General features: G+C 36.3%; 8 protein-coding genes, 2 non-coding genes and 3 pseudogenes across 10 annotated transcripts; 3 read left to right on the plus strand and 10 right to left on the minus strand.

The window, feature by feature from the left end:
- Positions 1–3,570: 3,570 nt before the first annotated feature.
- Positions 3,571–7,487, minus strand: LOC143625783 (uncharacterized). Its single transcript, XM_077096029.1, has 2 exons — positions 5,310–7,487; positions 3,571–3,644 (listed from the first exon to the last, which is right to left on the minus strand). The coding sequence occupies exon 1, from the start codon at positions 7,473–7,475 to the stop codon at positions 5,352–5,354; it is 2,124 nt and encodes a 707-aa protein (XP_076952144.1). The 5' UTR covers positions 7,476–7,487; the 3' UTR covers positions 3,571–3,644; positions 5,310–5,351.
- A 15,207-nt stretch (positions 7,488–22,694) lies between these two features.
- On the plus strand, positions 22,695–29,229 carry LOC143625843 (epi-neemfruitin B 7-O-acetyltransferse L7AT-like; annotated as a pseudogene).
- A 10,915-nt stretch (positions 29,230–40,144) lies between these two features.
- LOC143625844 (epi-neemfruitin B 7-O-acetyltransferse L7AT-like) lies at positions 40,145–57,747 on the plus strand (annotated as a pseudogene).
- Positions 57,748–58,820: 1,073 nt separating this feature from the next.
- Positions 58,821–61,460, minus strand: LOC143625845 (pentatricopeptide repeat-containing protein At4g16470-like). Its single transcript, XM_077096078.1, has 6 exons — positions 61,399–61,460; positions 60,235–61,197; positions 60,061–60,120; positions 59,614–59,758; positions 59,329–59,450; positions 58,821–59,223 (listed from the first exon to the last, which is right to left on the minus strand). The coding sequence occupies exons 1-6, from the start codon at positions 61,458–61,460 to the stop codon at positions 58,980–58,982; spliced, it is 1,596 nt and encodes a 531-aa protein (XP_076952193.1). The 3' UTR covers positions 58,821–58,979.
- Positions 61,461–67,067: 5,607 nt separating this feature from the next.
- On the minus strand, positions 67,068–68,892 carry LOC143625846 (epi-neemfruitin B 7-O-acetyltransferse L7AT-like; annotated as a pseudogene).
- A 2,150-nt stretch (positions 68,893–71,042) lies between these two features.
- On the minus strand, positions 71,043–72,774 carry LOC143625902 (two pore potassium channel a-like). Its single transcript, XM_077096119.1, has 2 exons — positions 71,991–72,774; positions 71,043–71,170 (listed from the first exon to the last, which is right to left on the minus strand). The coding sequence occupies exons 1-2, from the start codon at positions 72,758–72,760 to the stop codon at positions 71,086–71,088; spliced, it is 855 nt and encodes a 284-aa protein (XP_076952234.1). The 5' UTR covers positions 72,761–72,774; the 3' UTR covers positions 71,043–71,085.
- A 4,638-nt stretch (positions 72,775–77,412) lies between these two features.
- Positions 77,413–79,475, minus strand: LOC143625903 (uncharacterized). Its single transcript, XM_077096120.1, has 5 exons — positions 79,414–79,475; positions 78,939–79,161; positions 77,987–78,845; positions 77,871–77,880; positions 77,413–77,652 (listed from the first exon to the last, which is right to left on the minus strand). The coding sequence occupies exons 2-5, from the start codon at positions 79,158–79,160 to the stop codon at positions 77,421–77,423; spliced, it is 1,323 nt and encodes a 440-aa protein (XP_076952235.1). The 5' UTR covers position 79,161; positions 79,414–79,475; the 3' UTR covers positions 77,413–77,420.
- Positions 79,476–83,189: 3,714 nt separating this feature from the next.
- Positions 83,190–83,262, minus strand: TRNAF-GAA (transfer RNA phenylalanine (anticodon GAA)). Its single transcript has one exon. It is a non-coding gene; the product is annotated as a tRNA-Phe (tRNA).
- Positions 83,263–84,550: 1,288 nt separating this feature from the next.
- On the plus strand, positions 84,551–85,705 carry LOC143625847 (uncharacterized). The gene has a single exon (XM_077096079.1). The coding sequence runs from the start codon at positions 84,551–84,553 to the stop codon at positions 85,703–85,705; it is 1,155 nt and encodes a 384-aa protein (XP_076952194.1).
- A 3,256-nt stretch (positions 85,706–88,961) lies between these two features.
- On the minus strand, positions 88,962–89,900 carry LOC143625849 (F-box/FBD/LRR-repeat protein At1g13570-like). Its single transcript, XM_077096080.1, has 2 exons — positions 89,169–89,900; positions 88,962–89,078 (listed from the first exon to the last, which is right to left on the minus strand). Exons 1-2 carry the CDS (start codon positions 89,898–89,900, stop codon positions 88,962–88,964), a joined length of 849 nt encoding a protein of 282 aa, XP_076952195.1.
- Positions 89,901–90,996: 1,096 nt separating this feature from the next.
- TRNAF-GAA (transfer RNA phenylalanine (anticodon GAA)) lies at positions 90,997–91,069 on the minus strand. Its single transcript has one exon. It is a non-coding gene; the product is annotated as a tRNA-Phe (tRNA).
- A 1,003-nt stretch (positions 91,070–92,072) lies between these two features.
- LOC143625784 (uncharacterized) lies at positions 92,073–95,364 on the minus strand. The gene is made up of 8 exons (XM_077096030.1): positions 95,204–95,364; positions 95,034–95,127; positions 94,535–94,654; positions 94,387–94,435; positions 93,782–93,881; positions 93,639–93,700; positions 93,492–93,550; positions 92,073–92,283 (listed from the first exon to the last, which is right to left on the minus strand). Exons 1-8 carry the CDS (start codon positions 95,353–95,355, stop codon positions 92,176–92,178), a joined length of 744 nt encoding a protein of 247 aa, XP_076952145.1. The 5' UTR covers positions 95,356–95,364; the 3' UTR covers positions 92,073–92,175.
- Positions 95,365–110,997: 15,633 nt separating this feature from the next.
- On the minus strand, positions 110,998–112,949 carry LOC143625785 (alkaline ceramidase-like). The gene is made up of 2 exons (XM_077096031.1): positions 112,674–112,949; positions 110,998–111,668 (listed from the first exon to the last, which is right to left on the minus strand). The coding sequence occupies exons 1-2, from the start codon at positions 112,925–112,927 to the stop codon at positions 111,155–111,157; spliced, it is 768 nt and encodes a 255-aa protein (XP_076952146.1). The 5' UTR covers positions 112,928–112,949; the 3' UTR covers positions 110,998–111,154.
- Between the last annotated feature and the right edge of the window lie 2,975 nt (positions 112,950–115,924).

Here is a 115,924-nt window from a genome sequence, read left to right on the forward strand (position 1 = left end):
TAGTAGTAATTATTCGTGGCCGCAAACTTTTTACACTTACATTTCATAAGTTAAAAATTGCCAATTGGGTATAGAACTTAGTACGAGAATTCACATCTATGGAGGCGAGGGCTATCAGAACATTGGTGTCGGTATAATATGATCTGTAGATATTTTGTCGTTATACAGGGTATTCGAATTAGAGTTATTTATTTTAATTATGGGTGCAAGCGAGCATAACCGAGCCAAACCCAAATCACCCAATTAAGCTTGATTTCAGCTTACTAATTAACTTAAGAAATATGAGTTCAGCCAACGAGTAATTATATGATTAATAAGGCTAGATGAGATTGAGCTTAGGTGAAGTTGCATGGCTAGAAAGTTTGCACACATAAATTTTTATTATTAATTTGTTTGAAATATAATAGTATAAATGGAAAAATAAATGGTTCAATCAAACAAACAAAAGGTAATAATTTATGAAGAGAATGTTTTTTAAAATAATTAAGTTAATTAATTTATAAAATATTTAAAAATTTATAAAATAAGGGAGCTAATAAAAAGAAAGAAAATCATACATGGTAAAAGAAAATAGGAAAAAATAGAAAGGAAAAAACCATTGTAAAATTTACATATTGACGGTTGACCTTTGGTGTAATGGGAAAATAGTTATTATTTATAAATAAAGTTAAAGTTGATAGTTAAAAGGACGTAATATGTTACTTTTCAAATAATGGACGTGTTGTGTAGCAAGCTTAGTTTAAAGATTATAAAACCTACAATTGGATTATAATCTAAATGACAATCTAAAGTTTTAATTATATTACTAACTGAAGCATTTCCACTTGGTATTACATGTCTTTTAGTTAAGCCACTTATATTTTCTATAATATTATAGAGATGTTCAATTAGAAAACCACTCAAATTAGCATTATTCTATATTTTGTAAAATTTTTATTTCTTTAAAGATCGATGAATTTCTTTCAAAGAATTCTAAATCATTCTAAAAAACAAAAAGATAAAACTCTCATGTATTTCTAACTGTAGATTTATTTCTTTTTTCGTATGAGAATTTTTAAAATACTTTAATTGACAAGAAAATAAAAAGGTTAAAATGGAAAAAAGATCAAAGATGATACTAGATAATTTATCTTATATATGTATATTCATCGGTCTTCGATAGAAAATAGTTTTTTCACCGTCAACATTTGGTTAAGTTGCTAGATTTCTATCCATAGGCCGTCTCACTAGTTTGGTTGCAATAAACTTGTCTTGTTTCACTAATGAGATTGTAATCATCTCTTATCATTTCAGTAATTTAAACAATCATAACATTTTATACGTAAAAAAAAAACTGTAAAAATGAGCATGTTGTTCTTTTTTAAATTGAATATAGTATTGTTATAGTTTTTTTTTAATTAAAAAAAATCGACATGTTACGTGATTACCAATGTCTGTCTTCACCGTTCCATCGCTTGAGCAACCTTTTAGTGTATACAAATGAGTGTGATCATACCTCTTCTAATGTTCTCGTGGATCTTTGATATTGATTAAGGAATGAGAGAGAGAGAGAGTTATAAGGTAACTATATCAGATAGAGAAGATGAATGGATTTGGATAGAGTAGAACTTCGGAAAGTTCACAGTGACGTCGATGAAACGGATATTGTTTAACACCACAGGTCCAAATGCCCATTTTCGTTATGGTATGGAATAACTGGGTCCCGAAGAAAGTAAATGTGTTCATGTGGAAGGCGGAGAAGGATAGAATCTCGACCCGGCTTGGTTTGAGCTACCGGAACATTCAAATTGAATCATGTGAATGTGGTCAACAAGAAACTACTGACTATCTTTTTACCTCATGCCAACTCGCTAATCAGCAGGGCCGTCTCCAAGAATTTATATGTCTCGGCCAAGTCGAAATCAAAAGGCCCATAGACCCTCACGAATAACGAACTAATATAAGTAAAAAAAATTTAGGCCTTATGTAAATGGTTTTTTGTTGGTTTAAACAATTAAATTTTTAAATGAGTTTACTTGGTTATGATTTAGGTTGTGTAAAAAACTTTTTGTATAAAAATAAGCTTAAAAGTGTCTCAAGTAAAACATTAAATATGCATATTTGTTTTTCATAAAAATATATATATATAAAAATTTTGTGCCCCAGAAAATTAAGTGCCCCGGCCGATCGCCCACGTCACCCTATGCCCCAGCCGACTCTGCTAATAAGGTTTGGAGTTTCATAAGTTCGTGGTGCAATATTCCTCCTATTCCGCTTTTATGGTTCGGGGCCTCCTTGGAATTCATAAAACTGTTCTGTTATGTAACAAAAAGAAGAAGGCTTTACTAGGAATTATAATGACGGTGTGCTGGTGCATTTGGAAAGCGAGCTAGAAACGAGGCTATTTTTGAAGATAAAGCGGTTGTGATTTCTAAATTCATGGAAGACATTAAATCTTTGGGTTTTCTTTAGATTAAAAATAGGCTGTCGTTCAAAGTTTTGAATTGGAAAGATTTGTGTAATTTTTCTTTGTAACTTAGTTTCTAGTTTGTTTTTGGCTCTAGCATCTTGCTAGTTTGCCGGTTGAATGAAAGTCGCTGTTCGAAAATGGAAAAGAAAATATGTAGGTTTTTTCTTTGCTAGATGTTGATAAAACAGCAACCACGAGTTAGGGTATTTTTCGCCGTGCTAGCATAGATGAGTACAGAGTTCAATGGTCTTTGTAGGCCTTGCACGAGATATAAAAATGAGCCTCAAAATATATTAAAAGAAGTTAAGAACTCATATAATATATAAAATATATTCAAAGACATTAAAAACTTTGGGCCTTAAAACTCGATGGGCCTTGCACGATTATCTAACCCGCACATACTCTAAGCCGGCTCTGGATGAGTAGGACCATGGTTATGATTTGCCTATCAACATTCTTATTTCATGAACGTGTCTATGGATGTTTTCTAAAATAATACAACTACAAATTGACATCTAGAACAACAACAAAGTCTTGCCAGGGTTTGTGAATGAAAAGTCCAGGCAAATTCCTAAATATAGCTTTTGCAAGGCAGTGGTCAGTTTTCAAACACAATAATTTTGCACTACGTTAAAAGACTTCCTCGTATGGAATGGTTGCACAGTATAAATCATGCCCTTTTCATAAAATTTTGTTTGTTCTAAAAAGAAATTTAAAAGAATTTATTTTTTATATAAAATTGTTAATCTCTTCAAGATCTTGTATTGATTTTTGTGTTAATCCTCGGGTGGGCAAAAGTGAAATTGCACTAATTTTGATGCTATTTTACTACTCTCGTGAAAATAACGTTAAAAGTGGCGGAAGGTTAATCAGGCATCATGTGGTGACGTCGATAGCCGAAAGACAAGGGTACATGCACCAATCAGCCGGTGTGCCGATGGTTGATTGTTATGTGCCTTATGTCCAAGGCTTGATGCAAACTACTATCGAGTTGGGGGTCTCACCAAAAGCAGCCGCTCTATTCCTACGGGGTAGAGGTAAGGCTGTCTACATTTTACCCTCCTCAGACCCTACCATAGCTTTGCTATTGGTGGGATATACAAAGTACGATGATGATGACTTTTTGACACTTTGTTAATATTGACATGTTGTAATTGATCGATCTTGTATTGAGCTTTGTATGATGAGATGAATGCTCATAATGATTGATGCGTTAATTGATAGTACTGTGCCATTTTAACCTGAAATTTTTGCCAACGATTTATAAGAACAATCATATAATTGCACAAACAAAAATATCAAGAAAATAGTTAACAAACAAGAACACATATCCCCTAAAGTTTTTGACTACATACAACATTCAAGGCACTCAAGTCCCAGGTAAGTATATCCACTGCCTCTTTCTATTCATAGTATTAGTAAGTGGCGAAGCTTGGGCTTCATCATGGCGGTGACCGAAGTCACGGACCCAAAAATTTTAGGGTTAGCGATTCGGTTCGTGTCGGTGGTTCGGGCCGTGTCGGTGGTTCGGTTCGGTTCGGGTCGGATCAAACAATATGACATCCATATATATAATTTGTTTTTCATTCATTCAAAACGATTGTTCTTACAACTAAAAAAAACTATACCTAACTAAGAAGATTCAATAGGGTAAGTTAGAGTAAAATTTTATCATACAGTACCTATTACAAGCTTAATTGACTAATTTCCCTAAATCCCTAATTCATAATTACAAACCCTAATTTTATAATCATTGATTTAACAACACAATAACACAAAGGAAGAGCCGATAAAGTATTACCTTGTGGTGGTGGATGAGCGTGGATGAGCGGCGGCGGTGGATGAGCGCGGACAGCGGTGGGTCGGTGGGCGGTGGCGATTGGCGAACTCAGACAGAACAAAAGGCAGAAAGGAAGCAGCTGGTTAGGGCGATCCTTTTTTGTTTTTTTTATTTAAAGTTATGTTATCTAATAATTTACAACAAGCCCCTCCAAATTCGAGTGCTATTAAAAACTAAGTTTTTTATAATTTTTATAACATTTGTTTATAAAAACCATGAGGTTTTATAAAAAAAATCAAACGATAGGGTATTATATTTAAAAAATAAAAATTGGTGGTGCGCTTAATTTGACAGTGACTGCGCTTAATACCTATAAAAATTTTCGGAAAAAATTGCAAAATATATCTTATTAACAGAGAAAACGGGAGTGACCGGGGTCACCCCCGTTCCCTCTTAAGCTGCGCCCCCGGTATTAGTAAAGGAAATGAACTATAGCTAGTAACCTTGTTTTGAACAAGAACAAAGATTTATATACCAAATATAATATATTGTACATGACTATAAACTTTCCTTCAGAATCAGGTCATATTTGGCTGGAAAGTTTTTGAGGAAAAAATCCCTAATTTTTCTTTCCATTCTCTTTTTTTTCTTTTAATAAAAAAACTCAAGAATGAAAAAATAAAAATTTTCTTATCTTTTCTTTTTCAAACCTTTAAATAAAAAACTCAAGAATGCAATGTTAGTATCAGTACCTCATCTTTTGCACAATTGCAACTTTTGACCTCAAACTTTCTTTTATTCCAATCAACCTTGTAAAATCTGCATTCAAACATTTCAAGTTAAAGCCTAATATTCCAAGGTAACTTGCAACAAACCTATGTAGCATAAGAAATGCTAACTTTAATGAGAGAACCAACCTTGTTTTGAACCTTCTAGCACAATTTTGAGTGAATCACTTGCAACATAATTCTTTTGTTATTGTTCTCGTTACCACGCATTTTTTTAGACAACTGAAGTATTTACTTTGCAAAGTGATCTTCGGTCATCCAACAAATATACAGAGTAACCGAAAAACATAACAAATCACATAATTATACTCTTACAATTCCTTTACAATTCTCTTTATAAATCATTAACCTCTTTAACAAAACTAGAAACCAATATATACCATGTTACATCATTAGGCACAAACCCTTTAGCAGCACCTCTACTTAGAACCAAACATGCATCATCAAACATGTTTTCTTTACAATACGAAGATATCAAAGTATTATAAGTAATCACATTCGGTTCCACACCTTTAACCCACAAGTTTTCAAACAAATTCACAGCTTCTTGAACATTACCCATCTTGCACAACCCATTAATCAAACAATTATAACTCACAATATCCGGAACCATCCCCAAATGCACCATATACTTCAAGAAATTGAACGCCCGTTGCACTTTACCCGTTTTACACAACCCGTTAATCAAAAGATTGCATGAAACCGTACTCGGGTTCACACCCTTTTCAACCATTTCTTCAAACAACCCCATTGCTTTCTCAACGGCTCCATCTTTACATAACGCCTTTATTAACCCGTTATATGTGATTTCATCAAGCGAGCATCCTCTAAATAGCATGTCCTTAACGAGCTTAAACGCTTCATGAATCCCACCTCGGGTTAAAAAAGCATTAATTAGAGTATTGTAGGTCACGGTATCCGGAACGACACCCTCTAAAACCATATCTTGGAACAGTTTTAAAGCAGCTTCCACGTCATCAACGTCACATAACCCAAAGATTAACGAGTTAAACGTGTAAATATCGGGTTTGCACCCTTCAATACACATTTCATGAAAAACGTTTAACGCTCTATCGACGTCTCGGGCTCTACATAACGCGTGTATGACCGAATTGTATCCTACGGTATTTAAACAAAGCCCCTTTTTAAACATTTCAAGCGCGACCTCATGGGCTTCATCTAATCTTTGTTTCTTGCAAAACCCGTCTATCAAGATTGTGTAAGTATGAATATCGGGTTCGGTTCCGTTTAATGTCATTTCCCTTATCAACTCACTAGCTGAAACCAAAAGCCCGTCTTTGCAGAGTCCACGAATGAGTGTGTTGTAAGTATGAATATCGGGCTTGCAGTTGTTCCTATACATGATATCTGTAATAACTGCTTTACCTTCTTCAAACTGCCCTTTTGATACGAACCCATTAATTAGCATGTTAAACATGACGCTATTTGGTTCGGGAACTCTGCTAAGAAAGGCCTTAGCTTCCTCAACTTGACCCGTTTGACATAACCCATGAATTAATACACCATAAGTTAGAGAATTAGGGTTAAACCCGCGAAGAAGCATTCGATCAACCAACTTTGCAGCCTCGTGGATCCGTTTTGCCCTACAAAGACCATGAATAATGTCATTAAACGTCTCAACATCAGGCGTACACCCCATGAGTATCATCTGCTCAAAAAGCTTCAATGCTTCTTCGATTCTATCAAACTTGCACAAAGCGTGCATTAACGTCTGGTAAACAATCGCGTTCGGGACACACCCGTGCTTCGTCATGCCTCGTAGCAGCGCACACGCAGCATCAACCTCATTAACCGAACAAAGCCCTTTCATCACAATCGCGAAACTAAAAACATCAGGCGAAACCCCTCTCTGAAGCATTTCTTCGAACACGCTGTGTGCGACTTTCGAACAGTCTCCTTGAACCAAAATATCCAACACGGTGTTATACGATTTCGTACCCGGTTGACACAAGAACACAGACCTCATTTCCAACAGCAATCTGGTAGCTTGACCGGGTAATCCAGCTCGTTGGTAATGCCTCATGATCATAACAAATAAGGTTTCTTGAAAAATTATACCCTCATCTTTCATCTGCAATAATAACCCGTCAAGGGTTTTAAACTCAGCAGCCGCACCGATCTTATCGATTAAAGCGTAATACACATCGAATGTGTTGCAATATCCTTTCTGGGTGTTGGCCCAATTGAACAAATGGAGTGATGTTGGTGCATCTAATGGGAGTTTAAGTAATTTGTGAAGCTGAAGTGGGGTGATTCGATTGAGTGATTTCCTGAGCTGTTGGATGTCGAAGGGTTTTAGTAATTCAACCCAGTCTGTATCGGATTCTTGATTTATTGGATTATTGTCGTTTGAAGAGCAGAATGAATTTAGGGGAAATTTTAGGGTTTTGATTTTGAGGAAATGGGTTGATGATGAAAGAGGTGATCTTTTCAGCATAGTTTCAAGAATTGAGATGGAAATTGGTGATCATGGATCTCAGAAAGAAGTGAAACAATTTGATTTGAAGGAGAGTTTGGTGGGAACACAAGTACAAACTAATTGGGTGTTTGGATGAGATTTTAAATTTTGGTTATTACTTATTGATTTTTTTAAGAGGAAAACGAATATGACGCCGTTACACGTTTAAATTAAAGTGTCAAATTCTTTAAAACTACGTAGTTTTAATTAAAAGTTCTACAAATCAAAACTAGCACACCCTATTTTTACTCCTTTTATGTGTTTCTTCATTTCGTGCTTCTTATTTACATTCCATAAAGTGGACATATTTTCACCTGCTTTATTTTGCTTGCTGTTATCATCTGATTTGAAAGTTTTAATCCTACTTCTTGTTCGATATAACCAAGTCGACGAAACGATTTGTGAAAAGTAAAATTTGGAAGAAAGAAAGCTATTTAAGAATCAGCAAGCCATTTTTGTAGGAGCAGTACGGAAAAACCCGAAAAGAAAATTATGATTTGTAATCGAGTTGTTATAAAAGCTTGAATATGGAATATTTGTCGACTTAGGAGCGGTGCAAATAAGGAGAAGAAGCACGAAACACATAAAGGGAGTAAAAATAGGGTGTGCTAGTTTTGATTTTTAGTGCTTTTAATCAAAATTACGTAGTTTTGAGTGGTTTAGCACCTAAACTTAGTGTTTGACAGCACCGGATTCACTTTTTTCCTCTTGAAAAGCGTTTTTTACTTTTTAAAAATCAAATAAGTAAGTTTGAAAAGCTCACCCAAACACCCCCTAATTGAAATATCAGTACATGTTCAATTGGGGTGTTTGTATTTTTTTTTTGTGTGTTTGTGTATTTTTTTTTAATTGGTGTTTGGATATAGAAAATTGATAATGTTGTTTGATTAGTTGGGCATCATGAAAATTGGAACTAAGATATGATATAGTGACTAAGTGGCCTAGTTTAGTTGTATCAAGATTTGTCAATTGATGTGGTGATGGATCAAATCTTCTGAAACAAAAAAAACTGTGTAAGTTTTTTATCATTCAAAAAGAAAAACCCTCGTTTAAAAAAAAAGAAGAAGCTTTGATATGAAGTATTATTTTGTTCATAAAATTTAAATGGTACCAGGTTTTATAAAATTCTTTTGAAGATAGAACTTTATTAATTGATTGCAAACATTTCACAAAATAAAAAATGACTATGAGTATAATATGATCTAAGCATCATGATCTTGTCCCTCTAGTAGCTCCCTTATGTATCTCTTTCTCTCCAAGCATATAATATAGCATATTTGTCGTGGTATTTTTAACCTTTTAATTCAACTAGTATTTTACCCTTCCGGTGGACGGAAACATCAACATAAGAATGTGACAACTACATTAATTCATTAACACGAATGAGCAGAGGGATGATTAAAATCTTTTTTAATAGTTTTATACCCGTCCGGCGGACGGGAGTTTAATATCATGACACATCTATATATAATTCTTTTTTCATTCTAAACCAAAATAGTATATGACTAAAATAAAAGCACACCTTGTGTAATGAATGAAAAAGAAAATGGTCCACTTCATTAGAATCTCCAATCTGTTTGATCTCACTTACCAAGTGTTTTGTTAAAGTACCATCCATTTGATGCTATGATCATCACAGGGTCCTTGCAAGCTCCAATAATGACAAGATTATAATATTGCTTAAAAACACATCAACTTCTTCTATTATCTTTTACTCAAAGGTCTAGTAAAGTAGAAGATAAAAATAAAAGAAGTCAGCTGTTAAGCAGAGATGCCATTACCATTTACCAACCTCATTTTGTTTCCCTATATCATTCCATAAACATAACAGAGAACATCTATTTTACTACCATTGTGAAACTAAAATGAGATTAGTGTCATTGTAATATTCAAGACAGTAACATTACAGAAAGATTTATATAAATAATAAGTTATCATGAAAGTTAACAATAATAAGAACATCTATTTGACGCATACGGGCGATTGGTTATGTTATCTGTTTCATGCATACGGGCACCCGGTTACGCATTTCGAACGTCTTGCGCCTGGTTAGCCCGTTTCATGTGTACCGTGCTTGGTTACACGTTACGCGCGTACAAGCGCCTAGTTAGCGCGTTTCGCATGTATGGGTGCCTGGTTACCTACGAGCAGTTTTAGAGAAGACCCGTGAAAGAAATATGTGATCAAATCTATAAAAGCAAGTTGTAAAATAAGTTTTTTTTTAATTATTTAATGGCGGTTAACTATAATTTTTTTTTTTTTGACTCAATATGCATTCTCAATATATAAAGCTCAAGAATAACAAACCTGGTAACCCACCAGCAGTCCTGAAGCAGACCCGTAAAAGAAATATGTGATCAATCTATATGAGGAAGGGCAAGTCATTTTCTTCTAGTTGTTCAGAGTGTGCGAATTTTTGTGCTTGACCCACTCAAATCAACCCATTAACAACTCTGGTGGAAGTCAAATGACCAACCTTTTGTTACATCTGCCACTGTTATTAACCAAGCAAACATGATTAGAAATGATCTACAGGCCCTCAGTATATTTAGCATAATACGTGTACATTTTGCACGCACTCGTGTGTGTGATAAGGGGAAGAGAGTAATTTTGAAGAAAAGACTCTGATCCTTCTGACAAAAACTCATTATACATTAAGACTACTTCTGACAGTGATATAACTTACCATATTTCTTGACCAAAGATATTACTTATGGCTTTCACAACCTACCTGTCTGATGTATAGATCCTATATGTGTCTAGTCTTCACACAAAGCAAAACATATGCCTGTCTTGTTCTTCATAATTAAGAAACCTGCTAAGAAAGCCGAATTAGTTATATATATTTGATACAGTCACTATCTTTTAAAAAGTGAGTATAAAGTCACTATCTTTGATACAGCCATGACTAAAAAGCAGGGAAAACAAAGATGACCTGATGATGTCAATGGCCTGGTCATTGACATTCCTTCCTTAACAATGACTGCAATGTCGATTATGTTCAATGTGAACCCTGAACGCTCCTGTGGCACGACACCATACGGTGGTCTTTGTAGTTCTGACTACAAGTCCATTTCAGTGAACAAATAAGGAATTCAATGTGTACAATAAGTATAAAATTAAAATCTCCAACCTAAAATGCAGCGAGTGGAACAATTCTCTCACCAACGAAAAGGAGTTTAACAGTTGAAGATTTTCAAACTCCGCCTTTTCCAATTACAAGGATTGCCAAATTTGTTCTTTTTCTGCAATATTATACGAACAAAAAGTTTCAAATTCTTCAACTTTATTGAATTTTAGTGTTTTATTCTGCATATCACTTGTGTCTAGAATTCATATAGATCAATCAAATGATGATTATATGGCAAAGAGAATTGGGTGCTACCTTGCACATTTGCTGCAAATATGCCAAACCCGTAGATTCATCAATCCCGAAAATACCCCTGAACCATCTTGCTGCATAATTATGTCCTTCACAAATCAGTGACCAAAGGCAACCACAAACCTGCAGTATATCAAATCAGTTGCACAACAAAACTGCAACTTTCACTTCCAAACAGTCAAGATCCAATTCAAAAATAACTGTAATCTTTTAAACAGTTTTGCCCAATATGTTTACAATTAATCTTAAAAAAGTTTTACCCATGCGTTTAGGTACTTGTATTTCATCAACCAAATAATCCAATATCAATCAATTTCAGCATGAAAAACTATAAATTCACCGTAAACATGTAATTGTTCGTACCTTTGAGAGCGTCCATGCACGAGACTGGAATCGAACACTGTGAATCAAAGCGTGTGATTTAAGTTGAGACCGAACAGTCCAATGGTTAAATTTGACCAAATCAGCATAACAAAGCTTCAATTGATCCTCCAACCCTGAAACAATTGTCCAATCGTTCGATGCGTATTTCGGTATCTCCAATCGTTCAATCACCCTCTTCGTTCGTTGAATCGTTCTTCTTAGGGTTTGTAGGCATTCGTGTAAGATGAACACGTGATCAAAAGGAATAACCATTTTTTAATGGCATTAAAAAGCTGAGATCAAAAGTGGTGAATTCAGAGGGCCAGGATTAAATCCCACTCTTCTGTAACCTATATATATAATATAATCTAAGTCATAGTTCATGGCACGTACACCGAATCATTAGAACAAACGCACACTTCCGGATTCTCTCTTCCAATCTCTTAGAAGCCTGCAGCTTGGCATGCTTATCGACTGCACTGCATTTTAACTGGGCTTTTTTGTACTCATCCTCACAACCTCAAGTAGCTAGTCACACAAATTTAAGATATTACCAAAAGGAAAATTAAACAAACTTGTGTCAATACAATGAAAAATATTTAGCCTGTAGAGTTAACTCCACACAATTTCTACTGCTAACTGCATCTTATATAAGATAGTAACCAACTAAGCCTTAATTTCGTCCTGTGGATTAGATTAACATCAACTGAACACATTAAGTATACACATATGAGACTGATGTGAATATACTCCTAGAAGAACAATAATGGAAGCCAGGCAATTAGAAAACTTTATTAAATTCTTGATTCTTGTAAGAGAGAAACAAAACAAAATAATAACAAAAACCAAATAATGAAGATATCTAGAAATGGATAAATAAATTAAATTAGCCCTACAATAAGAACACTAAACTGATGAAGACCGGAAAACATGAGTTAATCATTTAATTGTTTTTCAAATTTTATTGAATTCTTACATTGATGATGGAACATGTATGAGATTTGTAATATGAACAATTGCTCAACTTTATTACCCGATAACATGGCCTCATTTATCCGATTATATACCCAAGTAATCCAACATAGATTTCTTTATAATTAACGAGTATCTCCGAAACCCTCGGGTTTGCTCAATACCCGATAGCACCCTTAAGTTTTGGGTTGAGTTTAAGAAAAGATTTTATAATCGGGTAAGGGTTTGGGATGGGGCTACCTAAACCCGATATTTATTTTATATTTTTATATATTATATTTAGGATTTTGGATATATCATATTTATATATTTTTAATGCTAGTGATTGGAAAAATGAAAGTTCAATGTAAAGTCTTTATTTCATTGTTGATCTGCTAAATGGTTAAAACTTTTTGTATTTTTTTACTTTTAATCCTTATACTTTTCATGTTTTTACAAATTTGTTATTTTGACGAAAATGATAAAGCTGGCCAAATTGCGAGGACGGAAATGAAAGTTCACTGTTAAGTCTTTATTTCGTTGTTGATATGCTAAATAGTAGGCATGTAAACGAACTGAACATTCGGTGAACTATTCGGCGGAAGGTTTGTTTATGCTAGTTTATTTAATAAACGAACGCACATGAACAAAAAATGTGTGTTCATTTAGTTAAACGAATGAACATGAACACATGTTATGTTCGTTCATTTATGTTATTGAACGTTCGTTTATGTTTGTTTATGTCTATATATTTATGCTTGTTTTGTGTATTAATAGAAAATAATTAAATATTATCTGGATGAGTCATCTACTTAAAGATTTTATACTTGTTAATTTGTGTTCATTTAAGTATTTTCATTTATGTTCGTTTATGTTTGTTGTGTTCATTTAAACTTGTTCATTTATGTTCGTTTATCTCTGTTCAGTTATGTTCGTTTATATTTTAAACAAACGAACACAAATGTTTATTTTTTAAATAAACGAACATGAATATAAATATATGTTTGATCAAGTGTTCGTGTTCTTTTAAAGTTAAATAAACGAACACCAACATGTCATTGTTCATGTTCGTTCGATTCATTTACGGGCTTTTATTATTCACATTAATGAATACATCGGTCCCAATCTCTAGAATCTGTCGATTTTAGTTGTGTTCATTTACGTTCGTGAACACATTCATTTTCTTAATAAACGAGTACGAACATAAAATCTCGTTTGGTAAGTGTTCGTGAACCGTTCGTTGACACAATATTTCCTTAACAACAACATGAACAAGACATTGTTCGTGTCCGTTCGGTTCGTTACAACCCTACTAAATAGTTATAAGTTTTTGCACTTTTTTGCTTTTAATCCTTACTAGCTAGGTGCCCGCGCGAGGCGGCGGTGACGTACGCAACTTGACATTGAACGCGTAGTCCGTGTCAGTATATACGTCACCTGATCACAGTGCGTACGTAGCCCGAAATTGGACACGTAACTCGTGCAAAGTCAGTTGCGTGTAATCGAAGATTGAACATGCGTAACCGGGCCAGAATGCATGTGACCAACATTAAAACATGTTTAACCAACACCACGCGTGCAATTCATGCCGATTACCTATGCAGGGCGCTAGGTTGAGCACTTGAGCGCTTACCAAGATTTGGTTATGTTTTTTACGTGGTGCTGGACACGCGTTTATCGGCCCCGGTACATGTAAACAAAGATATTTGTGTAACCGATGACGAAAATCAATAAGCAAACCTGAAATATACATTGTTTTAACTTGTTCCGACTCATTTTTTAAACCAACTCGTTTTGGCCCCAACATTGTTCCGACTCAACAGCGTTATGACCTGGCCCCTTTCTACTCAAACCCGAACCAAATTAACCATTTTTTGTATCGACCCGAGCTCACCCGATTCGATCTGTTACCGATTCTAAACGGTAATTGTGTAACATGTTAACTTTTTAAAACTAAAACTATAGCAATATTATACTCAAATTAAAGAGAATAAATATGCTCGTTTTTATGATGCGATTTTTTTGAAAAAATATTAACGTGTAAAAAAGTTATTGCCGTTAAAAAGCCATGGGGCAGTTTGTTTTGAATTAGGGGCATATGTGTAACTATTATTTAAATTTACAAAAAGGTAAGTGAAGTTAAGGGATCAAAGTTATAAGTATAATTTGGAAGAATGACAGTTTATGGTAATATTTGTGTGTAAATACTTAATTACCCATAATTTCTGTAATTTTTATGCATTATGTGTTGTACATAAAGCAATGAGTTTTGTACCTTTTAAAATTTAAAAGGTTCTTAACTCTTGCTTTATATATAGTTATATATAGTATAGATATAGATACTTATTTTTACAAATTTGTTATAAATCATTTTTAATTTTTAGCTCAAAACAATTTTCAATGTTCAACTTTGGTCCCCTATATTTTTTATCTCTTACAAATTTTTGTTTAATGTTTGAGTCTAAGTCTTACCAGTTAACACGTTGCAAACCTAATACCTATCTTTAAAACAATAAATGCCTATTTTCATATGTCAACCACCTAATACCTAACTATCTTAAATCAGCCCCAATCATTTTCTTTATCAAATCAAATGTGTCAGATAGGCCCGCAAATTTAATACTTTCTGTAATGAATTAGAGTATTCTTATAATCTTATCCATTTATCAATCCTTAAATCCAAAATTACACTCAAAAAAACTATATTTTCTCCCTTCTTATGAATTAAATAAAAGTTTTCATACTTTTATCATTGCAGTTTCTCTATCATTCACTCACAATCACTTTCAAGTTTCAATTTAAAACAATAATGAATCAGATCACCTAATATCTATCTTTAAAACAATAAATGCCTATTTTCATATGTCAACCACCTAATACCTAACTATCTTAAATCAGCCCCAATCATTTTCTTTATCAAATCAAATGTGTCAGATAGGCCCGCAAATTTAATACTTTCTGTAATGAATTAGAGTATTCTTATAATCTTATCCATTTATCAATCCTTAAATCCAAAATTACACTCAAAAAAACTATATTTTCTCCCTTCTTATGAATTAAATAAAAGTTTTCATACTTTTATCATTGCAGTTTCTCTATCATTCACTCACAATCACTTTCAAGTTTCAATTTAAAACAATAATGAATCAGATCACCTAATACCTATCTTTAAAACAATAAATGCCTATTTTCATATGTCAACCACCTAATACCTAACTATCTTAAATCAGCCCCAATCATTTTCTTTATCAAATCAAATGTGTCAGATAGGCCCGCAAATTTAATACTTTCTGTAATAAATTAGAGTATTCTTATAATCTTATCCATTTATCAATCCTTAAATCCAAAATTACACTCAAAAAAACTATATTTTCTCCCTTCTTATGAATTAAATAATATTTTTCATACTTTTATCATTGCAGTTTCTCTATCATTCACTCACAATCACTTTCAAGTTTCAACAAACAATAAAAAATTATAGGATGTGCACAGTAACTTTTCAAATTTACAGAAAAATCACCGCGTTTCTCTCTTCTCCACTCACAACATCATAAATTTCTCTCTATATATGCTACCCTACTTATCCCAACTCTAAAAGCAGCTACTGACTCGTCAAGTTGAGTCGATAGTGATTTTTCTTCCGCTATGAATGTATCATTATCGTATACAATAGTTTCCCCTGCTCACTAAAACCCTTCTTCTAGTCTTTATTATAAAAACACAACTCACAGAATATGGTAGACAGGATGTGAATGCTCTTAAAACAAAGAAGACTGAAACGCACAATTTGAAATGAGTTAATTGCAATTATGGTTCCTCTGGTGAAATCCAAAACGCAGCTTTCAACCCCGTGATGACATCTTCGTAGATATGGCACCTGAGGTGGTCCTTTTTTTTGCAGTTGGGTTTTCTGTTAGTTTGGCTGTCAAAAAAGGGCAGAAAAATCCTTTCAAAAGTCCTTTCACACATAAATCTAATGTAATAATAATAAGGTTTATTGGATTTTAATAATCCCTATTGACTGGTATTAGCCGATAATAATCCTTATTCATTTTATTGCCACTAGCGATCCCAATTTTAAAAAAGTCAGCTGCCAATGGTCCCCAGTTAAAAAAGAGTTAACAGCGTTATACTTTTTTCCGAATTTCAAATTAATGTTTTAGGGATTTTGATTGGAAGGAGGATACGGGTCGATTGATGTAAAACTTAGTACGAAAAGGTTCTCCAAACGCCGAAACAATGCTTCGATTAGGGTGTTTGAACTTCCAATTAACAAAAATCAAGCCGTTTAGATCACTGTTTCGAGCTAAGTTTTACATCAATCGACATGTATCCTCCTTCCGATCAAAGGCCCTAAAACATTAGTTTGAAATTCAGAAAAAATTATAACGTCGTTAAGTCTTTTTTAACGGAGGACCATTGACGGCCAGCTTTTTTAAATTTGTGACCGCCAGTGGTTATAAAATGAATATAGATTATTATCAGCCAACACCTGTCAATAGGGATTATTAAATTCCAATAAACCTAATAATAATTGGAGGACTTGATTCTAGATCTGCATCATCATTTTATTCATCCTTATCCCGTCTCCCCACTTCCTCCACCGGCCACACCATACTTTTACGGCAACACCTGTTAACAGGGCCATCTTCGAGAAACCCTTAAAATTTTGGGGCCTGGAACGAGTAAAAGAAATGGGCCACTAAAATCGACTTCTCAATTATGTAATAGATAATTTGATAATGTTACCAATAAGATTGTCTTTCAAAAACCTAAAATAAACAAATAAGAATAAACATGCTACTAAAAATGACTCATATGAAACAAATGAAAGTTTTTTTCTATTAAGAAAAGAATACTAATTGTGGGAATTGAACCCATGACTTTTGTTTTTATAGTTTAGGAAACTTTTCATTCAACCAAAAAGTCATTTTGTAGCCTTTTGTGCTAAAACAATACTATATATAAAATATAATTTTTATTCTTTTAACAATTACGGGTATCTCTCGAGAGTGGGCCTGGTTCCGTCGCCCTCCCCTTAGGTCGAGCCTGCCTGTCAAAAATAATAATAATAACCATTCTTCTTCTTCTCGTATCATTTCCCCCAAATAATAATAATCAAAAATTTGATTACTTCAACACCAACACTAACACCCAAATCCCTAATTCAATTTCATTCCCAAATCTTTATTTCTTCATCATCTATGCAAATCCATAACTCCTCTCTCTCTCTCTCTCTATATATATATACACATTCGGTGGCTAGTGTTGCCGGAGATGAAATTAGGGTTTGTATCAAACGATGATGAACTTGTTTTTTTGAACGGCCAATGAATCCTCCAAATAAGCTACTGGCTAAATTCACCACATCGAGATACACTCGTCTTTCGATCCGGAAAGAAGATCATCGAAATTGAATTATTATTATTATTATTAATGAGTCAATAAAGCCTCTTTTGTTTACATTTAAAGCCTCTTTTATTATTACTGTTTCTAACAATTAAAATAATTATTAATGATCAAGCCAAGGTCGGTTTGACTTATTTACAAACCAATCTAGCTCGGCTTGTTTACACATCAATGTGAGTACGAGTGGACCTTCCGTCAGCTTAGTTTTGGCATGTGAACAACCTAAATTGTGTGAGTGTATATAATGTTAACTAATACTGATAACAATATAATTATACTAGTACTACTATGTAATGATAATTGTGTCAGAAAAGTTAAAATGCAAAAGGATACAAAACTGATAAATATGAGAATAATTTGTAACCACACAAAAAACCACGAAAAAATTCAAAAAATGATAATAAAAAAATCATAACTTAAAATATAAATATAAATGGAAAAAATTTAAAGAGCTAAAATGTTTCTCCATCATTCTCGTTAAAAAAAACAACGCCGAAAATACACAATGCCGAAAAAAAAAGACAAAATGACCAAATTGAACAAAAGACACAATTATAACTAAAAAAAGACACAATAGATCGCAAATATAACACAATGTCGAACAATATATAACGCAATGTTGAGTAATGTTACACAATATATAAAAAAAGACACAATTTCAAGGGAAAAACACAATCAATGACGAAAATAAACACAAAACAAAATGATCTTTTTCCCTCAACATTGTTTTTTTAAGAACGAGGAAAACGGTGAAAACATTTTTGTTTTTTTACTAAATTTTGAGTTTTTTATTATTTTTATTATTATTTTTTTTTATTTTTTTGAAAGGTTTTTTGTGTGTCTATAAATCTTTCTCATGCTTCTCATTTTTGTCTCCCTTTATAGAATAACTTGACCCTAATTATGTGCTCCAACAAAAAGACAAATATAAAAACTTAATAATCTTTGTTAACGTATTGAAAAGAGAATATAAAATGAAAAAAATGTAAAACATGTCAAATTATTCCTTGTAATGAAACAATAATATAAAAAAGCAGAAGCTCAGCTGTCGTGAAGGGTTAATTGTATCCTTAAGACCAGGGCTGTCTCTAAAAGCACGATAGTATCTAAAAGCACGATGGTCGTCATGGGCCTTGCACAAGCTATAAAAATGAGCCTTGAAATATATTAAAAGAAATTAAAAACTTATATAATATATAAAATATATTCAAAGAAATTAAAAACTTATGGGCCTCAAACCTCGATAGGCCTTGCACGATTGCCTAGCCCGCACATAGAGGTGCACAAACCGTTTTTTTTAAAAAAACCGGTTCGGTTATTAACCGGACCGGTTTTTTTTGGCCCGGAAAAAAATCGGTTCGGTTAATAACCGGACCGGTTAATAACCGGTTTTTTTCTGTCAAAACCCTAACCGGTCTAACCGGTTAGGACCGGTTTAGAAACCGGTTAGAACCGGTTAATAAACCGGTTTTTTTATTAACCGGTTTTTTTTATTAACCGGTTTTTTTTTTTTTTTTTTTTTTTTAAATTTCGCGGTTTCAAATACGAATATTTGTTTTTTATATTTTGTACTTAATGAAGACCATTATTTTTTCACAGAATAACAAACCGGTAACTACAAGGCAAACCGGTAACTACAAGGCAAAACGGACTGACCGAAGCCATTCTTTGCTTTCGTTGTTAGGGTTCTTTGCTTGGAAGATGAGTATGAGTGTGTGTTGGTGAATGTGTTTTCAACAAACCAAAGATTAAAAACACATAACTTTCATTTATAGTTTTTACATTAAAAATACAAACATTAAATCGTTATCGCATATTCGTAACTCAAAAATACAAACATTAAATCATTAACACTGAAGAAATCTCTGCCAAGAACTGTTGTTCATGATTTAACTCAAAAATACAAACATTAAATCGTGAACTAGCAGATGCTCCTGTTGTTCCCAATCGCAGTTTGTTCATGATTTGCCTCCATGTTTGCTGTTTCTTTAACTAAATTAGAAAAATCCAAATCAACAAGTAAATAAGAGCACATATTAGGAAAAAGAATGCTTAGACACGATTACATGAACAACTTGCTGTTTCTTACTCATGATTTGCCTCCATGTTTATTTCTTAGGTAATCGTCGTACGCGGCTTCTTCATCGGTCATTGGTTGAGTGTGTCCTTCATTGACCTCGTCTTCATACAAGCCCGCTTCATACTCCATTTCCCCCTCGAGTGAGCGTTGATGTTGTGCCCTATCTAAAGAGTCCAAGTAATCCTTGTAGCAAATCGACACATCTATAGCTGGTGCAGTGAGTCGAGTCCTCCTAATCGATATAACCCTGCCAGAAACAGAAAAAGCAGACTCCGAAGCTACCGTGGAAGCTTGGACCGTTAGTAAATCTTTGGCCATGGCGGCGAGGATCGGAAACTCATCCTCCTTACCTCTCCACCAAGCCAGCAAATCAAGACTTCTAAATTCATCCGGAGTCATGTGTTTCACAAAGTTGGTACCACCATACCTTCCAAGTTCACTGCTTGGGGTGTTTACCCTTTGACGTTTACCGGCGTCTTCCCAAATCATGTAGTACATCCCCATTTCAAGGTCGGTTTGGGATTGGGATTGGGCAACAGCTCTTAACGAGTCATGAATTTGGGAAGACGACCCGTATTTTGTAAGGTAGACATCATACATGTTTGACAAGGTGGTGTTGAAAGCATTCTTTAAAGTTTGGCTATAATAGGGGTTTTGATCGTCGTTTAACCCAAGCTCATCACAAATTTTTTCTATTAAAGCTTCAACACCACCAACATTGATGCAAGGGTTTAACGCAGCAGCACATGTCAAAACAGCGGGTAGTTGTTGAAAATATTTTCTAAATTTTTCTTTCATTTTTACACCCATATCAAAATAAGGTGCACCCCTACAATCAAGTTCACTCAACTTTGTGCACATGACAGCAATTTTTGGTAAAGCAATGGGGCTTGTTGGATAGTAAACCCCGGATAAACTAGTTGTGCAAGATTTAAAAATTTGAAGGACCTCCGTAACGATCTCAATCAATAACCAGTTTCTAGGATCATATGGTGCACATTTACCCCTACTTGACAAAATTTGATGAAACGCAATTAATGATTCTTTTTGTTGGATGGCTTTCTCAAACATATTACAAGTCGAGTTCCATCTTGTTGGACAATCCCAATTTGGCCCCAACCATTGACAATTAGCTTCTACACAAAATTTTTTGTATCTTGAAAATGTTTTATTGTTGCTAAAAACATCTCGTAACATTCTTTTAAAACTGTTTCTTTGCATTTCGATCACGTTTAACCCATCTTGCACGGCCAAGTTGATAATATGTGCAATGCATCGGCTATGAAAAAACGCTCCATCACAAATAGGTTTATACTTTAATTTTAAATGGCCAACCGCGGCCGTATTGTTGGACGCGTTATCAAACGAAATTGAAAAGATTTTATCTTCAATTTTGTATTGTCGAATGACTTTATCCAAGATTTGAAAAATATTTCTACCCGTGTGCGGGTAATCAAACAATTGAAACGCAACGGTTCGTTTCATCATTTGCCACGACTCGGGGTCAACCCAATGAGCCATCACACAAATGTATGAGTCGGGCGAACCATGAGGTACCGACCAAACATCCGTTGTTAAGTTTACACCAGTTTGTAAGTTTGAAAAGTATGAAATTAGTTCGGATTTAGCGTTTTTCCATGCTTTAAGACAATCTCTTCTAAGGGTCGAACGACTTACGTGTTGGTAGCGTGGTTGAACATAGTTTTGCATCATCTCCGTGAATTGAGGGTTGTCGAAGTGGTTGAAAGGAAGTGTTTGTTGAATCACAAAGTTTGAAAACTGTTGACGTACCGCTTCAACGTCGTACGTAAACACCCCTCCTTGATTCGTCATCTCCGGCTGCGAACTACTTCCCGCTTCGTCCTTCAAGGCCTTGCAAAAGCGCTGTTGTATATGCGCTTTTAAAGTGGAGTTTGCATCTTTGGCATAGAACTTCAAACAGTGCTTGCATCGAGCTTTTTGGCGACCGTTAGACAGTTCGCATAGGTCGAAATGTTGCCACACATCTTGGTTTCGTTTCGTGGGGATGATCCGAACGACCGTTATGTCTGTGTTCGAGGCACCCATGTTGACGGATGAAGCAGCACTTTGGGAGGCCATGATAATAAGAGCGTATAATCGAGTATGAAATAAACGAGTACGAGTATGAAATAAACGACTACGAAATAAGAGCGTATGGAGTGGTAATGTGGTATAATTGAGTGTGAGATAACAAAATAATCGCGTATGAAATAAACGTTTAGAGCTAGTAGAGTTGTATAATCGAGTGTGAGCTAACCTACCCAACCTAAACTATATATAGTTGTTTGTAGGGGTAAAATGTTAAAAAAACGGCTAGAAATCAAGAAAAAACGAGCAAAAAAGGACCCAAACGGTCATATGGCCGTTTTATAACGGTCAAAAACCGGTTAACCTAAAAACCGGTTTAGGTTAACCGGTTTTTGACCGTCAACCGGTTAACCGGTTTTTAGGTTAACCGGTTTTTTAATAACCGGTTTTTAAATTTAACCGGTTTTTCTACTAACCGGTTCAATAACCGGTTTTTGTCCACGAATGAGTAACCGAAGTACTAACCGGCGGTTCAATAACCGGTCTAACCGGTTTTTTAATAACCGGTTTTTCTATTAACCGGTTTTCGGTTAAACCGACCAAACCGGTTCTATAACCGGTTTTTTTGAACACCTCTACCCGCACATGCTCTAGATGGCCTTGCTTAGGACATTAGTTCTATTTTAACTAAGAAAACTATTAAGAACGTGTAACAAAATTGCAATAATGTATACCAGAATAGTAAATTTCGTATTTTAAAATTTAAATAAGTAATAATAGAATGAATGCACTGAATTTTCTAAAATTTTAAGTTTGAAGTATATAGAGACAACTCATAGTTGATATATATTTATAGGCCATGCCTTAATTTGTGATACACTGATGAGTCATATATAAACAGCTTTGCGCCTTTTTATCCTATAAAATTGAAGAGTGTGGTGTGAAGCTGTTCATCACCCACACAATGAAGTGGTTATTATTCTCAGCCCATAATGCAACCCGGCGATTCCTTAATTCTCATCAATATTATCTTCATGGAGGTTCTTGTTCATCCTTATTTTCTGGTCGATCTTATGGTACCTCAACAAGGTAAATTATAGACCAACTTCCTAACCCATGGATGTGTTGTGATTTATTATGATTATTTCAGGATACAGGATGATAACAAGCTTGAAAACGGTGTTGAGGACGTTAATCTTGAAATAATTTCAAGAGAAACCATCAAACCAACTACGCCCACTCCACATCATCTAAGAACCTTAAGCCTCTCCGTTCTAGACCAGTATATGTATGATGTCTACACCCCTTTGATCTTATTTATTCCTAATACCGACAACACTAGTCTTACTGATGTAGTAACCAAAAGATCAAAACATCTCAAGGAGACTTTATCTAAGATTCTTACTCGATTCTACCCTTTTGCTGGAAAAGTTAAGGATAATTGTCACATCGATTGCAACGACGAAGGACTCTATTACGTTGAAGCTAGAGTCAACCAAAAGCTCCAAGATTTTCTCTGTCATCCGGATGATTAAAAGGTAAGAGAGTTATTGCCTCAAAGTCCATGCACCGGAGAATCTTCAATTGGAAATTATATCATGGGTATACAAGTAAGTTCTAATTGTACCACTCAAACATAGTGGCACACACACAAGTTCTAATTGTAGATGGTTCATGTGAGAAGTAAAACTATGACGAGATGTGCAAGAAAATCAATATGAAACACTAATTTAATTTGAAGTCTTAAATGTAAAAATATAAATGAAATGGTATAATTATTATGGTCTGATTAGTTATATTAATTGAAGGTGATTTGGGTGTGAATTCGGTGGTCATGGGTTCAATCTCCATGGTGTACAATATATTTAGCTGTTAAAAAACTAAAAAATTAGTGGTCCACATTAATGAATAGCACTGCTTACACTAAGAATCACTTATCGGATGAACTTTATATATATATATATAGACAAAGTGTAAAATGAAAACCCACTTGAGTTGTGAAAACCTAAAAAAACCCTATGTAACATCGTTTTTTTTTCTTTGTTACATGTAATATATGTTGTTAAATTTAATACAAAACATCGAAAACATAAAAAAAATGTTTTGCTAGTTTTCTTTACATTTTTTTAATAATTTTTATTTATGTTTTCATGAGAAAGAAAGTGTAAATTAACTTTAACATTTTTTATTAACTTTAATTGTAGACCACAAGATTTAATCTTTAATTAAAAACATGTTGTTGAGAATGAGTTTCTAGAGTTTTCACAACTCAGGTGGGTTTTTATTCTAACCTAACCATATATATATATATATATATATATAGGGTAAGGATCCTAAGAGAACCATTGGCAAATTGAGAACTTTGAGAACCATTTTGGACCACTAAAAAAACCTTTAAAAAAATATTAAAAAAATTATAAAACAAACAAAACCGAAAATTTTAAAAAAGTAAAAAAACCAAAATTCTTATATTTCATTCCGGTTTCATTAAAAAAAACTGAATTTTTTTTTTCTTTTTAATTCGTATTATACCTATACACATATGTATACTTTCATTTAATCTCTAGTTACCTAATATACACATATGTACATTATCATTTACCTTAAATTATACATATGTGTATAGGAAAAAACATGTGTGTACATATTATACATATATGTAAAATAAAAAAAACCGATTTTTTTGTTCTTTTTAATTCGTATTATACCTATACACACATGTATACTTTCATTTAATCTCTAGTTACGTAATATACACATATGTACATTATCATTTACCTTAAATTATACATATGTGTATAGGAAAAAACATGTGTGTACATATTATACATATATGTATAATAAAAAAAACCGATTTTTTTGTTCTTTTTAATTCGTATTATACCTATACACATATGTATAATTTCATTTAATCTCTAGTTATGTAATTTACACATATGTACACTATCATTTACCTTAAATTATACATATTTGTATAGGAAAAAAACATGTGTGTACATATATGTACATATTATAGATATATGTATATGTATAATTTAGCTAAACCGAGAATTTTTTTTTAGAAACCGGGATGATAAATAAGAACTTTAGTTTTTTTTATTTTTTTTTTTGTGTTTTTTTTTGTTTTTTTATTTTTTTTATTTTTGGGTTTTTTGTGGTCCAAAATGGTTCTCATAGTTCTCAATTTCCAAAAAATTCTCACATGATCCTTATCCTATATATATATATACATATATGTTGTAACATTTAATACAAAACATCGAAACATCAAAAAAAATGTTTTGCTATTTTTTAACATTTTTTTATTAATTTTTATATATGTTTTCAGGAGAGAGAAAAAATGATATTTATATTTACATTTTTTATTCACTTTAATTGTGGATCACAAGATTTAAACTTTAATTAAAAACATGTGGTTGATAATGAGTTTCTAGAGTTTTCACAACTCAAGTGCATTTTCATTTTAACCTTACCCTATATATATATATATATATATATATATATATATATGGAAGATTTCAAATGAGAACCCCTTTGAGTTTTAAAAACTCGAAAGAACTCAGTGTAACGATTTTTTTTTCGAATTTTTTTACACATGCGTAATATATGTAAGTTACATACACGTAAAAAAATTACATAATTTTTTATGCATCGAGTCAACTTTTTACACATGTGTAACAGACGTAAAAGTTAATGTAACCACTTACATATTTATTCTCTCTCATACTTTGACTTTTTTGCCAGATTTAATCTCAACCACATATTCCAATCCATTTAATTCAATGTATGGCCTAGAATGGAGTTCTTAAGTTCTTAAAACTCAACATGATTCTCAAAAGATCCCTCCCCTATATATATATATATGATATATATATATAGGTGGAATCTGATACAAATAAAATTAATCTACTAGATGGCTAGATGGTTGAGCAAAAAACGGTTCAGAACACTAGAACCGAGGAACCGGAGCCGAGCCGGTGCCTCAGAACCACTAACGTGTGTTACCTACTTACCTTACGGTTCTCGGTTCTCAGAATTTGAGTTAAACGATTCCCGGTTCAGTTACGGGTAAAACCGACGGTTCTAGACGTGGAACCGAAGAACAAGAATATTAAAAACGTTTTAACTAAATTTACTAATCCTCGTTTTTTATTGGGTAACTTATTAACCGGAATCCATTCAACCATTCTTTAATTCAAATCTTCTTTCTTTGCGTTCAATACCTAGCAGCTTAGATTAATTTTGATTTAAGCTTTCAAGGTAATTTAATATAAAATGATATGATCTTCCTTTAATCTATCACCGCTAATGATTTATTTAACTTCAACAATTAGGTTTAAATAAAAAATATATCGGATATTCATGCTGTAATATAAATTAGTTTTACTGTGAAAGAAGACATACAATTGTATAAACTTGTTTTGCAATTTGCAAAGTTTGCACAACCCAATTGATAAATAAACAACCGAACGGTTCTAGCCAAAACCAATAAGCAAGAACCGACTTTACCGGTTCTAGAATCGAACTGGTTTACTGTAATAGGTTTCGGCTCCAGTTCTATTTTTTAGTCATTTTCAGGTCCTGTTTGTTTCTCGCGGTTCTGAACCGTTGCACAGCCCTACTACTAACATACAAATAATTAACTAGTATAATTACAGTTTTGAAATAGAGTGATTAAGTTACAAAAAATAAAATAGTGTATTAATAATTACTCTAGTTCAAAAGTAATAATAATTATACTAATGTTAACGCAATTATCGTGATTATTTGTGCATTTCTCACGATAAAAGTCATTTGTATATTTTTATTTGTGTTTGTGTGTGTATATGGCATGTGAACTGTGTAGCAACGCAAAGAGAGACGCATTGGAAATTTGGTAATTACTTTGAGTAGAGTAATTACGTTACAACACAAGATACAACTAATGTAATAATGATTAACTTATAGTTTACAGCTAACACAATTACTATTACACTAGTTTAAATTTGATGCAGTGAAATAATTTTTGCATCACAACATAATGAACTAGCGTAATAATTTACAACTTGTAGTGAGAGAAAAGGTAGGGCAATTACCTAACCGCCATACGTGCCATCTTCAAACAACCAACGAATAATAGTGTTTTGTGTTTCTCATAGTTCATAATATATTTTTGATTTTGATAAGAACGATTCTCTCTGTGTGTATGCATACATACAAACATACTAATATACATATTCGCACACGCACACACATATATATAGGGTTAAGTTCATGCAAGAAGTTATTTTAGTGTGAGAAATGCGAGTAGTTATTTCAGTCAATCACGGATTTTCTTTTCTTTTTTGATTTTAAGTAAACCAAAGGGCATAATAGTAAAGGTGAAATTATTTTATTTTGATAACTATTAATTTGTTTAAAAGTTTCAATTTATTATTTATTAACATATTTAAATGTTACTTAAATCTAGAAAAATATTACTATCAATTATCAAATAAACAAATCGTAGCATGTTTACGTAATCTGATCATGCATCCCAAACATTTGAAACATGATTATTTATATGTATTCCTTTATTAATATAATTATAATGTTTTGTTATTTAAATTTAAAAACAATGTTATATATATTATATATATCAACTCCTATTATTTTGATTTTCAATCTGCATTTTTAATTTAATTAAAAATTATCAAGATCCTGTTAATAAATGTGTATTATTATTGAACTTTCAATAACTTTTCAAATGTCATAAAATTATGAAATGTCATAAAATTATGGAACCATATATTTACATCCTACACAACATATTTACGCACTATATATTTACACAACATTCAACCTCACACAACCTACATAATAAATTACATCATCACAGCGTATTTACAAACTATATTCACAGGCCATTCAATCCTATACAACTTTTTAAATGTTGTGTATAATTGAATGATGTATGGATATATAGTGCGTAAATATGTTGTGCATAATGTAAACATATTATGTAGGGTTAAATGTTCTGTAAATATATAGTGTGTAAATATGTTGTGTAGAAAGTAAACATTATGTGTAAGACGTGAAAATCGATTATATAAGCTATATATTAGGCTTGCCCTTTAAAATTTTTGCTAATTGCGATGTAATAAATCGAGAAAAAAGTTATGAAAAATATAAAATACATTTAAAATTTTGCTAATTGCCATGTAATAAATCGAGTAAAAAAGTTATCAAAAATATAAAACATGAAAAGCTATAAACTATGGATACCAAATGAATGATAATGCAAATAGAGTAAAGTCACAAATAAATAAAGACTGTATATTATGTGAACATTAACTTCCAATTGTCAATTCATATAACTGGAAACCAGGGGATGACGACGTGAAACGGGGATTAAGATCAGGACATTTAATTACAACATTGCCCTTTTTTTGTTAAATAACATTAAAATCTTGAATCCAATAATTACAATAATTCCATAATCAATTTAGTCCATAGATCAATTCTAATCAAGGGTTATAATTCATTTCTCGCACTTCTCGCGCTAAAATGACTTCTGCCCTGAACCATCCCCTATACTAACTTTATTTTCGAGACCTTTCTTACAGGTTAACATTTTCCTTTGTGGCGGGATTGGGATTTCTACAAGCATATCGCACAAGATCTTTGATGGACACACATTTTACATGTTTATGAAAGCATGGGCCGCAACTGCTAGTGGTTCATCAGAGATACTTTCACCAAGTTTTGTGGCCTCTGAGATGTTTCCTAACAATCCTTGTTCAAAATACTCGTTTCCTTCGCAGTTACTGGCTAAAAATATGTTTAAAACTAAAAGATTTGTATTTGATTCAGCGGCTTTAGCTTTGCTCAAGACGCAACCGGTTGCCAGCTCCGGCTCAAGACATCCACCAACCCGCATGGAGGCCACAACCGCTGTAGTTTGGAAAGCTGTTACAAATGCAGCATCCAAACTAAGACCATTTGGTCCGTTGTCACCTCATCTTTTGTTCTCAATTGTCAACTTTCGCAAGAGAGCATCACCTCCTTTGCCAGACAACTCAATTGGCAACCTTTTAGATGGTGCTGGTGCGATATGCTTTCCTAAATGGCAACCGGGCTTGCCAATCCTGATGGGTAAGTTGAGAGAATCAATAGCAAAAATAAACTCGGATCGAATTGAGTCCTTGAAAGGGGAAAAAGGGCATGTGAACATCCGTAAGTCATTGAGAAGATCAAGTCTATTAATAGATATGATAGGGGAAGGAGGCTACATTGTAGCTTCAAGCTTGTTGAATAGTGGAATTTATAACCTGGATTTTGGATGGGGGAAGCCGATATGGTTTTATGCTATGAACGCAGGACACAATAGGTTATTGACTTTGAATGAAACCATGAAAGGTGGTGGTGTTGAAGTTGTAGTCACATTGAGCCCAGAAGAGATGGAGATACTCGAGCAGGATGCAGAGCTTCTATCTTATGCTACTGTCAACCCTAGTCCTCTTCGTTTTCTTAACTGTTGAATTACATAGTTTTTAGCTTCTACATATAAGATTACATGAATATAATACAAATATTTCTCGCCATGTGGTTTAAATGACACACTGCAGTTAATAACAATTTGTTGCACAAGAATGGACAAATCGAATTAACTTTAACCTGTACGAATGACTCGTTTACTTTGACCTGTACTTGATCCGTAAGCTACAATTCCATTCAAAAGTTGAATTTTTCAAGTCATTCTTGGACCTGCAAATTTAATTCTTAATCCTCAAACTACCCTTACCTTCCACTCATCCAATGCAATATCAAGCAGTTATCAATTCTGCCCTTGTGACCTTGGTATATATTTGCCTTGATCAATCTAAAATAGCAATTTCCGATAAGACCCTTGTAACTTCAGTTAACTTTTGACACCTGTTGTACGTCAAAAGTGTAACATCCTGAAAATTTCAAGCCAAATTTGCCAGCTTTAATAGTTGAAGGGACAAAATTTAATTATGCCACAATCATAAGCCCAGGGCCTAATATGAAATTTTGGAAAATTCGGATTAGATGGACCGTCTAAAGTATTAGAAGGTCCGTCTAATAGTTGACTTCATTGTACAGATAATGGATTAGACAGACTGTCTCATCCGCCTACTTTTTGAAATGGCCACGTCTAAAGGCTTTCTTAGCCGCAAAGCTAGGATTAGATGAACCGTCTAATCCGCCCACTATTTTAAAATGGTGCGTCTAATACTCTAATGTGTCGAGTCAGCATAAGATTTTCACATACAAGCCTACATCGGCGGATTTACAGGGGGGTCAGGAGGGTCCCTTGACCCTCCGGCCGGCCAAACTAATGATGTACCGGACTGCCGGAATACTTGATCGGAAAAAAAATCAGAGGTTGGCCCTCTTAGTTTATGTTAAACTGAGTAATTAAAGTTAAAAGAGAGACATTAAGTTATTATATTTAAACAGTTTCTGGCTGATGGTTGTGATTCAATAGTCTGGCGAAGCTTTTTCTGTGATCGGTGAGAGACATAAAGAACAGGGGAGACGAAGGGTGAAGAGGTATGGATTATTTTAAACCTTAAATCAAATTAATTGAATTAATAACTACCGACATAAATTATTCTTTTATCCTTCTTTTTTTTTCTTTTAAAGTATAATACTACTTCTATTTATTAATGTCTTGGTGGCTGCTCCTGTTCATCTCTCAAATAATATGTTAAAACTTATTAATTTTATTTGTTTTTTATGATTTATTATTTGTTTAATAAAATAATAGCATATGAAGTTATTTCCGCTTTTGATTTTACATCGTTGGATTCTTTATTATTTAATTCTTATATTAGGTTATCATAATATTTTTAATATACATTTAAGAAAAAAATTAATAAACACTTTTTAATATAGTTCTTACATTTATGCATATTTCTTTAAAATGATAATTTGGTAGAACGAACCAAACTTTATCAACCATTAAATGCTAATAAAATAATTTTAATAAAAATCAAGTAGAAGTTGATTAATCACTAGAAGATGAAATTGTTGGTGAGCTGACTTGCGTAAACATCATGTTAATCATCCGATAAACATTGGAGAGAAAATAAGGAGACGATACGAAAAGCCCTTGTCAATTAAATTATCAAATTTTTCATAAAATTTAAACAAGTTGATGTTTTTGTAAATGTCAAGACTGAAGCATTATTTTACATTGGATTCAAGATATAAGACGTTGAAGGGTGTGGTACCAACTTCTAGTAACAAAAAAGTAACCGGTATATGGTAACGAATTACGAATCCAGAACAATAAAGTTACGACCCCCCAGCTAAATAATCCTGGTTCCGCCACTGCAAGCCTATAACGTGTCAAGCATCCATTCATGCATATCCAGACAATCTAGGCCCTATAAAAGGGGTCTCATGATCGTCTATTTCATGCGCAAATCAGTTCTTCAGCTTTCCTAGATCAAACCATAGTTATAATCAAGTTTTGGTGTTCAAAAGCAAGCTTCAACCAAAGTGTTCTGATGAAGTAGAGGTTCTGATTCAATATTCCAGAGGTATTAGAAGTTATACCATGTCATTACTAGGTTGTTACATTACATGGCTTAAAAGTAAGGTACGCTTAAGTCTCATTTAAAGTTTGTTTCATTACGATTAAGCCACGATCTAAGCTACACTGATCAAACCTTGGTTAAACAATGTTTAGGAAACCATGAAAGTGTTTTTAAGTAAGTTCAGAACAAACGTCAAGCTTCTGAACTTACTTAAAAACACTTTCATGGTTTCCTAAACTGTCACACCCTGACCAATGAAGGCGGAAACGTTGAGGCGCGACATGATTGCTCATTGCACAACGACACTATAAAGTTACAATATTTAAACAACTCATTTAAATCCATATCATCATAAATAACACTACAATTGTTCATACAAAATGCCAAATAGATAGATAAACAAATAACTTGTTCTTTCATTTTCTAATATCTTAAAGCCAAGATGATAAGTTTCTTCAAGTAATCCAATCAAGCTAACATCAAACCTGTAACATTGCATAAAATAGAGTTTGTCAACACAAAGGTTGGTGAGCAATTTTCATAGTTTTGGACAATAAGTATATAGTATGAAATCCACAACTAGTATATGAAAACAATAAATAATAGCAACAATTTAGATAATAAAACCGTCAATAAGAATACATTGACGAACCGTCAATGAGAATACATTGAGGACAATAATGAAATCGTCAATAAAAATACATTGACGACACATTTCTATATAGGGATACCATATATACTCGGAATTTACGTATAATCATACTTTGATGAGGCTACCCGCCTTAGCATTCAAGAATTTGCACATAATCATGTAAAGCATATAACACCAAATCGAGCATTTATTTAAGTAAACATATACAATAAGTGTTGTGGTTTAAGACTCAAGTATAAATCATTTGAATTTAAATAAGTACGCAATGCCACCCCCAAAACGAAAGATGGAAAACGGGGGATGAAAGAGTACTCACATTAACAAGTAACTTGAAAGATAGTGTCGTGAATAATCGGAGAGATCGGTTTAACGAGCAAGACCTATATTAAACGGGTCTTGTGTTAGTAGGTAGTTTTAGAATGGTTTAAAATAAAATACATGACAAATAAAGTAAATAAATAAAGTTTAGGATTTAAAATGTAAATATTTGAAAAATTAAAGAAACGAGTTTTGTAAAATAAGTTTCCTCGAAACCGGGTCTCGGTATTCTATTCGTTAGTTTTTTTCTTTTTTACTCAACCTATGTTAAGTAATAATGTGGGTTAAAATGCGATATTGCAAAACCCTTGGTTATAAGAATACCAAAACGAGGCTTAAACGAGTGTTCGGGTTTGTCGGTTCAAGACTTGATAATTGACCAAGCTCACAGTTAACTTCCCAAAATAATAAATGTTATGAGATAACTCAATAAAATCAAAATAGACTTAACCAAGTATGTAGTTCTATTGTGAAGAACCTTAACGTTCGTTAAGCGAGTATACGACTTTATCGGTTCGAACTTGTTATAAGATCAAGTTGGTTACCGACATGCCAAGTATGTTTAGAAATTAACTAAAATTGATTTAAAATATAATCTTGAAGAAAAATATGAGTTTTGGTGGCTAAAAACACACTTGTGTGTCTTAAGCGAGTGAACTCAGTTTAGTTCGGTTTTTGGTTCGGTCCTTGACTCGGAATAAGACCGAGGATGGTTACCACATACCCAATTACCATGGAACTTGTAAAATAACTTATAAATAATAATACTCAAGTTTTACATTCAAAAAGTTAACAATAAAGCTTTTAAACAAAAGTTCGGTTTTTGGTTCTGTTCTCAACTCGGGATGAAACCGAGGCTAGTCACCACATACCCAATACCATGGAACTTGACAAATATGAACAATAAACTAAAATATGCAGAAGTTAAGCAAGTATAACAAGTTATATGGTTAGATTTGTTAAATATATAAACAAGGACTACAAAGTCCTCCATGTAACCTTGCCTTACTAGCCCGAAATTTCAACTGGCCGAGACCGGTGAAATGAAAGACCGAAAGTAAACAAGAAGTGTATATTATATATATGTTGTAACATCAAGCTTTAAGTATTGAGAAGTTGGTTAAAATGATAGATTAGCTTATGAAGAACAACCTTAGAATTCAAGAATTTGAGAGAGAAATGAAGAAATGAGCAAGCACAAATGAAGAAGATGGGTGTGTATATATAGGGTAAGTTGAATGGGTCTTTTATAAATGGTGTTTCATGAAAATGGGTTGGTTATAGACCCAAGAAAGCACAAACTACAATTGGGTCCTTCAAGTCTCCATTTTTGTAGTTTTAGTCCCTGGAGTTCGTTTTGAGCGTTTTCGGGGAATTTTAAGAACCGAAAAGGGTGTTTTTTTAGATCCAACAACTATAAAACAAATATGTAACATAAAATTCATCATTTTGATAATATCGAAAGGTTCGGGATACAAAACGGGTCGGGTTTACATTAAGAATATAAGTATAAACTAACCCGAAATTGACAAATGTCACATAAACACTCTTTTTGTGTTTAGAATAGTCCTTAACAAAATCAATTCCGTGCAAACTGAGACAAGCTGTAACATTTTAGACTCCCGTCTAAAGACGGTCACAGACGGGGTATAAATACTCAATGAGTTGGACGGCCCATCCAACCATTAGACAGACCGATAGATGATGCTTCATGTCTGTCAAGAAACCAAAGAATCATCACCAAAACTTTGAACTAAAATCATACTTTAAATATAACCCTTACAAAACAATGTAAGGTATCCTACAAAGGGTTGGTCATACTCGGTTCTAATGTTCAGCCCAACCCATAATATTAATGCTTAAAAACAGGATGTAAAGACTCACTACACCTAGCCACACTGAACCGTGTGTGTTTGAAGAACAGTTCTTGCAGCCTCTTAGACCACTTGACCACTTGCATATGGTGATGTCTACAAATTAACCGGCATGCACACATGAAATTTGGAACTAAAATATGACATAATGACTGAACGACCTTTTAGTTTAGCGGTATCAAGATTTGTAAATTGGTGTGGTGATGGATCAAATCTTTTGAATAAAAAAAACTGTGTAAATTTTTTATCATTCAAAAAAAAACCCCCTCGTTTAAAAAAAAAGAAGAAGAAAAAGCTATGATATGAAGTATTATTTTGATCATAAAATTTAAATGGTACCAGATTTTATAAAATTCTTGAGAAGATGGAACTTTATAAATTGATTGCAAACATTTTACAAACTAAAAAATGACTATGAGAATTATGATCTAAGCATCATGATTTTTATCCCTCTAGTAGCTCCTTATGTATCTCTTTCTCTCCAAGAATATAGCATATTTGTCCTGGTATTTTTAACCTTTCAATTCATTATGTTTCTGATTTTAGGTGTATTGTTTTGTTATGTATTGATTTCTTCTTTCTGGTTGTTAGGTGTATTCGTATGTGTTGATTGTAGAATTTAGGGATTTTCGTGGTCTGCCTTTTTTTTTTCTAAGTTTAGATATTAGATACGTAGATTATAGCTTTTTTAATTGACATTTGTGTAACCCGAAATATTTGGGTAGGGTATTGGACGAGTTTGGGATTACTTAGAACATGTATGAGATTTGTAATATGAACAGTTACCCAACTTGATTACCAGATAACATAGCCTCATTTACCCGATTATATACCCAAGTAATCCAATATAGTTTTCTTTATAATTAACGAGTCTGTATCCCCGAAACTCTCGGGTTTGCTCAATACCCGATGCCACCCTTAAGTTTTGGGTTGGGTTTGAGAAAAGACTTTATAATCCGGTATGGGGTCTACCTAAACCCGTTCCAAGCCCGATATGTATTTTATAATTTATATATTATATATAGGATTTTGGATATATCATATTTTTAATTAATTGGCACTTAATTATAAATAAGGGTATTTTGGTATTTTACACTAACTTAACAAAAGACAACCAATGGTGCTAGCGATTGGATCGAAATGATAAAAAGATGAGCCCATAAGGAATCAAGTACTAAAAAAACAAACCTTCTTTTTTCTTTTTTTGAGTCAAGTGTTATTTTCGTCCCTGAAGTTTGGTTATTTATGTGAGTTTCGTCCAAAATATTTGTTATTTTTGCATCTGAAACCTTGAGCTTTGATAATTATTGTCAATTTCATCCATTTCGCTAACTTCGTTATTTTTTAACGTTAAATGAGGGGTAAAACAGCCCTTTTAAATTTCTGTATTATTTTTAATCGTTTTAACCTCTTTGAATATAAAACAATAAAAAAGGTAGCAGGCCTGCTCCATCTTCAACCTATCTTCTTCTCTTTGAAGAATTGTCAAACTCTGAACTCCGGCCGCCAAACCATCGAGAAAAAACCAGAGTTAGCAAGATCGGCGTCGGAATCTATGATTTCGAGAGATGTAGGTCACTCTAGGAGAATGTGAAGTCGGAATGTTCTAATCGAGACAACCACCGGGGAGATCTAGAACCGTTTCAGCTAATCCGAAGTAGAGCATTCAAATCAATTAATCAGATCTAGGGCGTTCTTTATCTTTATACATAAACCCTTGTTACGGTTTCTTGTGTTTCAGTGACGACGACGATGACAGTGGCAGCTGCAGACGTTGATGAAGAAGGCGGTGGCAACTACAGAGATGGTGGCGGTGGGTTAGAAATGACGGGGTTGTGGGGGCGGAGATGGTGCGGAGATAGTGTTAACGTTGGTAGCGGTGGTGGGGTTAGATATCGGTTGACGGTAATGGCGGTGTTGGATATCATCTTTTACAAATTTGTCATTTTGACGAAAATGATAAAACTGACCAAATCGCGAGGACGAAAATGAAAGTTTACTGTTAAGTCTTTATTTCGTTGTTGATCTACTAAGTGCATGTTTGGGATTGAGTTTGAAAAATGTTTATTGGCTTATTGGTTTTTTCAAAAAGCCATTTTGAAAAGCAATGATTTGGGACTTTTGGAAAAATGCTTTTTAACGATTTCAAAAATCTAAAATATGAAACTTTATTGTGATTGCCAAAAACATTTAATTTATTGGCTTTTCGAAAACACCAATAAGCTAATAAGCATTTTTCAAACTCAATTCCAAACATGCTCTATTTATTAGGCTTGTAAACGAACCGAACATTCGGTGAACTGTTCGTGAATTGTTCGACGGGAAGTAAGTTTATGTTAGTTTATTTAATAAATGAACGAACATGAACAAAAAATTTGTGTTTGTTTAGTTAAACAAATGAACATGAACACATATTGTGTTCGTTCATTTATGTTCGTTTATTCTGTATATTTATGTTCGTTTATGTATTAATAGAAAATAATTTAATATTATCTGGATGAATCATCTATCTAAAGATTTTATATATATTTGTTAATTTGTGTTCATTTAAGTGTTTCATTTATGTTTGTTTATGTTCATTTACATTTGTTCATATATGTTCGTTATCTTTGTTCAGTTATGTTTGCTTATATTTTAAACAAACGAACACAGATGTTCATTTTTTAAATAAACGAACATGAACATAAATATATGTTTGAGTAAGTGTTCGTATTCTTTTAAAATTAAATAAACGAATATGAACATGCCATTGGTCATGTCCATTTGATTCGTTTAAGAGCTTTCTTTATTCACATTAATGAATACGTCGGTCTCAATTTCTAGGTTCTGTCGATTTTCTTTGTGTTCGTTTATGTTCATGAACACATTCATTTTCTTAATGAACAAACACCAACATAAAATCTCGTTCGGTAAGTGTTCGTGAATCGTTTGTGGACACATTATTTCCTTAACAAACGAACATGAACAAGACATTGTTCGTGTTTGTTCAGTTCGTTCACAGCCCTTCTAAATAGTTAGAATTTCTTTTACTTCTATACTTTTCATGTTTTACAAATTTGTCATAAAGCATTTTTAATTTTTAGCTCAAACACTTCAACTTTGTACTATTATACTTTTTATCTCTTACAAATTTTTATTTAATGTTTCAGTCCAAGTTTTACGAGTTAACACATTACAACCTGTAACAGCCGTCAAAATTTCACAAAGTGTTAGAACAATAAATGCCCACTTTCATATGTCGGCCTCCTAATACCTAACTACCTTAAATCAGCCTATCATTTTTTTAATCAAATGTGTCAGAAGCCCACAAATTTATGACCTTTGTAGTGAATTAGAGCTTTCTCGTCTCCTTTCCTATCTTTAAATCCAAAATTACACTAAAAAAACACTATATTTTCTCACTTCTTTTTAATTAAATAATATTTTCATATTTTTATAATTATCTTTCTCTTTAATTCACTCACAATCAACCACTTTTAACAAATATTAAAAAATTATATGGGCTGAATAGTAACTTTTTAAATTTACAGAAAAATCGCTGCATTTCTCTGCTCCACTCGTAACACCCTAAACTACTCTCTATATTATAAAAACATAAGTCACTAAATATGGTGGACATGATGTGAATGCTCTTAAAACACAGAAGACTGAAACATACAATTTGAAATGAGTTAATTGCAAATATGCTTCCTGTAGTCAAATCCAAAACACAGATTTCAACCCCGTGATGACATTTTCATAGATATAGCTCATATGGTGGTCCTTTTTTTGCAATTGGTTTTCCGTTGTCAAAAAAGGGTAGAAAGGTCTCGTCTCCCCACTTCCTCCACCGGCTACACCAGACTTCTAATGTGGCACCTGCCAAAAATAATAATAACCATTCTTCTTTCCTCAAATAATAATAATAATAATAATAATAATAATAATAAAATTGATTCCTTCAATGTCAAATCCCTAAATTTCATTCCCAAATCTTTATATTCTTCATCATCTCTTCAAGTTCATAACTCCTCTCTTTACATTCGGTGGCTACTATTGTCGTTAACCTAAAGAACGAAAATCTCTAGCGTTTCCAGGATGAGCAGAGGCCGAAACATGGAATTGGAGTTTGATTTTGTGAATGAGATGAGAGGAGCAGACTAATCGGTGGAGTAGAGCCATCGCCGGTGATTTAAGATGGAAAGACAATAATACCCTCATATGGGGTTAATATGACCAAATTTGCATTAAGATTAAACTAGGTTAGTGCTTAAGGACAAACGGTGTAGCATTTCGAGACATAGAGTACAAAACAGATCAACTTTAATGATAAAGGGCAAGCTCTGACATTGAATACAAATATGAAGAGCAATATCTGTAATTCTGTCTTATTATTATTATTATTATTATTATTATTGTTATTTTAAAGCTTTTTTGGTTAATGAGTCAGTAAAGACTCTTTTATTATTATTGTTTCTTACAATAAAAATAATTATTTGATGAGTCAAGCCAAGTTCGGTTCTGCTTATTTACAAACCAATCTAGATTGGCTCGTTTACACATCAATGTGAGTATGAGTGGACCTTCCGTCAGCTTAGTTTGGCATGTGAACAACCCAAATTGTGTGAGCAGTGACGGAGCCACATTTAATTCACCGGGTTCGGCCGAACCCGGTTAATTTTTGGTTTCATATAGTCTATAGGTGCGATTTAACGAGCGAACCCATTCTTTTCTGGCGAGTGAACCTAGCATCATTTTAAAAAATATAGGAACTCATTGGTTATGAAATATTTAGGAAAAAAGTTTTTTTAATAACGAATAATATTTCTATAAAATATAAAAACCTTAAAAAAAACTACAAAAATTAGTAAAAAACGTTATAAATGGACCAAAATTATTAATAATATGAGTAAATAAGCCCAACCCAATTAACATTAAACATAATACCAAAATAAAAAATTAAATAGAAAAATAGCCAAAAAAAACACCGATCAATATCTTTTCTATCAACCAGGCTCAAACTATAGCCTCCTTCAACAGTTCGGGACAAAAATAAAGATGATGTCTATTTGTTATGATAGTGATATTGCTTTTTATTTATTTGGTCGAATGACAAACCTGATCCATTCGGGCCCGGAAACTTTGACGTCGGAAAAAGATCGAGCACCGAGATATTCCGAACCCATAAGAGAAAATTTTTGGCTCCGTCACTAGGTGTGAGTGTAACGGTAATTAATATTGATAACAATATTATTATACTAATACTAATATATAATGATAATTGTGTACTCAATCAAAAAGACAAATATAAAAATTTAGAGCATTCCCAACCTATTTCCTACCATATATTCATATATATCATATCATTATACTTAAAAATCACTGTATTTTCTCTCTACTGTTTAATTAAATAATACTTTTTATATCTTTATCATTATTTTTTCCTTCTCATTCACTCATAACCACTTTCAGAAAATATTAAAAAATTATACGGTGTGAACAGTGAAAACTCAAATATAACTTTCCTATTTAGCATTTTCTCTCTCATGTCTCACAATCACTAATAACCATACCATATAATTTACAAAACTTCCTCACAAAATACAGTGAATAGGCTGAGAATACTCTTAATAATCTTTGTTAACTATTTGAAAGGAGAATATAAAATGAAAAGAATGTAAAACATGACAAATTAGTCCTCGTAGTAAAACAATATATTATAAAGAAACAGAAGCTCAGCTGTACGTCGTGAAGGGTTAACCGGACCTTAGTTCTATTTTAACTAAGAAAACTATTAAGAACGTGTAACAAAATTGCAATATTGTATACCAGATTCCTGAATAGTAGATTTCTTATTTTAAATAAGTAATAATAGAATGAATGCGCTGAATTTTATAAAATTGTAAGTTTGAAGTATATCGAGAGTTCGAGACAACTCATAGTTGATATATTATTTAAAGGCCATGCCTTTGTGATACACTGATGAGTTATATATAAACAGCTTTGCGCCTTTACATCCTATAAAATTGAAGAGTGTGGTGTTAAGCTGATCATCACCCACACGATGAAGTGGTTATTATTCTCAGCCCATAATGCAACCCGGCGTTTCCTTAATTCTTATCACTATCAAATGCAATGTTCATACTTATTTTTTGGTCGATCTTATGGTACCTCGACAAGGTAAATTATAGATCAACTTCATAATTCGTGGATGTGTTGTGATTTATTATGATTATTTCAGGTTACCGGGTGATAACAAGCTTGAAAGCGGCGGTAAGGAGGTTAATCTTGAAATAATTTCAAGAGAAACCATCAAACCAACTACGCCAACTCCACATATATACATACATACAATGTCTACACCCCTTTGATCTTATTTATTCCTAATACTAATACCAACAACACCAGCTTTACTGATGTAGTAACCAAAAGATCAAAACATCTCAAGGAGACTTTATCTAAGGTTCTTACTTGATTATACCTTTTTGCTGAAAAAGTTAAGGATAATTGTCATATCGAATGCAACGATGAAGGACTCTATCACGTAGAAGCTAGAGTCAACCAGAAGCTCCAAGATTTTCTCTGTCATCCGGATGATGAAAATGTAAGAGAGTTATTGTCTCAAAGTCCATGCACCAGATAATCATCAATTGGAAATTATGTCATGGGTATACAATTTAGTTCTAATCGTACCACTCAAATATAGCGACACAAACATGCATGCATGCATACATTCATACATACATATGTATATAGATTATAGATAAAATATAGAATACAATAATCATAATCGTACAAAAAGGTACGCAAATAATATCATCGTTGATTTCAATTCCAATTAAAAAAACACTTGGGGTCAAGATGATAAATTAATTCAATTTCGTTTACATTCTAATTCACCTTATGCAATCACGCTAGTGGCATAATTTTCATTAACGCGATCGTGAACAAATTCGCTTAAATCGTTGGCCAAAATCAAACCTGTACTTCAAAATTGCCTACCAGATCAAAATTAAAATTAAAATCAAAATCAAATTGAAATTCAAAATTGGATGTGTTACTTTGTTTTGTGAATCAGTTTGTTTTGATTTTGGGCTGTGAATTCATTAATTTAGTTCCTTTGATTTTGGTTCGTCAAACAGAGCGTGACATATACAAAATTAATTTTGAGCATAATTAGAATAAATACTTCAATTAATTTGTCAATGAAGTAGTCGAGTGGAAGATCATAGCGAATAGGAAGTATACGTGAACTATTACAAAAGAGATAATTGATATAATAAATTAATTTAGTTTATAGTTTGGATCTGTGACCACTTGAGCGTTATATATTGATATTAGAAGTCAATGTGGTTTGTATTTGTGACCACTTGAGCGTAGGGAGTCGGAGCAGATGGCGTTATTGAACAAATCAATTAACAACTCAATTGAACAATCAATTAATAAAAATTCAATTAACAAAAATTTAAAAAAAACTAATCAATTAACAACTCAATTGAACAATAAATTAACATAATTAATTAACAATTGGTATACTTGGATAGGGAGTCGGAGCAGATGGCGGCGGAGCAGCGGCGGCAGGGTGAGCAGGCAGCGGGTTGGGTGGTCGACGGTGGCAGGGAGGGAGATTGAAGGTGACGGTAAGAAGAGGTGAGGAGAAGAGAGGAGAGGAAGCTAGTGCTTTTTTATATATGATGAAAATAATGAGTTTAGAAGATGTTGGAATACCATGGTCTATGTCTACATACAAACTTTTTTAATGAAATGTCTTTAGAAAAACAAGCACGCCGCAAACGTAAATGTCTGCGTAGAGCAGACAAAAGAGGTCAGGAAGATCTTTTGTGAAAAAAAAACACCTCCTAAGTCAATAAACAGTTTTCTAACTCAATCCAAAACATGTTCTTAGTTGTCTTGTTTTTTTCTCTCTTAAACATTCTTTTTTCTCTCTTAGCCGGCATGTTTTAGTCGACTAAATTAAATAATTTACCTACCTAATTAAATACTTAGGCGGCTTTCATTTTTTTTCTCATAGCCGACTTCTTTTTTCTCTTAGCCGACATGTTTTAGGCATGGTATTAAATGTGTGTACTTACCAAGTTTGATTATTTTTAACCAATATTTTTGTAAAAGTTATAAAATCTTCTTCACCGTTCCAAGGTATTTTAAAATATGAAAAGAAAAATGAATCTAGTGTAGTAAGAAAGTAAAACACCTTGTTAGGGTGAAGAAAAAAAATATAAGTCGGTTAAGTATTTAATTGGGTAGGTAAAATTTATTTATATGGTGGCTAAATATATGTGACTAAAGGAAGAAAAGAAGACGGCTAAGAGAGAAAAACATAAAAGCCAGCTAAATATTTAACTGAGTAGGTAAATATTTTTAATTTTGGCAGCTAAAAGTAAGAAAAGAAGTCGGCTAAGTGAAGTTTTAGCCTACGAGCCGAGTTGGAGCCAACTAAGAGAGAAAATAATGAGCAGGCTAAGTGAATATACATAGATCCCAAAGCCGGCTAAGAGTCAAGAACGTCGGCTTAAAAACTTGAGTTGTAAGCTAAGTTAAGCTGTGTGTGACACATACGTGTCGCATTTATATTGGTTGAAAGTGGGTCTCATTTACCTTTTACAAATTTCCGTATCCATAAAGTGCCGGTTAGGCTTAGTCGCCTTAGCAAGCTCCTGTGATGTGGCTTTTATTTATTGGATAAAAGATCAATGATCGGAGAGATGTAGGCTAAAAAAAGCCGTGTCTATTTTTAAAATTTATTAATAAAAGATGTTTAATTTAGTATTTTTTCCATAAAAAAAACTGACCCGATTAGCACGGTCAATCTTGGTGGAATGGTGGTTTTGCTGGGATTGTGATTGACTTCTTGAGATTATAGCGATCTAACTTGGATGTGTTTTGAAACCGTAGTCAAAGGTAACTTTTGGTGCTAGAATCTAGAAATAAATGGAACTTTAGAATTGAAAGTGCTCCACTCGTTTGGTTTTTCATTTTCATTTGCATTTGCATTGTGGACTAACACTATATCTAATGGGTCTTTAGGTTGAAAGCCATTGGAAGCTCTTAGATGCCCTTATTATTGAAGGTGTTCATTCATAAAAGTCCTTCGGTAAAATGTCCTTACATAAGGGTATGTGTTTGTCTCGGCTCCTATGAAAAGTTGGGACCAAAGTGAAAAAAAAAAGTTTTATTTAAATATTGTATGTAAATAGGTGATAAGGTGAAAATTAAAAAGGTTAAGGATATTTATAGGGTTAGAGATGAAATTAAGGTTTTTAAGGATTCGTAAAAATATTATGTGACAGATGATGTAACACTTAAGATAAGAGCGCCCATAGCATTGTGGATGGTCTAAGTGTGGTTTCAAACTTAAGACCACATAGATCCCATCTTATTGAACCAGAAGACCAATAAACCATCACTTTGTAAATTAAATATTAGTATATATGCTATGAAATTAGAAGCTACTATTAAATGTCATTTGTTTAAAGGGGACCAAATGAGGAAGGGTCACGACTCACAAGGAGAAAAAAAAAATTCTTAACACATGCAAGTCATATGTTAAATATCCTGTTAGTTTTAAACGTTTGTAACTTTTTTATACGTCATTTAACATTTCTTTAAAAAAGTTACACCATAAAATCAAATGTTTTTTTGTACTAATATGAGTATACTATTGTTATCCTTAAAAAAAAACGAAAACTCATATACGTAAAACACGATGCACAACACAACGCACTAAAACACACCATGGAAAAACACGATAAACAATATACTAAAAACACAATGGACCATAACGTGCAATATAGGCAACCTGAGGTGACGGTGGCGGTCAGGGCCGGCCCGTTAGTGTAATTAGGTGAAGCTAGGGCTTTAGGCCCACCAATTTTTAAAGCCTCAATTACAAAAGAAAATTTAATATGTTATATATAAAATTTTGTTTTGACTTTTAGACCGAACAATCTACTCTAGTATGTTGGTAAGATTTTAAAGTTGTTTTTCCATGATCAGGGATCGATTCCTATTTCCCATACTCTTATTTATTTTCTTACTTTTAAATCCTAACAAAATTGCAACGTCAAGTAGATTTTATTTTCTCAATTAGTTAAATCCATATTTTTTTAGTACTCTTTAAGTATATTTCATTATTAATTTTAAATAAAGAGTAATCTAATAACTTGAGCATATGCAATAGTTTTAATTACGACTAAAACTTGTTTCTAGTTTGGATGATTAAACTTAGAAATCATGTTATAAATTAATATCTAAGGAGAAATGTAACTATTTTTGGTTCCGGCGAATCCGAAGACTATGTTGATGTTATTGGATGAGGCTCGTATTAGTTTGAAACAAAAATTTTTAATATTACGTTTTGACGGTCCCCAGAATCATGAAAGTTAGGGTTTGTTTTTATATTACATTTTGACGAACCTAGACGGCATTCTTCACCTTCGAGGCGATTTTAAGAGCAGAAGAGAGAGTCCCCATCGCTTCCAATCACCTCTAAGCATCATACATGGCCTATCAGATCATAACCGAGGCCCGAGAGATGCCGATGCGCGGCTAGTCCTTCGAGTCATACCCGGGATGTATAGTTTGTAATCTCTCAGTTTATTTTTCATGTACTAGAACAACTAATTGTAATTGTTTTGATGTTAATCTATGAGTATTGATGTTTAGTATGTTCGTACAATCAGTCGGTTTAGGTTTATTTTGATCAGAACGATTAGTTTGTCGATTGCTATAATAATTGCTCATAGGATTGTTTGACTTGTTAATTGCAATAAAGCATACGTTTGCCCTTAGTTGAGTCACACTGGCAGGGATCATTTGATAACCAGTGCCATGTGTTAGCGAGCGTGGATGCCTAAGGTTTAACCGGTTAGTCAGTCTGTAGTTGACACAAGATAGTTAATCTGTTAAGTTGCATGAGATTGCTGTTTGATTGCTTACTTGGATTCCCGGGTGTGATTTGCTTTATTTGATTGACTGAATCTTGAGTACTTGTTCGTTTCTTATACAACTAAATTGTTTGCTAGTGTGATCAGCACTTTGATAGAATTTACTTCATAATGTTAGGAATTGTTTACACTCTACACTGCCACATACTCCTCATGGTTCGACACCCTACTTACTCTGACTAGTTTAAAGTGATTAGGACACTGATTTATATTGTTTTTGACTAGATAGCGACAGTCTAGCATCAAAATGGCGCCGTTGCCGGGGAGTTAGTGCGCTTAGTGTTTTTGTGATTAATTGATTTCTTTGTTTAGTTTAGTTTAATTTAGTTTTTGTTTTTAATTTTAGTTTAGTTTTATTTTCCCATTTTACGCGGGGTGTGTTATTTGTGCAGGTAATAGGTTTATGCACACCCGCCATTCAGGAAGAAAGTCTCTGCTAATTTACGAGCCAGAATTCGAACGGTTAGCTCGGTAGAACCAAGCTCAGATCAGACAGTCAGACATGGAAGGTCAGAACCAAAACCAAAACCCACCACCCGAGATCAATGTTTTCCAACCCGAGCCTAACCCACCAAATAACCAAAATCCACCAAATAATGACCTACAACCACCAATAAACACCAATCAACAACACTAAAATTCAGCCCGACAATCCAGAAATCGAAACCGAAACCTTGATAGACCCGGGCCATCAGTCCCGAACAACACCCCTCGTCACCGACAGCAGATTATACGGGATTTTGACAATGTCAGTATTCATACTGAAGACGAAGAAAAGGGAGATAAGGAAGAATGAGGACCAATGAATGACGGGTTTGAGATGAGAAATGCAGATGAGGGTATACAGATTGAAGAGGTTGATGAGGTTGAGGAACCGGTTAGGGTGAGAGGTAACAGGTGGAGGAACAGAAATCCGGATCGGGGTGGTATAGGAAGATATCGGGAGGAACAAAGACAGCCGATTCAGGTTAACCGGGGAGGTTTTGAGGAACCGAGGGCCAGACGAAGGAATTATAGGCCTCTGGTTCAGGGTGTTAACAGTCGGTTCAGACAGGCTATTTCTGATTGTGCCTCACCTATTGTCCCACAGGTTCACGAGCCGGGACAGCCGACATTTAAATCCCGCCCTTCCTACATTAACATAGTTCCACATTTTCACGGACTGGGATCGGAAGACCCGTATTCACACTTGTCAGATTTTTCAGCTATTTGCGGGTCTATTGGTGATGGTACTTATGATCAAGATGAGGTTCGGTTGCGGTTGTTCCAGTTTTCATTAAAAGACAAAGCAAAACACTGGTTCAACTCGCTACCGATGCACGGTATTGAGAGCTGGACCGAGATGCAACAAGTTTTCCTTAACGAGTATTATTCGCAGTCGAAGACTAACGAAGCCCGGATGGAGATTCGACATTTTGCATAGTCACCGGATGAGTTATTTCATGAGGCATTTATTCGTTATAAGGAGATGATCAGGAAATACCCGCACCACCATATTGAGTTGTGGGAGTTAGTGAAGTGTTTTGTTGACGGGTTGACTTACGAGGATAGAAAGTACCTGAAATCGTCATGTAATGGGATGTTGTTGAACCAACCAGAAGAGGATGATTGGGATTTCCTTGAGTTTATGTGTGAGGATTCCAAGTCAGAAGCAGCAGCTGAACGAAGACGAAAAGTCGGGGTTACCCGAACAGTTAAATCAGCGTCGAGCGAGTCAGTCAGAATTGCAGAATTGGAACGCGAACTCGCGAGTTATCGGAAAGATAAGAAGAAAGAGGTTGGTAAAGTCGGGGTTAAATTCCCGGTTTGTTCAGATTGTGGAGAGTTGGGGCATAAGGTTGACGATTGCCCCGGGGTTGATGATGACGAATATACCGATGAGGAGGAAGTCAATTATGCGTACGGGGAGTCCAAGGACCAAGAGTTTAATTCGAATACTTATCACTCGGGCCTAAGGAATCACCCGAATTTCAAATACGGGAACGCGTCGAATCAGTCGAACCCGAACTTTCAGGGGTCCAGTCAGAACCGACAGCAAAACAGCTACCGTTAGGTTGGTTCGAACAGTGAGTATAACAGTCGGGGGTATAACAGAGATGGTTACTGGGGTAACAGTTCGTCGGGTAATCAGAATCAGGACCAGTAGAAGGGTAGTTCAGGAAATTCAGACGGGTCCAATTCATTCAAAACTCGATGCGTTGTTGAAGCTCGTGACAGATAATCAGAAGGAAACGCAGAGACAGTTCGAGTTGAGAGACAAGTCAGCAGAAGCGATGTCAAAGCAGATTAGTTAGCTCGCAGCAGACGTGGCGAGATTTCAGAAGAACGCGGGTCAGCTACCAAGCGATACCACAGTAAACTCGCAACATGCCAGCTCAAGCTCGAAGAAGAGTAACAGTGTGCACATCAACGCGGTAAGTCTTGTACCTCATTTTGAAATTACTTGTGTTGAAGTTGAGTCACCACCGCAGTTTGTTGAGGCGGTGGTGAATGATGTTAATGATGATAATGAATGTGTTGCTCAAAAGGAAACAATTTCTCAAAATGAATTGAAATCGAACTCTAATAAATCAACTTTTTGTGAAAATTGCATTTGTGAAAAATGTTTAAATGCCAAATTGACCAACACGGATGATAAGGAGGTGGAGGATAATACCACCTTAAGTAAACTCCAAGACCCGGGAGTGCCACTTTTATCAATTCAAATTAGAGATTTCAAAACTGATCGGGCACTTCTAGATCTTGGAGCATGTGTTAGTGTCATGCCTGGCAGTTTATATGATCAGTATGAGTTTGGCCCGTTAGAGAGTGTAAACACCACCGTGGTGTTGGCGAATCAAACTCATACACACCCCCAGGGCATGTCACTAATGTAATGGTTCAAGTGGACGATTTTAGCTACCCAGTTGACTTCCTGGTACTTGACTATGCTAAGGGTAATATTAAACAATCTGAAGTCATACTGGGCAGACCGTTCCTTGCCACAACACATGCGGTAATTGATTGTGCTGAGGGATTTTTGGGCATTAAGTGTGGAAACCGTGTTGACAAGTGCGTACCATCGTGCACAAATCACACAAGAGAGGGATGTTTTGTAACTGACAGGAACGACCTGACGGGTAGCAGTGAGAAGAAAGGTTGGAATGAGAGAGGCGTTAAAACGAAAGATGGAGAGAAACCGACAGCAAGGAAAGGAAGGAGAGGAAAGAAATCAGTGAGTTCTATGGTGACCTCACCGGTTTATGAAGCTACTTGAAGCATTCGAGGCATTGTCGAGCTGTAGACACGCAATTCAGTGCTGACCGGGAGGCAACCCGGGGTTTGTAAGTGTGTTCCATTTTATTTTCTTTTCGTTGAGTCGTTGTTTGACTTTGGTCTCGAGTTCTGTGCAACATATCTCAAGTGTGGGGAGGCTTTTGATGCAGTGTGCGTCTTGGAGGTTTGGTAAGTAATTGGTTAATTTCACGGCTTTCCATGTAAGTGGTGCAAATTCCGACTTCGGAAACATGTTCAGGGTGTTGTCGGGATGTCGAAAAGTGACTGGGTCGGAAAATGCCCGACCCCAAATCGGCAAAAACTTTCTGTTCACTACGGACCATCGCGCTACGCGATGGCCCTGGACAGCTCACCATCGCCCTACGCGATGGTGGCTGGGACTTCCCTTACATCTGACGTCATCGCGTAACGCGATGATGCCATGACCAACCCCATCGCGCTACACGATGGGTTCCAAACCCTAATTTGAATTAATTGGGTCTGGTAGCGCGACGTTTGCTTACCTCGCGATGGGTCCTCGGATCTCTAAAAAAATATTTAAAATAAATAAGTAATTATAATATAATAATATTTATATAGAACAGCCCTCCCACTTTGTCTGTTGTATTTGATCTGTATATTTGTATATTTGTTTGTGTTGCTTTTGGAACTTTTGGGGTGTGTTCACTACAAACCCTCACGAGACCTCACTCGTCCACCTGGGCTACCGGGGGGTTTAAAGAGCTTGTTTCATACGCTTAATGCAACCGTGATTCCTACGAAAGTGAGTTAGGTCTATTATTATTTTTAATTGGTTAACAAAATTTTTTATGAAACTGACTAACTCGGCTCGGTAATGATTTTTATAATATAATAATATTAACTCTCGAAAGACCTAAGTCTTATACTTGTGAGTGGTTGCTTATATATGTCTCGAGAATTGTGCAGATTTGGTTAGACAGTATTGGTCAAGGTGGAGACGTGTGTCACGAGTGTGTTGAGAGTTGTGGGCCGAGTTTGCATTGCATTATCATTATTATCAGGTGATTTCGGTTTCATAAACTATTTTGTTATTTGTATATTAGTTTTTAGAATTGTAATTGTATAATTTGCTTTAGTCATCACATTTGTTCCCAGAGTTTTTAAGTAGTCAAACTGTCAGTTCATCCCCGTCCCCTAAATGGGGTTATTAATTATTTTATTATTTTAACATTAAGGACAATGTCAACCTCAAGTATGGGGATGGGGGAAAATTGAAAATTTTTAGCCCGATAGTACCTCGAACAGTCTTCAGAAACTTAAGTTGTTAACTGTCACTTATTGCTATTAATGCCAAGTTAGAGGTTTTTGGTCATGGTTAGTTTTTCAGCTTCTCGATAGTTTTCTCGACAAATGTTTTTAAAATGAGAAGTTGAAAATGGAATTGTTTAGGCTGGGATAATGAGTCAAGGGGACGGGTATACATGTTTCATATCGGCAACCCATATTTCCAGACATATTGTGAGATTAGCCCCTATACTTAATACACATATTATATAATAGATATAAAACATGTCTTGTCATTTATTGAGGGAAACCGGTATGTTTTACAGAATTAGAACTTGCTTGTCACATGCTTTTCGAGATCTTAATACCACCACCTGTATGGAGATTAGGACTTTAGAAAACCCATTCCGTACATATTTTCCTCACTAAATAAATTCCTTACCTGACATTATCCCCTAGGAGCCCATTTGGACCTTATCCTTTCTCGTTTGCTAAACTGAACATTACACACCATTGCAGCCTTAGCCTTTATTTTATTTTAACCCGTGTGATGAAATCCAGTTCGTTATCGAGTCGTGTATATACATATATCGAGTTGTATTTAGTCAGACGAGTTGTAAAGCTGTAAAGTTCTGAGCTGTAACTATCAGTTATTGGTACAAAAAAAAAGGAAAAAAAAGAAAAAAAATTGAAAAATCAGCAAAAAGACAAAAAGAAGTTATCTGTTTAGTTTGTTCAGTTGTAAATAGTAGTGATTGTGTAATTAGTTCGTTTGTATTTGTGAGTCTATTTATTGGTTTGTTTGCCTGGGTTTCATCCACCCGAGTCACTAAATAAGTCTGATCCGCACCCGAACCTAAGCCTCAGCAAAACCTTAGTCTGAGTCTTTATGCAACTGGTGGTTAATGGGTGGAGATAAGACTGACCTGCAAGTGTATTAAGTTATATCTCATATTAGGTATTTTGAGGGCAGAGACATATACTAGCACATCTTTTGCTAGTCCAGATATTAAACCGAGTAGAGTGTTGATAGTGTAAGGGGTATGAACATGTATGCCTTAACCGAAAACAAAGTACACTTGTCTGGGCGATTCTAGAGTTTTATTGTAGCATTAACTTTATTTGTGGATTGTCAATCTAGAAACTGGGTATGACCTTAAACCTTGCTAGTATTAATGATGATAATTGGTTGACCTATGATGGCGGTTGATGTTTACTTTAGAGTTTTGCTTGAGGGCAAGCAAAAGATAAGTGTGGGGATGTGATGTTCGGTTTATTTGTACATATTTATGTGTGTTAACTTACTTGTTTTACTCGTTTAGTTTAGGAACTATGGTACTTCATACATGTTTATTGTGTTTCAGGTCACAGGTACTTAACGCGCTTAATTTGGACCTGTACGAGCATGGAATGAAGACCCGGGATGTCCAACACACTTACTGAGGCAATCATGTGAACTTGCTGATTGAAGTGACCCATCGCGTAGCATAATAGGTGTTGAAGGTGGGGCATCGCACTACGCGATGCCCTGTAAATGACTGTGTTGACTTTGGTCCATCGCGTAGCGCGATGGACTAGGAAAGAGCACCATTGCGTTACGCGATGGTCCCCAGAATAGTGAAAGTTAGGGTTTGTTTTTATATTACGTTTTGACGAACCTAGACGGCATTCTTCACCTTCGAGGTGATTTTCAGAGCAGAAGAGAGAGTCCCCATCGCTTCCAATCACCTCTAAGCATCATACATGGCCTATCAGATCATAACCGAGGCCCGAGAGATGCCGATGCGCGGCTAGTCCTTCGAGTCATACCCGGGATGTATAGTTTGTAATCTTTCAGTTTATTTCTCATGTACTAGAACAACTAATTGTAATTGTTTTGATGTTAATCTATGAGTATTGATGTTTAGTATGTTCGTACAATCAGTCGGTTTAGGTTTATTTCGATCAAAACGATTAGTTTGTCGATTGCTATAATAATTGCTCATAGGATTGTTTGACCTGTTAATTGCAATAAAGCATACGTTTGCCCTTAGTTGAGTCACACTGGCAGGGATCATTTGATAACCAGTGCCGTGTGTTAGCGAGCGTGGATGCCTAAGGTTTAACCGGTTAGTCAGTTGTAGTTGACACAAGATAGTTAATCTGTTAAGTTGCATGAGATTGCTGTTTGATTGCTTACTTGGATTCCCGGGTGTGATTTGCTTTATTTGATTGACTGAATCTTGAGCACTTGTTCATTTCTTATACAACTAAATTGTTTGCTAGTGTGATCAGCACTTTGATAGAATTTACTTCATAATGTTAGGAATCGTTTACACTCTACACTGACCACATACCCCTCATGGTTCGACACCCTATTTACCCTGACTAGTTTAAGGTGATTAGGACACTGATTTATATTGTTTTTGACTAGATAGCGACAGTCTAGCATTAAATACCTAAACGAAACGCGATACTCTTCTTGTAATTTTTGAAGTAAAACTCTCAATCAATTCTTGATAATCTAAGCTTTAGTTCCGAGTTCAGTTAGTTACTTAGTTAAATGTGTTATTCGTCTTATCGTCTATTCGCTAAACAAACTGATTAATAACTAAATTTCAAGCATACTGATGTTGACATATACAACAAATCAACATAATTCAATAAACAAACAAAACATGAATTATGAACAATAAAATATAAGATTCTATTATTCTAAGTCAATAACTTTTATAAAACTAATAAAAAAAGTAACTAGCCTGGATCAGAAATTCAGAATTTTGGAGAATCGGAGGCTGAAGGTTGGTGGTGGTGGTGTTGCAGTGGTCGTGCAGGTCTGGACAGCAACCAGCGGTTCGGCGACGGACGGACGGAGTGACGGAAGGCGGAAGCAAGTCGTCGTCAGACTTGCGGTGGATTAAGGTTGTTTGGCTTTCTTCTTTCTGGCTTTCTGCTTTCTACAGTTCTATTTTTTGTGCGGTATAACAAAATAACAAATTAACAATAAAAATATTTTGTAATTGGGCTATAGGCATACAAATAATTTGGGCAATTGGACATGATTTTATATGGGCCTAAACAAAATTGAAGATCTAAGACTATAAGTTCAAATACAATTTTTTTAGGAAAATTGGTTTTAAATAATCTCAACTATCACCTATTGACAAATAACAGGCCCAACTTTGCACTTGACTGGTGGCGATCCTAACTAAAGGGGTATTTGTTTTTAACGGGCCGCGGCTAACGGATGTTAACCCCGTTAGTGATTTGCTAACGTTGACCTTCTTCTCCGGTCGGAAACCTGCCGGAAATCTGTAACTCGCCTCCATTCTCCCTAATATCGTTACACCGTCTCTCTCTTTATCTTTCCCCTCATACGAAACCTAACTGACATGTCGCCGTTGTTGTCTCCGGCGAAGTTCACCCTCGTCAATCGTGTGTCATTCGAGGCAATTGACACTTCATTTGACTCGTTTTGACCCCCGTAACAAAAGCCCTATGCTTATTTTGTAGATCGTGTAACATTGATTTCGAATTTTTGAAAACAAGATCGGGTTTGGTATCTAGGGATTGGCCATGGAAGAAGATGTCATGCACTTCATTTTCAAATTTCCGATGTCTTTTGAAGAGGGAGGGAGACGGTGTGATGATATTAGGGAGAATGGAGGCGAGTTGCAGGTTTCCGGCAGGTTTCCAGCCGGAGAAGAAGGTCAACGTCAGCAAATCACTAACGGGGTTAACATCCGTTAGTCGTGGCCCGTTAAAAACAAATACCCCTTTAGTTAGGACCGCCACCAGCCAAGTGCAAAGTTGGGCCTGTTGTTTGGCAACAGGTGATAGTTGGGATTATGTAAAACCAATTTTCCTTTTTTTTATAACAATATATATATAAATTTTAAAAATTTTCGGGCCTAGCGGATAGTCGGGCCTATACCCGTCGATCCCCCTGCCACATATAAATATAGCCGGCCGTGCATATTTACATAACGCCTTTATTACCCCATTATATGTGATTTCATCAAGCGGGCATCCTGTAAATAACATGTCGTAAACGAGCTTAGACGCTTCATGAATCGCACCTCAGGTTGGAAAGGCGTTAATTGGTATTGCAGGTCACGGTATCTGGAACGACACCCTCTAAAACCATATCTTGGAACATTTTTAAAGCGACTTCCAAGTCATCAATGTCAATATGTCACATAGACCGAGTATTAACGAGTTGAATGTGTAAATATCAGGTTTGCATCCTTTGGTTCACATTTCATGAAAAAGGTTTAATAGTTAAAAAGACGTAATATGTTACTTTTCAAATAATGGGTGTGTAATGTGATCTACTCAAATTTTAATTATATTACCAATTGAAGCATTTTCTCTTGTGTGGACATGTTCTTATAAGTAAACTGTAGGTCCCGAGACGGATCAAACAACAAATATTCTTGGATCAATCTCAACTAGTGCCAGCAGAAATCACACTAGAAGAACGGAGATCTCAGATCTTGTTTGGTGTTTGTTATTACCGGAAATGTAAGTAGAAGAGAGAAAGTGGAGAGTTGATAGATAGGATAAGGCAAAAGATTATGTATGCATGAGATACTTGCACTATTTATAGTGTAAGTCTCATACACCATGCTTTATTTACTTGTGCCTAAATTGGCTTTGTTTACATATGGCCTTAGGCCCAAACATACAAGATAACAAGAAAGACGATTACATGGAAACGTAAATAAACGAAATAATATAAAAGACTAAATATACAAAATAGGGCCTAACAATCTCCCTCTAGTCTTTAGTATTGTGCCTCGTCCTCGTCTTCAATTGGTCTCATACTCCAGGCAGCCGTCATCAGATAGTGGAATCTCAACAAGTTTGCGAACGAACTTGTTGAAGACTTCAACTATTTTATCGTTTTTCTGCTTCCTGTGGTCTTCAAGAGTAGGCAAAGGAGACTTGTGTAGCTTCAAAATGTCCTCCTTGCTGAGACCCATCAACTCATGTTCATCGAACACACGCAAAGGATGCATAGTTCGGCAATGAATTACGGCCTCGCCCGTATTATTGTCGAATTCCTAAGAAAGGAAGTCGTGGAGTAGATTGTTCTCGAACGGCTCTCCACGATATATCTCACGACCTTCCTTGGGCATCTTGTACCTCCATGTTGTTCTGCGCTTGCCCGTTGTTGGATCGATCTCGGACGGATGCTTGTACTTTCGACCCTTATTCAGCTGGAAGTTTACGTAATCGATCCTTGATTCACGATCCATATGACGCTTGAGCCAACCTTCCATCTTCTTTTCGCCAACACCATCACCTACAGCCCGCCTGAAATAAATCATGTCAAGTTCGGGCAAAGTATGCATTTCGGTGGAATGCATGAAGGTGAGGTCTTCGTTTACTCGCCGTATCACCCACGACTTACTATCCACATGATATTTAGCATACGCGATAAGTGAGTTGTCGTGGTACGGGTAGTTCCTGCATCGTACGCTACCACGGCTTGTCAAGAAGTGCCACTTTTCTTCATTAGCTTCAGCACTTGCGACGTGTTTGCTTCAAGATCAATGACAGATTCAGTTTTCGGGAGCTAGATCTCTGACGTCTTGAATCGGCGTGTAAGGACGTGGTGAGTAGTTGATTCCATCTTCCTCGTCAGAGATCCCTGTTTTGTCGGTAAGAGACTTGGTACCTACAAAATCATCAGAACCAAATAAGGCATTAAACTTATCCTCCAGTGCAGCGTCCCTATCTCTCACTCCGTTTGAAGCCTCGGTAGTAGAGGGGTCTTCATGTTGCGTGTCGTTGTGTGGAGCAGTTTGAGTATCCACTCCACCGCTACCCCTACCCCGGCACCACCGCTACCTCCATCACCGCCATCTCCTCCCTCGTCATCATCATCATCATCATCCCCATCAAAACTACAATACACATCCTCTTCCTCCTCCTCCTCAGTCTGTGCCATGGTCCTAGCAGCAGAACCTTCAACATCCGGAGGGCTAGAACCGGTACCTCCAGCACTAGTACCACCACCAACATGTTGTATGAGAATCCCCACAGTTGTTTCACCACCAGTTGCCATCGCCAACTCCACACCAGCACCAACACTTGGACCAGCAGACGGTTGCTGTCCTTGTGTCTGCTTTCCTCCCCCCCTAGCTTTTCCAGCTCCCAAACATAGTGTCAAGATGGCCTTCCATATTCTCGAAATCATCGTCTCTCATCCCAATCAGTTCGGAAGCTGCTTGATACTTGCTCGCCATATCTTCGTTCATCTTGAGCTGTAACTCGTTAAGACGGTCTTGGGCGGCTAGTTTAGTCTTCAACTCCTCAATATCAGTCCTGAATTCGGAATTCTTAGCAATGAGAATCCCGATGTTCCATGAATTCCCTTGTTTGCTCTCGATCATCCGGATCATCGAGTCAATCCCCTCCGTCTTCGTTAATAACCTATCCATCGCCTTCTCTAGATTGTCATTCAGTTTCTTCTCAAGACGAGAAGACGATGGTAGGTTCCTCTCCAACATAGATACTCGAGACTCGGCTCTCGACCCCTCCTCATGATGTTGAGCTAGTGATAAAGATTGATCAGTTAATAGCTTTAGCTGACCGTCAACTCTCTTTTGGAGGGTATCGATCCAGCTCTTCTGACTCTCGATCAACGCCTTATCGAGGTCTCGCTCCCCCTCCATCTTGGCAACCCATGCCAGCAACACCGCCTTCTCCTTGGCATCCTCCAACTCTTTCTTCTTTTGAGTCTTGACGTACTCAAGTAAGACTCGCTCACGTTCAGCCCGCTTGGCGTTAGATTCCTCTAGTACGATGATCCTATCGAGGATAGGATCAGCATACACCGGAGCCTTCTTGTACTTCCCACCAGACAAGGGATTAGGTGTAAAGAATGTGGTTTTGGTGGTTATAGGAGGTATGTCTAATTGGGTTGGCTGGGTTGTGGTTTGTAAGGGTAACGTTATTGATTGAGTAGGGAATGGTGAGGCTATGGTTAAAGGTAGGGTTTGGGGTTGTTCTGGGGTTGTGGTTTCAGGCTGGGTCAAGACGGGAGTGTAGGTTGTGTGGGTTGAAGTTGAGGTTATGAAGGTTTATGACCAGAAGGTGGTGGTTCGTAAAGGTGAGGTGAAGAATGTCGGTGATTTGAGATGTGAGGTGAAAGGTTGGTCGGGTGATATTGGTTGATCAATTGGTCGATCATACATAGATACATACATACATACACACACACACACACACATATATATACACACACACACTAACTTTATTTTCGAGACCTTTCTTTCAGGTTAACATTTTCCTTTGTGGCGAGATTGGGATTTCCACAAGTGTATCGCATAAGATCTTTGATGGACACACGTTTTACATGTTTATGAAAACTTGGGCCGCAACTGCTAGTGGTTCATCAAAGATAATTTCACCAAGTTTTGTGGCCTCTGAGATGTTTCCTAACAATCCTTGTTCAAAAGACTCGTTTCCTTAGCAGTTACTGGCTACCAAAATGGTTAAAACAAAAAGATTTGTATTTGATTCAGCGGCTTTAGCTTTGCTCAAGACCTTACCAGTTGCCAGCTCTGGCTCAAGACATCCACCAACCCGCATGAAGGCCACAACCGCTGTAGTTTGGAAAGCTGTTACAAATGCAGCATCCAAACTAAGACCATTTGGTCCGTTGTCACCTCATCTTTTGTTCTCAGTTGTCAACTTTCGCAAAAGAGCATCACCTCCTTTGCCAGGAAACTCAACTGGCAACCTTTTTGATGGTGCTGGTGCGATATGCTTTCCTAAATGGCAACCGGGCTTGCCAATCCTGATTGTTAAGTTGAGAGAATCAATAGCAAAAATAAACTCGGATCGAATTGAGTCCTTGAAAGGGGAAAAAGGGCATGTGAACATCCGTAAGTCATTGAGAAGATCAAGCCTATTAATAGATATGATAGGGGAAGGGCGCTACATTGTAGCTTCAAGCTTGTTGAATAGTGGAATTTATAACCTGGATTTTGGATGGGGGAAGCCGATATGGTTTTATGCTATGAACGCAGGACACAATAGGTTATTCACTTTGAATGAAACCATGAAAGGTGGTGGTGTTGAAGTTGTAGTCACATTGAGCCCAGAAGAGATGGAGATACTCGAGCAGGATGCAGAGCTTCTATCTTATGCTACTGTCAACCCTACTCCTCTTCGTTTTTTTAACTGTTGAATTACATTGTTTTAGTTTCTATAAGAAAATGGTTGCAGAGTTTGCGCGCTGTGATGACTAGAACTTATTTGACATATGTATGTGGCCGGCCTAATAGCATATCTATTATTACACCATAGCTACAAAGAATGGAATTTCTACATATATGTTTACATGAATATAATACAAATATTTCTCGCCGTGTGGTTTAAATGAAACCCTGCAGTTAATAACAATATGTTGCACAAGAGTGGACAATAGAATTAACTTTGACCTGTACGAATGGCTCGTTTACCTTGACCTTTACTCGATCCATAAGTTGCAATTCCTTTCAAATCGTGGAAATGTTCATCTTTCACCTTTACTCTCATCGACCTACCTTTTGAAATGGCCCCGTCTAAAGGTTTTCTTAGCCGCAAAGTTAGGATTAGACGAACAGTCTAATCCGCCCACTAGTTTAAAACGGTGCGTCTAATGAGTCGGCATAAGATTTTCACATACAAGCCTATAACGTGTCAAGCGTCCATTGATGCGTATCCAGACAATCTAGGCCCTATAAAAGGGGTCTCATGATCGTCTATTTCATGCACAAATCAGTTCTTGAGCTTTCCTAGATCAAACCATACATCATAATCAAGTTTTGATGTTCAAAAGCAAGCTTCAACCAAAGTGTTCTGATAAAGTAGAGGTTCTGATTCAATATTCCAGAGGTATTAGAAGTTATACCATAGGTCGCTACATTACATAGCTAAAAAGTAAGGTACACTTAAGTCTCATTTAAAGTTTGTTTCGTTACGTTTAAGCCACGATCTAAGCTACGCCGATCAAACCTTGGTTAAACAGTGTTTAGGAAACCATGAAAGTGTTTTTAAGTAAGTTCAGAAGCTTAGAACTGATAAACAAACATTGGTTTTGTGTTTAAAATAGTTTTTAATCAATTCCGTGCAAACAGAGGCAAACTGTAACATTTCAGACTCCCGTCTAAAGACGGTCACAGACGGGGTATAAGTGCTCAAAAGAGTTGGAAGGCCCATCGAACCATTTGACGGACCGATAGATAATGCTTCATGTCCGTCAAGAAACCAAAGAATCATACACCCAAAACTTTGAACTAAAATCATACTATAAATATAACCCACTTACTTACAAAACAAAGTAAGGCATCCTACAAAGGGTTGGTCATACTCGGTTCTGATGTTCAGCCCAACCCGTAATATTAATGCTTAAAAACAGAATGTAAAGACTCACTACAGCTAGCCACACTGAACCGTGTGTGTTTGAAGAACAGTTCTTGCAGCCTCTTTGACCACTTGACCACTTGCATAGTGATGTCTACAAACCGGCATGTACACATCAGCACCTGCAACCAGTTCCCTCTCGGTTTCATCTGTCTTCCTTAACGTAAAAGAAGCGGGCTTTCCACATAACTCACATCTCGCCCTTAACTTAGTTACAGACTCTGCAATAGGTATTATATCAAGCACTCCAAAGCTCCTTCTGCAAACAATATACATTATATATTTATATCAAATCATCACATCATAATATACTGTATGAGTCATATAAACTGAACAAGACATGCAGGAGACTTTTAGGTGTTACCTCATATAATCGCCATCCAAACCAGCAACAATTACAGTTTTGCCATCATGGTCAGCAGCTTTGATGCAGAAATCATAGAGGTCATCAAAAAACTGAGCCTCATCGATTCCAATCACCTCCAGCTATTAGCCATAAGAAAATTTTTAAATGGCTATCATGTTAAATATGAATATAAAACTGTACTATACGGTAATGTCTTATACGCTGCATACATTTATATAACTTTGGGCAGCTTTTGACCCATTTGTACATTCTCTTTTTATCTACATTTTATAAAAACAACACCTGATGATAAGCTTCAAGACCAATTCGTTCTTTGAATAACGATAAAGCTGCCAAAGGCCAACACGGTAATTTCTCACCATCATGTGTCACAATGGAATCCAGCCCGTATCTTGTATCCTTGCTGGGCTTTATAATAGCTACATTTCTGTATGAAAACAGACATCAAATCATAAATGTATCAACACCCACAACATAAAACATTCTTTTATAAAACAACATATATACCATCCAAATTGCTTTGAAACAAAGTAACAAAATCATTGTAACCATATGTGGCATAATACTTAGTTGCAAGCAACAGTAAAATCCCCAAAATACCCAGCATTTTTCATAACACAGTTCATATCCTTGATCATTTCATATATCTGTTCGGTTTCTTCATGCATATTATGTCCCATGTAGAAAAAATGAACCCTTTTTTGCACCTCGATCATGCTAAAACCGGGCTCCTTTTTCATCCCCAATTCCTTCAACCCGGTTCTAATTTCAGCAACATTACTCCACTGATCAAACGTCGCAAACGCGTTAGATAAAACTACATATTTACCAACATTGTCGGTTTCCAATTCAAAGTAATTTTGAGCAGCAATCCTCATAATATCCAAATTTCCATACATCTTACACGCCTGAAGAAGTGCGCCCCATATCACCGGGTGTCGTTTACACGGAGCGTGTTTTACGAACTCATACGCTTCGTTTAACTTTCCCGCGCGTCCCAAAATATCCACCATTGCCGCATAATGTTTTTCACTAGGTTTAAACCCGTATTCTTCTTTCATTAAACGGAAATAATCTCGACCCTCGTTAATCAAACCGCCATGACTACACGCAGAAAGAACCGCAAGAAACGTAACACTATTTGGTCTAAATCCCTCATCTATCATCATATCAAAACACTCCAACACCTCTTTGACTTTCCCGTGTTGACCGTATCCCGAAATCAAAGAAGTCCACGTAATCACGTTTTTATCATACGACTTGTTAAACACTATACGCCTGTCATACAAACAGCTACACTTGAAATACATATCAATTAAAGCACTATTTACAACCACATTACCGCTTATATGATTCTTTATCAAAACAGCATGTGCCTGCTTACCCTTTTCCAAAACCGCCAGGCTGGCACACGCTCGGAAAACCGAGGCAAAAGTGAACTGGTCCGGTGTTAAACCGCTTCGTCTCATCTCGTCATAACAATTTAATCCCATTTCCTCCATACCCTTTTGAACATACCCTGCGATCATCGTGTTCCATGAAATCATGTCTCGCACAACTAATTTGTTAAACATAGTATGAGCGGTAACTAGATCGCCTGATTTTGCATATAATATTAACAAATTAATGTTCAAATACGCGTTGGGGACAAAAACAGTAATGATCATTTGTGAATGGATTCTTTTGCCAAGATGATAACTTTTTTTGAATATGCAATCTTGTAAAAGAAGACAGTAAGTCTGTGAATCAAGCGGGTGTTGGGTATGACACAATAACCGAATCGCTTCTGTCAGTCTTCCTGAAAAACAAAGACTCTTCAACGTTTGGTCCGTGCTGACGATGTCGTTAGAATCCCTAGCCTGAAATCTGGGAGCATCTTATTACCAGTGATGATTGGATTCAGCTATTGAAACATGGCAAGATGTAAACTTTCATTATATGTAATTATTAAATAGACATAATTTCAATCATATGTTATCTCAAAATATCATTTTTATAATTCCTAAACCTTAATTACTAACAGCAATTTAACATTGAAGATAAAAGAAATGAACTAATTTTACAAACCTGCCATTGGAGGTTTCAGATATGATCCGTCGAAGCAGAGTGGTTGTTTTTCCAGCGAACATGGGGCCCACAATAACGTGAATTTCACCGTGAGTCTGGTTACAACGGCCGTTTGCATCTGTGGTTGAAGAAGAAGAAGAAGAAGAAGAAGAATAGGAAAAGGAAGATGTAGGGAGAAAATTAGGGCTTCTAACAGATAGGAAATTGGGAACGGAAGATAAGGACGACTTGTAGGGAGTGAAAACAGGATTAGGGAATAAGAAGATTGAAGGTGTTTGAAGAGGTAGGTACCAGCAGAGCCCAGTTGGACCCGCAAGACTCACCTTGAAAAGGGACGTCTGCGCAGTTGAACCTGCAAGACTCCTTAACGGACGTCTGCGCGGTTGAACCCGCAAGACTTAAGGGACGTCTGCGCAGAGACCAACTGGATTCGCAGGACCCACCATGCTCAGAGACGTGACGTCCTTACGCGCAGTACGCAAGCTGGTCCCGCAGGAAAAGCCTCCCAATGGTGAAGTACCCCGCCTGTTCCCGCAGCTGCGGATACAAGCCATCAGGGAAGGCTACCCGCGCAGCAAGGCTATACGCACAAGGCACTTAACTCTCATAATAATTCAGTAATGTCACCTGAAGAAGAAATGAGCAATGCCGGGAATACTCCCGCCCAAATGAGCCAGTCCGTACGATACGGGAGGATCTTTTGTACTGTAGCTGACGAGGTATGGACAAAAGATCTGACCAAAGATACGACAGCTCACTGACAACAGTATGACGAGCAGCACGCTCTTGTACTGTATGTCACTATTAGCCGCTGCCTACTCACCAACCTGTCGGAGGACGTGCATAGCCTGCAGTTGGTGGAACAGGAATAGTGCACAGCCGGCCTGGTCACTATCAGCCGCTGCCTACCCACCAACTACCAGCATGGCATGTGCGTAGCCCACAGTTGGCAGAACAGGAACACTATTCAGCCGGCTGTACCTTCTTGGAAACCTACCTTCGGCTATAAATACTCCAACACCTTGGAATGGTACATCACCTTATCTTGTATCTTATCTCATATCTTATATCTTGATATATTACCTGATATATGCTCTAGTCATTCTCTTAATATACACTTATATTCAAGAGCAATCTAGTCTGATTCTCACGCCGGAGGGTGGTCACAAGGAGGTACCCCCCCTTCTCAGTGACGAGCTCACGGTGTCTGTTTTGCAGGTTATCAGAAGAACCATCTTTGCCGGATCTAACCCCTCATGGGAAACATCTATTTAACCCCCATCTTATCCGTAATCTGCCCGGGGTCGATTAGTGTTTCTTCAGTGTTCCTGATGACTGATTTCATCATTTCGTTAAGTTAGGTTACAACTAGCGGTAGACCCAAAGTCTGGTGTATAGTACTACTGTAAATTGTAAAAGAGGGTTTAGGGTTTTGTCAAAGAGACGCAGACCTTTTTTTTTTAATTTTTATTAGCCACTTTGTTGTGTCATAACCTCTCGAGAAATTATATAGTAGGCTGCGACCCAACAGTTGTTGTGCCGTACGAGAACCGAACTCTTTGGTGTAATGATAATATAATAATGCAACCCCTTAGGCTGAGGGGTGTGGGGCTTCAACGGGGGCGCTAGAGCCCCTCCGCTCGCGCCCCCAGGCGCTAACACCACACCACCAGGGCGCTAGCGGGGGCGCTAACGGAAAAAAAAGAGAGGCGTGAGCTGGTTAGCGGCTGAAGAGAGAGAGAAACTTGCATTGGGTTTAGAAAAAGAGCCGTTGGGCTCTTAAATAATAAAAAAAAATATTTTCTTAAACTATAAATATATACCTTTATAAAATATACTTCATTTCACAATTATACACATTTCCTCCTAAAATCCTCTCAAAACTAACACAAAAAAAATGTCGTGGTACTCGTCTGATTCCAACTCCTCCGAAGAGGATGATTTGCTTCTTCATGTAGGGGGAGTTTTGACTGCAACCGTGGTGAATCTCTTGCAAAATCAAGCCCATCAACCTCGAGTCCCGAGAGTTAGAGCACCACCTCGTGATCGTGATCGATCGGGTGCTAACGATACTTTGATTAGGCATTATTTTAGCCCTCAACCGGTATACGAGGAGTCGGATTTTCGAACTCGTTTCCGAATGAGCAGACAATTGTTCATGCGTATAGCAAGTGATTTAGAGGCACGGTATCCCTTTTTTCAACAAAGGGAGGATGCTAGGGGTCTCCCCGGTTTTACCTCTCTTCAAAAATGCACGGCTGCTATCCGTCAATTAGCGTACGACATCTCGTCGGACGCTTTGGATGAGTATTTACAGATGTCGAAAAGGGTTGCACGTGAATCCCTTCATTTTTTCTGCCAAGGTAAAAAACAGTAATTTTAGTTTTTATTAAATATTTATTACATTTTTTAATATATATTATATGTTTATAGATTATTTTATATACGTAGGAGTCATATCGATTTACTCTCGGAGATATCTGCGTAAACCTACAATGTATGACATCCAACGCATATATGAGGTGCACGCAGAAAAACATGGTTTTCCTGGGATGCTAGGTAGCATGGATTGTACGCATGTTGGATGGGCTATGTGTCCAACGGCCTGGCGAGGTCAGTTCCACCGTGGTGATCATGAAGGGCCGACCCTTATACTTGAGGCGGCGGTGTCACAGGATCTTTGGTTTTGGCATGCTTTTTTTGGTGTTGCTGGATCAAATAACGACCTTAATGTTATCGATCAGTCACATTTGATCAACGACCTTATCGACGGGGTTGAACCACCTCAATCTTTTGTTGTAAATGGAGAACTCTTCAAGTACGGGTACTATCTGGTCGATGGTATTTACAACGAATGGGCTTTGTTAGTTCAAGCTTTTACAGATCCAATCGCCGATAAACGGAAGTATTTTACGAAGAAGCAAGAGTCTGCTAGAAAGGATATTGAAAGAGCTTTTGGAGTTCTGAAAAAACAATATTATGTGCTGGCGAACCCGATACGTTATTGGACTCAGGAGAGGATAATGGACGTCGTCTACACGTGTCTGATCCTACACAACATGACGTTAGAAGACGAGGGCAAAGCTATCTGCCAAAACTACCAAGGTGACATTCCGCCACAACTGTCCACAATCAGTGATCAACAAAGACTTCATAACATAGCAAATATCAAGAGCCGTGAGATACACGGGAATTTTCGACATGAGTTGGTTGAACATTTGTGGGCGAGGCGACCCGATGATCTTGTATTAGATTAGTGCTATTATTAAGTATTATTGTTTGTTTAATTTTTAGTATGTTTTTTTTTGTAATTTGAATTTTAGATATTAATGTGTTTTTTTATTAATGTGTGTTTTTTAATAATTTATGAGTTTTTTTAATAATACGTTGTTTGAATATATTTATAAAAAAATAAAAAAAAAATTTTCGCTGGAGCCCCTCCACACTAGGGGCCAGGGCTTCAACGGGGGCTCCAACAACCCCCTTATCCAGTTTCTCTCTCTGCCACACGTCATAATATTATTGGTTGGAGCCCCCACTAAAGCCCCCCACACCCCTTAGTCTTATTATTACTATCATAAAGTATAATTTGTGTCTCTCTGGTAAGTGAACGGAATCATATTGCAACATTATGTTTGAAATTTGAACTTCAAGGCCTTGTCATTACATTTTCGATACATTTGCATCTTACCCTCTATCACCGTCATTTACTAATTTATTTCGCTGATAGATTTCTAAAAATTCTATAATATCCATGTATATTTGCGTCCATGGTCTTACAATTTTTTCTTTCCCTCCACATTCAAATGGAGATTATCCATATCCAAACTCATTGGCGAATCTAGACATCAATTTCAAGGGTAACATTCAAAAAAATTTTTTTTATCGTATTTCACACAATGTAAACCAGGACCGTGTCTGAGAATCGTGAAAATTTTTTAGGCCAAAGGAGAAAAAAAATTGGCCCTTAAATTAGTGAATAATAGGGTTTAAAGATTAAAATACATATTTTTTCAATATATATATATATATATATAATTAAAAAAAATTCAGGTCTATCGGGTGTCGGGCCTGGATCAGTCGACCACCCTACCCTGCCTCATAGTCGCCCTTGATGTATAGAAACACGATAATAAATACATTTAAACACATAGGGTGCAAATTTCTCTTATTAGGTTTTTGAAAGCTTGAAATCGAGACCTTACATCCTCTTCTTTTACTTTATCAAACGTTTCTCTTTCAACCGCATAAATTAAAGCATTAGTCAAATACTCATCACCCATTCGGTTGCACAAATCTGTCTTGATAAGTTTCATTTTAGAAAAACATCTTTCAACAGTTGCAACCAACCGGTAAAACCAACGCTAGCTTTAATATTCGATAAACTAAAGAAAACGTGGTGTGCTTTCCCGTTTCAACCATTACACGAGCAAGGTCACACATTACACCCATTTTTGCAAATTTATAATCTTCCTTTAAAGTGTGATAAAAGGTTGTAAGATCATCACTCGAAATACACCATCTTTCTTCATTACTAAAATCATTCGGACGCATCTCATAAAATGACACTATCTTAGATATATCAAACTTAGAAAATGAATTGAAGGGATTTAAACCATACATATTTTTCTAACAAACTATTTTCATGTCCTTAAATTTGCATATCCAAAACCATATTAAAAACTTCAACCTCAAAATGGTGTCGAGTGCGGTGTCTGGTGCAACGCTGTTTAATGTCTGTCTAATTTCCAATTTCTAAACAACGAGTATTATTTTTGAAAATGGTTAATGAGTTTTAAATGGTTCGGGCTTTAAACTTTGGTTGGGCTTTTCTTTGATTGAATTTTTAAATTGGTTGAGCTTTAAACAAATAGGGGTAACGTCATAATTTTTCAGGGGTAACGAAATACGAAAACTTGCCCAAAAAAATAATTTTTTACACTATCGACGAAAAGTTGAGGGGTAGCGGAGGCTACCCTGCTAAAGGGCTAGGTCCGCCCCTGCCCAAACCCACAAACTTTATTAAATAGGATCATCTTTATAAATCAGCAACTAGCCAAAGTGCCAAACCATTACCAGCCACACCATCAAATGTTACTATCCCTAAACCTGTTTCCTTGCTCGGGCTCCTAAACCTTTTCAACCAACCACACCATTACCATCAACTAAATTAAAAGTTAGTAAATGAAAATTCAAGTCAAGCATTAAGCTAACTAACATAGCAAATCCTCAAGATGTGTGTTTGTGTTTCATCTCGAGCACTTTATCCTCATTTTCAACTATAAACTCATTTGTTTGATCATGTGCTTCTCTTGCTAGCTTCTAATCATCAAAATCACAAGCAATGGAGTAAAACTAATCATTAACCTTTAGCAACATAAATATTTTAAACTTGCACAAGCATAAATGGTGAAAACATCATTCAACTATATATCATGCCACTTAATTTATCAAACGAGTCGATCAATAACATCATATACACTGCCTAATTGTAAATAACCCATATACATTGCCTAAATGTAAATAATCTTTTTATATACTTAACGAGTTAATCATTCATTACAAAAGATGTACAAGTTGTTCATTCATTACAAACCATGATCAACAAGTAAACTGTTAAATTATTAGAAATTGGAGCAATTCTTATTAAAAACTTGAATCTATGTAATTCAACGGTTAAGAAAACGAAGAGGACTAGGATTGATAGTAGCGTAGGACAGAAGCTCCGCATCATGCTCTAGTATCTCCATCTTTTCGGGGCTCAATGAGACTACGGCTTCAACACCACCACCTTTCATTGAAAGTCAATAAGCTATTGACTCCCGAGTTCATAGCATAAAACCATATCGGCTTCCCCCATCCAAAATCCAAGTTATAAATTCCAGTATTCAACAAGCTTGAAGCTACAATGTAGCCTCCTTCCCCTGACATATCCATTAGCTGATTTGATCTATTCAACACCTCATTAATGTTCTCATGCCCCGTTTCCCCTTTAATGGACTCGATTCGATCCGAGTCTATTTTTGCTATTGATTCTCTCAAATCGCTCATAAAGGTAGGCAAGTCCAACGGCCTTTTAGGAACACATATCGCACTAGCAACATCACAAAGGTTTCCAACTGAGTCGTCTGGCAAAGGAGGCGATGCTCTTTTACGAAAGTTGACGGCTGAGAACAAAACATGAGGTGACTCTGGACCAAATGGTCTTAGTTTGGATGTTGCTTTCGCAACAGCTTTCCAAATTACTGCAGTTACGGCTTCCATGCGGGTTGGTGGATGACTTGAGCCGGAGTTGGCAACCGCTTGGGCCTTGAGCAAAGCTAAAGCCGTTGAATCAAATACAAATCTTTTTGTTTTAAGCATTTTGGTGGTCAGTAACTTGGAAGGAAACGAGTGTTTTAAACATGGATTGTTAGGAAAGATCTTAGAGGTCACAAAAGTTGGTGAAATTGTATCTGGTGAGCCTCTAGCAGATGCGGCCCATGCTTTCATAAACGTGTAATATGTGTGTCCATCAAAGATCTTGTGCGATACGCTTGTGGAAATCCCAATCCCACCACAAAGGAAAATGTTAACCTGACAGAGAGGTCTCGAATATTAAGTAAGTGTATATATGTGTATTCATATGTTTGTATGTATGCACACACTGAGAGAGTCATTCGTTTGAAAACCAAAAATATATTGAGAACTATGAGAACCGCAAAATACCATTGTTCGCGGTTCTTTGTATATGACACATAAAACGGTTAGGTAATTGTCTCACTTTTTCCCACTCACTGCCTTAATGTTAATAAGTTAATTGTGTGTGTGTGTCGCTATATTAATAAACTGATAGGATTAAAACTTACTTGTATACCAATGACGTAATTTCCCATTGAAGATTCTCCGGTGCATGGACTTTGAGGCAATAACTCTCTAACCTTTTCATCATCCGGATAACAGATAAAATCTTGGAGCTTCTGGTTGACTCTAGCTTCTACGTAATCTATTCCTTCATCGTTGCATTCAATGTGACAATTATACTTAACTTTTCCAGCAAAAGGGTAGAATCGAGTAAGAATCTTAGATAAAGTCTCTTTGAGATGTTTTGATCTTTTGGTTACTACATCGGTAACACTAGCGTTATCCGTATTAGGAATAAATAAGATAAAAGGGGTGTAGACATCATACATATACTGGTCTAAAATAGAGAGGCTGAAGGTTCTTAGATGACATGGAGTGGGCGTAGTTGGTTTGATAGTTTCTCTTGAAATTATTTCCAGATCAACCTCCTTAACACCGTTTTTAAGTTTGTTAACGTTCAGTAACCTGAAATAATCGTAATAAATCGCAACACATCCATGAGTTACAAAGTTGATATGTAATTATAAATTACCTGGATGAGGATCGACCAGAAAATAAGGATGAACAAGAACCTCCATGAAGATCATAATATTGATGAGAAATAAGGAAACGCCGGGTTGCCTTATGGGCTGAGAATAATAACCACTTCATTGTGTGGGTGATGATCGATTAGCTTCACACAGCACACACTTCAATTTATAGGATGCAAAGCTAGCTGCTTCTATCTGACTCGTATCACCAAAGGTGTGATGGCCTATATATTAATTATGACTGTTGTCTCTACACACTAATTAGAGGAAATTTAGTGCGTTCATTTTCTTAACTAAAATGGTAAAATACGAAGTTTTTCCTGTCATTCCCACATTGATATGGTGGTAAATTGATCAAGGTGTGAAATAGGACATGTAACTGTTTCTTTATCTTTATATAAGTAAAATAATTAAAGAGAACCTATTTTTTAACAAATACTTTTTTCACGCTCTTATTTAAAAAGAAAATGAATAAAACTTTGAATTTTTGATGTCATGAGATGAATGAGAGGGAAATGAAAATAGAGAATGAGTATGGTGAAAATAATAAATAAGAATGAGAATGTGACATGCGCACACAACTTCTAGAATAAATTTGAATTATCAACAAATTTTTTATTTAATTGGCATCGGAGCCATCATTCATGAGCGGACCTAAAAAAAGAAAGTGTATGCTCGCGCCTAGCCCATTTAGAAATCAAACCGAGTCGACCAACTTGTTTCCAAACCAAGTCAAAACTGAATGACCATTTTTCTATCAAGCAGTTTGACTTAGCACGTGGGTCACATTTGTCGATAATATTTATTACTTTTATTTCCGACAATATTCTCTTTCATTAGAGCATTCGCATCCTACTCTGTAAAAATATTTTAACTCTAAATATATGGAAAATTGTAACAAAAGTATGTAATTTACCTCACATCCCATAACTTAATAGGGATATAGTTTAGAGAAGTTAATTTTTTTCTCTATTGATAGAGGCACAAAAGTCTAATCTTTATAAATTATTGTGAGTTTATGAAAAGGGAGAAAAAAATAATAAAATAAGCTTATGTGAGTATGGCAAAGATAGAGACAGATAAGAATGTGAGATGCTTTCAAAAATTAAATAAATTTTGAAGAACGCTGCTTTCTTTGTTAAATTATACGGATAGAGGTAAAGAATGAGATATAAATGTTTTTATAGTTGACACAATGAGGAGACCAAAGTTCACAAGGTCGAAACTTGACACACCAAGCTCTAAAGGCAAGGATGGAAATTGATTAGACACCTAACTAGTGGGGTCGCTAGCATTAATGACGAGACTGACATTTGCCCGACTAATAGTAGATATGCTAATACAAAACGGAGATGGTGAGGATAAGGTGGCCTAGACCTCAAAATATAATTGAAGAAACTACAAATATATTTTCTTAGCCGTAACTTTTTTCATTTAAAGTCTCTCTAAATTTTTACTTGTGAGGATTTGAGTCCATCACCTCTTAAGGGTCTGTTTGGTATATGTTAATGGAATGAAGAAGAAATGAAATGACGAGAGAATGAGATGGATCATTTCCGTTCCATTGTCATGTTTGGTTAACTTATGGAGAATGAAATGAATCGTTACCTTATGTTGTTTGTTAGGCACAAACAAACGAAAGAATGAAATACAAAAGACAAAAATACCCTTACATAAAAATATAGAAAATTTATCAAAATATAAAAATGGTAATGGCGACAGCGGTGGCGGTGGTGGCCAAGTGGTGTCGAGAAAGTAGGGTGAAGAATGGAAAAAAAAAAAGAAGGTAAGATGGTGTGAATGAATGGTTTTTATATGTTTAGACTTTAGAGGGAATGAGATTATTTGTGTAATCGTTGATTCCATTCAACTAATCACCAAACGCCCATTTTCTCATTCACTCACAATGATTCATCATTGCATACCAAACGCTACCTAAATACATTAAATGACTCGTATTTATATTTGTTTAAGTTAAAATGTAACAAATAGAGACCTAAACCATCCTGTACGACTTAATGCATCCTATACTTGTTACACGGTAAAATGTATTCAGGTACGCATGTTTGGGTAATCAGGTAATCCCATACCCGGTACGATACATGTCCCGAATGTTTCAGGTATTCCATTGCGCTCGGTGTTTTTTGCTATCCCCAACATGAAGGTGTAAATAGCATTGAAAGATGTTAATAAAATGAGCCTTTAATTTAAATACGTAAAAACCACACTATTTTGTCAACATTGTGGTTCAAACGACTCGATGATCTTCAAATCGTTCACAGTCAATGTTCCCGAATGATCAACATCAAGATTCTTAAATCCTTTTGAGTACAGATGCGATATCTTCATTGCTCACCTTCCCCATCTCTCTCAGCTTATACACAATATATTCTGCAGCACTGCATTAACAAAAACAGTTGATCATCTTTATGCAGAAATGTGCTGATCAGCATCTAGAGCTGACAACTCGGGCGGCTTGACAGGTTTGGGTTAGCCGGTTGAAATATTCAACCTTGACACGACCCGTATATTTATTTGTGTCAAAAACATCAACCATAACCTGGACACATTTAAAATCATGTAACCCGAACATGACCAATTCAACCCATTTATCTAAATGTGTCAAAAGGGTTGGCGGCTTGAACTTTTCAACCTGAACACAGCCCATTTATTTATTCGTGTCAAAACATCAACCTTAACTCAGACACTTAAAATCATGCAACCCCAACATGATTGGTTTAACTCATTTATCTAAACGTGTCAAACGGGTTGGTGAGTTGTAATCAAGTTGTTAACTTGTTAATTGGGTTGGTGGGTTGTAAACTTGTAATAAATGGGTTAAACACTTAAACGGGTCATCAACAGGCTGGCAGGTCAATATATTTGATTAAACACATTAGCGGGTCGATCTGTTTGATTAAACTAAATGGGTTACACATATCAACCAGAGCACAACCCGTTTAACTAAACGGGTCAACCCAAATATGAACCGTTTAGTTAAACAGGCCAACCCGAACAAGACAGTTTAATTAAATAGATCAACTCGAACATGACTAGGTAGTTAAACGGGCCATCCCAAACATGGCACGCTTAATTAAACAGGCCAACCTAAGCACAACCCGTTTCATAAATAGGCTACTTCCGATAACCCAAAACCTGATTACTCCTGTATCACATTTCAAGTTGTGTCAGAAATTACCACCCCTGGTTTTAACTTACCTTACAATTTTGTCATCATCAAGATCGGCTTTTTCAAGATCTTGAACCGTCATTTTCCGGTTAAGAACCCAATCTGCAAGCACCCGTCGTCTCTTTTCACTCCATAATTCAACCAAATACACAAACAATTGTGCTAAACACACTGTAGTAATCAATATCCAAAAAACCGCAAACAAACGGCCTACTCGGGTCAAGAAGCTCTTATCCCCATACCCGAGAGTCGTGATCGTTGCACAAACACAATAAAATGCTTCAAAGTAACTTAACTTCTCAACAAGTGACAAAACCAATGTTCCAAGAACCATTAGAAATATAACAAGTATAAGATTAGTTAAAAACTTATACTTTGCTTTATTTGTTTCTGCTTCTTTTATTATTTCGTTCGGCCCGTTTATGACTTTTACAAACAAGATTTCTTGCCTTTCAACAATGTAATCTGCTGCTTTGCTAAGAACAAAGCCACCAAGAGCCAAGCCTGTGAATACGAAAACACAAGATAAAGACTTTGCTAATCGGGTTTTGGGCCCCACGTCGCCGTACCCTGCAGCCGTCATTGTGATCACGCAGAAATAGACCGAGTCGAGAATCTTGTTGGTTTTCTTGCCACTAATTTGATCTTGGATTAGTGAAAAACAGACTGTGCCCGTGGTTAGGTATGCAATAAGGATAAGTGACATTTGTTGTAAACTAATTTGGTTTGTTGTAACAGGTCGGTTTTCGTATGTTTTTACTCTTTTGAGTAGCGTGTTCTTCAGATCATAATCGGCCATTGTTTGATCAAGATCGTGTAACAATTGTATGTGTTGTTTAAAGTGTTTGAAGGGAAAGGATATTATTGTAGCAATGGGGTGTTTTGCTATGTGACAAAGGTTGGAACATATGATTTGAGGACAAAATATGGAACATATACATGGTCAATTGTTTATTACATGTTAGTGTACATATAATTAACTATATTCACCAAGGTTGTAAAAGTCGTTATGCGGTCGTAGGCGGTCGACTAGGGAGTTGCGAGTAGTCGGGAGTAGTCGGGGATTACTCGGAAAATACCTAAGGAATACTCGGCCGAGGCGGGGAGTACTCCATCTAGGCGGGGAGTAATCGGGGAGTACTCGGCCGCCTACTCGGGAGTTTTACAACATTGATATTCACAAACTCATGGGAAATTGCTTATCAAAATCCATAAGTTATCGGTGTTTGAGGATGTAAATGACACGAGCTCGGCTCGCAAAAAGCTTGAGCCAGCTCATGGCTTGTCAAGTCAGCTCGTTAATTTTTTATTCTTTTACAAAATTGATATATAAAAGACAAAATATATTTTTTGACATATAACACAAATTTATAAACTATAGAATTTATAACATCATATACCTTCTTTTTAAAGATGAAGAGACAGATTCAAAATATTATGTGTTTTTTTCTCAATATTTTTATATCGAGCGAGCCACTAGTCGAGCCAACCCTGGCTCGGGCTCTGCTCGGCTCACTTACAAACTAGCTGTTTTCAAGCAAACTCCAAGCCGGCGGGGGCTTGTTTTATATCCCTACCGGTAACACCCAAAAATTTTGGACTACATTTTTTCAAATGTATCTAACAGAACCTCTATCTATGAATGTGAATCTTATCTGCCATCTCGCAATGTGCAAATAAATAAATAAATAAATAAAAAAGAGCAACATAAAAAAAAACTATGTATTTTGCTATCAAACATTAAACAGGAAACAGTAATACAATTAACCCAATCTATGATTACAATCATCATCACCATCATCAAGAATAATGGGCTCATTGCAAACTGTGGCTAATAATTAAGTTCATAACTAAAGTCAGTAATACCAACCATAGCAGACACCACCTGAGACACAATATAAAATCCACCTCCAAGAATGGTCAAAACAAGAATTGCTGAAATGGGATTCTTCAACAACTCATAAAGAGGCTGAAAAACTGCATACAACACACCACTACTCACAGTCAAAGCATAAAGCCCATATCTTCTCATATTATCCCAAAAATCCTCCATCAATGGACCTTCTGGCCCAAAAGCCAATGCCTTTTGGTGGTCATCAAAGCCCATAACCAGCATCATAAACCCAAGACTCACAGCTCCCACTATCAAATACCTTGAACTTGCATCAGAACCTATCAAGTTATCAACTTTTTTAGATACCCAAAATGGGTTTGTGTCTTTATGCCCAAATATGGTCTCAGTTGGGTATGATTTGGTGATTTTGGGTGTGAGCTTGACTTTTTCTGAGTCAAACAAGATGGGTTTGCTTGAAATGTTGGTGATTTTGGTTTTGGTGAGTTGTGATTTGGGGAATGATGGGTTTTTGGTGATGAGATTGAAGTGAGTTGGGGTTTAGAATTGAGATCTCAGAGTTAATGTCTTCGTGTTGGTTGTTTGAGTTTGAAATGTTTTTTTTGCAGGGAAGATAGAAGATATATGGCAGTGTGTGGTGATCATAAGCTGATCTTTATTGGATTTTGATTTATAGTTTTGGTCTGCAAACTTTTGTATTTTGCAAAACTTTCCCAAAAATATGTTTATTTGCTATTTGTACACATGCCCATGTTTCTATTTCTACTATGTTCAATGCTTGAGTTCGACCTCGGCTCAGTTTAATTTCTATTTCAAAAACGTAATTTTGGTTTATGAGTAATTTCTAAGCTTGAGTCTGACTCAATTACTGTTAATTTGTTTATATATTCTTTATAATTATAAAACTTTTATATATAATATAAGATATATCATTTAGTAATTTTAATCATAATTTTACATTAATATTTAGTATTAGTGTGGTAACTATTAAATATATAGTTAATATATTAAATAAACAGTATATAAATAGAGGCTTGTTTATGTCGATGGGCCTACTTGAGGTCAAATTTAAGCTTGACTTGATTCGGGTTTTTAGCAAGTGCCAAGTGCGTCTAGAGTAGTTTGAGCGGTTTGGCTCGTATACAACTCCATGACACTTGTCTTGCATGCACATAGTCCTTGACACTAGCGCGCAGGCAATCCTTGACAACACTTGGCATGCAACACATGCATGCATCACACATGGCATAAGGCAAAAACACTGAGGCAGCCCGGGCACATCAAGTGCTCTGCACTGTTGCTAATACCACTAAATGTGTCTTGTCATAAAAGAATATAATCTTGTGAGTTCTCCTATTTATAAGCAACTCACAAGTTTATCATTCTAGTAATATGGGACAAACTTATTTTGCCCATCTCACCAATATTCAATTCTCAAACACACAATTTAAAGTATCGATATTGTATTCATCTTCTTTGGACACATTATTAGTTAATTTATTAGTAACAAATAATAATAAAATAAACATTATTTGTCCAAGAATTTCCATCATGTACTTTACATGAAGAGTTGTGAATGTCTAGTCTTTTTTTAGGACACTTATGATTACTTGCGATCTTAGGGATACAACGAGCTATCACCCAAGCTAACTATTTGATTGTCTTGTGACATTGTAGGTGGCGCTTTGCGATTCCCAATATGCCAACGTGTTAAATAGGACAAGTTAGAACTTGTTCTTACTATATACTAGGTCAATTGTACCGACTACTCATTTTAGGTAGTATCTGATGATGGCCGCTAGCTATGATCCCTAATCTTCAAAATGAGTTAGGTCATCACCGGACGTGATATATATCAATCTGAATCGATCCACTATTAGGTGGATAATTATAATCCATGAAACTATAAGTCTACTTTTACTTTGCGAATTTGAAGTGGTCATACTATTCTTACATAGTAGAACTTCATTAAAATGAGCTCGCTATGAGAAAGGAGCATCATCTATTACAATTTCATTTTGATGTTATTTATCATCCATTATCTATTTTGCCTAGTGGGTACGGATATGGATATTGATATGAAAGAAATTTAGTAGAAATGAATGTATAAGAATAACAAAAGCCATCAATTCTTTATGATAGAACAAAAGGAATTTGCGGATATTCAATAAATATGAATGAACCCTTCAATTTTGAAAATGGTATAAAAGGTCGGCAAGTGCCTATTTAAAGAAATGGACCAACAAAAATAATTGAAAGGCTTTATATTAATAAGGGTTAAGTGGTCAACTATTCATGTTTTCTTTTTATGTTTTTGACAACTTCTTACATTATTGACAACTCCTTACATTATTGTAGCACTTAGGACGTGTTCGTTTCATAGAATTCGTGGGAATTCAAAGGAATTGAAATTAAAATCCCATGACATGGCGTGTTCGTTTCGTCGGAATTGGAATCTTAATTCGTGGGAATCCAAAATGGCGTGTTCGGTTGTCAAAGAATTGGAATTGGAATTCAATTCCTTCAAATTTCTTTAAACAAAGGGATTCTAAATCCTTCCAAAATGTCGAGGATTTCAAGGAAATTTATTGGAATCTTTTCTCGAGATTTTTTTTTAACGAGGACAACGAATAAAACATTTTAGTTTTTTTTGTTTTTGATTTATATTTTGAGATATGAATTTATTATTATTATTATTATTGAATATTTTTTTTAGTGGTTTTTTATCTAAAAAAATTCAAAAAAAAAAAATAAAAAATCCATAACTCAAAATATAAATAAAAAACAAAAATTCTAAAAAACTAAAATATTTCCGCCGTTATCCTGGTTAAAAACGATTCTAATTCATTTGCCAAACGAGCACATCAATAATGGAATGAGATTTTAATACCTTCCAATTCCAATTCCTATTGGAATGTTAAAATTCCAAATCCAATTCCTCCCAATTTCAAATCTATGCAAATTCCAATTTCATTCCATTCCGTGAAACGAATGCGCCCTTAGAAATTTAAACCAGTCAAGTTGGGTGAGTAATTAAAGCTGGTGGGTTTTGGTCGTCTGAGAGTTCAATTTTGATGGTTAAATTGTGCTAAAAGTTACAAAAAATAACAAAGATGGTCCATGAATATCACACATTTAGCATCCAATAAGAGTATTTCCCACCAAACATTTCAAACAACCAAACCCCAACATTATTATGGAATCAGAGACCACATACCTCACAAAAACTATAACTTACAAAAGTTCAAAAATCCAACAAATATCAATTCAACTCTTTTCTTCTTTTCCATATATTTTAACATCACCATAACTAATGACACCACCATTATCTGCAATCCAAGACTCACATCTCATGTGAACCCACAATTTCAAAACCCCTATTTTTAAAACCAAATATGTAACGTTTTTTATATAACACGCGCTCCAATCCCATCTAACCAAATGTACACGATGTACCTTTTTTCCACGTGTATTAAATAAATTCACAAGAATCCTTCAATCTTACTTCACCTTCATAAGTGCCAATCTTCCTATGCAGCAATTCCTGAAACACATAACATTTGACAAGCACACGCGTTCGGTTTATTTAACATGTTTATCGTACAAACTATGATATTGCTTGAAAATTGAGATATATACCTCTGTTTGGTCTGTTTGTGATGTTATAACCAACATAACCAACTGAGTTTTTCGGTATACCATCAGAAGCTCCGGTTCCAAGATCAAATCCAAATATATCAGGTAACTCAAGCTCCGGAGATAATGCCCGCCAAGCAAGGTCTGCATAAAACAAATCGCCACCATCGCCACCACCACCATTACTGATGCCACTACCACCACTGCCGCCACTTAAACCACCACCATTGCCACCGCCACTAAAGTCCCCACCAGCACCACTAAGACCACCACCATTGCTGCCACCACTAAAACCACCACTTCCACCATCACTGTCACCGCCACCACCACTAAAACCATTACTCCCCACATACCCAGCTTTACTATTTTCACTTTCATAGTTGAGATTATCTCCAACGAAGCTACCATTACCACCACCAACACCACCACTACTAAAACCGCTGCCGCCGCTAAAACCATTACTCCCCCTATACCCAGCATTACTATTTTCAGTTTCATAGCTGAGATTACTTCCAAAGAAGCTACCATTACCACTACCACCACCACTACTAAAACCGCCGCTGCTACTAAAACTATTACTCCCCTTATAACCAACATTACTCTCTTCATTTCCATAGTTGAGATTACCACCAATATAACTAGCATTACCACCACCAACGCCGCCACCTTGGCCACCACTAGAACCACCCCAAATGTTGCTCAAATTGTGGCTCCCACACGCCCAAATGTCATAATTAGTTGGCTTCAAAACAGAACCATTTCCACCACCACCACCACCACCACGGCCCCCTCCCAACCCGTACCCAAACGGGTCAGCAAACCTATTTAAACCTACACCATACGTTTGATTAATCACATGTGCATGTCCAATATCAGACCTATAACTACCATTCCCACCATATTTAACACCCAAACCCAAATCAAAATTCAATCCCATATCATAACCAGACCTACCAACAAAGCCCGGACTAAATCTTGGACTATTATACCCCGGACTTAAACCATAGTCAAACAAACTACCACCTCTACTTAACCCATAGCTAATTCCACTCATCGGACTTTTAACCGAACCAGAAGAACCCTCTTTTGGAACTGCACGTTTGACTTCAACCATTTTACCATTAAGTTCATGGAATGTTTGCATCAATGCTTTATCAACTGATTCTTCAGACTCATAAGTTATAAATCCAAAACCTCTAGGCCTATTTGTGTTATGATCATACATCACAACAACGTCGGTTATTATTCCATATTGATTAAAATAGTTTTTAAAATCCGTTTCAGTTACTGAAGATGCCAAACCGCCAACAAAGATCTTTTTCGTGCGAATGGGCCCCGGTGAACTCCGGTTAATAACCTGGTGATCATCTCTTGGAACCGCCTTCTTTGCCTCAACCTACAGAGCAAGTTAAAGAAAAATAAATCGTAATCAAACTATATAAAACAAGTGTAATGAGTAATGAGAGTTTAATATTGAATAAGAACTTACCGCTCTACCATCAATTATATGTTTTTCTTTCACAACTCTTTCAGCAACAGCAGGGTCAGAAAACACAACAAAACCAAACCCACGAGCACGACCCGTCGTCCGATCCTTCATGATTATGGCTTCAACAACTTCACCAAAAGTTTCGAAATACGCCTTTAAACTTTCTTCATTTGTGTCCCATGAAATCCCACCAATGAACAGCTTCCCATACTCCATTTCCATCCTACACAATCAAAAACTAAAAATCAATAATTTGTTTCCAATCAACACGTTTCAGCAACTAATCTAGACAAAATTCACACAGAATCCACACTCATAGATCTCATCAAACTCACACACAACAAAAGCACAAACAAAAACAGAACACATATTCAGTCAGGACTTTCATCAAACACCTTATCTGCATAACCACCACATCCCAAATCAACCCAAATCAATACAATAAAAAATCCCAATTTTGAGAAAAGAATCTCACCAGAAGCTAAACAAGAAATGGGTATTATCAGATTCAATCAAAAAGCATCGGATCTTCCACCGATCAATCGGAAGCCCTAGAACAAGAAATTAAAGATTTTGATTGCAAAATTCGAACTCAAAAGGTGTAAATTGATGTTAAATATCGACAATTGATGATGGTTTATTAACCGATTACGACAAAGGATTGATAATTGAAGATCTGTGATGTTATTTTGTTATATATGGATTGAAGAAGATGATGGCTGTTTAGCTACCTGGCCTCGTCTCTTCACGGGTAAGAAAATGTGGAGACCATGAAAGAAAGAATGGAGGGGTGGCTGACTGCAAGCTTTTAAATTACTCATTTTCAACCATTTTTATTCTTTTTTGTTTTGTAAAAATTGGAATGTTTTTTTCATATGCTTTGGTTGACGGGTTGAATTATTTAACTTAAAATAACCTCTATCTTTTTCGTGTTGGAATCATCAACGTTAACTATTTAAATATGTCAAATTGATTGATGGGTAATAATAATAAACGAATTGATGACTTGTAAAAAATGGGTAAATATGTCGGTGGGACGACCTACTTAATCAAACATGTTAACGGGTTAAGCAAGTAAACCCTAACACAACCCATTTTTATTATTATTATTATTGTGTGAAAAACAACAATCATAACCCAAACATACTTTGAGCATATAACCTGAACACGAGTCATAAAACTCATTTATCTAAATATATCAAATGGGTGGATAAGTAGTAATCAAGTCGTAAACGTCTAAATTAAGTTGGTGGGTTTTAGAAAATTGGTTAAAAGTGTTAGCGAGTCGACTTGTTTAATCAAACAAGTTGGCATGCCGGCCTATTTGACTATACAGTTTAAATGGTCATTCTGAATACAACTCATTTGATTAAAACACAAATCTAAAACCGATATAAGTTTTAAAAAGATAGAACCCAAAACCAGATTATTTTTGTGTGATGTTGAAGACCACCTGCAATCGGGATTCGGGTATATATTATTATATTTTTTAAAATTGGATTGTTAATTATTAAATAATTTGAGTGAACACCTTCCATAATAATCATATTGAATGTTTTTTAACCTTTTAAACAACTAGATTTATTTGTTTTTCAAAAGTTGAACTGTGCGTTACATATTTATCGTATTATTATATCACAGGTCACAACGTCCACACTTTTGGGTGTCGAACACTCAACTATTGGCAGATAACATCAATATGAAAATAAATATAATAAATAAATAATAGAATTGAAATCTTGTTTTATGACAATTCAATACCTTATTATAACCGTAATTTTTTAAATATTTCAGCATTCTTAGAGGAATCTTAGCCTTTAAAGTTTAAATTATATAGTCTTGAAAGCCAAAGATTGGGTGGGATTAAAATGTTACTGGTAAGGTTAAAGTTAAGATTGTGAACCAAAAAGAATACATGAAGTTGATACGTTTTGCATTCCTTTCCTCTACCACGTGCCATTTTTTCTTTAGGTTTTCTTGCTCTTTTCACTCTCTTTTTGAGGAGACGTATCATATGTAGTATAACATTACTTGCTCCATCGCACGTTCTCTATTATTATTCAATCGTTCCCCCTTTGCTTTATTTCTACATTTACAGCAATTGGCTCATGTTTATTTCTAAATTACTTGATTGTATTATGGTGGTATTCGTGGTCGAATTTGTGACAACTTGAAGACAAGTAGTTGGTGACATTGTGTATCGATCTCGAAAAACCTGTGTACATTGTGTTATATATGAAAAAGAAAATGAAGAAGTGATGTGTTTGAGAAATTTATTAAGGTTAAAATTGCAGATGTTGAATGTTTGATTATAAATAGAATTGAGTGTGTAAAAGTTGAAAAGAAGACAAACTTGTTACTTGAAAGCTTCGAGAAATAGAAAGAAATTGTTGTTTGACTTAGTTCAACAACTGTTTTTGGACATTGGGACATTACCAAGCAATGGAATTGTTTAAGGTGATTTATACAACTTAGAATACATCAACATTATTAAGTTTTCTTCTAAACCCACATATGTGAATTTTAATGTGAGACTCATTTGGGCATTATCTACAACTTAGAAATGCTACAAATAACTTTTAAAATTGCTGATGTATGCATGCAGTTTAAATTTATTTTATTTATTTATTTATTTATTTATTTTTGATCTGATGAAGTTTAAATTACTTGAATTATTAAGTTGTGAGTAGAAATGAATTTATAAGACTTTTGGGACACAAATTTGTGGAAATTCAAAGAGTTGTCTTAAGTTATGTCATTCTTGGTAAACCAAAACTATTAAAGGTACGTACGTAGACGTGAATGATTATATATATATATATATATATATATATATATATATATAAGTGTCCTATACTTTGTATGTAAGCAGACAGAAAAGGAGACATATTTATGTTGGGGGCGACAAAGCATTAGGAAGAAGTAAAAGGATATCTAATAATATTATTATAAATATACCCCAAAGCTATAAAATTATACAGTGCCATCTTTTATATAATAAAATTACGTAGAACCCTTTATATAATAATAATAATAATAATAATAATAATAATAATAATAATAAAGTAAATATATGCCAGAGTTGCACTTCAATTTGATAATCCGATTGAGTATTGAACATAACCTAAATGTTCTTAGTATATTTCTACATTTTTTAGTTGAATGATTAATTAACCAACACTTAGCTAGCATGCACTTAATGCATATTTCTGCATCTTCCTAGTAGCAAAGCATGCCTTTTCTCTTTGTGAAACATCATCTTTCTTTTTTCTTGTTTTTCATCTTGGTTTGTCATAGTATCTTATGATAGCCTTTGTAGGCATCTAGATATCATTTGAGTTAGAAATCTTATTCAGATTCCACCTTTTGTGAAGTTTTAGTGGTGTAGTAATTCTTAGGCTATGCTTTGTGAATTCGCACGTACTCTCATCTAGCACCCACTTATTTTCCTAGATTCGTCTATCAAAAGGATATACTGTGAGCTTCACTAAACTAGCGGGGCAAACTAGTCACCCATGCAAACACATCCATGTTTTTCCTTAAAAGCTCTTTGAAGAGGACCTTCATGTAACATGATAGGTTCTGCCCAATTTTAACGAATTGGCCCGGATGTTTATTATGATTCCTAAAATGCCTAGTGATTCTCCTTCATTAACACCTTTTCTTTGAACTATTGGGTGCATTTGTGTAATCTAAAGTACCAACCTAGACATTTCTAATGCTCTTTCCTTACAGGTGTAATCTAAAGTGCATTATGATAAAGTGCATTTGTGTAATCTAAAGTGCATTATGATAAATCATTTTTAAAATAGAAAAGCTAAATAAACATGTATTAGGATTTAAGATGATCATCTAGCTCATAAGGGTGGGGGTATGAAAGTTCCAATTTAGTCATTAATAACTTCTTATTAAAACTAGTAACATTGGAGATAGATAAGCTCCTTAACTATACCTTTTTTTCATTCATTTTTTAGTTTTGTTATTGCTACAGGGCTAAATAAATAAATAAAAGACGACTCATACGCAAAATGATGTGCGAGGCGAGTCGGCGACCTGGGTGCCGGTCCAGTTGACTTTCATTTAAGTTAGCATCCAAACACATTTCTAATCTTAGATAACACTCTTATCTTTATTTTGATATAAAAACATCTTTACAGTTCATCATGAGGCCGATTTCTTTTTTTCTTTTTTTTTTTTTTTTTTAAAATAAAATGTAAAATCAGCATTCAAAATTAAAATAAAAATAAGAATTGCGGTGAACGTGGATCGAACACGTGACCTTCAGATCTTCAGACTGACGCTCTCCCAACTGAGCTATCCCCGCTTCTTAATAAGCCTGCTACCCAAGCGCTTTAAATTATATTACATATATGTAACCTATCTTAAATGAGTATTCTTATACAGTGCTGTAAGCTTGAAACGTGAGCTATTTGAGATTGAGATTGACTCGCTAAAAGCTTGAAACGAGTCGAGCTCGAGCCTAAATAGAAGCTTTGTTAATTACTGAGTCCGAGCTTGAATAAACTCGGTTACGAGCACACTGACCAGTGAGCTATCTAGTTTTGGCATGTTTTCCCCCTCCCTTGTACAGGGCTAACTGAAATAGGTCAACTGGCCAAACTGGACAAGGCTTCCAGTTATTAAAACAGGAAATGGTCGATGCAACAAATGAATAGACTTGGTAAAATTACAGGTTTCGTGTATGCGTATATAATGTATACATTTATAAACCCGTACAAAACGCTTAAGAGGAAGAAACGACCATGTTGACTTTTTTTAATCACACAATTCCTTACGGAAAATAAAAGACGAGGTCAAAAGACCTAAAACTAATATACATTGATATCAACATCGGGGTAGGCTCGTTGGAGCTTCAACAACTTTCTAGCAAACAAACCAGGCACTATGAACATGAGGGTGCGAATATCAATCTTTTTTAGAAAAGGGGAAGACGAGAGTAAATACTTAAACAAATGATCTTCATTCACTGAACCTTTCGAGTCATTAAACACCACACTTCGAATCTGCAACGGGCCCATTGTGTTGTAGTCCACCTCTGAAGAACTAGCTGCAGGTGTTGGGTCATCATCCTGCAAGAAAAGCTAGTATTTGAACACAAAATTGCATATATATGAAATTATAAGACGACCTGTTTATGATACATTGATACATACATATTCAGATGCTGTGATTTCAAGGGTCTGCATACTCGGGGAGCATCTAATCAATTCAAAAGTGATAAAATATGATTCAAGTCCACGTTAGCTGCATGCATACAAGGATGTGTTACAAGTTTTTATTTATGTTATTTAAATTTCAAAATAAACTGGCTAATCTTTAAGTTGTTAGGGTTGTCCGGTTCTCTAGCAATTAGCCGTTTGAGTTTTTCTATTTAAGCTCTCCTTGTAATCTTTATCAAGTATGCAGTTCAATCCAAATCAATTTAGTGATTTGAATCTATTGCTTCCGCTTCAATAATTCTCTGTACGTTGTTTATTATCAAACCATCAGATTGGTATCAGAGCCAATCTGATTTGATCCCCCAATCCACAAAATTCCCTGATCCGATCTCTTAATCCACAAAACCCTAATCGATCATCCACTCACAACTCATGGCTGATCATGCTAGTACCCTTCCTACAGCTCCATCCCCTATCCCAATGTTTAAAGGGGAAGGTTATGAATACTGGAGTGTGAGAATGAAGACTATACTCAGATCAAGGGATTTGTGGGATCTAGTTACTGATGGTTTTGATGACAAAGAAAAAGATTCTGGAAAATTGAAGAACTCTCAAAAAAGAGATGCACATGCCATGGCTATTATTCAACAAGCCGTTCATGATCAGCTATTCTCACGTATTGCTGCTGCTTCCACGGCCAAAGAAACGTGGGAGATTCTAAAGATGGAGTTTCAAGGTGATTCTCAGGTTAAGGCTGTTAAATTACAAGGTCTGAGGAGAGACTTTGAAAACCTTACTATGAAGGAAAGTGAGGTTGTTGGTAATTACTTTGGGAGAGTCATGGCTCTTGTTAGTCAAAAGAGGGCCTATGGTGAGAACATCACTGATCAGACAATTGTGGAAAAGGTACTCCGTAGTTTAACCTCCAAATTTGATTATGTAGTTCCTTCTATTAAGGTTGGTCATGATCTGTCCCAACTTACTCCTGTCAAATTGATGGGATGTTTACAATCACAAGAAGAGAGAATGAATAGTAGAATAACTCCTGAAAAACAAAGCAGTGGTGATGAACAAGCTTTGCAGGCGATGCAAGATGGTAATAGGCCTTTCAAGAACAATACCTCCTTCCGAGGAAGGGGACGGTTGTCCTTTAGAGGTAGAGGTAGAGGAAGAAATCAAGATAAAGGCAAGACTCCACAGTGCACCAATTGCAGCAAACTTGGTCATATGACAAAGGATTGTTGGTATCTCAATGATTCCTCAAGTGCTAATGTGGCTGCTGATTCTGAAGATAATCATGAAGAAAGTGATCAACACCTATTCATGGCTTGTGTTGATGATCAATTGCTCCTCATGGCAGGAAATGGTGATAAGGCCAACACTTCTTATCTATGGTTCCTTGACTCAGGAGCATCCAATCACATGACCGGTTCTAAGGAAAGTTTCATATCCTTATATGACAATTTCAAGATGATGGTGAGGCTTGGAGATAAGAAGGCTCTTTCAGTGGAAGGTAAGGGTACAGTTAAAATTCAAAACCCTAATGGAAGTTCAAGATTGCTGGAAGATGTTTATTTTGCACCTTAGATGGGGTACAATCTGTTAAGTGTAGGCCAGCTTATGAGGAAGGGATATTGCCTTCTCTTTAATGATGGGAAGTGTGCTATTAAAAGCAAAGCATCTGGTCTTATTCTAATGGAAGTACCGGTACTAAATAATAACATGTTCTTATTGAATGCTGCTGAATCAGTAAAAGAAAGTGCCCCTGAGGTCAAGACTTCTATTGATGATGTATCTATACTTTGGCATAAAAGGTATGGTCACTACCATTTACAAAGCTTAAAGTTGTTGCATGACAAGAGAATGGTTATCGGGCTCCCTACTATAAAGCAAGCAGACAAATGTGAAGGCTGTGTGGTAGAGAAACAAGCTAAAGAATCTTTCCCGTTCAAGTCCTGGAGAGCCACTAAACCTCTGGAATTGGTGCATATAGATGTTTGTGGTGCTATGCAAGCCACTAGCCTTGGTGGAAGTAAGTTTTATTTGCTTTTCATTGATGATTTTACAAGAATGTGCTGGGTCTATTTTATAACTGAGAAGTCAGAAGTTTTTTCAAAATTCAAAAGCTTTAAACTGATGGTAGAGAAAGAATGTGAACATACCATCAAAGTCTTAAGATCTGATAGAGGTGGAGATTACACCTCTAACGAGTTTAATGCTTTTTGTGAATCCTTTGGTATTAAAAGGGAATTGACTGTTCCATATACACCGGAACACAATGGTGTTGTGGAAAGAAAGAACAGGACCATAATGGGAATGACAAGGAGCATGATGAAGCAGATGGGTTTGCCCAATCAATTTTGGGCTGAGGCTGTTGCAACCTCGATCTATCTTATCAATCGGGAAACCACCAAGGCAGTAAGAAACAAGACACCCTTAGAAGCTTGGAGTCACAGGAAGCCAACTGTGAACCATCTGAGGGTGTTCGGGTGTGTGGCATATGGGCTAATTCCATCTCAGTTTAGGAGGAAGCTGGATGACAAGTCTGAGAAGTGTATCTTTATTGGGTACTCTACTCAAAGTAAGGGGTATAGACTATATAATCCTGCCACTAAAAAGTTCATTACAAGAAGGGATGTCACCTTCTTTGAAAAAGAGAAGTGGACATGGTGTAGTACCTCAACCAATACTTCCCAGACCTATTATACAGATCCATTTCCTATTACCTCTGAACCATCTATGACCAATGAGCCAACATATGAACAAAGTCCTATTCAAACTCCTAACTCTCAAAACCCTAATCAAACACAAACACCTACCCAATCTTCTATCTCACAAACCACTTCTACTGTCAACTCACCTCAATCAGCCAACTCTCAAACCACATACACTATCAACTTATCTCAATCTACTACCTCATCTCACCCAACCATTCCTTACACCCCTACATATAGACAACACAGATTAAAAGGCCTAGAAACTGTTTATGATGAAGCTAATAAGATTGATGTGGAGGAGGATTTCTATGCTTGCCAATTTGCTCTTAATGTTACTGATCCTGCAAATTATGATGATGCATGTCAGAAACAAGAATGGTAAGATGCCATGATTGAAGAAATGGATGCCATAGAGAAGAACAAGACATGGGAGTTGGTTGAGAAGCCATGTGACAGGAAGGTGGTTGGCTTAAAATGGTTGTTCAAAACTAAAGTTGGGGTTGATGGAAAGGTACTAAGGTATAAGGCTCGGCTAGTAGCAAAGGGGTACACTCAACAACAAGGTATCGATTATCAAGAAACATTTGCTCCTGTGGCAAGATTTGAAACTATCAGGGTGGTTCTAAGTGTTGTAGCTCAAAGAGGATGGAATGTTCATCAACTTGATGTGAAGTCTCCTTTCCTCAATGGTGATCTTGTTGAAGAAATTTATGTTGAACAGCCCTTTGGTTTTGTGACACAAGGAAAGGAAGACTATGTTTATAAACTAAAGAAGGCCTTGTATGGCCTGAAGCAGGCACCAAGAGCCTAGTACTCTAAGATTGATGGGTACTTTATTAGCAATGGGTACTTAAGAAGTAAAAATGAACCTACACTATATGTAAAGAAAGATGAAATTCAGGGAGCTATGTATGTTTGCTTGTATGTAGATATAATATGCACCAGCTCTTCCCCTGATCTTATTGCTGAGTTTAAAGATGGTATAAAACATATGTTTGAGATGACTGATTTGGGTTTGTTGAAGTACTTTCTAGGCCTTGAAGTTAAACAAACTAGAGATGGGTTGTTCCTATGTCAAGAAAAGTATGCAAAGAGTTTATTGTCAAAGTTTGGGCAGACATCGTGCAAACATGAGCTCACCCCAATGAATACAAGCGAAAAACTGCAAATTGAAGATCAGGCTGACAAATGTAATGAAGTAACTTTTAGAAGTCTGGTTGGAGGTTTGATCTATTTAACTCATACACGTCCAAGATTTATGCAATGTCCCTCTAAAATACATTATGGTGCTGCTAGAAGAATTCTTAAATATGTAGCAGGTACTACTGGTTTTGGTTTATGGTATGCTGCAGGAAGTGAGATTTGCCTAACTGGTTTCACAGATAGTGATTGGGCAAGTTATGCTGATGATAGGAAAAGTATATCTGCTTGTGTATTTACTCTAGGAAGTGCTGCGGTAACTTGGAGCTCAAAGAAACAGTCAACTGTTGCTCTTTCAAGCACTGAGGCAGAGTATATAGCTGCTACAGCCGCCACCTGTAAAGCCTTGTGGTTGAGAAGAATTATGGAAGATCTGGGTTTTAAACAACAAGGGGCAACTGTGATGTATTGTGATAATAAGTCCACTATCAATCTAAGTAAGAACCCTATCATGCATAGCAGATCCAAGCATATAGAGCTCAAGCATCACTTTATTCGTGAAATGGTTAATCAGGGACAAGTGAAGTTGGAATTCTGCAGAACAAATGAACAAATGGCTGATATGCTGACAAAAGCTTTAGCTCGAGAGAAGTTTGTTTATTTTCGTCACTGGTTAGGAGTTATGGAGCTTGAATCAAGGGAGGGTGATAAAATATGATCCAAGTCCACGTTAGCTGCATGCATACAAGGATGTGTTACAAGTTTTTATTTATGTTTTATTTATGTTATTTAAATTTCAAAATAAACTGGCTAATCTTTAAGTTGTTAGGGTTGTCCGGTTCTCTAGCAATTAGCCGTTTGAGTTTTTCTATTTAAGCTCTCCTTGTAATCTTTATCAAGTATGCAGTTCAATCCAATCAATTTAGTGATTTGAATCTATTGCTTCCGCTTCAATAATTCTCTGTACGTTGTTTATTATCAAACCATCAAAAAGCACATGATCGCATAATACCATTGCCTAAATCAATTCCTGTTAACTTAAGAGCCTTGAGGCAGGAAAAGACAGTAGATGACCTCTTTCCACCACCATCTTTTGTGAAAGACTGTACGAAAGCCGTAAACTTTTAGTACAACCATTTTAGATTATATCGAGTTATTTGTATTACGAAAAATGAGGCCAAACTTAGCCTTACCTTGCACTTTGAAAAATCCAAGTCAAGTTCTTGAAGTTTTGGAAGAGAACCCACAAGCTCAAAGATGCTACTGCAACTTGTGTTCGTCGTATACCGAAAATTAAACAAGTGCAAAGATAATGTTTTGAGATTTACGAGTTTTACAAGCTCGTCTACCTTCACTTTTCCGGGAAGAAAGTTAAAGCCCAAGTTCAAGATCTCAAGTGCGGGACACCCGGTTAAAAACTCCCCAAAGTTCTTGATTTTATATAGTTTGAGGAGAGACAACTCTAAGCTTATTAAATTTGGAAAACCATGAAAACTAGCTGGAGGACCAAAACAACAACAAACGAGCTTCAAATGTTTTAACTCCAAACAAGAGAAGAGATGGGTAGGCAGCTTAAGCGGTGGTCCGTAATTCTCCTTCCAAAGAGTGATATCCGTAACTCCTTTGCTAGACAAGAACAAAAGCCAATGGTTAATATCTTCATCATCCAATAGCCCGTAGCCCTCTTCCATGTAGAGCACAAACTTTGTTATGGCGCCTTTAATACGAAGAAGAAGCCTACCGATAATTTTCCCGTAGTTTTTTTCACCTCCTTTTTGTAATAAATATCTACAGAAGTCGTCATCAAATACGAGTTGGCTAAGCATAGTCCAATTATACCTCCACCTTCTCTCCAAGATAGCGGTCCTGACTGCATCTTGTAATGGCAGCCGGTTAAGAATATTATTTATCACAATATCTGGCATGTTGCTAATAAAATCTTCTTTCCCCGAACCACTTTCATTGTTCTAATAACAAGAAAAATATTAATCATAAACACAAAGCAGATGTTACAACAGGTGTTTCAAAAAGTTAACGATTCTAATAAAACATATATTAATTAATTATAACACTGAAAATTGAAAATACCTCCTTTAATTGGTGTCCGTGCGTATTATTTAATGATTAGGTTTATTATTTTGATATTTTGTTTATAAAGGTTTTCGTTGAATGATTGGCCCACAGTTACTTCTAACTGGGCCTAAGTTTCTGGTAGTAAAATCAAAGTACTAAACATATAAAATAAGGAATGTAATATTCCAAGTTATGGTTTGGTTAAGAAGGGCCCACGGATAACATATTGGTTTGGTATTGTAATTCATTGTAGGTGTATTTGTTTAGATAACTGAACGGATAACAAATTGCACCCTTCCAGGGCGAGACCTTAAGCATCGGCTTATCTCCCACAATGTAATTAATCGGTCATCCCCTCTTGTTGGTATGCGACGTTTTCCAACTTTAAGCATCACCTGATCTCAAACGTAAGTTTTTGACTATATTTCGAGTTCAGTTAGCATCCAAACGCATTCTCTGTTCAAAGATTGCTTGTATCATCTTTGTTGGGATATTAAAACCAATTTCTAGATCCTTTTGCGCATCGTTTGACAATTTCATGTGGTCCGGTTGTCATTGTATGCATCGATCAACAAATTACCTTATTCAAACCCTTGGGAACATACTACTCTAAGACAAAATCAGTATTGATAATAATAGAGTAGGCCGATAAGGAACATAGGTTGAAAATGGGCAGGTTTCATAGCCCATATTATGTTCATATATTTTAATGTTCTATAAATAATTCTGGGTCGACTATGATTATAACATTGGTACTTTTCGCATGGTATCGATGCCATTTGATCTAAGTTTATACTCACTAGTATGATTGTGGACGGAGGTGGTTTGTAGACTGAAGTATGCAATCATGTATTTGTAGTACTAAACAATGTGCCAATGTCCATTTCTTTAAATAAATAAAAACAAATGTAAATTAAACATTAAAAATGAAAACCAAAAAACAAAAATTGCGGTGAACGTGGATCGAACACGTGACCTTCAGATCTTCAGTCTGACGCTCTCCCAACTGAGCTATCCCCGCAAGCTGAACAACAATACGACTAATGATATATGAAGTATATAAGATTGTAATTCATTTTAAATACTTGTATTTATTATGTGTTAAAATAACCTTATTTGGTTATTTACATACACTTTTATCACTAAACGAAATGAAGACGAGAACTCTAAAAACCAAAACACACTTAATAAGTTTGGTTTTGACCTATGGCCGAAGCAATCAATATTCATTGCTAAACTCTAAGTCCAAGTACATGATAACTTTTAGAACATCAATGAAGATAGAAGATGACCTAAACTTTCGTCAAATCTACTATATTTTTCTCATGCACGTGTGAATCATCCATATATCTCCCGAATTCAGCATCAGGCCCGAACATGATCAAGCATTCAAGCACACATTTTATATAGGAAAGAAAGCCAGGTGAAGACTGAAGAGAGGTTTTCTTCCTCTTTCCTTTCTCTCTTTAAATGACACCTACATTTTGTTTTTCTCTAACAAAGACATATTTATTGATTCACTTAAAGAATATTTACATTATTTATGAAAGTGTTTATTATTTAAGTAGTAAATAATATTATATATACAACTTGGTAGTAAATATTTATGTGCTAAGTAGTAGTAGAATAAAGGAGTGTATTGGTTAAATAAGTTCACATCAATCAAGTCAACTAAAAGCTGGTCAAAGTGGCTTGCAGTGTAATTGTTAGCCAAGTTAAGGGGCATTACATTATATTCATTAGAAAGGGGAAATGGTGAAGGGAGATCAAGAATTATAGTGTTCTTCAACAATTGAAGACAAAATTGAATTATCATAAGCAAACAAGTAGTCTATAATCAAGGGAGCTTTTGTGTGGTTTTAACTTTTAAGTTGTCTTGTGTGAGTTTCGATTGTTATATAGGGAATCTCAAGCACAATATCGAACCTGCAAGTTGCACATTCACTATATGTATCAACAGGTTCGGGTCCAACCAAGCAGCTTACTTACGTATTAATCGATGTAAAATTGTTGACAAAATAAAACATTTGTCTTGAAGATTTAACTGTGTTACAACCTGAATAACGTCAATAACAAAAGATGTAATCATAACTTACCACTAGTTAGCATCAACACATGCATAATAATTTAGCTGCTAAGGCGTTTTCTAAGCACGGCTTCGGCCCGCTGCTCAAATTTCGGTAGGACCCACTCATGCTGAACTATATCCAAACCATCTTTTTCTGCACCCAAACTCTGCCAATTTAATGAAAAAAATATCAAGATTCATTTGTTCATGATGCAAAATATCAAGTAAGTTTTATTTACAACTAGAAGTTGCATATTTCTCATAGGTTTACATATAAACGTTGTGTGTGTGTGTGTGTGTGTGTAAAGTAAAAGCTGCTGTGGCAATAATAATGCAAATACATTTGGTGTTTTATTTTATTTTTTTAAAAATGGTATTAGTGGAAAAAATGGTTACCAAAATAGGTGTTTTTCTTTATTTTAAACTAATCTATTATTAAAAACGTATTTCTCCTTTACAATAATAACAAGAATAATTAATTTTATATTATTTATAAATATATATCAGTTTTTTATTGTATATTTTCTTTCAAAATTCTTAGTTTCTGAAATAAATCCAAGCATATATATGAAGAGAGGCAAGACAGAGAGCCACACAAGGTTCTTTTTTATCCTTTAAACTAATATAAGTTGTATTTTACACTTTTGTTAAAGTTTTAATTTTTAATCATACTGTCGTTTAGTATCTCATTCTAATTTCTTTTGATCGACTATTCAATAACATCAATTTACACATCGTATTATAACCTGTTTGATTTTATAAGAGATCTATGATTATTATATACTAATCAAACAAACTACATCTTTTCCTAAAATATTTTCATATGCTTATTTCAAATAAGAAACACAGATGCATGGTAACCATCATGATGTAATTGCAATATTATTATACGTATTCATTAAATACTATTTTGAAGATCAGCTCTTTTCAACTAAAATTCAATCATATTCAGAGCTCATTTTAACTCGACTCAAGCCTTCGTCTACAAATTCTAAGATGAAATCTGAATAAAATGGATTTGAGGTGCAAGAAGCTTATTTTAATTTATTACTAAATGTAAACATAATAATATTGCAACTACATTTGATAGTTACAATGTGTTTGTGTTTCTTACTTGAAATGGAAAAAAATGTAGTTAGTTTGTTTTATTAAGATATAACAATCATAGATCTCTCTTAAAAACAATCATTTCATAAAAGGTTACGTAAATTGAAGTTATTAAATTGCAGATAAAAAGAAATTAGAAAGAAATACCAAGTGACAGTACAATAAAAGAACTAACAATAATATAAGATACAACTTACAAGTTTAGAGAAAAAAGAAACAAAAAATGTTAAGGGATTCCAAAATCATAGATTCATTCAAATATGTGTACCTTGGATGGATCAAAGCCAAATCCACTCATTTGCATCATACGTTGTGTATCATCAGTAGCTGCATTGTTAAATAACCTCATAATAATTAACAACCAAAAAGACATTATTAACTAATTAGAAATTAGAAGTTCAAATCACATACTAACCGTTGTCTTCTCCAAGAATAAGACTAAATAAGCCTCTCAATCCAAACAAATTAAGAAAGTACCTGACAAAAACAAAACATTTGACATTTTATAAAGAATTAAAGAATCAAAGAAGCTAAATTCATATACTCATAAAGTCATACCAAGAACGACTGCTGACATAACTGACATCAACCGTACTCAAATCAATCCCGTTTTGTAACATGGATCTAAACCTCTGAGTCAGTGGAAAAGGTATCTTTGCTGGATAAACAAACACATGAATTGAAGTCATCAAATTTGATTAACCAATCAATATATCAACTTGGTTTTAAAAAGCAGGAGGCGTTGCTCTATGTACAACCAAATAAGCTTTATTTACAACCAGAGTTTGCGTCTCTCTTATAAACCAAAAGGTCAAAGTAAACGAACTGAAATAACCGAACACAAACTAAAACCATCTGTTTACTTTAATATTTCTGAAAAAAACCAAACTTTTGGTTCAGTTTTGCATGCAATTAAAACCGAAAATATCATGCCGAACCGAACTTATGAATTAAAACCAAAAAAGCCATAATATTTAAGAATTTCATGAACAGTGTAGCCCAAATATTTTAGCCGCCCACACGTATGATAATCAATTAGTTATTAATTAACAAAAAGATTTAGGCCCACAATCATTATTGTGGGAAATGGTAAAACCGAAACAAGTAGTTTTCAAAACCGAAGTTCGGCTTGAGCCGAAAAGTACACGAGGCAAAGAGCATACCTGCTACAAACCCAGAAAAGAAGAAGTTAACCCATGCAAAAGTGAGAGTCTGCACACATGTTAGGGGGAACAGGATCAGATCTCAGATATGAGAACAGAAACAGTATTTTGATTCAAAGAAACTTATAAATAATGTAGAACAGTAAACCTGTGGTATGATCATTGAAAGATTCTTCTTCATCATATCCATAGCCATATTTGGATCAGAAAACATCTGAGCCTGTGGATTCGTAGCCTGGCCCTTGGGAACATGAAGCAAACCATTCTCCTACAAAACACAGATCAATATCATCCATATCTAATCACCACATAAATTCATTTACAGTAAGTCAGTAACATATAGCATCCCTAATTAACCTAACCCAAAAACACAAGTTTGAGATCTCAACAAAGCAGCACACAATTGACTATCATATGAATTCACTTGCGATAACGTATAAAAGCCGCCTTAATTAACCTAGCCTAAAAAGATAAAGAGGCAGACAATTTACTATAAGATTCAACTCTAATAACCCTAAATTCAACCAACAAAGTGTATGAAAACAGTTATAGATCAAATTCATCTGATTATCATATGCATTCATAAAAGCCCTTAATTAACCTAAAAACACAAAGATTCAAGTAACAAAGTGAATAAAAAAGCATACCTCATTCGTGTAATATAGCTTCCGAGCACGAAACGCCTTGGGAGGAATGAAATTAGCAGCTGATCGAAGGTTTCGAGCCCTAATTACAACCTGCCTGCAAATCCCCAAAATTGTTCAGTTTTGTTAGATATGGATAGAAATAATTGATTAAAACAGAGCATATAGCTAACCCTTCTTTGATGATTTTGGAATCTGGTAATTGAGTGGTGCGCATGAGCTTGGAGACGAAATAACGAAGTATGCCGATGAGAACCATGACGACTGATAGGGGTATTAACACCCAGTCTCTGATCGCTGTGTCCAATACTAGCTCCTCCGCCATTGTTGATCGATCAGTTCTGCTTCTTTCTTGTTTACTCCTCAGATCTTTGATCTTTGTTTGTTTAAGTGAAAAAAAAAAAGACTTTTTAACCGGATATGTGAATTTTTTTAAAAAAATGTTTGGATTATAGCTTTTAGTAGTTACCGTGGAAAACCAAAATGACTAAAAGGAAATTCTTTTTTTAAATCGAGTGTAATGGGTTTTAAGAGCTAGAAGGATGTAATAAGTAAATCAAACCTATTAAGTTAATAAGTTAAAGATTCTTATCTTTTCAAACCCCCTTTATTTTGCATTCTCTATCAGTTAAAATCCATGAGGCCTTATGGTTTATCTAACACCTTATAAACCTTATTAACTTTTCAAAAAGTTTATAAGTTATAAGTCGATGAAAATAAGGAATTCCTAACACCCCCTTAATCCTTCAAAAAGAGGTGCACTTTGCTTGTTTAATGGTCCTTTTTGGTTTTGGTTTTTGTTGATTTTGATTATTTTTTAAGTTAAAATGTAATAGAAATCGACTTTTAATAAGATAGGTTTATGAGCTGCTCGATTTTGAATAAATCTTATGTTCGCCCGTAGATAAAGAAAAGCACTTCTCAATTATGTATTTGGATTTTAGTAAAACTTTATATTTTAAAAGTTATAAAAGAAAAACTAATTATGAGTAAAATAAAATATAATAATGTAATGTTAAGAAAAGTACAAAAAAATTCATAAAAACTCGTCAAGACTATTTTTTACCTAAACTTGACGTTCCAACAAGTTTAGGACGTCAAAATACTCGTCCCTGAAATTTCTTAGCCTAAAATACTTGTCGCGACTAATTTTATAAACTAATTGTTGACACCAAGAATCTAATCGTCACGACTAGTTTAAAATACATTTTTTTAAAATTCTTTATAAATTATGAATGATACCTTAAACTTCCGACTTCATGAATATTCCCATAAAAACAACACTAGTTTCCATTCCAAATTAATTTTAACACTTGAATCCAATCTAGTCCCATGAGGGGTGTTAGGCTTAACTTTTATTTTTTGGCTTATGCTTATATTTTAAAGTAGCTTATAACTTATTTTATATTATTTGATAAGCCATTTTTAAGTGTTTAAATTAGCTTATATTTTACAAGTTGATGATAAGTTGTTATATCCACCATTTTTTAATTTGTTACATAAATAAGTTGCCTCAATAATTATTAATCCACTATCATTTGAGGGCAAATGAGTAACTTACACCCTTATACAAATAAACTTTTTCAAATAAGCTAAACACCCATCTAAGCTAACTATATATTAAAGCAACATGATTTTTTCACATGGCATCATTCTATGGCTTCCATATAGATGTCATGTGAGCAGTTTCCTATTTTATCATCTCTTCTTCTAAACACAATATGGAGCATAAACCCGTTTAGTTATGTTATAACTCATGACCCGGTTTCTCTTCAAATACAACCATCTTCATATAAAGATAACACTTTGTAAACCCGTTTAGTTATGTTATAACCCATGATCCAGTTTCTCTTCAAATACAACCATCTTCATATGAAGATAACACTTTGTAAAATTTTAAAAAATAAATTAGTATGTGAAACAAGTCTCGAATCCAATACCTCATGTTTCAAACTAAAGATGCTTACCAGCTTCACTTAAGTAGATACGACGTTGGATTTCTTGACTTATAAATGATATATTGTTAATTCACTTATAATTAATACTAGAAAATCATTAAACAATTAAGTTAACATCCAATGTTGTATTTAAAGAGGCATTTAGAGATTTATGAATTATAAAATTTTGTTTATCATTATTAATATCTTATAAATCTATAACGTATGTTATCATGTATATTACAAAATTTAATTTTTTTTGTTGTTTATAACCACCCGTGTATCACATGAGCTATAGCCTAGTATTCAGACAAGCTTCTTGAAATTAGCCTATATATAAGCTTAGAAAGCTAAAGCAAAAACCAAATTAAACTTATTTTGTAAAAAAAAAGTTTGTAATCTTGGATAAAAAGGCTTTGACAAAACACCCCCTAGTTTCCATTCCAATAATTTTAACACTGCTGTGTTAAAACAAACAAACAGGTGAATTCCATTGAATCCAATCCAATTCCAAAGCGCAAATTATAAACATAAGCCACCCAAATTCATCCAAAACCGGACGTTATCATCAATCGATGAATTTGAGGAGTCTCCGCCGTCAACACCAGATAAGAAGCCATAGCTGCTGGAGCACTCTACAACGCCACCTCAAATCCAACGGCAAAGTTTACTGCCTATTCTCCTCAGATAACCGTAGCAGCAGCAAGGTATCATATCATCATTTCACTTCAATTACTTTATTTGTTTTTGTTCACTCGGTTGTGATTGATTAGGGCTCAATTTGTGTTTTTTTTATTGGCTGTTATATTAGCTTCAGCTTGCTTAATTGCTCTAGATTCAGTTGATTTTACAAGGCTAGTGAACTAGACTATAAGATGAATTGATGACAGGAATTTACAACACTCAACTCAAACTAGTAATGAGGAAAATAAACAGTTTGAACCTAACACGACACGACATGGAGTTAAACAAGTCTACGTTTGAACCTAACAAGCTTCCTGTCGGCCGACACGTTTAAGATACAATTAACTTCGTGTCCAAACAGGTTAAAACACCGGTTAATAAGAATAATACGAAGTTATGAACTTTTGGCAATTTTTGTTTCTAAACATATGGTGATCTTTATCTTGTCCCTAAACAGGCCGCATCATGTAACCTGTTTCTAAACAGGTTTGTGCCTGGAAAAAATGACACGATTTGTCATCGAGTCGTTTTCGTGTCTAGCACCATAGGTAATCGTGTCATGGCTGATCTGTAATGCCATTGGAACATATGGTATAAGGGAAAGATGTTATAGTCACTCCATGAATAGATACAACAATGAAGAAACACTAATTGACCCCGGGCAGATTACGGATAATCTGGGGGTTAAATAGATGTTTCCATGGGGATTCTTCCCGCGGAAGTCCTAATGTCACTTGCAGAAATTCCCGACTTTCCTGCTTGATCTTTGGGTATGATGCGGGTAGGTCTGTAACCTCCTCGGAAGTCAGGAGCGTTGAGTCCCACTTGTGTGGATTCTCCATGAGGTTTTGGTAGTTTTGAACATAGTGATCAATTATGTTAAAACCACCAATTCCATCTTGGAGCTTCAAACAATGTAGTTCTCGACGTTCCCGCTATGCGGGGATGTTATTCCCGTTTCCGCAAGCATTGCCCAGAAGATCCTTCTTGGTTTCAATTCCCTGCGGAGCGCTAGGTATGTGAAGGGTTTTGCCTTGACACTGTACCCGCACTCGTCTTACGGTTACTTTACTTCCAAGGTATTCCTGGCGTCAATTCCCTGCGGGTGCTCAGTATGTGAAGGGTTTTGCCTTGACACTGTACCCGCACCCGTCTTATGGTTACTTGGTTGCCGAGGTATTATTGGCTTCAATTCCCTGCAGGTGCTAAGTATGTGAAGGGTTTTGCCTTAACACTGTACTCGCACCTGTCTTATAGTTACTTGGTTGCCAAGGTAAGGGGTATATTCCCGCTTTTGAATCTTTTTGAAATTTTGAAATTCGAAGAGTTGGTGAAAGGATAAGAACAGTCCAAACTGTTGAAACGTCGTCCGACGGTTTCTTCTGACTGTGTCAGGACGTGCAGGAAGTTATGGTGACGTGACAGTACATGGTCATTCCAGACGCTTTTTCAGGCGCGTGGGCGCGATTTTTCGGGCGCGTGGCCGCGAAATTAATGGCACGCGTCCTTTCAACAGCTGTTGCCAGCTTGCTCTTTGCCACGTGTCAAAGTTTCATTGCACCTGCGATTTCTCTCTCTTTCGCATTAAATTCATCGCATTAATTGCGATGAGTATATAAAGGGGGAGAGGGTCCTTTGCAATCCACACTTTCACTTCTCTCTTCATCTTCTAAACGATTTCCGGCGAATACTCACTATTCCGTCGAGCATTCTTCTGAAATCGTTCTTCTGTTCATCCAATCATGTCTTCTTTTGCCGAGGAGTCTGACGTGTTCGTCGAGAATCCGTCGTCCACTTCTGATAAGGACGACAAGAGCACTGCTGGCGAGTGCCAGTGCGCTCTTCCTGCCGAGCTTTTTCAGTACATCGTCCGGAAGTTCATGCTCGAGCCGTTCGAGCCTGAGTTTCCGGAGCCACACCAGACGGTGTACGATGCCCCGAAGGGCAAGATAGGGGTGTACGCTGCATTCTTCGTTTATGGGAATCTCAGGTTCCCATTGACGAAGTTTGTATACCGTGTCTTGGAGAGGCACGGTGTGCATCTGACGGAGGTACACCCGATGGCGATCGCCAAGATCCGCCACTTTGAGTGGGTGTGCCTCATTCTGGGCGTGGAACCCCATGTTGACCGCCTGATGACCTTCTATTCTTGGAGGTGCATCCAGGGGTGGTATACCTTGGTCAATCGGATCAAGGGGTTGAAGATCTGCGCAACCGAGCGCAGTCTTCGTTCGTGGAAGCGGGAGTTCTTTTATATCTCCCCTCGCGTCGTCCCGATAGCGATGATGTTTAAGAATGGGAGAGCACTCCCCGCCCTTCACGCCCCAAACTACCAGGAGGCGGAATGGTTCGCCAAGATCTCCCGGATCCAGACTCCGGTGTACCGCTTTGCGGAGTCTGGGATGGTGATGCTTGGGATGAGCCGGGTGTGGAAGGAGGCGTCCCAGATTCCCATCGTCCTCGAATACGGTTTGAACTCTGTCCCTTACGGTATGCTCTGTCTTCTTTGTTGATATAGGTTTTTCTTCTAACTGTTTCTTTTTTATTTCAGAGGGGAACGACTTGCAGTCTCTCCTGCAGCCGCGGGAGAGTGATGGTCCCGCTCGGATGGGTACTCGTGCTCTAGATGAGAACGAGTTGCCCATCATTGAACAGACGGCGGATCGGTTCGTGGAGGTCTACCCGCCAGGCCACGAGATCCTGAGCGCCAGGCGGCCAGGTAAGGAGTTATTCAACCCTCGACCTCTCAATGCTGAAACCTCTGCTGGAATTCCTCTAATCTTGTCTTCTGATGAGGAATCCGCAGATGGTCCTCCGTTGGTGCGGAAAAAGAAGGCTGCCGGCGGGAAGGGGAAGGCGAAGGTTGCCTCCACTGCCGATCCGGTGCATCGGTCTGATTCAGAGACCGAAAGCGAGGAGGTGGCGGGGAACCCTGGTGGTGATAAGACCACTGCTCCGGAGGCTGAGACGACCGTCACCTCCGAGCAGCCCAGGACGACGGTGAGCGGCGTGAAGAGGCCGGCTCCATCGGGTTCGTCCCCGCCTGTTCGCACTTTTAGGCTCAAGAAAACCCGTAAGTACAAACTTCCTTTACTTTTTAACTTCATATCTTTCCGCCATTATACATATCTTCTTTGTGCAGGCGTGGATGCTACCGCATTCCAGGGTGGATCGGGGAGGAGCACCTCCGGACCCATGACGGTAGGCTTGGTCAACCTACCTGAGGCGATGACCCAGGCGGCTGCGCCTGCTTCAGTTGTTGGTTCAGTTGCTCACCAAGTTGAGCCAACTGTTCCAACTGTGTGACATCTCCGCCGACTGTCAGTGCCATATTTACTGAATTTTCACTGAGCCGGCGGCGACTATTTCTGCGGGTACTTCTGCAGCGGCGACCACGGTTGTGAGTTCACCTCTGGTGAGTTCACCTCCGTTGGTTTCTACCGCGGCGGCCTCCATGCCTCCTCCGACGTCGGCAGCTACGGCCGATCCTTCAGGTATGCTTGGGGCTTCTCGCCAACCTCTGCCTCCTTCCCATCTGCCTGACCTCTTGGATGGATTTCCCTTGGGTTCAGGTTATGGGTTTGGCGGCTATCGGCCTGTTGTCGACCCTACAGGTGCGTAGGGTTCTTTTGGCCTTTTTTTTTTTTTTATATATATATCATCTTTTCCTAACTGCTTTTTGTTTTTTGCAGTGTCGGATTCCAATGAAGTGTATGTTCCACGATGGAACATCCGCCGAGGAACAACCCTTCGCACGCCTGTGGAGTGCGTGGAGTGGGCTCGTCACGCAGCTCCCAGCGGTGCGTTGGGGGAAGCAATGGCTAGCTACCAGGAGGGTAGGCTAACCAATGAGCTTCGGATTCTCCTGGCCCGGATGCAGCCGCACGTCGAGCTGCTTTGTCGTGAAAACGACAAGTTAAAAGCAGCTCGTATCCAAGAAGTAGCTCAGGCGCGGGCTGTCCGAGAGGAGAACAAGAGGCTTACCGCAGTGGCTGCGGAAAAGGAGAAGGCCTTCAAGGCCCTCGAGGTTGAAGTTCAGGCCCGGCTCGAGGCCCGTTCCAAGGCTGCCCAAGCTGTTAACGAACAGCTTCGGCTGGCTAAGGAAACTGCACGGAACGCAACTGAGAGGGCCACCAAGGCTGAAGCTGTTGCTGAGCCTCTACGCCTCGAGAATGAGGAACTTAAAGCCAAACTAGAGGCGCTCCAACAGGCTCATGATGCCTTGGCGATGGAAGACGCCAAGAAGCTCCAAGAGATCTTGGACCAGAGGGGGGTGCTTGACCACACTGAGCGGAAGCTAAAGGGCATTGAAGAGGCTGCGGCTAAAGAAGTGGTGCTTGCCAACCTCAACAAAAGTGAAGCCGAACGCGCCCGTAACCAAGCTCAAGCTGCCCTCCAGGAGGCTCTGGTTGCCAAGGAATGGCTTCTTCGAGAAGCGTTGTCTCAGGTATGTTTAATTTCATTATATCTTTACGCTTTTCTTTGTAAATAGAAAAGGTTTTGATACTTGTATTTTTTCTTTTTGTAGGTTGTGCACGGGTCTTCACGGATACGTCTTATGACGATGCTATGAGCGCAGCCCTCAACGCTTCTCATGAGGATGGGGAAAAGGCCGGCTTCCTGTTTGGTCTAGGGTTCGTTGAGAAAGGCATCCCGCCTTCCAACTTCCCTTTATATGACGTTGATACTGAAGCTGTATATGACCAAGCAGTGGATCAGTATGCCGCCTTCCCGCATCCGGTGGTGGAGAAGGTGAACGAAGTTGCTGTTGCTGATGATGGGCTAGCTATCCTTAAAGCTTTCCTTGAACCGTCACGTTCTACTGATGGTGCGAGTCCAAGTGGAAGTGGTCCTGAAGATCCCTTTCCACCATTATAGATTTTTATTTTTGTATAGCTTCTTTTGTATGCGGGTATGTACCCAGCAATTTGTAATATTTGAATTTCGATGGAATAAAGATTATTTGCTAATTCCTTGCCTTGTTTATTTCACGCATATTTTGTTTTAACTTAGCAATTTCTTTAGTACTTAGATAAGTTAACTTTTCAACGTGGTAGATAATAAGTTAAAGTTTTGCGTCCTTTTTCATGATTGTGCGGATAAGACCGTCACTTGCACTTAGGATGGCTAAACTTTACCTATATCTGACCTGCGTGGAAGTTTTCCTCATCTTTTCCTTTGAAATTTTCTAAGTGTTTAGAATAAGTTAACCTTTGAACGTGGTAGATAATAGGTTGAAGTTTTGCTTCCTCGTTCGTGATTGTGCGGGTAAGACCGTCACTTGCACTTAGTAGGATGGCTAAACTTTGCCTACATCTGACCTGCGTGGAGGTTTTCCTCATCCTTCTGTTAGAAATTTTCTATTTTGAATAAGTTAACCGTTCGACGCGCGGTTGTCAATAGGTTAGTTCGGTTTCCTCTATCATGATTTGTGCGGTTAGGACCGGCACTTTCATTTAGTGGGATGACCAACGTTTACCTATGACTGACCTGCGTGAAGGTTTGCCGTTTTTTGGGTTTATGCGGGTTTTGCCGCCATCCCCACGCAACGACTTTCCACGGAATTATGCGGTGAATACCGGCATATCAGTGTTGAATAAATTAACCGTTCGACGCGCGGTTGTTAATAGGTTAGTGTTCAGTTTCCTCTATCATGATTCGTGCGGTTAGGACCGGCACTTTCATTTAGTGGGATGACCAAAGTTTACCTATGACTGACCTGCGTGAAGGTTTTGCCGTTTTTTGGGTTTATGCGGGTTTTGCCGCCTTCCCCACGCAACGACTTTCCACGTAATTATGCGGTGAATACCGGCATCAGTGTTGAATAAATTAACCGTTCGACGCGCGGTTGTTAATAGGTTAGTGTTCAGTTTCCTCTATCATGATTCGTGCGGATAGACCGGCACTTTCATTTAGTGGGATTACTGAACTTTACCTTTAACTGACCTGCGTGAAGGTTTGCCGTTTTTTGGGTTTATGCGGGTTTTGCCGCCTTCCCCACGCAACGACTTTCACACTTATGTATGCGGTGAAGACCGGCATATCCGTGTGGAAAGTTCATAAGTATAAATGTAAAATCATCAGCGTCAATGTGATAAGGAGAATCATTTCCATTAGAAGTGGCTCTGGGCCTTTTCTTTACAAGTTTTGAATTGATCTACATGCACTGTGTAATTGAGCTCCCTTCCATGTTGTTGGGTTGGGAGTGCCATCGAGCCGATATGCACCTGGTTCGGGATCTCGTTGTTTACGCAGTATGTAGTCTCCAACATTGAAGCTGCAGTTTTATTCGTGTTTTCCCAAACTGGGGTTCTACACGCATCAGCCTGCTCAGCGTTCGTTACGCCACGAGGTGCGCGAGCGTCCCATCTCTGACAAATGCTTCGACGATGTCCTTTACGTCTGTGCATTCTTCAGTGTTGTGGCCTTTTGTCCTGTGAAAGTCACAGTATTTGCTCCGATAAGCATTGTGACGATGTCGTATTATTGGAGCCTTTGGCCATGGGAGCTCCTCAGTGACGAATATCTCGGTGACGCTTTTGGTGAGTGGCGTCCATCTGTTCTGGTTCGACTGTACGTTATCCCTTCCGCCCAACCGATGTTGCAAGCCGGATGAGGTGTCAAAGTTTACCCTTGACTGCCAAATACCTAGCTTCCGCTTTTTGTTTAGTCGGGCGGTAAGGATGTTGTCTTCTCTTGTTTTCTGGGTGTAGAGGTTTGTGCTCTGGGGGAGATCTCTACCCAGTTGCTTTTCCGTTTCCGCAAAGCGTTTAGCTGCTGTCATGATGGCATCCCATGTGGATGGCATGCCATCTCTACCCGTTAAGGTGCGGATGAGCTCTGGGTCGTTCGCGCCCTGGATGAAAGCAGCGCGAACAAGATCTTCGCTGATATTACCCAGACTTAGCTTCTTTGAGTTGAAGCGAGTGATGAAGTCTGGCAAATATTCATCTTTTTCTCGAATGCAATTGAGGATTGTCCATTGCTCCTCGGTATACTTTCTTTGTTGGCTGAAGTGTTGGCTAAACTTCTGCTGGAAGTCTTCCCAATCGTAGATGTGGTGGACCGGTAGACGATCGAACCACCCTCTAGCTGCCCCAACAAGCGTCATTTGGAACATGTAACACCACGTAGGTTCCGTCCAACTACTGACGGTTGCCCCCGCTATGAACCTGTTCAAATGATCGTCTGGATCAGATATACCATCGTAAGTGCCGATGTTGGACATCTGTTTGGCACTTTTCGGGACGATTGCTTCCGCAATGTCCCTTGCAAATTTGGACGTTCCCGCATTTGCAGCAGTTGGTGTAAATGTTTTGGAGAAGTCACGTGGGTTTCCACCCGCGTTTTTTGGTTTGAAGGTTTCTCCAAAACGCCTTCTCGGTTGGGAGTCCGTTTCCTTACGCTTCCCTTTCGCCCTATGACGAGGGTTTGCGTCACTATCGGATTCCTCCGAATCATCGTCCAAGTATTCTCCGAATTCCTCAGGCTGTTGGAGTGAACGTAAGCGTTCATCCAACTCAGCTTGGAATTATTTTTGACGTGCTTCCGCCCACGCTTTAACTTCATCGAGTGTTTGGTGGGGGAGCCTCGTTCTTTGTCTCTCTAACTGGGTATCGGTGAATCCTAGTGAGAGATTATTTACTGCACTTGCCCCAGCTTGGGTAACTGGGGTAGTGTACGTAAAAACTGTGTAGTCGCCGGTATTCCCCCCAGTAGATGGGGTTGTGGTTACCGGAGTTTCTTTAACCATCTTTCCAGAAGTTTTGAGAAAACTGAAAAAGATTAAGTTCTAGCTTTTATGCACGGATGGGCCAATGAAGAAACACTAATTGACCCCTGGCAGATTACGGATAATCTGGGGGTTAAATAGATGTTTCCCACGAGGGGTTAGATCCGGCAAAGATGGTTCTTCTGATAACCTGCAAAACAGACACCGTGAGCTCGTCACTGAGAAGGGGGGGTACCTCCTTGTGACCACCCTCCGGCGTGAGAATCAGACTAGATTGCTCTTGAATATAAGTGTATATTAAGAGATTGCTAGAGCAGATATCAGGTATAAGATATAAGATACAAGATAAGATGAGATGATCATACCATTTGGGGTATTTATAGCCGAAGGTAGGTTTCCAAGAAGGTGTAGCCGGCTGAATAGTATTTCTGTTCAACCAACTGTGGCCTACGCACGTGCCATGCTGGTAGTTGGTGGGTAGGCAGCGGCTGACAGTGACCAGGCCTGCTGTGTACTATTCCTTTTCCACCAATTGCAGGCTATGCACGTGGTATGACAGGAGTTGGTGAGTAGGCAGCGGCTAATAGTGACATACAGTACAAGAGCATGCTGCTCGCCATACTGTTGTCAATGAGCTGTCGTATCTCTGGTCAGATCTTTTGCCCATACCTCGTCAGGTACAGTACAAAAGATCCTCCAGTATCGTACGGACTGGCTCATTTGGGCGGGAGTATTCCCCCTCCCGCCTTTGTGCGGGATTGTTCCCGGCTTTGCTCATTCCTTCTTCAGGTGACTACTGAATTATTGAGAGCTAAGTGCCTTGTGCGTGTAGCCTTGCTGCGCGGGTGGCCTTCCCTGATGGCTTGTATCCGTAGCTGCGGGAACAGGCGGAGTACTTCACCATTGGGAGGCATTTCCTGCGGGAACAGCTTGCGTACTGCGCGTAAGGACGTCACGTCTCTGAGCATGGTGGGTCCTGCGGATCCAGTTGGTTTCTGCGCAGACGTCTCTCTTCAAGGTGAGCCCTGCGGGTCCAACTGGGCTCTGCTGGGACCTACCTCTTCAAACAATAAGTTTGATTATTAATATTGTCATTATAGTGATATTGTTACTAAAGTCTTAAACTAATGTATTGAATATTGATTATGAATCAAAATTTCACCCTGAAAGTGGGGCCATGTGTACCAAAATTGCCACCTCAATCTGAAAATGAGATCATGCTTTTGTTGAACACAATTTGTTTCAGGATCAAGCGAAAAAAGCCCTAGAAAGTGCACTTGGTGGGAAGAAAACCGAGTTTGAAAAATGGGACAAGGAAATTAAGAAGAGAGAGGAGGCGGGTGGGGGGGTGGTGGTGGCAGAGGGTGGTGGGCAGTGGCGGACCCAGGATTTTTTGCCAATGGGGTCCTATATTTTCGGTGTTCAAATTTTTCGGGTCGGTCGTTGTTCAGGTCGGGTCGAGGCGAAGAACATAATAAAAAACAATATCATAATAAAACTTTCTTTTCAATCATCACTACCTGAACGGGTCAAAATGGGTCGGGTTGACACATAAACACTTTGTTTTCCCTTTCTTAAACATTTTTGAGATAGAACCTAGATCCACCCTTTCATAAGCATTGTGTTGAAAACCATTAACTTAAACTAGTGAAAAATAAAACTGATATTTTAAAGTGTTTGAATGTTTCTAAAGAAAACCATGCATAAAGTTGAAAACAATGATATGTATTTTAGAGGTGTTTGAATGTTTCCAAAGTTATCATTGCAACATTAGCAATCAAATGATTGATTAACACTAAAAATTAACACAAAAAAACAAAAACTGAGACTTGTAAGACTTGAACCCATGACCTTTCAAAGATAAAACAAGGGACTTTCCACCAGACCACATCAACATTAATAGTATGGGTTCCAAGTATTAAATCTTATGGGGTCCTCAAAAAATTTTATATACCGCTTCTAATAAATTTTTAAAAAACATTGGTGTCCCGGGACCCCGATCCACACTATGTGGGTCCGCCCCTGGTGGTGGGGCCGATGGTTTGGTGGGTCCGATGGTGAGCGTTTCTGGCACGAAGCCCAACAAGTCGGTCTTACTCTCTTAGCACTTGCTGTTGCGGTAAGTACATTATTCTCCCCTCTTTCAACCTTTAAATGCCATTTCTGGCGGTTAATCGGTTATCATTAGGGGTGCAAATGAGAGCTCAGCCTGGTTAACAGAGACAGAGCTCGAGTTCGGTTCATTTTGAGTTTTATATCCAAACTTCCAAAGCTCGAGCTCGGTTTGGAAATTTCAGGATCGAGCTTGGCTTGGGCTCAACTAGTTTATTTTTTATTGACAATATAACTGTATACATATATAATTATTTATATATGGGTATTTATAATTGTGGTATTGTGTAACATAATATATATTATTTAGTTAATTTTTTTATTTTAATTATGTATGTAATTATTTTATTATATAACAGTTATTTATTTTATTGAACAAAGTCATTATATTTACTCTAAATAATTTATATGAACAGCAGGCTTGTTTAGGCTCACATGCTTAATCTAGCTCTGTTCATGAAGCTCGGGTTTCGACTCATTTGTAGGGTATTGATAACCGATTGATTTCGGTTAATTGGTTTACACACATCCAAACACCCACTAATTTAATTTATATATATTTTGCATTGGTAGTTTCTGATACTTGCAAAAGGTGATGTCCTGTTCGCGTTTCTTCTCAATCCGTTGCTGTTTGCTTTACGGGGCCCGAGAAATGGATTTCGTTACATAGTATCAAAAATCCGTAGACTACCTGCTTCTAAATCTGATAGCGTTCCTAAACAAGAAGTATACGCTCGTACTTCTGCCAAAGAATCGGTTGCTAGCAAATGGGCTTAGTGATTCATAGCTTTCGGGTTAATTGTTTTAAAGTTATAATTAAAGTTTCGTATTATTATCTATAAGAGATAGGTTTGTTTTTGGCGAAAATGATTAAGGTCGTGAATTTGTTGTATGGGAAACATTCAAGTAGTGATTAATGTTTGCGTCTTTTAAAGTCATCAAGTTAAGTTTATTTTGGGACATCCTGTTTGTTTTGAGGTATAGTAACTTGTACATCATGCATAGATACTTGTACACTGGGTTTGGCTGTAGCCTTGCAGGGGTGTTTATTGGGACAAAATAACAGATTGATCTTGTTCCCAACTCCCAAACAGGACTGTAAACCGGAAACTATGTGTACAACACAAGCGGGTTGGCATAAATGTGGCCTGCGGGTCTGAAGACTTAACAGATGCCCTTTAGATTAACATGTAGGGGTGTTCAAAATACCCGAACCCGATTAACCCGACCCGACCCGAACCCTAATAAGCTTATTAGGGTCGGGTTAAAACATGGTCAAAAAGTATTAATCGGGTTATTCGGGTTGACCCGAATAACCCGCATTGTTAATAGGGTCGGGTTTCGGGTTCGTTTTTGGAAAAAAATCGGGTTTCGGGTTAACCTGATTAGTGGTGTTTGTTTGTGTTCATTTAATTATGTTCATTTGTGTTCGTTTATGTTTGTTTGTGTTCATTTACGCATGCACATATATGTTTATTTACGTTCGTTTATGTTCGTGAACTGTTCATTTAGATTTTAAATGAATGAATATAAACGAACATGAACATGTCCATTTTTTAAACGAATGAACATGAACACAAATATTTGTTCGATTAAGTGTTTATGTTCGTTTAAAGTTAAATGAACGAAGACAAACATGCCCTTGTATGTGATCGTTTGTAAGGGTGTTCACAGTCCAGTTTTAACGGTTTTTAGGACAAACCGTGAGCCAAACGTTGATAAAAAACAAAAACTGAACCGTTAAGATAGGAAACTGAACCAAACTAAACCGTTACTAACCGTTTGGTTTCACGGTTTGGGTATATATATAAAAAAGGTAAGAAACAAATTATATTAGTTACAAAAATTCCTTTATTGCATACCATCATGCTACAAAGGATCTGCTCAAGTTTTATGGTGTTGTCTAAAGTGAACATGTGTAAGGTTTTTAAAAATTAACAATAATCAACTAGATCTACTGATAATAGATATGCAGCAAATCAGCTTCAATCTTAATCTGAAATGAAATAACAAATAGAATTGGAAATTTTAATACCATAAACACGCCTCATTATAGTAGTACAGTTTAAGCAAGTTAATAGTCATAGCCAAGTTTTACTTTTATTAAGCCTAACACAAAATATAACTAATTAACTACATGTAGTATAATATATATATTTAAAAAAATAAAGTGTATTCATCTTACGGTTTGATCTGGTTATACGGTTTGAAAATTTTAAAACCGTAAACCAAACCGTTCTTTGCGGTTTGAAATTTTTGAAACCGACCGACCGAAAGTTAATAAGAAAGCCCGACCATGAAACTAAACAAATGATCGGTTTAAACGGTTTCAAACTGAAGTATCGAACCATGAACATCCCTAATCGTTTGGTTTGTCTATAGTCTAATATGCAATAATAAGATAAATATTGTAGTCCACCGGTTACCAACACAAAAATCAACTTAAAAATATATAGCAACCCGATTAACCCGAAACCCGATTAACCCGAACCCGACAAACCCGAACCTTAATAGGGTCGGGTCGCAAGTTAGATTATTTTTTTTACAACCCGACTAATCCGACCCGATTAACCCGAAACCCGATCGGGTTGACCCGATTAACACCCCTATTAACATGCATGATGATTCTGGTCAAAACACAATTCTAGTTAGGCTAAAGGAGCGGGCCGGGTTCGATTCAGGTCAAAATGGGCTGGGTGAAAAACATTAAAAAAATGAAAAATGGAAAACAATCGAAATGGGTCTGGATCAAGAACACAAATGTAGATTAAACGGATGGTGTAATGGTAATGTAATAGGGGTGTATGGATTAGTCATCGTACAATATGTTATCATAGATGATACTAGGATTATGTCAGGGGTGTCAATACGCTGGGTTGAATTCTTCACTCAAGCACGACTCATATAGTTACTCTTGTCTTGTGTCATGTCGGACCAAGTTTAAAGAGTGTTTTGTTCGGATAGTCAGTTTAATATTAATTCAATGGTTAAAAGGAAAATAAAGCAAGATCCATCTTTATATTTACACACTTTTGAATAACCTATCTAAGATCTAACTATGAACCTTTTTAAAACCTTAAACGGGTTAATATGCTAACCCACATACTATACATATTGTGTTCAGGATAACCTATTTATTAAACGTATTGTGCTCGGGTTAACCTGCATATAAAACATATTATGTTAGCCGATCCAAAAGCTTTTTATTTTCAAGTTGTGTAAAAAAAACTGCGGCCACCAATTGCAACGCGATTATGTTAGATCAGTATGGATGTTCCAGTCTTCACTGCTTTCAGCATCAATTCACTTAACGGCCCGTTTTGACCCACACCCAGTTTTAGTCTTTTACCAAAATACATTATGACAATCTCACCTGAACCAAAATGATAATTTTTAAACAAACCCGTTACCAGCCCGCTTTCACAGATCTAATAATGAAAGCATAATGAAACGAGCATATATTAAAACAGAACAAAAAAAAAATCTTAAAACTGTTTAATTAAATTCTAAACAAATATGTTACACCAAACTACAAGTTAATTTAAAACACTAATCTTCTTAAATCATAATTTAAAAACCATATTAAAAACAAAACAAATGAAGATATCACCCGCTACTTTTGCAGGCCTTGTAACCCATTATCTACCTCGACCCACATCTTACTGTGTCTTCGGTTTCTCGATCTTCACATACGGAAGAATCCCCATAGCATAAACAACCTTCGGACTCCATTCCCGTTGTTGGGCCCGACAAAACATCAAAAACGTGTTTGCAAAGTAAGAGTTCAAGCCCATTAACACATGCCACAAAGCATGACCTTGCGGGTTCACGGGCCAGCCTGAAACCCGGTTGCAACCAAACCGATCAACCAACCAACACAAGCTACCGAGCAAAAGGGTCGCAAGGTAGAATTTTGCAAGGCGTTTTGCAGGTATATCTTGTGTGTATATGTAATATTTGTACACACGCGGAATGCATAATAAGCATAACATGATATAATGGATTTTGAATCCAATATTGAAACAGGTCAAGGAATGGAGGGCAGCGAACAAGATCCCGTATAGGAAGAGGAATGTGGGCATGGTGCTTCGGTAGTGCCAGTCGGGCGAGTATAAGATGTAGATATAGAGGAGCATTTCCCATACCATAGGGGTCTCATCACTTTGTTGTTGACTGCAATAAAATATTCAACATTATATGATTATAAAATCCTAATTTAAAGAAAATTTAACAAAATAGTAATCAAGTTTCCCAAGTGTTTCATTAAAGTTAGTCAAACTAGTCAACTTTTATCTGGTGTTCTAATACAGTGTAGTTAATTTCATAAAAGTTAATATTTTTTAAAGCGAGGCAAATGTAATATATATGAATCTTGTTATTAAAATGAGATGATTTTTTTTTCCAGTTAACTTGAAGTAGGAGGTAACAGTGAAGAAAGAAACTTCACTAAACAGTAATCAGTTTCATAATTTGTTAATTTGAGTCAAATTAGAAAAAAATAAATAATTGCTAAACATTAACCAAGATTCATATATGCTTCATTTCCCTTGCTTAATTTTTGAAAAGCAGTTTACATTTGTGAAAAAATTTAACTTGAAGTAGTAGGTAATGGTGAAGAAAGAAAGCCAACTAAATAGTAAACAAGTTTCATAATTGTTCAATTTAAATCAAATTAGAGAAAAATAACCGTTAAGCAGTAACCGAGATTCATATAGGTTTCATTAGCCTCACTTAATTATAAAAACAATACAGATGATCAGAACACCAGATGAAAGTTGACTTTTGAGGAACAACAAAAAATTTGTTGACTTCACAGCAATACTAAATAATAACCAAGTTTCAAGGTTGTTCAAATTAGGCCAAACAAAAAAATAATCACTAATCAGTAAACGAAGATTCATATAAGTTTCATTTGCCTCACTTAATTAATTATTTTTTTAACACCATAAAACATTACAGTATTGGACCACCTAATAAAAGTTGAGTGACTTTTGAAGAACAAGAAAACTATGATTGACTTTAATGAAACACTAAGAAAACTTGATTACTACTGTGTAAAAGAAACTCTCATCTTACAAAAGTTCAATTTTCCTATGCCATGTGTGCTAAACTTTAGCACAGAAGGCATAGATAAAAGTAAGTCAAACAACAAGCACATGTTAAAAACGGTTTACTTACACATGTTGCAATGTGGCATGATACATCATGCTTCCAATCGCAAGCGCCATATTTGACAAATGTAGAACACTAAACCTCTTCTCGAAACGTTGAATCAGCGAGCTTAAAAGGCCGATTAGTGCCAAAAGAATGCATGGGATATTTGATATGGTGTTATAAAACTCGACAACGTATGAAGAAACAACATAATTCTTCTCACACCATTCATGGGACGATGTTACTGGGCCCCAAAAACTTGATATACCATCCGCCATATATATGTATGTGTTCTCAGTTCTCACAAAGCAATATGTTGGAACTATATCATCAGTTTCAACAATTTGCTTTAACTATTTGAAGCATCAGCTCTTATACCTGCACTCACATTGACAAATAATTAAAATTTTGATGTTGCTCAATAACAGTGATCTACAAACTATTTTCATAACATAAAACAGTAAATCCCATACAAATTGAGTAATTCTAAAACAGTGATTAAGAGTACAGATGTAAACCAGCCGATCCATGCCCAAGCTCGACTAGGTTCGAGCTCGCCTCGTTTTGACTTACGAGAGCTCAAACTCGAGCTCAGATTGTTTCAAGCCCTGTGTTTTAAAGCTCGGGAAATGGACTCGTGAGTCGTTTTGCCAAGCTCAGCTTGGCTCAGGCTTGGCTTGTGAGTCGCTTTTTCAAGCTTGAGCTCGTGCGCAGTACCTTAAACGGGCCAAAGGTCAGGCCGAAATAATAATTATAATATATATGCAAAAATTATAAAAATTAATAAATTAATTAAATAATTAATAAATAGCACAAGAGCCGAGCTCGTGCTTGACAAACTCAAGCTTTACAAATAGAGCTCCAAACTAGCTGAGCTCGAGCCCTTTAAATTAAAATGAGCCAAGCTCGGTTTTTATTACATACAAGTCCAGAAAAGTTAAAACTTCAAAATACACAAGGCTCGGGCAGATTGCACCGTTAATTAAGAGGCAGCAATTTCATAATCTGATACTGGAAACTAATAACCAGACTGATTCAATTCAAATTTCATAGATTCAAATAAATAAATTATAAATTCCAACATAATTGATCGTAAAGACAACATGATTCCAGCAAAACTATGTGATAATATAATGAATCAGTCAGATCCGATGGTACAATGAAAGGTGTTAGCGTAATTGATAATTAAACAACAATAATCCCTAAATAGGTAACTATATTGAACCCTAGATCATTGCGTAGAAACAAATACGTGAATATTATTATTATGTATGTAATAAGCAAAGCAAACGGACCTGGATTAGCATTAGATGGCTATTCGATAATCGATCGGAATGAATGGAGATAGATAGCAATTCTATTCTATTCAGTAATTTTTTAATATATTTTCTAAAAATATATCCAATTTTAATAATCCAAACTAGCATTTTTTTAAGAGAAACTGTCGTAAGCAACGAAAACTGAAGTTATATGTATATCGGCTACACTACTATTAGTTAATGTTTTATAGTTTGAGTTATTACAATTTTAAAAATATTACATAAACCAAAAAATACAACAATAACCAAATCTAGTAAATCCTGCAAATAGTAACAGCTATTGACAAGTTCTGAGAATGATGTGATATAAGCAAATCTTACATCTATGAATATTCATAGAGAAACTACCGACTCCAAAGCAACATACAAGAATACATCACCATATAACTTGTGAACAAGTGACATAGTAAAATACAAACACGTATGACCTTATAGGCTTATTACATGCAAATTCCACCTAAAATGTAGAAGAATCTAATCCCTTAAGATACGGCTAACACATACAACTGTTATCCTCTAACAATTCCTAATCCTAATCATACGTCGCCACAAACTCCTATCATGGACCAAAGTATAAATATATCAAAATAAGCACCATCATTAGCATTACTGTATACATCATGGAATGCTTGTATGACATATGGTTTATGCTGTAAAATTGGCGTTTGAACTATTATCAGTTGTAAATACTGTTTAGTTTATTAGAACTTAAACTTGAGATGAATTGTCGACACGATTTAGTTGGTGGCTACATCTTCAAAATCATTCTTCAACTCACCTTAAGTTTTAAAGTTTTTTTTATTTGGTTATTTTTTACTTTTTAGAAAGGACAATATGTGTGTACTTTTACCATACATGGTGTATTTTAGGGTTATTTTATTTTTACCAAGTGAAAGCTCACACACCTTTACTATGTACTTTGTTCGTCTTAAATAGAAAAATAATCCTTCATCTATTTTAAAAAAACACGTTATTAGCTTATGTTTGATCAAATTTGGTAATAAAACAAACTATTAGCTTATTTTGTAACTTTGCATCAAAATAGGATAGATGAGCAATGATTGTGAAAGTTATGCCATATCAAACCACAATAATACTAGACCACAAAGGGGAAACTACTAAAAATATCTCTTCCTTGAAATAAAAAAAGAAAAAGAAAATCTAATTGACATGGTTATAAAAACCACGCTTAAGCGTAGATTACCCGCGGTCGGCACCCCACCAATTAGTAGACAATTAATTTGTAACACTTGGTTTAGAATAAATTCGTGTCGATACTCAGATGAAAAGAAAAACGTCGCAACAAATAAAACAAGAAGAATAAACCGCACCACTTCATATAAAAAACAAAACTATATAGTTAAGAAGACCTATACATTTATGCTACGATTAAAATTTACGTTGAAACTTACGATAAATGTGGTTAAAAACAGAACTACGAAGTAACTTAGGTGAAGCTAGGGGCGTTGATGTGACGGAAAATCTGTAACGCTCAGCTTAGAACAGAAAAAAATTCATCTTGACTGTGGAGGTAGGGTATTAAATACCCGGTACGACCTTTTACTTATTGTGTTTTATATTATATTTGTATATTATTATTGTTTACTAACCAAAGCCCAATGGGCTGGGGGGTTGTGGAGGTAACCCCTAACCGGACTTGGCCCACTAAGGTTAGAGTTTCATGATAATAGTTATGGAGTTCCTATATAAGGGGCCTTCGTCTCTCATTTTTGGGATCATTCTTAAACACTTGGGGTATGTTTGGCAAAACTAGCTGGTGGCTGGAAGCTAGTGACTGGTGGCTGGAAGCTGTAGCTTTTAGATATATTCAAATGTTTGGCAGAGTAGCTGGAGCTTTTAATAAAATGTGTAAAATGACGAAAATGGGTATAATTAAAAAACAATAATATTAAATGTACTTATTTTGGAAGGTTATTTAAGTAATTAAAATACTAA

The sequence above is a fragment of the Bidens hawaiensis genome, unplaced genomic scaffold (genome assembly GCF_021521415.1).
Source record: "Bidens hawaiensis isolate Kalapana, Puna unplaced genomic scaffold, B.hawaiensis_p1.1 tig00004242_1, whole genome shotgun sequence".
Taxonomy (NCBI): Eukaryota; Viridiplantae; Streptophyta; class Magnoliopsida; order Asterales; family Asteraceae; genus Bidens; species Bidens hawaiensis.

Coding starts and splice junctions, on each gene's coding strand:
- LOC143625783 (XM_077096029.1), bottom strand. CDS start 7,475: ATGCTGAAAAGATCACCTCTTTCATCATCAACCCATTTCCTCAAAATC.
- LOC143625845 (XM_077096078.1), bottom strand. CDS start 61,460: ATGTTCGCTGGAAAAACAACCACTCTGCTTCGACGGATCATATCTGAA. Junction 61,198..61,398: donor TCTGAAACCTCCAATGGCAG/GTTTGTAAAATT, acceptor AGATGCTCCCAG/ATTTCAGGCTAGGGATTCTA. Junction 60,121..60,234: donor GGCGCACTTCTTCAGGCGTG/TAAGATGTATGG, acceptor TGCGACGTTTGA/TCAGTGGAGTAATGTTGCTG.
- LOC143625902 (XM_077096119.1), bottom strand. CDS start 72,760: ATGGCCGATTATGATCTGAAGAACACGCTACTCAAAAGAGTAAAAACA. Junction 71,171..71,990: donor GATGATGACAAAATTGTAAG/GTAAGTTAAAAC, acceptor TTGTTAATGCAG/TGCTGCAGAATATATTGTGT.
- LOC143625903 (XM_077096120.1), bottom strand. CDS start 79,160: ATGGAAATGGAGTATGGGAAGCTGTTCATTGGTGGGATTTCATGGGAC. Junction 78,846..78,938: donor ATATAATTGATGGTAGAGCG/GTAAGTTCTTAT, acceptor CTTGCTCTGTAG/GTTGAGGCAAAGAAGGCGGT.
- LOC143625847 (XM_077096079.1), top strand. CDS start 84,551: ATGGCTGATCATGCTAGTACCCTTCCTACAGCTCCATCCCCTATCCCA.
- LOC143625849 (XM_077096080.1), bottom strand. CDS start 89,900: ATGCCAGATATTGTGATAAATAATATTCTTAACCGGCTGCCATTACAA. Junction 89,079..89,168: donor TGGATTTTTCAAAGTGCAAG/GTAAGGCTAAGT, acceptor GCTTTCGTACAG/TCTTTCACAAAAGATGGTGG.
- LOC143625784 (XM_077096030.1), bottom strand. CDS start 95,355: ATGGCGGAGGAGCTAGTATTGGACACAGCGATCAGAGACTGGGTGTTA. Junction 94,436..94,534: donor TTTCAATGATCATACCACAG/GTTTACTGTTCT, acceptor ACATGTGTGCAG/ACTCTCACTTTTGCATGGGT. Junction 93,551..93,638: donor TATTCTTGGAGAAGACAACG/GTTAGTATGTGA, acceptor TTAACAATGCAG/CTACTGATGATACACAACGT.
- LOC143625785 (XM_077096031.1), bottom strand. CDS start 112,927: ATGGCGGATGGTATATCAAGTTTTTGGGGCCCAGTAACATCGTCCCAT. Junction 111,669..112,673: donor CATGCCACATTGCAACATGT/GTAAGTAAACCG, acceptor ATTTTATTGCAG/TCAACAACAAAGTGATGAGA.